General features: G+C 46.1%; 1 protein-coding gene and 1 long non-coding RNA gene across 2 annotated transcripts; one reads left to right on the top strand and one right to left on the bottom strand.

Annotated features, from left to right (window-relative positions):
- Positions 1 to 25,614: 25,614 nt before the first annotated feature.
- Positions 25,615 to 112,962, bottom strand: ANKRD33B (ankyrin repeat domain 33B). Its single transcript, XM_054019511.1, has 4 exons — positions 112,543 to 112,962; positions 48,604 to 48,733; positions 37,310 to 37,450; positions 25,615 to 26,695 (listed from the first exon to the last, which is right to left on the bottom strand). The coding sequence occupies exons 1-4, from the start codon at positions 112,960 to 112,962 to the stop codon at positions 25,845 to 25,847; spliced, it is 1,542 nt and encodes a 513-aa protein (XP_053875486.1). The 3' UTR covers positions 25,615 to 25,844.
- On the top strand, positions 72,153 to 96,854 carry LOC128832265 (uncharacterized). Its single transcript, XR_008443947.1, has 3 exons — positions 72,153 to 72,219; positions 73,661 to 73,716; positions 96,778 to 96,854. It is a non-coding gene; the product is annotated as an uncharacterized LOC128832265 (long non-coding RNA).
- Positions 112,963 to 144,179: the final 31,217 nt, after the last annotated feature.

Below are 144,179 nucleotides of genomic sequence, written 5' to 3' on the forward strand. Positions count from 1 at the left end.
TCAAACATTATTCCACTCGCTGAGGTGGAGTACCAGGAGCGCTCTAGCCGCGGAGTCAGAGCGCTCTACATGCCTTGCCAGTTTGGACGGGTCGTGAGTTAGAGCGCACTGGGCTGCTTTAATGCGCTCTAACTCACATGTGTAGCCATGCCCTAAGTGTTATCTAGACCATCCCTGAGAGGTGTTTGTCTAACCTGCTTTTAAAAATCTCCAATGATAGAGATTCCTCAACCTCCCTGGGCAGTTTATTCCAGTGCTTAACCACCCTGACAGGAAGTTTTTCCTAATGTCCAATCTAAACCACCCTTGCTCCAGTTTAAACCCTTTGCTTCTTGTCCTATCCTCAGCTGTTAAGAAGAACAATTTTTCTCCCTCCTCCTTGTAACAAACTTTTATGTACTTGAAAACTGTTATCATGTTCCCTCTCAATCTTCTCTGCTCAGACTAAACAAACCAATTTTTTCAATCTTCCCTCACAGGTCATGTTTTCTAGACCGTTAATCGGTTTTGTTGCTCTTCTCTGGACTTTCTCCAATTTGTCCACATCTTTCCTGAAATGTGATGCCCAGAACTGGACATAGTACTCTCGCTGAAGCCTAATCAGCATGGAGTAGAGCGGAAGAATTACTTCTCATGTCTTGCTTACAATGCTCCTGCTAATACATCCCAGAATGATGTTCGCTTTTTTCCCCAGTGTTACACTGTTGACTAATATTTAGCTTGTGATCCACTATGACCCCTAGATCCCTCTCCACAGTACTCATACCTAGGCAGTCATTTCCCATTTTGTACGTGTGCAACTGATTGTTCCTTCCTAATCTTGGATTTTTTCCAGGTACTTTGTCCTATATTTTTGAACTCTGGTCACCTGACAGTACACAACAGCTGGTGAACAAGGGCAAAACTTAATTGTGAACAGGTTGGTAAATTAGAAAGCATATTGGGATTTACTATATTCTTATCGTGTTTGTATTTACTTTCCATTAATAATAGTTTGAGCAAAATTTTGTGTTTAGGACCGTGGAAAAATGAAGTTTGGATAAAGCCAAAATTTGTGCTTATGGCCAGAACTATTAGAGGGATGTGATTTGACTGCAGAATCCTACAGGTGCAAGTATGCTGCAGTTGCAATGTCCCAAGGATGCATGACCAGATCCTTTGCAACTAGGACCATTTAAAACCTGTTTTTGGAGCCTTGACGCAGGGCCATTTAAATAAGGAAGGATTTACCTACCTATACTGGAGCTAGAACCACATACATACACTGCCACAATCGTTGTGGGAATGTGAAAAGATTACTGTGACAAATCACATGATTAGTACACACCATGGAACACAATTTGTGAGCAAGCCATAGGCTGACATTTGGTCACTTAAAGCATTCATTGAATAGCTTCAAATAATGAGCACATTCAGAAAATCAGAGTTTGTGAAATGAGTCCCAAAGTGGAGATGGGAGAGAGGCAAAATTCACTGTTTATTTATTTCTATGACTAGGTTGTTCAGCTGGCCTGTTCAATAGAACAGCGGGGTTTTATTTCACACATAGTAATACGTTGGAGGAACTTTAGGTCAGAATATTTGAAAAAGAAAGTAAGTTGATCAAAGTGATCACTCATCAGGTAGCCTAGATATCCCTTCAGTGGACACTCTTGCAGAAGTTGCGCAATATAAACCTTTCACTATATTCTTTCCTGGGACAAACGCATCAGTTCCCAGTACAATTAAGTGGGTATAGTCTGTTGAAAATCCAGTTCAGCTTGTTTCTTTATACTTAAGACCCTACTTAACTTGCGATATTGTGGAAATGCGGATTCGGCAATATTAGGCTTCCACCGCAATTTTGACAGCGGGAGCCTCCGCTCTCAGCCACGGGCGGCTACCAGCCAACAGCAGAAAATCACGGAAGACTAATAACGGACTTTATTGTCACAAATAACAAGATCCATTATTACTTAGTGTTCTTCAATTTTCCATGGCTTGTCTGCAACTCTGCTGCATTTTTTGACAACCATCCCCCAATTCAAGTAGCACCTTATTTATAGCATTTCTAGAATGGCAGTTACTGAACTGACTCACATATTGATTTGTGCCATGTTAACACTAGTGGTGTCATTCAGAATATCCCAACACTCTCTCAGCTTAGAATCATAGACTATCAAGGTTAGAAGGGACCTCAGAAGGTCATCTAGTTTAGCCCCCTGCTCAAAGCAGGACCAAACCCCAGACAGATTTTTGCCCCAGATCCCTAAATGGCCCCCTCAAGGATTGAACTCACAGCCCTGGGTTTAGCAGGCCAATGCTCAAACCACTGAGCTATCCCTCCCCCCTGCTCGTTCAAGCTGCCAGCCTTAGTGCAACAGCAATGAGAGGCAGGAAATCTTAACTCCCACTTCCAGTTGGAGATAACAATGCGAAGACTTTAGCACCATTGTTAGGTAGAATATGATTCTGAATTTTTTAAAAAGCCACTATTTGCTTTTGGCTCTTCTGGTTTTTTGCTTCAAAAGTGACTTGATGAAAAAACAATGGCAAAAGCTCTTTCCCTTTAAATCATAAGATCAAATAAATAAACTTTGCAAAAGCTGTTGGTCTGTTACAGTGTCCAGTGTTCTGAATAGGTCAACATTTTTCAGAAATTGAACACAGAAAACATGTCTTTGCAAGTCTTTCTGTAATTCAGCTGAAGAAGCAGAGAAGAAGTGTTCTGTGCTTGTGATAGTTATGAAAACAAACAAAAAAAACCCCAAAGATATGCTTGCCAACAGAGTGACATTGATATATTTAAGCCTACCACCTTTATCTTCAAAGTGCTGTGCAAATACTAACTAAATACTGCTGACACCACATCTTTGAGGCAGGAAATGAAGAGCTATAATTCACTTGGGGAAAGTGAGGCGCAGAAATGGTAAGAGCATTCCCTAGGTCACAGTGAGAGTCTATGTCAGAGCGGCGATTAAAACCCTGACCCTTCCTCAGTTGGGGTTGGAGAAGGTCTGAGCCCAAATGTAGTAGCAGTAGTGCTTCAGAGGCTCCCTATGGTGTTAGTGTTCTGGTACCCTGGGGAGCCAAGCACCAGCACCGGAGTAACTTAATCTCCTTGGGTTTAGGCATCAAAGATCTTCTCTGGTTGTGATGCTGGACTCACTGCAGCACCAGCTCTGGGGAAGCACCATGTGTTGATGGTTGGATTTGAACCAAAATCCCAGGTTCCCATCAGAGCCCACAGGCTCCAGTGTGAATGGCTTCCCATCTGCCCAACCCCCATCCTAACATCTAGATCCTTATTGACTCATTCTGCATCCCTATTACTCCATTCCAGACCCACAACTCTCAAACAGTTCTAGTCTGCCCCACCCACTCCCCCATCACCCAGGGGAAGGCAGCAGAGGGTTAGTGAATAAAATGTATAGCCAATTGATTACCCTCACTTGCAGTTTGATATTTTTTATGAGACCCAAGTAACAAAGCTTAGCCAATTTGTTACCTAAAGACAAACCAGTACAATACAAAAAGGAGACATAAATACCTTTCCTTTCTGGAAGCAAGTCTTATCTCTCAGCATGTTCACCTTACATGGTAGGTATGCTTCAGAGATACACCCCCATAACTACCTCTCTTTACATCATGGCTGTTTACATGTTGAAAAGCACGTTATACGTCACCTAAGAGCCAACCCACCAGTTTTTACCAATTTCTAAACCTCTTGTTCTTTACCTTTCCTTCTCTTGTTTACCACATTCCAGGTATCAGTAGGTGTGAAGACACCTCCTAAGCTTGTACCAGGGCAAAAACATTTATGTATCTTGCTTTTGATAAGTTTGATATTTGCTAATGCCAAAAGCTGCATTTAGCTTTGCAGAGTATTGTGGGATATATATATCTCTTGACATAAGTGAGCAAACATACGTGTTACCCTAACTGCCCACATACTGGATAGAACACAATATTCATGTATTGTACACGGCGGAGCAGGTTTGTATTCTACACCTAACGGATGTATTGGTGAACAGGTTACAGAGCAGTCAGGCTGTTATATTATGCAGCAGTGGGTTCAGCCATCTCCTCCCCACTTTCCTTTTGCAGCTTCCTAACAGCTGTTGAGCTGCTGAGCCCAATTAGCAGGAGTATTAGCTATTGCCTCCTGCCAGCATGTCCTCTTAGTCCCCCCTCTCTTAGAAGGCTGCAGCTGGGACTCCTCTCTTGGCAGCTCAGTTCCCTTCCTGTTCCACCTGGCCCCCTCTCTCTCAGGCTCAGAACAGAAAGCCTGAGAACAGAGGACAGGTTGCAGCCTGGCTGGGCTCAGCGGGAGGGAAAGAGTCTCAGCCCCCACTCTCCCACAGCAGCATCCTTTGTCTCCTCCACTTTGGAGGCAGGTGTGGAAGTAGAGTTATTCTCCGACACAGGTATAGCAGGAACCTGGGGGTGTGGGCCCGAGGGACCATGAGAAGGAACCAGATACATGAGACAACTTGGAGGAGAGATACAGGGGGACATTAGGTAGGAGAGGACAGAGATGCAGGACAGGGGGTGCTTGGAGAGAGTGGACTGGGACAGAGGGGGATGCTGGGGAGGAATGGAAGGGGAGACACTGGAGAGAGGAAAAGTTGCAGAGAGGAGGGAGACAAGGAGAGACAGGAGAAACCAGGATGAGGGGGGGGACCTTGCAGGTACTGAGGAGTGGGCACTTTGGGCAGGTACCAGTGAGAACTGGGGAGCAGAGGACTGGGAAAGGGCATGAGGAAAGGGGATGTGAGGATACTGGTGTGAAAGCAGCAGATATGGGGGCATCTTAGGGAGGAGGGAACCTGTTGTGGAAAGTATGGGGGGACCTTGGTGACTGGAGAGGTGGTAACTGGAGGTAAGACTTTGAAGACAGATATGCGGGGCAGACATCTTAGGGCAGGGAAGTTTGGGGAAGGAGAGCTGGGGTATGTTGGGCACTTGTACGAGGAAGATTTTGGCAAGTAGTAACAAAGCCAGAGACTTAGGGTACGTCTACAGTATGAAATTAATTCGAACTATTCGAATTTTCGGAAGTGATTTTATAAATTCGGTGTTGTGTCCCCCCACTAAAGCGCGTGATTTCGACAGAGTGCGTCCACAAAACTGAGGCTAACATCGAATGTCAGAGCGGTGCACTGTGGGAAGCTATCCCACAGTTCCCGCAGTCCCCACTACCCATTGGAATTGTGGGTTAAGTTCCCAGTGCATGATGGGACAAAAACATTCCTGCGGGTGTTTCTGGGTGTGTGCCGTCACTCGCTCCTCCCTCTGTGAAAGCTACGGCAGACGCCATACTGCCAGCAGACGGTGCAGTACGGTGCACAGCCTGTCTTCTGGTACTATGAATCCATCTCGCATGTCCTCTCATCTTTCTATCTACCCTTTTATCTAACCATTTCCCGCCTTTTTTCAGCTACCGTGAACCGAGCAGCACAGCTTCTGCTGCAAACTCTGCTCTCCTGCTCTTGCATTGTTAGCTAATTTTTCCATGTTGTTGGTCCTGGGCTCCCATGGAAGCTACAGACGGCAATAATTCCCTGCTGTTTTTTGGCCATTGTGAACTGAGCCGCATAGCTTCCACCGCAAACTCTGCTCATGCTTCTGCCGCAAACTCTGCTCTCCCACTCTTGCAGCTCTAGCAAGCTTCCTGACTCCATGAAAGCTACAGAAGACAACCATTTACCGCCTTTTATCAGCCATCTTGAACCGAACAGCTCTCCTACGTTTTGCGCCCTTTTTCCAGGATTACCTGTGCAGGCGCCATAGCGCGGCAAGCGTGGAGCCCGCTCAGATCTCCGCTGCAGTTTTGACCATTGTAAATACCTCGCACATTATCCAGCAGTATGTTCAGTACCTGCAAAACTGGACGAGGAAGCGATGACAGTGCAATTACTATACTGATGAGGATATGGACATAAACGTTCCTAGAAGCACGGCATGTGGCGATTGGGAGATCATGGTGGCATTGGGCCAGGTTCATGCTGTGGAACGCCGATTCTGGGCCCAGGAAACAAGCACAGACTGGTGGGACCGCATAGTGTTGCAGGTCTGGGATGATTCCCAGTGGCTGCGAAACTTTCGTATGTGTACGGCCACTTTCATGGAACTTTATGACTTGCTTTCCCCTGCCCTGAAGCACAAAGACACCAAAATGAGAGCAGCCCTCACAGTTGAGAAGCGAGTGGCCATAGCACTGTGGAAGCTTGCAATGCCAGACAGTCAGGAATCAGTTTGGAGTGGGCAAATCTACTGTAGGGGTTGCCATGCTGCAAGTAGCCAATGCAATCATTGGCCAGCTGCTATCAAGGGTAGTGACTTTGGGAAATGTGCAGACCATTGTGGATGGCTTTAATGCGCTAGAGTTCCCTAACTGTGGCAGGGCGATAGACGGAACGCATATCCCTATCTTGGCCCCGGCACACCAGGGAGGCCAGTACATAAACCGCAAAGGGTACTTTTCCATGGTGCTGCAAGCACTGGTGGCTCACAAGGGATGTTTCACTGACATTAACGTGGGATGGCCAGGAAAGGTGCATGACGCTCGCATCTTCAGGAACTCTGGTCTGTTTGAACAGCTGCAGGAAGGGACTTACTTCCCAGACCAGAAAATTACTTGTGGGGATGTTGAAATGCCTGTAGTTATCCTCGGAGACCCAGCCTACCCCTTAATGCCCTGGCTCATGAAGCCGTACACAGGTACCCTGGACAGTAGTAAGGAGCAGTTCAACTATAGGCTGAGCAAGTGCAGAATGGTGGTAGAATGTGCTTTTGGATGTTTGAAAGCGCGCTGGCGCAGTTTACTGACTCGGTTAGATCTCAGCACAACCAATATTCCAATTGTAATTGCTGCTTGTTGTGTGGCACCACAATATCTGTGAGAATAAGGGGGAGATGTTTATGGGGGAGAGTAAGGTAGGAGGTTGAGGCAACTCGCTGGGTGGCCAATTTCACACAGGCAGACAAGGGGGCGATTAGAAGTGCACAGTAGGGTGCACTGTGCATCAGAGAAGCTTTGAAAGCCAGTTTCATGACTGGCCAGGGTACGGTGTGACAGTAGTGTTTGTTTCTCTTGAAGTTACCCACCCCATATATATATATGAAATAAAGTCAAAATTGTTTAAAAACTGTTCTTTATTATTTGTTGCACAACACATTGAGAAAAATCAGAAGGTAGATCAGGGGTGGATGGGTGTGGTTATTGGGTTAGGGGGGTGGAGGAGGAGGGAAGGACAAGTCCAGAAACCAAATCAAAAGTTTGCATATGCCAGCTTTCTGCTGCTTGGGCAATCCTCTGAGGTTGAGTGTGTGGGTCCCCGTAGCCTCCTCCCTCGTGTTCTTGGGCATCTGGGTGAGGAGGCTATGGAACTTGGGGAGGAGGGAGGGCGGTTATACGGGGGCTGCAGCGGCAGTCTGTGGTCTTGCTGCCTTTTCCGCATTAGATCCACCGTACAGCAGAGCATGTCAGTTTGCTCCCCCATGAGCTTGACCATAGCGTCCTGCCTGCTCTCATCGCGTGCGTCCCTCCTCTCTTTGTGTTCCTGTAATGCTTTACAGAACTCTGCAATTGTTTGCCTCCACGCATTCAGCTGGGCTCTATCAGTGCGGGAGGACTGCATGAGCTCGGTGAACATGTCGTCCCGAGTTCGTTTTTTCCCCCTTATAATCTGGACCAGCCTCTGGGACGGAGTAGATAGGGGCTGCGTTGAAATATTTGCATCTGCAGGAGGAGAAAAAGGGAGGGCAGTATTTTAAAAGATACATTTCAGAGAACAAAGGGGATACTCCTTCTCAGTGAAACAGGCAATTCATAGTACACAGCACGTGTTCTTTCTGTACAAGTTAGCATTTTGCCTCTTACACTGAAGTGCCTGCCACTTTGGTGTGAGTAAGCCATCACACACGGCCAGGCAACAGAATTCAGCTTGCAGGCAGCCTAGGGGTATGCGGGGTTCTGCTTCTTCTACATTCATTTCAATGCTTTCAAACTGCTGGGCCCCCTTTCCCATAGCAAGCAATGCCTGGTGGGTTTGCCATATAAAAGGAGGGCCTGCAGGCTCTCTGGGATGATCGCTTCACACAACACCCCCTCGCACCTCCCCTAACCGGCCCTCCGTACAATTTCTGAAACCCATTGCGGCCCTCAGGCCAAAAAGTTTGCCCGCCCCTGGTTTATGCTGATATACTTCTCTCGGTTAAAAAAAAATACATCTAGCAGACAGTTATACCACTTTAACTTTTCTAGTGTAGACCAAGCCTTAGAAAAGGAGGCAAATAAGAAGGGTCATGATAAAAGTAAATAAAATAATGAATGATCTAGCGAAGGGAGATTGGAAACTTCTGTTCTCCCTGTCTCAGAACACAAGAATAAGGGACATTAAATGAAATGAGAATGTAGAAATTCAAAATCAATAAAAGGACATTTATTGTCACATAATGTAATAAGCTGTGGGAGTCATTGCCAGAAGAAGTCATGAATTTAACAAGGGAGTGGACATTGATATGGATATCAAGACTATCCAGAGTTTTCACAATGAATTATCACTTTTTATGTGGAAGGGATATTAAACCTCATGCTTTAGGGTTTAAGCCAATCTCTAAATGTTAGAGATCAGGATGAAACCTACTGTGGGGGATAGATTATACCACATCATCTTACCTTGGCGTTCTTTTACCTTCCTCTGAAGCAGTTGCTGTTGCCCACTGTTGAAGCCAGGAAACTAGAATAGGTAGACCTCAGGTGTGGCAGTTGCAACGTGGAGAAGAGGAAGATATAAGGGGGGGGGGACATGAGGCAATTGGGTAGGGAAAGGGTAATGAGGGGTTTTGTGGGGAGAGAAGTATTTGGGGAGCAGGAGAAGAAAATTTGTTTGGGAAGAAAGGGAGGGAGAATGTTGCCTTTGAGGGAAGAAAGGGCAATGAGGAGAAGGAGGGAAGAGTAGAATGTGGGGTGTTTGGAGCACAGGGGGGTTTGGGGAACAGTGTCTATGGGGATGATAGGGTAGGAGGGAACTGGGACTCTTATGGACTTAGGACCTATGGTACTGTGGAGAAAGGGACCTATTCCCCCCCAACTTTTCAAGTACAATCACTCCACTGACAGCCAAGTTGCCCTAAATAGGAGTGCAGATTTGGTCTAGACGTATGCAAGCTGGGTCTTTAACAGGGTGTGGCAATTTTAAATTAAAGCAATTTTAATAACAGTTTAAATGACTTTAAAAAAATCATGAATCAAAATCATACAGTCCAAAATCTTCAAAAATAGGAGCCTGGAGTTAAATTCCTAAGCCCGTATTTAGGCATTTGAGGGTGGGATTTTCAAAAGCAGCTATCTGATTTAGGAGCACAAGACCCATTCAGTTCAAACTGCAAACCCTGATGGAGGAGAACAACCTGCTCAAAACATTTCTGCTTTCTGGAGTTGTTGGGATTCAGACTACTGGAAGATGGTGTTGGCTACAAATGTAGAATGAACTGTTTTCTTCTCAATTTTGTATTTGGGTTTGAGTAAGGATGTAAATCAGCCTCTGGCCTTGGCTTTTTCAGCCTAGCTGAGAATTTTAAGTGTGACACTTACCTTAGAAGAATTCAGATTTTACATAGAGATTTTCTCTACTAACAATTAGAAGCAAGTATAGCGTATACACTTTAGCAACTTACGTCTATAAAATAGAAAGGAAGCAAAGAACTAGCACCATGAGGATAAAAAATAATCAATATAAAAAAGCCATATTTGTCCTCCCCGGACCTGAGTGACAGCTCCATAAGACCCCTAGGACTCCACCCACATCTGACACTATCCCACCCCCATCAGTTATTGGTGGCTGAGGGTACTCAAATAACAACCTGCTGGGGGTGGGGGGAGTGTGTCCTTTTTCAGACAGGCTGGGTACTCCCTCCCTCACCCAGTGCTGACTGATGGGCAGGTATGAGAACAGAGGGACTCCAGCCTGATGCTGCTATTCTTCAGGCAGGTTGGGACGTTTCTTCTCCCAGCATGCTGCTTCCTGTTTCTGGCTGGCCTGGAGTCTCCATTCAATGGAAGTGCCACGTGTGTTGGAAGGAGGCAACCTGCCATCCCAACAGAGGGTTATGTAGAAGGAAATACAACAGTCAGTGGAGTAACTCGTACTGTTTCCTACCAAGTGAACAGGGCTGGCTCCAGGCACCAGCCCACCAAGCATGTGCTTGAGGCGGCACCTGGAGGGGGCGGCGCGGCGCTCTGGCCCGAGAGCGGGGCCACGACTGGGCTCGCCGCCCTCCCCCCGACGCTTTGGCCGCCGGGGAGAGTGGAGACACAGCCGGGCTCTCCGCCCTCCTCCCGACACTCCGGCTACCGGGGAGAGCGGAGCCGCCCTCCCCCCGGTGCTCTGGCTGGTCAGGGAGAGCGGGCCTGCGGCCGGGCTCGGCGCCCTCCCCTGCCGGGGGCGGGGGGCGGGGAGCAGGGGGCGGCGGGAGGCTTTTTTGCCTGGGGCGGCAAAAAAGCCAGAGCCGGCCCTGCAAGTGAAAGTGATATAACTTTTTGTAACCCTGAACCACACAGAGTGATTGAGGCCAAGAAAAGAGATCAGTCTCTTACCAGCACCCTGTATGTCACACACTTATTACATAGTGTGAACAATGCAATGAATTCCCTTACATATGTTAACATGCTCAGAGGCTTCTCTGTTAGGCCTCCTTATTTTGGGGTCTTTCCCTTTGTGCAACAGTTTCCAGCTCAACCATAATTTTGCCCTGCTTTGGGCTGCTAGAAACCACTGTACTGGTCTAGCAGAGAGTTGATAGATATACATTCTTTGGTTTGTGGGTTTTGTTTTGATTGTTTTTTTGCTACAAAGTAGCAAAAAAGTATTAGCAAAAGATGACCTTGGAAAATATCCTTTTTATTTGGGGCTTTAGGGCGAGCTGAGTCAGGAGCCCGAGCTCTGGGATGACTAAATATACATGGGTGGTGGTGGTGGTGTTATATTTATGTTTAAATAATTTGATATAAGCTGCAAGTCAAGCATTCACGAATTAAGAAATGCCAGATTTTAAGTTGCCTGTATAACCTTAATTCACCCCTCTTGTGCACTATAATACAGCCTTTAATTAATTATGTGCTCACATACTATTTTTCCGCAGGACCCCTGCCTCATTCAGTGTACAGTCTGGACAATAATTAATAAGCAGCTATTCAATATTTTGTTTTTTTCTTCATTGTTCAATGCATGGCCCTAGGCCTTATTTACTGCACACTATTCAAACCCTCCTCCAGAGACAGAATTATTAATTTTCTCTTGATTGTTTTCCTGTGGGTCTCATCACTGCAATATCTGACTCCTTTAAATATGATTTTATATTCACATCACCCTGTGAGGTAAGGGCGTATTATCCCCATTTTACAAATGGAGTTGTGGCACAGAGGTTAGTGTAAAGTGGTCACTAACTTTGGATACCCAATTTGAGATGTCTAGGACCTGAGTGTTCAGCGTACTTAGCAGTACAGAGCACTTAATATATTCCAAGCACAGCTCCCACTGGCTTTAGTTGCAGTTGCGAATGCTCAGCACTTCTGAAAATCAGACCTCAGGGTCTGAAGCTTGGCATCGAAAAGTGAGGAATATGCAATTAGTGATCACCCCGGAAAAGTCTGGTTTAAGTGACTTGCACAACTTCACATAGATTCTCCCTCTCCCCCTCCCCCCCCCCCCTACGGTGCACCAGAGGTTGGTCCTGGCAGAAGTCACCAGAGTCGGAGACCTCCTGGACTACGATCGGGGAGACTGGCTGGATCCCCTGACGCTTGCTCGGCACATGGGGCTCTCCAGGCCTTGTACTCCCCGGTGCGTATTTCAGGAGGTGAGGGCCGCTTTGCCGCCCACTGCTCGGGTCTACCTCGACCGGGTCCTGCATGCCCTGCCCACCCTCCACCCCTGGCCCTCCGGATCTTTTCATCGGGCCCCTGCCCCGTGGACCCAACCGCCCCCCCCGCCCCTTCTCCGTAAGCCAGCTGCACAACTTGCAACTGGTTTGTTTCCAAACCGCGCCAAGGAAACATCTATACACACTCGTGCTCCACACCCTTCACTTCCTCACCCTCGTGTCCCGCCCTGATACAAAGTGGTGGGACCTCCTACCACCTATTGAGGGTGAGAAGCCCCGGTGGGCCAGCCTATATTCCACCCTGGTCCCAAGGCCCACCGGGGATATCAGCTGGCGGCTCCTTCATGGGGCCGTGAGCACAGGCGTGTACATGGCATGGTTTACCCCTGTCCCAGACACCTGTCCTTTCTGCAGTGTGAGGGAGACCCTGGCTCACGTTTACTTGGAGTGCACCAGGTTGCAGCCCCTGCACTGGCTCCTCACCAATATTATGTTGCATTTTTGGTTGCACTTTTCCCCTCACCTTCTTATTTACGAACTCCCTATCCGTGGCCCCACAAAGTCACGGGACCTCCTGGTCAACTTTCTCTTGGCACTGGCTAAACAGGCCATTTATAAAACCAGGGAGAGGAGGTTGGCCGATGGAGGTTCCTGTGACTGTGGGGCCTGTTTCCGATCTTCTATCCGTTCACGTATCCGGGCAGAGTTCCTCTGGGCGGCGTCCACTGGCTCCCTTGACACCTTTGAGGAGCAGTGGGCGCTGTCTGGGGTTCTCAGCTCGGTGTCCCCATCAAGTTCCCTTCTTTTGACCCTTTAACTGCACGCCTGTCCCTGTTTTTTACATTCGTTGTCCCCTGTATTCATTTGGGTTTCAGGCCCTGTGGATCCTCCCCTTAGGCTGAGGGGGGACCCAATAGGTTCACATAGGAACTTTGTGGCAGAAGTAGGAATAGAACAGTTGTCACCAACTGGTCGATTGCGATCGACTGGTCAATCCTGGAGCCTCTGTCAGTCAATCACGATCTCTGGCCGCTAAAAGTCCAGCGGTTCAGCGGCGCTCAGACTGCCTGCCTGCCCTCGCTCCATGCCGCTCCCAGAAGCGGCTGGCTGCTGGCATGTTTCTGCGGCCCTTCGGGGGAGGAGAGAGTGAGGCGGCTTTGCACGCTGCCCCCGCCCCCCCAGCACCATCCCCACAGCTCCCATTGGCTAGGAACTGGCACTTGTGGGCACGGGCAGCACACGGAGACCCACTGCCCCTTCCCCTCAGGGGCCGCACAGACTTGCCAGCAGCCAGCTGCTTCCGGGAGCAGCATGGGGCTAGGGCAGGCTGGCAGCCTGGATAAGCTCCGCTGTGCTGCTGACCGGGAACCACCTGTAGTAAGCGCAGGGCCACCCGGGGGCAGGGGGGGGCAAGTGGGGCAATTTACCCCAGGCCCGGGGTCCCGCAGGGGCCCCCATGAGTATGTCGGAGGCTCCCCCCACCTCTGTCTTCCCCCATCCCCCGGCATTTCAGCTGGTAAGGAGCAGGGCTGCGAGCTGCAGCCGAGCGGTGGGAGCTCAGGCCCCGCTGGAAACACCATGCCGCTGCAGTGCTGGACACGGCGAACTGAGGCTCTGGGAGAGGGGGTAAGCGGTATGGTAAGGGGCCAGGGCCGGGCACCCCCCCAACCCCATCCCTCACAGCCCTGACCCCCAGCCCCTCTGAGCTGGGCACCCCCCCGACTCCAGCCCCCCCACAGCCCAGCCCCCCAGCTCCGAGCCCAGCCCCTCTGAGCCGAAGACCTCTCTGGCCCCATCTCCCCACAGCCCTGAGTCCAGCCCCTGTGAGCACCCCCCAACCCAGAGCCCAGCTCCCCACCCAGCCCTGGGCAACAGCAGCACCACCCCTAGGCAGCGACAGCCCATTGGCATCAACCATCACCATCACCATCACCCAGCAACAGCCCATTATGTAATGGCAAATGTATACATACCATTAAAGCATTTAATGTTTTTAAATAATGTATTTAGTGTATTTTCAAATTATTACAAATTAATTTTTGAATGTATTTCACTAGTTATTTTTTACATTTCCAAATATATGTCACTATAATATTGCAACTTTTTTTTATGGAAGGGGCCCCCAAAATTGCTTTGCCCCAGGGCTCCTGAATCCTCTGGGTGGCCCTGAGTAAGCGCCTCCCAGCTGGAGCCTACACCTTGCACCCCTTCCTGCACCTCAATCCCCTGCCCCAGCCCAGAGCTCCCTCCTGCACCCAAACTCCCTCCCAGAGTCGGCACCCCTCACCACCTCCCACACCCCAACATTCTGCCCCAGCTCACAGCCTGCACCCAAACTCCCTCCCAGAGCCCACAAACCCCCTCCTGCACCCCAGTCCCCTGCACCAGCCTGGAGCTCCCTCCTGCACCAAACTCCCTCCCAGAGCCCACACCCCAACACTCTGCCCCAGCCTGGAGATCCCTCCTGCACCCAAACTCCCTCCCAGAGCTTGCACCCCAACTCCCTGCCCCAGGGTCAGCCTGGAGCCCCTCCTCCCGCCACACACACACTCTAAACCCCTTGGCCCTAGCCCAGAACCTGCAACCCCTCCTGCACCCCAAACCTCTGTCCCAGCCTAGTGAAAGTGAGTGAGGGTGCGGGAGTGCAAGAGATGGAGGGAGGGGGGAATGGAGTGAACGGGGTGGGGTAGATCCTGGGTTGATTTTAAATTCAAAAAATGATCTTGTGTGTAAAAAGGTTGGAGACCACTGGAACAGAATCTAATTCTCCAGCACAGCATTCAATTGCTTTATGAGGCCAGTCTGCCTCTGTCTCTGGGTGTATCTGAATCCCACTGAAAGGAAGCAATTCTAAGGAGCCCTGTGCCTTCACCAGAACTACCTTTAAGCTTTCAGAGGGAGCCTCAAGAGTGCTTTTGGCTTTTTCAGTTCTGAGAAAAACAGTTCTCTGTATGTACTAAAAACATTGTAAAGTCCTGTGAAGTAGAAAAACTGGAGGAGATGGCAGGTGTGCCTTTGTACTGAACAGATGGATAAAGAGCCACACTGATTGCTTAGCCTGTCCCATTGTGATTGGGATCTCTCTCAGAATGAACAATGAAAATCTGTGTATCCCACATAAACAATCTGTAGCTACTGAGCTTGTTGGTCATATGGGACTCTTTGGTCAGTATTAGTTCTTCAGAGGGTAGGCTGCCTGACAACACAAAATGACAGGGCTAACATGGAGGCATATAAAACGACCTACTAAATTATGTTACTTGTGAACTTAACAACTCTACTCAGCAAAAAAGCAGTGTACTTCCTTACTTCTTGTGATGGGGTGCACTCACCTCTCGTGAGTACCTCCTGTCAGCTGGGTGTGGTGCTGCAATCTTCTTTTTCTCCTGGCACCCTCTGAAGGCTGGCGACCTTGCTACACAGGTCTTCAGTGACTCAGCCCTCAGCTAAGTCACACAGTTAGTAGACAAACGGATGAATCCCTTCCAGAATAATAAAGTTCAACAAAATGGTTGGATCTCACCAGGATAAGGTAAGTTTATTTTGTACAGTGTAACACACATACTAAAAGAGGAGGATGTAGCCTACTTAACATGAAGCTGTAGTAGGTTAGTTCATCTACTTGAAAACCTTTTCTCAGTGCTGGTTAGGTTATATTTTTGTTCTTGTTTCTGCACTTCCTTGCTCCTGTGGGCTGTCGTGTTGAGTTAGACAGGGTAGCTGTAACCTCCAAAGGCTTAGAGTAGTTCTTTGCTGATGCTAAATAAAGACCCTCTATTTTTGAATTCCTTTTGGTGCTTTCCGAAGAAAGCTTAGAACTTTTTAACATCCACATCACAACCTCTAAGGAAGGGAGTAAATATGAATGCTCACAAGTGTAGTACAATCCAACTAATCTTGCAATTTAAAAAATTGGGTGTACAAAAACAATGACTAAAAATGGGCATTTTTGTAACCAACAGGAACAATGAGACAAGTTCAGAAAACAGACATACCTGGTTTTCAGATCATACTAAACCTGTAGCCAAAACAGAGGTTACATCAAGTTTTTCAGTCAACAAAAATAAGCGTTGCTACTTTTTACATTGTCAGAAAACTGGTCATTTTTCAGATGGATGTCGTCTAGGAATTGGCTTATTTCTAGGCCTTTAGTGAGGACATTAGGGGTTGTTCCAGGAAGGAGGAAAATCTGCTGCTGCTTGGAAGAGGAGATGTGAGCAGGGGGAGGCAGTGGGGGGAAGTATGTGGTGTCTGATAGTGCAGACATGGGACAGAATTGGACTATTACAAATTTAGACTGAAGAATTTTCAAACTCTACCCTTGTATTTTGTCACAAAGATTCTGACTGTTAAGCTATTGAGGCTGTCCCAGCTCCTATCACTTCTTCTTCCTGCCCTAATGAGTCAGAGCAACAAGACACCCTTCCTAGCTACAGCTTTCTACTGGAACTCGGGAGTAATCAGTCCTACATAAAATATGCATGGAAAGCATACATTGTTTGGCTTTGGATCCACCCCGAAAAACTTGCCCTGGAGGCTAACGCACAGGGGAAGCATGTGACGGAAAGCCAGGATGTAATGTGCCCACCCACCTTAACAGTTACCTCAAAATACATAATTTATCCTGAGCATCACGAAGATCCTGCTTCAGGACTGGTAGCTGTAAATGTCCAGGGTGATACAGCCTCTGTGCACATCTGTCTAATCCATTGCCTACAATACTTTGCTGCACTCCAATGATGACTCCCTTTTCTTCCTTTTCCCCATTATTCATCTTCTCCATTGCCTTCATTTCCTGTGTACCTACACAGAACTAGAAGAAAATAAAAAATCAACATTATCGTCTCATTTCTGATTCCATTTCCCAATTCTGATGCTAATTCAGCATTTAAAGAAAAATGCCAGGCCTGATAATGGAAAGTGTGAGGGAAGGGAGGGATGGTGGCAGAGATGGAACTCTCAGTTGTTCTCCAGAGTCTCAGCTTTTTATTTTAAAAAGTGCATTTCTAGCTGCTATAGTTGTGAAGAAAATCAGAGACCTGAACATAACTGATGCAGAGACATCTGCTGTCGTTTGAGGAAAGCCAGAATCAAAAGCTCTAAGTTGTGATCTGCCCCATTCAATTCAGTGGGTGCTACTAAGATGCCAAGGATGCTACTTTAAATGTCACATTGTTAACTCTTTCATTATTCACCAAAGCTTGTAAGAAAAGAGAAAAAGTATCATTATGAAGATCTAAACCAGGGGTCGGCAACGTTCGGCACGCGGCTCACCAGGGTAAGCACCCTAGCGGGCCGGGCCAGTTTATTTACCTGCTGACGCAGCAGGTTCGGCCGATCGTGGCCCCCACTGGCCGCAGTTCGCCGTCCCGGGCCAATGGGGGTGGCGGGAAGCCGCGGCCAGCACATCCCTCGGCCTGCACCGCTTCCCACCACCCCCATTGGCCCGGGACGGCGAACCGCGGTGAGTGGGTTCCCACGATCCCCGCAATCGGCCAAACCTGCTGCATCAGCAGGTAAATAAACTGGCCCGGCCCGCTAGGGTGCTTACCCTGGCGAGCCGCGTGCCGAACGTTGCCGACCCCTGATCTACACTGAAAAAGGGGAAAGGTGGCAGGTGGAACCAAATGAATAGTTGTGCGTATGTGCAGCAGATGTTAAGACACACAGGCCTTTAAGAGTACATGGTGCAGGAGACTGAGGCCATGTCTACTCTTACCAGGGATCCACACTGCTGCGATTGATGCAGCAGGGGTCCATTTAGTGGGTCTAGTGAAGACCTGCTAAATCGACCACAAAGTGCTCTCCGGTTAACTCCGGTACTCCACCAGAACGAGAAGAGTAAGGTAAGTCGATGGGAGAGCGTCTCCCACTGACACAGCGTGGTATAGACACTGCAGTAAGTCAACTTACCCCAATAGTATAGACAAGGCCTGAGATTGGTTTAATTTTCCTGAAGAAGGCTCAGAATTCAAATGTTTGAGAATCACTGAACTGGTCTCTTCTGTTTAGAGAAGATGATTTTAGTGGCAGGACAACAATTTTTTTTTTTTATTCCTGCCTAGTAAATAGTTGAAGAAGTCTGAGTTAAGAAGCCCATCGGGATTAGGTAACATTTTTTTCCTGAGGAATACTTTCCAGTAATAACAACGAGGAGTCCTTGTGGCACCTTAGAGACTAACAAATTTATTTGGGCATGAGCTTTCATGGGCTACAGCCCACTTCTTCAGATGCATGAAGTGAAAAATAGTAATATTAATTCAGCTGAAGTATTTTCAATCATTTGGAATTTAAAGATTCTATTGCAAAATTTACTGTAAAGTGTGCCTGCAATACTGTCAGTCTACCCAAGAGTAATATCAGTTAAGAGGCCCACCCATTTAATCTTAACTGAAAAGAAATATGGGATTAATATTTTTTTTAAGAAAAGCAATGTACTTTAAGAAACCAGTCATTTTTCAATAGGTTATTTATTCATGTTTCATGCTTTGTTGGACAGCTAGAATAGTGCATTTGTTTTTTGTTTGTTTGTTTTGACTTTATAGACATCTATTTTCAGAATCCTTTGGCCAAATCCTACAGTGTTTACTCTTAAGCAAAGCTCTTCATATACTTCAATTGGAGTTTTGCCTGCATAGAGTCCTAGAATCTATAATTCAAAAATGATTCCATACTACTGATGTAAAACCTAACAATGTTTGTCTTATTTTGACCTAATCTGTGTACATTTTCTTTCACAAAGGTACAACTTAATGATCAGATTCTGACACTCCTACTCACACTGAGTAGCACCTTACCCCATGAGAGATCTCACTGATTTTAATGGATCCACTTGTGGAATAAAATACTATTCATAATGAGCAAGGGTATCAAAGTCTGACCATAATAGCTAAGATGTAGTTCATACAGAAATAATCATTGGGAATCAAAGAATGGTAGAAATTTGAAAAAATATTTTTCAAATCTAAGAAAAGTGCCTTCTGAGGACCATGTCAGCACTCAAATGGGTCAGGAATAATGCTGAGAATTCTCTTTTAGGCAGTGAAACAAATTACCATGCAACTTGAAAATGAACTAGTTTGATATGAAACCAGCAACACTTATTATGTGTCTGTCTCCAATGGGAGCCACAGCAAAAGAAACAAGAATGAATCGACTGATTTTTATTTAATTCCATTTTCAGACAAAAATTAAGTCTAGAAAAACGACTATGTCTATATAAATATAACTAGAGGTAGAAAGAAGTGCTTATATACTGACTTATGCCAAGATCAGTATAGCACAAATTGTTTTGATAAAGCTCTATTGCAAATAGCCAGGGCTGGCTCTAGGCACCAAAAAATCTGGAGCCGGCCCTGCAGATAGCAGTCTAAGGTCAAACTCTCTTGATAGTACCCAAATGCAGGAGTAAATTTATCCTTTGTTTAAAACAAGTAGTAAATTTTTATTTGCCTTCATATAGTTAATATTAGATTTTTCATAAAGAGAGCCCAAGTATTGATTTTATGTGGAGTAGCATACTGCCTCCACTATTTCAGGTAAGATTGGTATTTTGTGAAAGAAATATTGGTAAGTTCAATTTTTTTTCACTGAATGATCTTCTGTGAGCACCTCTACAGAATACTGACTCGAAGTTGCATTCATGCCCCTCGGAAGTTTCCTATTAATATATAAAAACCCAAAAGACAGTATCACATCTATGTCACGTACCAGCACTTTTCTATGCAGAGTATCTTCTCTTAGCAAGTGTGAGGTTGGGGCTCCTTTCATGGGACAGAACTACCACTTCAGGGCTGTTAAGGACATGCATAGCCAAAGGCGTTGAACCACAGGTGACCGCAACAATTTCCCAGACTCTCAAGGGCCAAACTTTATTTGCATGACATGAAACTGACTAGTGCATTGTGGCCCAAAGAGACTGAAGCATGTAATCAATGCTCCATATCTATCTGAACGGCCTCCAGTTGGTGTTTATGATTGGTGCAGACCACACCTCTTCATTCAAGATGAGTGGTCACAAGCTTTATTTTAGAGCTTAGCAGAGAGCATTTTGGTTATGCCTGACAAAGTTATTTCTCTTTCTGTTATAATTATTTGTATTCCTAGTGCTCACTGCTGCAATAAATCCCCACATCAGGAACAATACTTCCCTGTGAATGACCACTAGGATGGAAGGGCTCCTTCCAGTGATTTTCAAAGATGATAATTAATTGATGCATGGAAAGGCTATGAAAACGGAGGTCCATAATTCATTATTAGCCATTGGGTTCAGAAGTGTGCATAACTTCCATTAACACATCAAAGTCTCCCAGACTGGCATTGGGAGGTATAAATTTTGCTGCATCCTAGGAAGGATTCACTCCAGGCAGTTGCCTTCTTTTCCTTGTGGTTCCCTTTGGCAAGGGCACCTTTAGTTTCTATCAGGGCACCATAGAAGTCTTGCCAGTGAAAGCTGCCGAAAGGATCAACTGAATTATTAAAAACAATGGGTAAAGGACCACTCAGAGTGACATAAAATGAAGCCCTTAATCATTAGACAATGAAAATTTAGCTATTTCTGCTGAAATGCAGCTGGGAATGCAGTTTTACAAGGGCAATCACAAAAACTTCCTAAATCATGGGCCTCATTCTCCACTCACCTTGGTATAAATTGGGAGTAACTCCACTGCAGTCACTGTAGTAAACACCAGTATTACACTGACCAAAGAGACAGGCACCTAAATTCTGTCTTTTCATCTACCAAAGATAGAGGCTAACTGAAGGATCCATTTGGAAATCTCAAGGATCAGGGTACAGTTGCAAGGAAAAAACTAAGACCATATCTTTGTGGGGCTTATTAATTTTTGGCCACTGTACTCCTGAGGTGACTGATGTTTTGTGGAAACCATTTGGAGTTTATACATATAGAAAACAGTCACATGATAAGCAGCAAAGGTGCCAACATTGCAGGGCCGGCTTCAGGCACCAGCCCACCAAGCTTGTGCTTGGGGCGGCACCTGGAGCGGGGCGGCGCGGGGCAGTGCTCCGGATCCAGCCGCCGGGGAGAGCGGAGCCACGGCCGGGCTCTCCGCCCTCCTCCCAGCGCTCTGGCCGCCGGGGAGAGCGGAGCCCCGGCCGGGCGCTCTGCCCTCCTCCCGGGGCTCTGGTCGCCGGGGAGAGCGGAGCCCCGGCCGGGCTCTCCGCCCTCCTCCCGACGCTCTGGCCGCCGGGGAGAGCGGAGCCCCGGCCGGGCTCTCTGCCCTCCTCCCGGGGCTCTGGCCGCCGGAGAGAACGGAGCCCCGGCCGGCTCACTGCCCTCCCCCAGCGCTCTGTCCGCCAGGGAGAGCAGAGCCCCGGCTGGACTCTCGGCCCTCCCCCCGGCGCTCTGGCTGCTGGGGAGAGCGGCCTGCGGCCGGGCTCGGCGCCCTCCCCTGACGCGCTCCGGGGGGTGGGGGTGTGTGTGGCAGCGGTAGGCATTTTTGCCAGGGGTGGCAAAAAAGCCAGAGCCGGCCCTGCAACATTGCCAGTTTTTCCAAATGACTCAGCCCATCAGCCTCAACCACGAGTTAGTGGGACCATCTCTGGGCAGGAGTGAATTTTCAATGCCCATTCAACCACTCACCTCTGAAGAGACAGCCAGCAAGAGCGCAAATTAGCAACAAATACAATTAACTTTTTTCTCATTGGAACACTTATCCACTAGGAGTTGGATTGAGACCACCCAGGTTAACACCTTTCATCCAGGCAAAATGGTAAGTACTAATCACTCCCACTGACCTGGTTTAAACTCATATTAGTGATCTAAAAACAAAAAGCAAAAACCTTCATCTCTGAAAAACAAGTACATGATTTTTAGCAGTTTTTAATTCTTTTAATTAAGCATCCATCTACATACATGCACAGCAAAGTACAAAGGGTTAGAAAATGGGCTGCATTTTCAGCCCCTAATTGTAACCTATTGTGCATTAATCCCTGAGAGAAAGTATGTCAGCTGTATCTCTATCATGAGTGAGAGTGCAAATTCATGTGTTCATTTTGCAATATTGATTGCTTTTGGGATACCAAATCTGTCTTTTGATACTTAAACTCGCTCTGCTCATTGTGAGCAAAAATCCACTGTACAATAGTTCATCAGTCCTATACTGTGTCTCAGGGAGAAATCCATCCTGGAATTCTTGCTCTGGACAGTTAAAAGGTTGTCACCTAATCCCCCCAAATAAAGGAATTTCAATATCTTCTTTTTAATCTTACATTATGCTCACATAAAATCCTGTCTTTTTATTTTTGCTTCCCTTTTAAAAGTGAAGTCTGTGCTTGAAATGAAATGTGCATGACTGCCAGGCTTGCAGGCTGAGATCCTGTGTAGAGCCAAGGTAGTTTAGACATGATTAATGCAAACTCCCTCCACTCTGAACTGGAAGGACCAGTTCTAATGTAGTTCAGTTGCTGGATGAGACACCACTGTGAGGGGTGACCTTATAAAAAGCCTAGCTAGAGAGAAAAACATTGCTTGACAGGTCCACCCAGGTTCTGTTGAGAGGAGGTTAATTAGCAGCAGTTGTGATGCTGTTATGATGTGAGCCCTAGTTTTCTAGAAGCTGGATTTTGGTCCATGGCCATTAGTGTTTCACTAAGAGTCTGATCAGATTGTGGCCATTCTATGTGCTATGAGGGAAGAGGACACAGGAGAACTTTCCCCTTTTTGCATGTTATGAAGGAGTCAGCCACAACGGCATTTAGGGACTGCTCCCTGCGAGCACCACCAAGCATGCTGTCCACCACAGCAGCGGCAGTGGGTCCCACTATGCTGTGGCCATGACTCTACCTCTCTGCACCAGCCAGTGAGACCAGTTGCTGTGAAGCATCATGCATGCTGCACCTTCCTAAGGAGCAACACAGCAACTTGGTTCCCCAGGAGCTGCAGATGGGATTGCTGGACCTCCCTGAGGCAGAACCCTTACCACCTTCTTGGGGCTATGTTAACTAGAAACGGCTGACTGACCCTAAGTGCAAAAAGCTTCCCTAGAAAGCGTTCTCTCAAGTGGATGCAAAAGAAATGGACAGAGTGTGATGCAGGAGAATAGGGGAGTGAGTCCCACCAGTAGTGCTGCAATGTCCTGATTGACTCTGAAGTTACTGAGGCCTATTAAATACTGCTAGCTCTTAAAGCTGCTTAAATGTGAAAACTTGAGAGCAGCAATAGCTTGTTTCCTGTCTTACTTCAATATATTACTGTTGAGAAGATGTGAAGCAAGATCTAGAGGGAGTCACATTCTTAGAGTCTTTGGGAACTGAGCCTTATTTGGGAAGGCTGTAATTGAGAGTACTGTAGAGCAGAGGTGGGCAAACTATGGCCTGCGAGCCACATCCAGCCTGCAGGACCCTCCTGCCCGGCCCCTGAGCTCCTGGCCCCTCCCCTGCTGTCTCCCCTCCCCCGCAGCCTCAGCTCACTGCACCGCTTTGGGCGGCGAGCTCTCTGGGGCAGCACAGCTGCAAAGCCACAGCCTGAACCGGTGCTCTGTGCTGTGCAGTGCATGGCTGGCTCCAGCTGGGTGGCGCAGCTGCCTATCCTGGTGCAGCCGTGCTGCCAGCCACCCATGCTCCAGGGAGCGCAGTAAGGGGGCAGGGAGCGGGGGTTGGATAGAGGGCAGGGGCAGTCAGAGGGCGGGGAACAGGGGGATTGAATGGGGGCAGGGGTCCTGGGGGGGCCAGTCAGGAAGGAGAGGGGGGTTTCAGTGAGGTGGCGGGGGCAGTTAGGGGCAGGGGGCAGTTAGGGGCAGAGGATCCGGGGGCGGTCAGGGAGAAGGGGTGGTTGGATAGGGCAGGGGTCCGGGGGGGGCATTCAGGAAGGAGAGGGGGGTTGGATGGGGTGGTGGGAGGCAGTTAAGGGCAGGGGATCTGGGGGCAGTCAGGGGACAGAGAGCAGGGGGGTGTTAACGGGGCAGGGTTCCTGGGGGGGTCCGTCAGGGAATGGGGGGGTTGGATGGGGCAGGAGTCCCAGGGGGGCCGTCAGGGGGGCGAGAAGTTAGGGGGGTCGGATAGGGGGCGGGGGGCATGCCACGCCTGGCTGTTTGGGGAGGCACAGCCTCCCCTAACTGGCCCTCCATAGAATTTTGAAAACCCAATGCGGCCCTCAGGCCAAAAAGTTTGCCTGCCCCTGATGTAGAGTGTAGTGAAGGGGGGTTACTTACTCATTAACATTTTAAGTAATATTCTCATTTAAGATCTATCTAGTCTTGAATGCAGAGTAATGCAGTGAAATGAACACAGAGCAATACAGTGCTTTTGAAATGGAAGGAAATATAAAAACATAGATGGATTATTTACTGTATGCCTTGCTGTTTTCTTTTGAATACTATTAACATTATCTTTCTACTGCAAGTAGCAAGCACAGAGCCCTTACCAAAGTTTGTCAGCTAACTTGCTATAAAAAAAAAATCTATAGAAAATTCCTAAATTTACAAGTGGTTTCCTATGCCCTGTACACTTTCTTCTTGATAGAACCAAAATAGCCTTAATAGGGACTGAAATAAACTCTGAGTTTCAAAAGGGCTATGTGCATACAGGAACGGTCCATTTCTGTGGCCATAAATGCCACTCACGTTCTAATGTTACAGCTAGGATTATGTGTGGGACTTAGGGAATTGCTCTGAAAGTCATAGGGCTTTGATGCTGGCAAAGCTACCATATGCAGCATACTTTATTAGTTTTATGGGATCCAGGAAGGGTATGGAACAATATGCCTGGCACGTTGCTCCTCATTTGCCAGTTTAAGAACAGCTTGGGTGATTCCTGCTGTGAATTTGATATTAAGAAATGGTTTCCCAAGGACTGGGATGGAGATGGTAGATACAGCACTCTCCATTTAGCACCCACGATGTACTATGTCAGACCCTCGCCAGGATGACTATCCTGGATTTCCAAATGCTGGTGAATGGACTGCCTCATATGACCTTTTTGATTATTTTCATAGCGTACTGCTGCACTCACTATCCTTGATCTACTTCTTGAAGGTAGGAGAAGACAATTTAATTATTTGAGTGATCATCTGGTCCTTTCTGGTTGTACGCTGGACCATTCCCAAGGGGCAAACTTAGATTTAGTAAAAGAACCTTCAACCATCTGATGATTTTGTAGGTAAATGCAATGATCCGAGAGTGGAGTAGCACATTCCCTGAGACAAAAGAGAAGAAGGTCGATAGCAAGTAAAGGAAAAACCGTGAGGGAGGAGGGAAATCTTAAAGTTGATCATGACATTAAAAAAGTGGGCCAAATCCGCAGCTGGTGTAAATGGGTGTCGCTCCATTGATGTTTACGGAGCCAGGTTGATTTACATCAAGTGGGGATCTGATAATCTCAGTTGTTGAGACACTGTATATATTAGATATGCAGCCATTTTTATCTTCAAAATAGCGTTAAGAATTACATTCATTCAGACAGTACATGTGTAGCATTTGATACCTTTGATGTCTTAAACTCTGGTTTTCAGAATTAAAATGTTAATCATAAAGTGCTTTACCATATTCAAAAAGATATACATTACATATAGCCCTGGATTCATTACCCTCCACCTACTGGATCAAGATTGTGGCAAACCTTAAACTCATTGTGGTTTTCATTATTATTACAAAGCACTGCAATTCATACAGTCCTACCGAAGGGGAAGGGAGAATGACTAATATCAAAAGCTGAAGCCCTCAATTTTATCCAGTAGAAAATGAACACAAAACATGGCTCTGTCATGAATATGCGCCACGAAGGCTGTTTCTCAGCTGTTAATTTTGGGAAAAAATCACCGCCTCAATTTTCTGCCAGTGGGCAAACAAACCATTTTTTACACTTCAGCCCCAAGAGTTCCTCACACTCCACCAGATACAGTCAGTGATAGCCCATGTGCTATTCCAGTGCCATAGGGCCATTATTCAGTTTAGTTGCCCCTACTTTGATGTGCCCAGTCTGTTAACAATGGAATGTCTGACATCATCCTCACCACTGAGTCATGTCCTGTTCTTCTGCGGAGACCCCTGCCTCACTTTCTGAGCCTCTGCTGCTTTCCTCTTCTCTTGTTCCTCTGCTTTCTTCCGCTCCTCCTTCAGCTCTTTGTATCTCCATTTGGGAATCTGTAGATAAGTGCCATCTTTGGCACTGCTCTTCCTCCTCACTTTCTCTGGTTGGTAGGTGGGTGGAGGAGCCTTGTTGACACGCACTTTGGGGATGACAAATCCTGGTCTCACACTGCTCCTTCTCAGTAGGTGCAGGGGCAGGAGGCTTGCTTTCCTTGTGACCACAGTGTTCATGTGAGCTACTGTGAGGCTGAGGGGCTGCAGACTAGCCCGCCGGTCCTTCTTTTTGGGGATCAACATGACTCTGGAGTTCTGAAATAATTTCTCATAGCTGCTAACGTGGTCTTTGTCCTGAGATCGGATATCCTGGGCTCTTTGCTTCCTAAGGATTTCCTGCACAGCCAGTGTGCGTTTCCCCACGCAGGGTGGGCTCCCTGGGCACACAGTCCTGCAAGATATGGCAATAAAGGGGCTGTTTAAACTTGTAGTCATCCTAACCATGTGGTCAAGGACGCCATCTTCTTCAGGGCCACAGGAAGCCCTGAATGACATTGCTGACCTCACACCCTCCGAAATCCTCTGCAAACAGTTTTTTGGTTCTGCGGCCTTGGCAAGAAGTTCCTTCATCTTTGGCCATTCTGACTTATACTGGTCACAAAACTGCTCAGGGCATGGCCTGTCCATCAGCCTCTGCATGAGGAAGGCTGCTTCTGATCTTCCTGTGTAACAAGCCCATTCCCGTGGAGTCATTCCACGGCTTGGGTCAGTCGCGTGGACATCTGCCCCTTAAAGGAGAGAAAGGAAAAACATTTGCCTTTATCGGTTATACAGTGCACACTTCAACTCCCACTGCCATAATCAAAACTGAATGAAGCAGGGATCCTGTCAAGAAAAATAGTATGTGATTATGTAATTGAAGACTGTATCATAATGCACACACACAATTCTGGAATTTCCTGACTTTTGAGTGCTTGACTTTGCAACTTTATTGTTTTTAATGTAGTTTTCTTGTATATAAATTCCTATTTTTAAACAGCACACTGAAAATAAAAAACACAAAAATAAAACAAAAAACACCACACAACCCATGTGGAATCATACTGACCCCCCACATTGGTCACAAATAGGACCGAAACCTTTAGATCCACAGCACAGACCTCTGTTCACTTGAGCTAATGGAGTAACTGGTAGCAATAGCAGACTGTTTTCCTATATCTGGACCAGTCATTACTGAGTAAAGAGACATATAGCAATGGAAGAACCCCTTCTGTCTCTGTAGTAAATGTCTACACTACAGCAGTGCAGGTGCAGTTGTGCCACTGGAGCATTTCTGGTGTAGACATACCCTGTGTGACAAGGAGGAAGATGGTGCTGTTCACTGTGATAGATAAAGAAGGGAGAAGGGAGAAAGTGGGTGATAGATCAGAAGCTCAATTTTAGCCATGTTAAGTTTCAGCTGATGGCCAGACCCCACAAGGAGACGTCAGAAAGATAGGCCAAGATGTGGTTAGGATGGAGGGAGACAGGTTGCAAACAGAAGTAGATCTCTGAGGAATCTATAGAAAGGTAATAGCTAAAGCCATGGTTGCAGAGAAGATCATCAGAGACAGGGTACAGAGCAAGAAGGGGAGGGGGCGAAAATGGAACTCTGTGGGACCCCACCAAAAGAAGGAGAGGGAAGGAAGAGGAGGACCCACCAAATAAGACACCGCAGAAGCAGTCAGAGAAGCAGGAGCAGAAGCAGGGTAAGGACAATATTTTGAAAGCTAACAGAGGACAGGATTTCAAGAAGAATCTGGTTAACAGTAATAAGAGGTCAACAAGAATATGATAGAGTAGAGGCCATGATGTTTGGCCCCGGTCTACTCTTCATCTCCCCATCAGCCTGTCTGTCTCTGAGCCCCTATTCTCTTCCCCTACACCAGCCTCCTCTTCCTTCATCTTTCCCCCTCTCAGCCTGTCCCCTTAACCTGATTGTCCCTGGACCCCCAACCTTTCCTCAACCCCACCTGTGCCTGCACTCCTTCTCCTCTCCAACTTACGTAGGTCTCTCTAGGAGTATAGGAAATTGCATGGGAGTTGTTTGTTTGTTGTGTTCATACAACATACATTTTAATAGTAAGCCTAGGGTGGGAATGATTTATTACATAGGACAGGGCCCCCAACCATGTACTGTGGATTCTGAATGTGTTTAAACTGGCCCTGCATTTTCAGATCAAGTTTGCTGATGGCCAACCTCCCACGCACACTTCCCCTCCACCCCCAAAACCACACACACAAAAAAACAAAACATCAACAATTCCAGGGCAGATCGTCCAGCCAGACCCGATGCTAGGGGAGGTGGCTATTTCTGATATATGATTAAACAGGTTAACCAATTTGTGAGGCCATCTCCACTTGGATTTGTTTGCAAAAGGCAACACAAACCCAAATGTGTTTGCCTCCAGATATATTCCAGATGTAGAATCATGGAAGAGCTGTGCTCTGTCTCGAAACCACAGTCAAATACACTGTTTCTTCTTACTCAGATACATTTGTCCAAACTGATCAGAGACCATTTACAAGGGTCCATTGAGCTCACCATCGTGCTGCCTCTTCTATGATTTCTGGTTCTATCAATACAAATTGACACATTCCCAGCTCTTTTTGGAGCTATATCTCACAAAAGAAATCTACCAAATACAGAAATCCAAATCTTTTAGCAGCATACTCAATGCTGATTTTATGTCTCATCTAATGAAATCTTGTTTGACACAAGATCTTTTTAAGATGCTACTGACTTACTTTGCAAATCCAGAAACATTCCTAAACAAATTCCTCATTCAACAAAATTTCTAGGGACTTTACCAATTGGATCAGACATCAATATTCAAGCCTTTTTTCAAAGGTTATGGCAGTCTTATTGAACTATTTGTCATTCAGATTTAAGGCTGGTCTAACGAGTCTTCTTTTAGAAAATGTGTGCATTGCCCTTAGTCCTCATTTTCTTCAGATTAAATCATGTCCCGAATCCTGTTTTTCAAGCAACTAATTTGAGTAGCTGTGTCACTTTGGGATATTAATATTATATTCAGTTAATGAGGTTTCATGTCTCAAGAGATTGTTATCCACAAAACTGACATCACTGCTGCTGTGTTTGTGCTGGGCCGCCAAAGCATCAGAGTTCCAATTAATCAGAATTTCAGACCTCTGAATAAAAATGCCCAGGGTACTATGAATTTTTTTTCATTAAAATCCAGTTGTAAGTCTTACATTTCCTGCATTGCTCCTTTATCCTATCTGATTAGTGACAGAATAGACAAACAACTATGGGTTTCTTCTCAATGTATGCAAGTCTGTTAATAAGAAGTAGGATCTAAAATTCTGGTTAAATCTGCATCTCTTCTAAAAAATACCAGCCCCACTAAATAAAGCAGCATCAGGACTTTAATTAAATGGAATTCTCAAGGAAAACTGCACCCATTTTGCTCAGTTTAGTAATATGAGAGTGCTAGAGTAAGTAGAACTCTAGTCAGGTCAACTCTGAAGCTCTCAGCCAGGCAACACTTTCACTTTCAGGGTTTGGCCCTGTGGCCATATACTATGAAATGTATTATTTAAGGTCCAGATTCTGCTCTGTTATACCAGTATAAATCCGCAGCAGCTCCAATGGTTTCACTGGAGTAGCACTATTTGGCCCTCCATTTTTAATCACAATTGGCATTTCTGCATGTCTTCTGCTGGAGGTGGTTATCTTGCTAAGAAGTGATATCAGTTGTGACCTTGGCAGTGTAGCAGCCCAAAGGAAGTAACTGCAGAACGGTAATTAACCTGCTTTACCATTCATTTTACATTCCAAAAAGTACATTCACATTTTTTAAAGATTAAACATTATGGCCAAGATTTTCCAAAGTGACTAGTGACTGTGGCTGCCTCAGTATTTTGGTTCACAACCTGAACACCCCGACTTTCAGAAAGAACGGCCACTCTGAAAATCGGCCTCCAATCATTCATCACATTTTTCCCTTCAGTTTCCCCGATGCGACTTCTATACCCAGTACTAAAGCAGGTTGGAAACTTGGTTAGTCTCCAGTACTGAACTCTTGCATTGCCAGTGTCACAGGTAATAATACACTAATAATATCACTAATACATGTACACAGTAAATACCTTCTGGTCATGATTTACAGCAGAAATTACTCCATAGTGCTTTGATCATCCTCATTATAAGGTTGGCTGTCACAGGGCGAAAGATCCCTTTAAGAGGAAGCAGGGTTCAGGGCACATGGAATGATTACCTGCTGTCCAGTTGGGCTTAAGGGAAGGCACCTGGGCCTTATAAAGAGGGAGACGGCTGCAGGTACAGGTTGGCAGATGCTGTAGACACAGCATGGCATAAGGCTGCTGCAGGGCCCTGAGTCCTGCAGGAAGACACCAGCAGGAAAGCCTGTGGAGAAGGCCATACTCCAAACAACAGGTGCTAGGAGGGGAGGAAAACAGACCCTCAGAGAGGAAGGCTGTGCCCATCTTGGAACTGGAGCAGAAGAGTGTTTGAAGTCTGAAGGGAAGCCAGACCCTCAGGGAGGAGGAGCTGTGACCATCTGAACCTGGGATGAAGACTTTGTAGGTTTAAGTTCTATTTTGAAAAACTTTGTGCAGGACTTAATAAATTGGCCCCGGGGAGGGGAATGAATATCTGTACTGTGAGGACTTTTTGAGGGGCCTGAGTGAAGAGGAAACTGAGGCAGCCCTCAGCAAAGCCACACTTGGCCAGCAGTGGGCACTACAGGGCAGGCACCCATTTACATTGGCATACTGGGCTATAATCTACAGGCAGTGGTTTTCAACCAGGGGTACACAGAGGTTTTCCAGGCGGTACATTAAGTCATCTAAATATTTGCCTAGTTTTACAACAGGTCACATAAAAAGCACCAGCGAAGTCAGTACAAACTAAAATTCCATATAGACAATGACTTGTTTATACTGCTCTATATACTGAAATGTAAGTACAATATTTATATTCCAATTACATTATTTTATAATGATATTATAAAATGAGAAAATAAGCAATTTTTCAGTAATAGGTTGCCTATACACTTGTATTTTTATATCTGATTTTGTAAGCAAGTAGTTTTTAAGTGAGGTGAAACTTGGGGGTACGCAAGACAAATCAGACTCCTGCAAGGGGTACAGTAGTCAGGAAAGGTTGAGAGCCACTGATCTGCAGTATTCTGTACGGGGAATTCCACTGGCATCAGAAACTTCACCCTTCTGTCCTGCAGTGGGTCTAGTGGCAAACTCTTTCTCACTCACATATACACGTGCACATAGGGGACATGTCACCATACCAACAACATCCTTTGAAGCAATGATACCACTTTAGTCCTATGGGGCAGAGGGGAAAGGGAAAGTCATGATAATAAAGCAAACATGGAAAATCATGGAATCCATGGCTTTGAAGAACGCCATCACAAAATTTCTTACAATTGTTTTCTGATTACTTACTTGCTTACTATTCAGCATGACTAGCAAGCTTCAGGATTTACAATGCACTACATCTAAGCATAGCTGAAATTGCCAGTCTAAAAACCTCACAACACTGGACTTAATGATGTAAATACATCTCAGTAATTTAAGTGTGGGGAAGGGGTCGGTCAGAGGAAGATCTTAAAGCTTCCTGGCTTTCAAATGTTTGAAAACTTCAATGGTCCTTTAACATAAGCTACTTGTAAAACTATTCTTAAACAGTTGGAAAGTATGGAAATGCAAAGCTAAGGTACCCAAATCATTACCTTTCCCTTGTACTCTTGTATCCCTACTGTATTCACAAGATAAGCTTAATCCTGCATACTGCACATTTTCAGCATTAACAATATGATACATATCCCTGCTAGGCTTTACCTTACTTAACAAGTCACAGGAAAATTTTCCATCTCTTTCCTGTTTGAACTCTGAGAGAGCTAGAGACACCAAACTGAAGCCAGAGATTCCCAGGGTTAACCTCCTAGGTATGCTCCGAAAGACACTTTGAATTGACAGATCACTAAAACACTGTAACTCTTAGGATATATAGGTAATAACTCATTTGCGTGCATGTTTGCTTGCTTTAATCTGTAAATAACTCTCATTTCTTTTTCCTATTTAGTAATCCTTTAGATAGTTCATTACAGGATTGGCTACAAGCCTTGTCTTTGGTGTAAGATCTAGGGTAACAATTGATCTGGGGTAAGTGACTGGTCTATTGGGACTGGAAGCAACCTGAATATGGTGTGAATTTTTGGTGAAAATGACCATTTATCACTAATGTCCTTGCCTGAGTGGTAAGATAGACTGGAAAGGCCAAGGGCACTGTCTGTGACTCCATGGTAAGACTGTTATAGTGATCCAGGAGTTCAAATTTGGTACTGGCTCGGTGAAATCTAATTATAGACCATGCCACCAGTTTGGGGGGGGTCTGCCCTGAAGTTGGTACTCTCAGTATTGAGCTACCCCAGACAGCATGACATATGGTATATCTACATTTGAGGTGGGACTGTGATTCCCAGTTGGTATAGATGTATCCATGGTACCTCTGCTCAAGCTAGCATGCTAAACATATCAGTGTAGCCAGGGCACCACGGGCAGTGACTTGGGCTATCTGCCCAGCATGTATTCAGGGGGACCACACGGCTAGCCCAAGCCACTGCCCGTGCAACCCCAGCTACATGGATGTTTTTAGTGCATTAGCTTGAAGTCTACATGAGCTGGGAATCACACAGCTGCAATGTAGATGTTCCCTCGGGGTAAAGGGCTATCAAATGTGTGAAGGGTTCTTAATGAGTATATGTGCAATGTTCTTTCTGGGGAGTTGCTAAGTGTGTGACTGTGTGCCAGGATCTGAATCTTATAGTGCCAAGGACCAGTGTGAGTGTGTGCATATTGAGGCATTGCTCAAAGAGGGTAGAGGGAAGGTGGCAAGTCCTTTAATAGTGTTAGCTGGAATCATGGCGGGTGAGAGTGACTCCTTTACTGGGTTGTAAAAGGAGGTGAAGAATTTGTACATTTCCGCAACTGTGAGGCTGGCAGAGTAAAGGTATTTGTGTTAATGGGGTGTATTGGGGCACTGCTGAAAGAGCATGGGCATGACGACATACTGCCAAGCAACCTTAACTCTGTGTTAACATAGTTCTTTGCCATTGAATTTCATAGTTTTTTTTTTTTTTAAACAGGAAAACATATGGTGTTGGTAGGAGTTAGTGGTCATTTAGACAGTTGTACATATCCTGTCCTGCGACTTGCATACTGAGCCAGCCCACTCCATGTAAATACACACACACTAGCTGGGCCCCACCAGCCTTGCTTCACCACACATCCCTAGTCATGGCTCTGATCCATTCACTACATTTCCCCCTCCAACTTGGCCCCTCTCCAATGCTGTACACAGGCACCCCACCACAAGCAGGGAACTCATCTCCCTGAAGTCTTCACTCCCTGGCATACAAACATTTCTATTGTTGTTAATTCCACCCCACCTCCCACAGCCTGGCTCACATGCAGTACCTGGAGTGAAGGCCAACTATATGACAATGAAATGGCGTTTCTGGTCATGTTGCTGAATGGTTGGAGGGTGGGGTTTGTGGCAGGGCCAGGAAGAGAAATCACAGACAGGGTTTCTGCTCCACAATACTGACAGTTTTATGTTTGACAGAAAGTATTTCTATGCCATACAGCATATATTTTTCAGTCAGCTAGGCACCTTCCAATTTCTCAATGAATGTTCTTCTAACACTTAGTCATAGCAGTCTTGGGGTGCACTGGCAGGGCTGGAGGGGATTAAGCTACAGGAAGGTTTGGCTGCAAGGGATTGGGGCTCAGAGGGTTGGGATGAATTGGCAGAGCTGGGGGTGCATGGGGATTGGGATAGAGGGGCTGGGGTGCACTAGCAGGGCTGTAGGGTGCCATGCCTCCCTCATCTAAGTCCCCAACCTTGTCTCCCCTACCATCCATCCCCATTTATTTCCCCTTCCCATAACCCCCCTCCTCTTCCCGCAGCCCCAAACCGCCCTCCCCCACACCTCCACCCCAAATCTCTTCTCCCAGCAGGTATACCAATGTTTAATTCCCCCCCCCCAAATCCTTTGATTACATTTCCCCAAAAAATGAAATTGCCACCCAACTCACAAATTGTAGCAACCTCCAGCCATCAATTCAAACCTCCTTTTGTCTTAGGGCATGGCTACACTTGCAAATGTAGAGTGCTTTGAGTTAAACTAGTCTTTGTAGAGCACAGTAGGGAAAGCGCTGCAGTCTGTCCACACTGACAGCTGCAAGCGCACTGGCATGGCCACATTTGCGGAACGTGCAGCAGCCACAGAGAGCAGTGCATTGTGGTAGCTATCCCAGCATGCAAGTGGCTGCAACATGCTTTTCAAATGGGGTGGGGTGGGGTGGAGTGTGACAGGGAGTGTGTTGTGTGTATGTGGGGGGAGAGAGTGTGGGTTTTTTGGGAGCTGAGAGCATGCCAGCATACTGTCTTGTAAGTTCAGAGAGGAGCAGATCTCCCCTTCCCGCCCGCCCTGCCTCGCTCTCTCACACACAGCATTCCACAGTAATGGTTTGCTTTGATAGCCACATTCCTGCAGTGATTCCAAAACAATGACAAGAGTGGCCACTTGACTTAAGGGGATTATGGGATGTCCAGAGGCCAATCAGAGCGCAGTAATGCAACACCTCATTCACACTGATGTCCAGGCGTTTCATCCAAGGCGCACCAAGCGTTATGCTTCTCGCCGAGGTGGATTACCAGGAGCGCTCTAGCCACGGAGTCAGAGCGCTCTAAGTGCCTTGCCAGTGTGGACGGGTCATGAGTTAGGGCACCCAGGGCTGCTTTAATGCGCTCTAACTCGCAAGTATAGCCAAGCCCTTATGTGCGGGCTTGTGATTAACTTATCCTTAGTTATTTTAATTGAAGGGTGAGTTCACAGCCCTCAAAAGGTCTGTGATTCATCCAGTCAGACCCTCTCACTGTAACAGTACAAGGCAGCAGAAGTAAACTGGGTTGGGGGGGGGGATTGGCTGTAATTCAGGAACCCTAGGTTAGATGACCCCAAATTTGAATCACTAATGCTACTCAGTGATCCTGTGAGACACACCCTTTCACCACATTTCAAAGCAATTTGAATAAATGTTCAGATTTTAGAGCACTTACAGGAGCTGAACTTTAAAGCATATAAAATGTTGGGAATAGAAACCGTCTAGCCATTTTTCTGCATTGGAGCATGAACAGTTCTCAAAATGTACATTTTCTTAAATACTGTTCTCAATTTGTGTCCCCCAGAGATTTAGTGAGTGCCATGTACTACCTTGGGTAAACCTCAGCAGACTGAGATCATTTTGACCTGCACCACATCAGTAGTTTGATCTTTAGCTCGGGGGGAAAAAATCCACCTAGACACTTTCTTTTTTAAAATGGGTATTTTTTTCAAGGCTTATATTTCTGGAACTCTGGGCTTAAATGAGCCCAAATTTGGGTCATTAGCCCTACCTGCATATTCTTGAGGCACACTAAATTTCAAAGAAATCTGACTAAGCATGTTGATTTTAGAGGACTTAAAAAGGTCCACCTTTAAATAGATGTCATAGTGCAAGCTTAACTATAGCAGTGCTGCCATACCACAATAATAATAGTAAATGAGTCTTGTAATAAATAAATCACATTTCAAAATCCATGCAGAATGCAGTTATTCCAATCTGCTCTTTGTAATTAAGTGGCTATAACAATATATTTTCCTTTCTCATGACTTGATGTCAGTTTAATAGGATAATCAAGGAAAGTGCTTCCTCCTTCTCTGAAATACACATTATAGAGCCCTAGCCTACACAAAAGAACATGCCAAACATTCTATAAATTGTGCTTAATGGCACAAGGTTATATGTACTCAGACATACAAGGGATGCAGGGTTTTTATTTTATTTAGTTTTTTACATGATCCACTGTATAATGATTGCTCACAGAGCAACAATGCCACATAAGAGAATGTCTACACCAGTGGTGGGCAACATGTGGCCTGCGGGCTGCATGCGGCCCGTCAGGTCAATCCGCTGACAGGCTGTGAGACAGTTTGTTTACATTGACCGTCCGTAGGTATGGCTGCCTGCAGCTCCCAATGGCCGCAGTTCACCATTCCCGGCCAATGGGAGCTGCAGGAAGCGGGGCAGGCTGCAGGGACGTGCTGGCCGTCGCTTCCCGCAGCTCCCAGTAGCCGGAACGGTGAACGGTGGCCACTGGGAGCTGTGGGCAGCCATTCCTGCGGACGGTTAATGTAAACAAACTGTCTTGCGGCCCACCAGCAGATTGCCCTGACGGGCTGCATGCGGCCCATGGGCCGCAGGTTGTCCACCACTGGTCTACACAGTCTACACGCGCCAGCTGTAGACTCAGGTTCGTAGGACTCGGGCTACGGGGCTGTTTCATTGTTGTGTAAGCTTCCAGGCTCAGGCTGGAGACCAGGCTCTAGGACTCTGAGGGATAGAGGATCCCAGACCCTGGGCTCCAGCCCAAATTGGAAGTCTACATGGCAATGAAACAGCCCCACAGCCCTAGTTCCACGAGCCAAAGTTGGCTAGCACAGGCCAGCTGTGGATTCTTCTTTGCTGTGTAGACATACCCTAAGAAGGAGTTATATCTAACTACCATACACAGCTTATCGTGTCTTATTATTTAACATTAGGTGGCTTTATAATTCTGGACACATAGTTATCAGATCGTATTTTAATATTGTATCATATTCATAGTATTTGAGCTGTGTGAAATGAAACTCAATATCACATCAAAACTTCTAGGTTTTCTTATAAAGTCAAAAATCATCCCAAGTTTTTCAAATCTTTCAGGCCCAATTTTGTAGCAATGTATCTGGTCCCATATTTTACCAAGATTAAAAAGAAAAAATTACTGTACTCTACTCTTCTAATATTGTAAGAATAGATAGACTGTTGGTAAAGCATGGCCAAAGGAGATCTGTGTTTTGTTCCTTAGTTTGCCTCAAACATGCGGTGTGACCTTGAACAAGTCATTTAACCTTCCATGCCTCAGTTTCCCCATCTGAAAAACTGCAGATAATACTACTTATCTACTTCTCATGGATGATGCAAGTCTAAACCAATGAATGCTTGTAATTTCCGTTGAGATGCTCAGATGGAAATTCAACAGCACTGTAAAGTACTATTGTAACAATAATAATAAATAATAATAATAATAATAATAAATAAATAAAACTGCTTCATGTCTCTATTTACAAGACATTCAGAAATTGTTTTCATTTATATCAATAGCTCCACCACACCTCTCAATAAAGTAAATACTGGAAAGGCCAGCTTTTCATTGAGTTACTGCTATCTTATTCAGAGCAAGAAGTACTGATGAAGCAAATAATTTCACATACCTGCCAACATTAAGGCTCTGACACATTCAGTTCGGCCTTGCATTGCAGATTTCATCAGTGCTGTGAATCCAAATACATTCCTCTTCTCAATATCAAGACCAGGAAAATAGTTCAACAAGTAGTTTGTAATGGTTATATGCCCTGTAGAAGGATAAAACAAGGGAGAGAAGAGTTATCACTACAGAAAAATATTAGAGTTAAGAATCACTCTGAGGTTTAGACTGCTTGAAACTTTTAATTGATCACTACCAGCTACCAAATATGCAAGCCATGGCTACTTAATACTATGCCACTCTCACATCCCTTTTCACATGCTGCAGTCATTAGCATTTACTCTTAAAGTGTCTTGATGGTCTGACAGGAGCCTGGGAAGAGGAGCCTGGAATTCCTGGGTTCTAATCTCACCTCTGACATTGACTCTGAATATGGCTTTCCCCTCTATAAAAACTGATGTACATAACACTCCCACCTCGGGGGTTGTTGTGGGGAATAGCTAAGGACCATATTGTGGCATGTCATAGTAAGTGGGGCTACTATGTGTCCCCCAGTTCATATTGGTGGGAAGGGATAGGGAATGGGTGGAGCTGTGTGGTTCCACCACCTCCAATGTGCCGGCCAGCATAGCGGCACTAGGGGATGTAGGCGGTGCCAGTTACAGGGCTGGAATGGGGGAAGCCAAAACACAGAATGCATCAGGGGCTACTATTAGGGCAGTGCAAAGACATCCTGCCCCATACACAGGGCTTGTGGAAAAACCAAACTCACCCCTAAAACCCTTTGAAAATGGAAGGTCTGATGCAAGTGTGAAGTTCTTAATTGTACACACATATTTTTAAAGAACTGGACAAGATACTGCCCTGGAGATAGGCAGACAGCTGGGTCCTTTTCTCTAAAACCATGGAGTTTGATTAATGTCTGGTTGCACTAGGCAGTCAGAGCTGAAAATCTCAGCAGAACTTTGGGTGAGTTGATATTAGACAAAGGGATTATTTGTGTTCTTTTTTTGCTCTTTTTCACCATTTCTTTCCTTGCCTGGCTGTGGAGAGGCACTAGGCCACTTATTAGCAATAGGCCAGTGGGGCTGCTTTACTGGCTTCACAGTAATCAATGTGACTGATGTTCTGCTGTCAAGTTTTACTCTCCAAAAATGGCCATTGCTGCCTTTCATTTCCTTTGGTTTGTGTGCCAGTGTCACTGGTGTCAGCAGGGATATGCAGAGCACTGGAAGACTATCACTGGCTAAAATAATAAGTGTTAAGGAGCTAACAGCCTGAAGACCAATTAAAACATCAAGCCTTTATAACTGGACTAACAGAAAATGACAAACATCTAGTGCCATTATGACTTATTCAAAACAGTTTTCCCTTCACTTGTCATTTATTTTATGATGGTTTGATAGTTTGTATAATAATGCAGTCTGTCAGGCAGCTGGAACAATCACAACTTAACTACTGTGAGCTGTAAAAAATGTTCTGTCATCTCACTCGGCAGTCCAGTTGGATATTCTGCAATGCATGGCTGTCAAGTATATCCAGAAATGTTACTGAAGCAGATTTTAATTCAGACAGAGCAATTTTTAAAATAAATTTGTTGCAGCACATCTGGTGCAGTTTTCATCGGCAGTTGTTTGCACCAACACAATCCTACACTTCTTCTGGAAGGCAGGAAAAGCGAATATTTTGCCAGTTAAATGGTTTTAGATGCATCTGTAGTCATAGTGTTAACGATGTTTTCAGTCTCACCCTTCTCTGAGATTTGCCAAATCCCACCAATCTATTTGTTTAGCTGGAAACTTCCTTGAAACTCAAGCGATTTCACAGACAACCTAAAACAGTAGTTTAAACTGTGCGAGAATCAAAGAAATTGAAGCCCAAATGCATAGTGGCCCTGCACCTAAGTGTCATCACTTAGTTCAGTACAAAACGAGTGCAAACTAGGAGAAAAAAAATTCCAAATTAGAGTGGCAACGATTTATACTCACTTTCAGCTGGGCCCATAACATGAACAAATGCCCCAATTCTGCTCATGTTGCACTCAATGGCAAAACTCCTATTGACTTCAATGGGAGCAGAATCAAGTCACAAATAAGACAATGAAGACAATTAACACTAATGGAATCTCTGTGCAAAGAAGGTTTGCAGGACTGGCCCCAGAATGCTCAGTTCCTCTTGATGGGTAAGTATCCCTCTGCCTAGCCTGAAGGCCTCAATGTAGCAGAAACACTTCTTTTCAACCAGGGATGTCTAGAGAACATCAGAATAGTGAGGACATTTAAAACATCAGCATTATATACAAATAAATGATTTTTTTAAAAAAAATCTCTATGTTAATTACGGTTAAAGATGCTCTTCTTTATGTTACCAAAGATATAAATACAGATTGGGCTATTTGACACAGATGGGGAGTGGGGTGGAGGAAATCATAGTCAAAGCTCCCCAGAGAATTGGATCTAACTTCAAGTGAAGACAAAAAAATTGCAGCAAAGTAACAAAGAAAATTAAGCAGAGCTGTGTGGAACTCAGCTGTTCAATATCACAGGGATTCATGCAAACCTCTTCAATTTCAATCCACTGGGGTTTATGTACCCTGAGGTTTGCTTCAAATTTCGGGTTCAAAGAAACACAAACTCAAAATAAAACAGTCATAAATGCCAAATTTCACCTTATTTTGAGTTCAACCTGTCATATGGTTTTGATACAAAGCCATGAATTTGGTTCAGGTTCTCTTGAAACATTCACCAGTGTTTCAGTGAACCTAGGTGAACGCTAGAGTTTGTACCTAACCTGAAACCAGGTGCGTATTGTGTGATTTCAGGTTTGCTACAAAAGCTTCATGAAGCGCTAAGAAGAAGTTACCATGGTAATATTTGAATTGCATGCTATTGCTGACTATTAATGACAGATGTAAAGTCTGATCCATAGTGGCAGTAACCTTGGGCTGCTATACATACAGTAGTTTAGTGGGAGTGGGAGACAGTCACAGCACTTAGAAGGTGTGAAAGGGGATTGTGAATGAGGAAGTATGGCACTAGGAAGCTGCAGAATGGGGAGAAAATATTTTCCAACATCAAAGAGTTTGTTGGTCTGTATGCTTGGTGTACCTCCTACCAAGGATACTGTGCTCAGCATATGGTATGCAGTTCTTTGTCCTGCGTGGGGGAAGGGGTATGTGGTGTCACGAGTCCCCCTCCCCTGATTTCTGCCAAGGTGGGAGTCTGGCTGAGTGGGACATGCCAGGGAAAGGCACCAGCACCAGCTTCTGTAGCAGATGACGGGTGGAAAGCTAATATGACACCATTTTTTAAAAGGCTCCAGAAGTGATCCAGCAATTACAGGCTGGTAAGCCTGACTTCGGTACCAGACAATCTTGTTGAAACTATAGTAAAGAGCAGAATTCTCAGACACATAGATGAATGATCTGGAAAAAGGGGTAAACAGTGAGGTGACAAAATTTGCAGATTATACAAAACTACTCAAAATAGTTAAGTCCAAAGCAGACTGCGAAGAATTACAAGGGGATCTCACAAAACTGGGTGACTGGGAAAGAAAATGGCAGATGAAATTCAATGTTGATAAATGCAAAGTAATGCACATTGGAAAACATAATCCCAACTATACATATAAAGTGATGGGGTCTAAATTGGCTGTTACCACTCAAGTAAGAGATCTTGGAGTCATTGTGGATAGTTCTCTGAAAACATCCACTCAATGTGCAGCGGCAGTCAAAAAAGCTAACAGAATGTTGGGAATCTTTAAGAGAGGGATATATAATAAGATAGAGAATATCATATTGCCTCTATATAAATCTATGTGTGATGCTCTGTACCTCAGGGGAACACCCAGCACCCCCATGTTCATGTAAAATGATTGTGTGGTATCCAATGCAAAGTTTGTCATGTTAGGTGTCTTCAGAAGGCTCATGATGCACTGAGCATTGTTGTTACAGTAATGTTATAGGTTATAATTTCACGTATGTAATTATGAGGCTGACAATGTATCCTCATGGCTTAAAATAAGCCCAGGCAAAAACTCTCCAAGAGCAGAGAGGCAGTTCACACCTCATTAGGGCACGTATAGGACAAACCCAGCCCAGCCTCACAGGAACAAAGGCCGCTGGCCTGGGCAGCAACAAAAGAATCTATTGGACTCTTGAAGGAGTCACCCCCCCTTCCTTTGATCAATTTGGAACTGCGATGAGGTAATTCTCACCTGACTCTGAAGGGAGGGGGGCAAAGCCAAGAGGGAAGAAAGGACATGATAAAAGGGAGAGACGTTTGCCATGCTCTTCCTCTCTCATCCACCTACATCTACAGACACCACACCAAGCGACTGAAACGCTGATCAAAGGGGAAAGCCTGGCTGATGACCAACCAGCCAGCCTGTGGTGAGAAGCATCTAAGTTTGTAAGGACATTGAAAGTGTTAAGCTCAGCTTAGAATGTGTTTCGCTTTTATTTCATTTGACCAAATCTGACTTGTTATGCTTTGACTTATAATCACTTAAAATCTATCTTTGTAGTTAATAAATTTGTTTATTCTACCTGAAGCAGTGCGTTTGATTTAAAGCGTTTCAGAGACTCCCCTTGGGATAACAAGCCTGGTACATATCAATTTATTTGTTAAATTGATGAACTTATATAAGCTTGCAGCATCCAGCAGGCATAACTGGACACTGCAAGACGGAGGTTCCTAGGGTTGTGTCTGGGACCGGAGATATTGGCTAGTGTCATTTTGTTGCACAATCCAAGGAGCAGCTTACATGCCAGAGGCTGTGCGTGAACAGCCCAGGAGTGGGGGCTCTCACAGCAGAGCAGGGAAAAGTCTGGCTCCCAGAGTCAAGGATTGGAGTGACCTAGCAGATCACCAGTCCAGATAACACCAGGGGAACGTTACACCGTGGTATGCCCACATATTGAATACTGTGTGTAAATGTGGTCGCCAAATCTCAAAAAAGATATATTGGAATTGGAAAAGGTTTTGAAAAGGGAACAAAAATGATTAGGGGTATAGAACAGCTTCCATATGAGGAGAAATTAAAAAGTCTGGGACTTTTTAGCTTGGAAAAGAGACGAATAAGGGGGGATATGATAGAAGTCTATAAAATCATGATGGGTGTAGAGAAAGTAAATAAGGAAATGTTAAATTTACTCCTACTCATAACACAAGGACTAGGAGTCACCAAATGCAGGCAGCAGGTTTAAAACAAAAAAGGAAGTATTTTTTCACACAACACACAGTCAACCTGTGGAACTCTTTGCCAGAGGATATTGTGAAGGCCAAGACTATAAGAGGGTTCAAAAAATAAACTAGATAAATTCATGGAGGATAGATCCATCAATGGTTACTAGCCAGGGTGGCAGGGATGGTGTACCTAGCTCCTGTTTTGCTAGAAGCTGGGAATGGACAACAGGAAATGGATCACTTGATGATTACCTATTCTGTTCATTCCCTCTGAAGCACCTGGCATTGGCCACCGTCAGAAGACAGAACACTGGGCTAGATGGACCTTTGGTCTGACCCAGTATGGCCATTCTTATGTAAATAGAGGAATGTCTATACCGTATAAGTAATCAATCATAGCTTAACTCGTACATATGCCAAGCATATTTTCCATGAAGTGTATCAGTGCCCTCAAAACATGCTCTGTGACTCACTTTATGCCTGGCCTGGGTAGTCCACTAGAATGTCTTTTCTATTTGGTTTGAATGTGGCTGGTACAATGGTTTTGGTTGGGGCTTCTAGGCACTGCTGTACTACAATAATAATAAATAATAATGTCAGCAGCAGCATGTAAATTCAGTACACTATATGCAAAGGCTCCCCAGGCTATCTTTATTTAGAAATTATTATTTTCCATCCATGCTTTACAAGGAAGGTAAATATCATTATCTCCATTTTACAGATGTGGGGACTGAGACAGGAAGGTGGAATGACTTTCCCCAAGAATACACGTCATTTAGGTCTCCTGACTTCTAGTTCGGGGCCCTAACCACTGGATTATGGCTGCCTCATTGTTATTTCTTCATATAAGTAGGCATGATGTCCAGAGGTGCTGGAACAATTTGTATAGTGGGGGTGCTGAGATCCATTGAACCAAACTCTAAGCCCTGTATATGATGGAAACCACTTCAAGCCAGGGGGTGTGGCAGCACCCCCTGCACCCCTAGTTCCAGCACCTATGATGATGTCACTCACTCACTGTCCTGAAAATGTGTGTCACATCAAGAAGAAAAAAAGGAGAGAATCTGTTTTGAAACATCATAGTTGAAACATTGATTTGTGCCTGCGAATGTAGAGTCCAGTCCTGTAAGATATCGAGTGCCTCCTGACAGATCTGCAGAATAGAGGCTGCTCAGCACCTTCCGTAACATTCTCAATACTTTGTATGATTGGTCTTTACATCCTCATTAATGTAAAGGAATTATTCTAATGTGCAATTCTGTACTCCACAATTACTACATAACTGTGTTAGAGATTGATAGGTAGTTGGTCCATATAACACACTGGCATCCAGCAGATGTTTTGAAAGAGTGAGCAAATAAGGATTCCCACTGAATAACAGCACCTGTTATCATTCACATCTGGCTAGAGCAATTGCTATCCAGCAGCAGCAATATTGTGCATCCAGACCCTGAGTTTTTAGTTGTATTATTATTATTTAATTTTATTGTTGAATTAACCTTTATGAAATAAAAGTTACTGTACTGTATCTTCCTCCCTTTTTTCCCATCTGTTTCCATTTTTTTATTCATTCATTACTTTCTTTCCTTTTATTCTATGTAGTATTCTTTCCTTCTGTTTTTGCATTGTTTTTCTTCCTCCAACTATTTTTTTCTTCTCTTCCCCATATTTTTTTATCCTCTCATCCCATTTTCTTTTTTCCTTTCACAACAATCTCTCCTTCATTACCATTTTCACATTTCTTCCCCACTCTTTTTGTCATTCTTTTATTACCTTCATCTCCCTCAATCTCCCATCTAGGGTTGCCAACTTTCTAATCGCACAAAACCAAACACCCCTGTCCTGCCGCTTCTCTGAAGCCCATCTCCAAGACCCCACCCCTGCACACTCCATCCCACCCTCCGTCCATTGGTCACTCTCCCCCACCCTCACTCGCTTTCACTGGGCTGGGGCAGGGGGTTGAGGTGAGGAAGAGGGGCTCTGAGCTGGGGCAGAAGGTTGGGGTGGGAGGGTATGGGCTCTGGGCTGGGGGGGTACGGGCTTTGGGCTGGGGCCCAGGGGTTCAGAGTGCAGGAGGGGGTGAGGGCTCTGGCTCGAGGTGTGGGCTCCGGGATGGGGCTGGGTGTGAGGGGTTTGGGGTGCAGGAAGGGGCTGGGGCAGGGTGTTGGGGCAGTGCAGGCTCTGAGAGGGAGTTTGGATGCTGGAGGGGACTCTGGGCTGGGGCAGAGGGTTGGGGCAGTGCAGGCTCTGGGAGGGAGTTTGGATGCTGGAGGGGACTCTGGGCTGGGGCAGGGGGTTGGGGCAGTGCAGGCTCTGGGAGGGAGTTTGGATGCTGGAGGGGACTCTGGGCTGGGGCAGGGGGTTGGGGCAGTGCAGGCTCTGGGAGGGAGTTTGGATGCTGGAGGGGACTCTGGGCTGGGGCAGGGGGTTGGGGCAGTGCAGGCTCTGGGAGGGAGTTTGGATGCTGGAGGGGACTCTGGGCTGGGGCAGGGGGTTGGGGTGCGGGGTCCAGGCGGCGCTTTCCATGGCTCCCGGGATGCGGCTGCCAGGTCCCTGCAGCCCCTAGGTGCCTGGGCGGCCAGGGAGGCTCTGCTACACCAACTTAATAACTCCACCTCCACAAGCAGCATAGAGTCAAGGTCGATGTAGTTAGGTCTATGGAGTGTCAGTGTAAACACTGCATTGCTCACGTCAAATGTTACTGGCTTTCAGGAGCTATCCCACAATGCCCCACACTAACAGTACAATCGATACAAGTTCTCCTGGTGAGGATGTGCACCACTAATGGAAGGAGCGAACTGTAGACATGCACAAGCAATGTAATTACTTGCAGTGGTTCTATGCCGACGGAAGTTAGGTCGACTTAATTTTGTAGTGTAGACATGGCCTAACCAAATAAGAAAAACAGAAGACATGAGAGAGGATCATTCTAAAGTTTAAAAATATTGTATTAGAAAAGGTTATTTACAATATACTTGAAAATTAAAGAAAAACCACATAAAATATATACTTCAGCAGTCTACAGTATATTGCTCTAGGCTACTACTTAGAATTAAGTAGCAACTATATTCCATGTTAACTTCACTGATTGCGATGTTAACCACATGATAATCTGTATTAACACATCAGTATCTTATAATAATGTATTAAATAACTGGTATCAACACGCTGGCTCAGGATTACAAAGGGGAAAATAAGTAAAAACAAATATTTATAAGCTTGTATAAGCTTCTGCTGACTACAGTCAGTCTCAATTGCTTTTGGGATCAATATAAAATACTGACAGACAGTGTCAAGTCAATGTCTGTTGAGACAATGTCAGCACTGTAGATTAATTCTGAGCTCATTATAATTAGGTATAAAGGTCAGAAAAGAGCCAGCCTTAACTCTAAACCTTTTATGAGCCAAATATACATCAGAAGCAGATAAAAGAAAGCAGGTTACAGAGCATATGAGATCTCCTGATTCTATTCAGAAAGCTACAGAGATTACCTTGCTATAAATAAGACAATTCTGAAAAAAACAAACATTTTATAATTACTACCTCCAAGTGACTTCTTAAGTAGCAAATAATCCATCATTTCCTTTTTCAGAATAATACAAAAAAATTTCTCAGGTAAAGCCAAATATTTACTAGCAGCAAAGATAATACTAGTTTTTATTGCTAAATAAATAATGTTTACGCATGTCCAGTTAGCTGCCAAACAAATTTTGTGGTAACTAGGGCATAGAAATGTATCATTAAACTATATAATTTTCTTTTTTAAACAACAGCTTTTAAAAGGGACTCGACTACCACAGCTGGACCACTTGTCTGATGCTGTCCATTAAATGTAACACTAAATGTATGCTGTATGCAGGGCCACCTGGGACAACCCACCCCCTCCATCCCAGGCCCCACCCCCTCTCCATCCCTTTCCTCAAGCCCTACCCCTCCCCCTTTCCGCCCAGCCTCATCCTGCCTCTTCCCACCCCTGTCCCGCCCCCTCCCTGCGCGTATTCCACCCCTTCCCCCAAATCTCCACCCCACCTCTTTCCGGCTTCTGTCCCCTCCCCAGGAGCCAGGGGGCAGAGCGGGATGGGCTGAGGCTGGGTTGCTCACTGCTACTGGTGCTAGGCCCCCTGCTAACCCCTCAGGCCATCCTGGACCCCGCATCCCAAAGTATGGGGCCCAGGGCAGTTGCCCCGGTCTGTCCTATGGACGGGATAGCTCTGGCTGTATGTATGTATATCAAGCTAATTGTTGCTAATTATTACATTCCTTCAGTTCCTCTATAATTTCAAAGTTTCAGAACCTCACACTCCCTGCCAGTCAGAGATACTAAGGCTTAGATCGACAAAAGGACATAGGTGTGGTGATCCTGAGCTTCATGGTACCTAACTTTTAGACATATAGAAAAATCACAGGAACAACACTATGATCCACTAAGTTTAAATTCATAACTCTGCTAGACACCAAAAATCATGGACTTAATAAAGACACTGAATGTACGGCCCATTACAACAATCTGTAACCCACTATGGTCATCTCTACTCTAGCAGCTGTGTCACTGTAAGATTGCTCATGTAGCCACTCTATGCTGACATCATAAAACCACCTTAATAAGTGGTGGTAGCTATGTCAGTGGGAGAAGCTCTCCCGCTGACAAAGCACTGTGCACACTGCCACTTATGCCAGTAAAATGTAGGTCACTCCGGGGTATCTTTTTTCACACCCCCTGAGTGACATAAGTTTTGCCAACCTAAGTGGTAGTGTAGACATGGCCTAGCCCTCCTTTGTCCTATGTAAAGGGGTTAACTGCGCACTTCACCTTGAATGGTCTCTTGCAACGTGTGTTACCTCCTTATCTGTTCCACCTTGTATTTAGCAGTGATACTCTGAGTACCTTTTCCAGACCTGAAGAAGAGCTCTGTGTAAGTTCGAAAGTTTGTCTCTTTCACCAATAGAAGTTGGTCCAATAAAAGATACTACCTCACCTATCTTGTCTCTCTAACATCTTGGGACCAGCCTGGCTAAAACACTTGAAATAAATAAATACAGTAAGTACATCATGGATTCCATGCCTGGGGAGGGGAGAAGGTTGGGCATCCACTTAGCTGTTACATGATTGCCTCTGAGGACCAAGCTAGACAATTTGGGCTGCAGAGCTGTTTTGGGCTCCATACCACAGACAAAAAGAGTCTGTATTTGGCCTGTAGATACAGATCCTAATCATATTTGTCACCTCTCTTTTCTGAGTCACTTCAGCATTTTGTATCCACTTACAGTACATGACTACAGCAGTCTTTAAAATTAAGGCACAGTATTTTAGTTTTTAACAATAATCAACAGTTAGTTTTTTATGAGTATATTCATGCTAGAAATAAACATACTTTTGTCTCTGGGTGGGATAAAACATGCAGAGTGATTTTTTGATTTCTCTCTCACTACAGTGTAAATTAGGAGTAGCTCCACTGAAGTCAATGTAGTTACCCTGGTATAAAACCAGTATTAGTGAATGCTGAATCAGGCCCACAATATACCCACAAATATTAGATTCCTAGTCCCTAATAGGGAATGACTAAATAACATATTTGCAGTTAAAATGCTTCCGAGTTGTCACATAGCTCCTTAACTTTCTTTCCAATATTCAACAATGACCACAGGCCATCAAGATATGTGCAAGGTATGTGAAAGAAAGCTATAGTTATGAACACACTGCAGCTACATAATATACTGTATTAACATCATTATGACCAGTTGTTTATCGTGGAAGCAAAACAGAAAATTCAAAAGGAAAAAACAAAATAAAAAAGTCACAGGATCACATTTTTGAACAAAATTTCATTTATTTTGAAGTTAAAATAATTAAAACCATCTGTTAATAATTAATGGCTTAAACCCATTGATAAGCTACAAACGATATAGTTTGAATTTGTTATCTATATATAGTGAACTTGTAAAAGATTCATGAGAGCTTTGCTTTGGTGTAGACGGGCTGGGTTTATAAATTCCACTCGCTGTTGTGGAAAAAAAACCCCTAAGAGTCACAGTTTTTGTCCCAAAAGCAATGGCCATGACAAACACACCACCATAAACCTGATACATAAAGGTGAAACAGAGAGAGAACCTTACCTGCCTGCGCAGCTGTAATTAGAGCCGTGTTCCCTTCATTGTCCTGCCAGTTTACATCAACATGAGGGCACTGGGCTAAGGCTATTACAATATCCACAAAACCTTGGTAACAGGCAACAATAAGGCCAGTCTATAAATAAAAAATAAGGAGGTAGTTAAGGGTAAGCAGAGCAGACTGATCAATAGTACATTGAGGAAGCGTATAATTTGGCTTTTTTTTTTTTTTTACATGTGAGAAATAACATGACATTTGAGTGTTAACTAGTGGTGAGCTGAAGTTGCAAAGTTTGAAACTGAATTTCCACAAAGTTAGGGTAGTTTGGGTGAGGGATTACACTGGACCTGGACTCCCACAAAACTGTGTGTGTGTGTGTGTGGGTGGGTGGGTGTGTTGCTTTCGTTCGGGCTAATTTTCTTAGGGCCAGATTATTCCCTGCTGCTTCCTGGCTGCACAGGGGTTGAAGTGCAGATGAAAGGCACAGCAATGGGCTCCCTAGCAGTCCCTGTGCTTCCTACACTAAAGGGACTGCTCTCTGCATGTGCCCTTTGGATGCCTGACACCCCCAAGGGGCAGGAGGTAGGGTAGGCCATGACGATGTCTCCAAAAAACAGAAGGGAAGGGGGGTAAAGGCAGATATGTGGAGACCTTAGGGTGACCAGATGTCCCGATTTTATAGGGACAGTCCCAATATTTGGGGCTTTTTCTTATATAGGCTCCTATTACCCCCCACCCCCTGTCCCGATTTTTCACACTTGCTGTCTGGTCACCCTAGGAGACCTCCACATTCCTCTAAATACAGGGGTGTGCCTGAAATGAATGATTGACCCTTTTATTAGGCTTGGGTTTACATTTGTAAATTACTTCCTTTAAAAAAAACCCTAACAGTAAATAATATATATTGAAAAATATTAAATAAGCTCTAACAATTTTAAATATTATGGAAAATTATAACCCATTGAGCCCCACTAACTACCATTTATCCATCAGTGCCAGTAGTAATTTGTTGCAGTTCAGCTAGTGACCATGGGGTTCCAGATTCAGAAATGAGTTTTTACAAAATATTTTAATTCAGAAATTCTACTTCTCACAATAGATTGTGGATAATAGACAAAACAACAACAACATGTAGCTCTAACAGTGTACGAGTCATTATATTATAAATCAATGTGGGATTATGAAGTATAAGAGTATTCATAAGCCACCATACAACTCATTTTTTGGAATGAATGAGTGAAGCACAAAAAAGGCTGATATTAAAATACAGACTAGTATGCTACTAGAACACTAACGTTCTGACAAATTTGGGAAATTCAGATTTAAGGCACCCATGGCATACTGATTTCTGAGCCTTATAAATATATTTTGTGGTGGGACACAAGAACTTTCCTTATATTATCACATAGCAATAAGCCAGGTATAATACTGTACTACTAGGCAAAAATAATTTTACAAATGTGGCTTAATGATATGCAGGTCTAGAAAAATGTATACTAATTATTATAAACTATCAGATTATATTATATATCAAGATGAACACAAGTTCCCAGACCACTGGGTGATTTTGCATTTAGTCATCTGAAAACTAAATATTTGTCCTGTGGGTAGTTTTATTTTAAGTTCATAATATCTATAATCAATGTTAAATATTTCAGCTATAACCTAGCAATCCCACATTCTTAATACTGTAAATAAAATAAATCAATTTTTTTAGGAAAAAACATCACTGTCTAGTATTCGTAATAACAACTAAAAGCTCAATAAAATCTCCAGGAGGAAGAAAAACCAGGAAATGTATCTGACCACCCAATTTAGCCCTGAACCATTGTTTAATTAAAAAAAAACAAAAATAGCTTCCCTAAAATATCAAAATACTCTAGCCATTGATTAAATGGAACCAGAGTACTTAATCCTCAACATCTCACTTGACCATTAGAATTAAAACCATTATCTCATGTTTTCAGGATTACTTGTGTAACCCAGTACATAAGCATCCACAGTGCTCTGAGAAATGTACAAAATAAGGCAGGAACAAGTAAAATAACATCAGTGTTTAGTGAGAGTCCATGGGTTTTCCCAACTGCCTACACATTGTTCTTAAATGCTGACTGTGATCTAAACACATCAACTAACTGCTCAGAAGACAGAGGAAAAGAATAAGGAGACAAAATTAATCCTTTCTACTCTGCTCCCTTTGCCTAGCCAGAACACACAGACATGCAGAATTCGACTTGACCACCAGTTTACAGGGGGAATTAAGAAGCCCATGGGTGAAAGAACTTTAAACCTAATGAAGTGACAAACACAAACCTCCCTGAAATTTTTTCAGTTCAAAATGTCCAAATGACCCGATTTGACTCCGACTTGTTCCCTATTTAATCAGAGAAGTGGTGACTGCTATTAATAGTAGCAGGGTCCTTCATATACTCCAGCCTGTCCACCATGTGCACAAGGCCAAGAGAGAATCCCCTTCTAGCTACCATTGTGGCTACAACCCCTTAGTCACATTTAAAGCAGAGTAATGGGGAGGAGTAAGCACATCAGAATCTGACCCTTAGGTTTTTTTTCTTTCGTTGGGAAAATTAAAACAGCAGCAAGGGCACAACATGATGTGGGAAAGATGTTTATTGAATCGATATGAAACACCAAAGTTACACATTTCTTGTAGCCATGGGATCAATAAGCTTGTAAAGGAAAGACCTCGGCAGAAACCATCTCTAATCTTTTTTGTTTAGGAAAATATTGGACCAGATGTCTAGCTGGTGTAAATTGGCATAGCTCCACTGAAATTAATAAAGCTATGCCAATTTACATCAGTTTAAGATCTAACCCACTGAATGCACCAAGGGAGAAGAAGCTGTGATTCACAGGTGTGTCTTTGAGTCACAATGCCTCTCCAGGCTACTCCTGAGGTTATGCGCTTTACACACCACTCCTTGCTCAGGGACGTGCCTAAATTGACAATAAAGCCATTAGCAAATACAGAAGACAGTAGATCACTTCTGGACTTAGTTTATTCAGCCTACTCCTACCACAGTACCACTACTGTTAATAATCCCATCCTAGCCAATCCCACCACCTTTCTAAATTACTCTTACCCCAGCCCTCTAGTCTGCGCAATTGATGTACTACTGACACAGATGCCACTGGGCAATGAGCGTCCTCTGCCAAGCTATTCTGTCATTTCAATCAGATTGCTATTAGTCAATACATTAATGTTACACAGTTATCTCAATTTCCTCTTCCATTTAAATTTCGGTTGTCCTTTTAGTTCAGGCGACAAACAGCTTCCTTAAGATACAGACACAATGCCATCTTTTTGGTCAGCATACTGACCACAATATTTCTCAATTGCACCTTTGAATAAGACTATTATTCTGATTTCTTTTTTACACAATTCACCTCACACCCAATATTTAACAAAGCTCAGCACTCCTTGATAAAGAGCATTTCAATTTCCTTCCGGTTAACATGCAATACTTCAAAAGATTCCTTTGAAACTGGAGAGGGGATCTTGTTAAGTGAAAGCATCCTTATTTGCATACAACTTTAAGTAACACTATCAGAAGACATTCATTTTCCAGGTGGGACTGTCTCTGCTAATTGAAATCTTACTGCAATTTAATCATTCTGACCCCCTGCAGGTTTGTGCATTCCCTTTGCCTAAATGGTTGGTCCTGAGACATAATTCAACTCCTTTTGGTCACACCCTTAACATTACTCTATTTCTTTAATAATTTCACTTCCTGTTGAATGCTCAGGACTTAAATCGCCTCAGCTTTAAGTCTGCAGATGAAAAACATAGTCTGATCATATGGAAAAAGTAAAATATTAATCCTATCAGCAAAATAAGAGTACAAAAGTTATAGGAATATAGGTTTCAGAGTAGCAGCCATGTTAGTCTGTATCCGCAAAAAGAACAGGAGTACTTGTGGCACCTTAGAGACTAACACATGTATTTGAGCATAAGCTTTCGTGGGCTACAGCCCACTTCATCAGATGCATAGAATGGAACATATAGTAAGAAGATATATATATATATATATATATATATATATATATATATATACACATACAGAGAACATGAAAAAGTGGGAGTAGCCATACCAACTGTAAGAGGCTAATTAGTTTATTCAGCCTACTAGTTTATTCCAGGCTTATATCATAGAATGATATAAGCCTGGAATAGTAGAAAATGGACAGCACTGACAAAACATCTGTGAATGTTGCTTAGCAAATTTTTTTGTTGTAAAACCTTCACATCATGTGTAAAATAGACACCATTTTCATCTGTCACTAATCCTGCAATACAATGAACTTACTACACAAACACCCATTAGTACTTTGCTGCCACAAGTAGTGTAAGGTAACTCCCTTCTCTTCATGTGCCAATATATATTTATGATTGTATCTGTAATTTTCACTCCATACATCTGAAGAAGTGGGTTTTTTACCCATGAAAGCTTATGCCCAAATAAATCTGTTAGTCTTTAAGGTGCCACTGGACTCCTCGTTGTTTTTATAAATAGGAAATGTTATTTGTGCATCAGGTCATTATAGAAAATAAAGAGATTGCTGGAAATATCACAAGATCAATAATGAACACAAGGTGAACAGCAGAGAAAATCACAAATACCATAAAATGATTTTAGCTTAATTAAATTATCTTCGGACAACACATTTTCCTCCAGGAAGGTAAGAATGAAAACATCTTACTCTAACCTTTCTCCCACTTGCCTGGAACAAGTAATGTGTGTGACAGGAGAATAAAATATCATTCGATTGTTATGAGCATCTTGGTAAAGAATTGACAAATAAATTTCGGGTGGGTTCCATAAAGATACTTAGGCACCTAAGTCCCATTTTTAGGCTCCACTGCAATCCACAAAACTCCCTCTTGGCTGCCGCCTAAACCTGAAGACCCTAAATTCACTTGGTGCCTAAGTTTTTGTAGTAAAAGTTCCTGAAGTGCCTGTTTCTGCCTCAGAGCATGCACACTGCTGTGCCACTCTAGGCTCAGATGCCTATCTCCTGCCTGAGTCCCATACAGATTCACAAATCAGGGAAAAGATAGGCAGCTGAATGCCTAAGTTGCAGGTGGGGCCTGATCTGGTAAGCACGCTCAGAAGCAGCCTAACGCCATACAAAACCATCATGGGCAAACTCCTTCATAACCTGTAGCTTAGTGGTTAGGATATACTCTTATGATGTAGGAGATCCCTAATTCAAATCTCCCATCCTCCCCCCCCTCCACTTGCTGAGGGGAAGGAATTTGAACAGGGATCTATCACTGCTCAGGTGAGTGCTCTGACTAGAAAGCCATTCTAATGCTGTCTCTGGCCAAACTAATAGTTAACTATTTGATTATTTTATTAAAGTGGAACAACTTCAACAGGAGAGCTTGAGAGCCCCTCCCCCGACTACCCCATACCTCAGTGGTTAGCACACTCACCTCTAGGGTTACCATACGTCCGGATTTTCCCGAACATGTCCGGCTTTTGGGGGCTCAAATCCCCGTCCGGGGGGAAATCCCCAAAAGCCGGGCATGTCCGGGAAAATTGGGAGGGAGGGAGGGCTCGGCCGGGGCCTCTTTGGCTGGGGTCGGCGGTGCGGGGCCGGGGCCGGTGCGGGGCCGGGCCGGGGTCGCGGGGCCGGGGGCATGGTGCCGGGCCGGGAGCCGGGCCGGGCGCGCGGTGCCGGGCCGGGGTCCAGGGGCGCAGTGCCGGGCCGGGGGCCAGGCCGGGCCAGGAGCCGGGGTCGCAGTGCCGGGCCGGGCTGGGCGCGGGGCCGGGCGGGGAGCCGGGGGCGCGGTGCCGGGCTGGGAGCCGGGGGGCCGGGCCCGCGGGGCCGGGAGCTGGGGTTGCGGGGCCGGGCCCGCGGGGCCGGGAGCTGGTCCAGGGTCGCGGGGCCGGGGGTCCGGGGTCGCGGAGCCGGGGGTCCGGGGTCATGGGAGCCGGGGGGCCGGTGTCGCGGGGCCGGGAGCCGGGGGGTGCGCCGGGCCGCCGGGGGCCGGCAGTGCTGGGCGGGCTGGGGGTGGTCGGCCGGGGGCCGGGGCTGGCACCCCAGGGCCCGAGCCGACCCAGGCTGGAGCCGCCGGGGGGCCAGCCTGGGCCGCGCCTCCTCCCCCCACACTCCCCCTTACCTGCTTCAGGCTTCCCGCGAATCAAATGTTCGCGGGAAGCAGGGGAGGGGGCGGAGACTTTGGGAGGGGGCGGAGTTGGGGCGGGGGCAGGGGCGGGGCTGGGGGCGGGGCCGGGGCCCGTGGAGTAATATGGTAACCCTACTCACCTCAGAAGTGGCAGATCCCTGTTCAAATCCCTTCTCCTCAGCAAGCAGAAAGAGGACTTGAAGCAGGGATCTCCCATATCCTAGATAAGTACACTAACCATTCGGCTGAAGGCAATGAGGCAGGTTTTCATCCTTCCCCAGCTGTTTTGTGTAGAGTCAGGAGGCCTCTGACGCTGAGCCCATATACCAGATTGGGCCCTGTACATGACAGGCAGCCGAACACCTAGCATCCCCTGGTTCATAAATCACAAGCAGAGATAGGTACCTCCCTGCAGCCTGGACTTAGGCATCTGTCTCCATGAAAGGAGAGGGATTTAAGATGCACCTCTGTTGGCAGCATCTCCCCTTGGCTAGCTTAGCCGAGAAGCTTCCTAGCATGCTGGCTTCAAGGATTTCATTCTAAGGCATCACTCTCTACCCATTCATTGTACAGGCTGCCTAATTCAGGCCTTGTGGATCACAGTGTGGTTCCTGTGATTTTCTAAGGGCCTAAAAATTAGACACTGGGACACTGAGCATTACAGTGCCTAAGTCCCTTGGTGGATCGGGGTCCCATGAGCCTCGCTTTGTAAGCTTTCATGACACTTTTGCAATTTGGTTAAAAGCAAGATTAAACAAATATGTAATTTAATTAAATTTAATAATTTAACTCTAACAATGTATATATGCACAAACATATTTAGAGAGAATTATGGTAACTACATTTATTAGTTTTAAAAGTATATAAATCAAACAGCACTTATATAATCATCAGAAATTTTCACTTAAGAAAAATAAAAATACTCATTGTATTAAATGTTATAAATAACGGTAATTCATAAATAAAATGTTTAATGTGATGAGTAGCATTCAAAATCTGGATATTTTATTTTTAAAAATACCATAAAACAAAAGAAAGCGCCATTATTTTATGGATTTCAAAAAATAAATAGATCTCAGATTATGCAATATAGGGTCAAATTCTGCTCCCACGATGTGTAAATCTGGAGTAACTCTTAATCTACCTCTGCACTTTGAGTGGGAGGTGTGAGTCCCAGCTTGCGGAGATACCCGTGCTAAAAATATCTCTGTAGCTGGGGTAGCATGGGTGGCAGCTCAGCCTTGCTGCTTAAAAACAAACCCAGAGGGTCCAGGTGGGTTTGTACCTGGGCGGCTAGCCTGAGCCACTACCCTGACTATACTGCTCTTCGTAGCATGCTAGCTCAAGCAGAGCTAGCGTGGGTATGTCGACATGAACTGGGAATCACAGCTGGCTCCCAGTGTGCAGGTAGCCTATAAATCATCTGTGAAAATCCAGATTTACACCAGAGTAACTGAGCAGAATTTAGTACTGAGCACTGATATCTGTTCTTACCTGATTTGTGTGGAATGGATAAACTCTTACAAACTACATATACCATTAGGAGAAACATTTGCCAGTAGCTGAAATCATATTTATAATTGGTTTTGCTAATTAGGTCAGCAGAGAATGAGATAAAGTAATTATCCGGGTCTTCAATCCCATGAGAAAGATTGTTTGTGTGCAACAGAAATCTGTCAGGCATATAAACTTTAATACCATCCATAAAGAGAGAATTTAGACTGACCTTTTAGAGAGAGAAAAGTAGTAATGTATTTGTGTAGATATTATATGGGAAACTGACCAAAAAATCAGGAGTTTGAAAGAGGAAATTGTTGTTTGGACAAAAATACAGGAGCCTGGGGGAAGATGCTGATTTTTTCCAATGAAAGCGGTCAGACAAGAGCAAAAGAGAGTTTTTCAGTGTGGACTGAAGCAGGGAAGTGTAAATCTTTGTGACTCTGCAAGGGAACATAAACGCCAAAAGCAAAATCTTGTCTCCAACAGCAAAGCTTGATGACACTATCCACTTCAGTTCCTGAATAAGAGGGTCACAAAAATGTCACCTCCACTGCAGAACATTAAGAACACTAAGAACTCGGCTTGAAGAGTATAAGAGTTTTGCACTATGTGAAAGCATGCCAGTCCTCAAACCTTACAAAAAATAATGTATAACTCTCATCTGCCATTTAATGAATGGGATACATTCTGTCCTCAGGTACCCCATAAAATGCTACATATGTCAGTGTGGCTTCACAGGTGTAAATAAAGGTAGAATTTAGTCTATGTATCAATTCTGCTAAAAATCCCTTCATAATCTACTGTAATCTAAATCTATAGTAATCACTACTAAAAATAGCCTATGAGAAGCCATTTTTCTGTACTTGCAAAAGCTTACATTGTACAACAAATAAACCAGTTGTTACCTGGAAAATAAATAAGCTAACAGAAGGGCATGTTTTCTGCTAATAAAGTCTAAGTTACAGTTGTTAATATGTAAATTCTTTTAATTAGTTATACCAGCATCACAAATGACATAAAAGAATGATGAGAGTAGGCTAGCAGATACTTCTGCTTTACAAAACTAATCTCTTTTTCATAGTGAAGGAATTGTATGTAAACTCATAATTCCTATGATGGCATGGTTACTTCTACCTCTAATGGGAGTGATCTCACTTTTAAAAGTGCTTGTCTTAACAAAATGTTTATGTTAAAGAGGAAGTGGAAAGGTTTTAACTAACTGAAACCAAGTGACTTGTAAGGAGTTAACCAGTCTCAGCTGATTCAAGTTCAAAGGAGGTAAAGGCTCTCAGGTAAAAAAAATCCAGTTAAAGCTCTTTGAGACAGATGGAGGCTGTTTGTTCAGCTCTCTGATCTGGACACTATTTGTCTGTAAGGATCCCTAAAAGCACAGCTTGGATAAGAGTCTATTTTCCTGCCTCTGTATGTGTGTGGTGGTTTTAGTATTTTGTTATTTATTATTATTAGATTGTTGTTTTATTATTTTGGGGATCACAGTATCACTGTGGCATTAATGTTTCCTTGTGCTCTATGAGATAAAATAAGGAATCAATGTCAGACTTTAAAAAGAAATCCTACAAACATGCTCAAGATTTTTATGATGAGGGACGGTCCTGCTTCTACTGTGAATGTGGAATGTCTTTGTCCATCTCCTGCCCTGTCCTCTGCCTTTTTCCTAGGTTGACCAGCTACAGTATAACCTCAGAGTTACAGACACCTCAGGAATGTAGGTTGTTCGTAACTCAACTCTGAACAAAACATTATGGTTGTTCTAAGTTTACAACTGAACATTGACTTAATACAGCTTTGAAACTTTACTACGCAGAAGGAAAATGCTGCTTTCCCTTTTTATAGTAGTTTATGAGTTTATGTTTATCACATTACTGCACTGTATTTGCTTTTTTTTGGTTTTTTTTTGTTTGGTCTCTGCTACTGATTGTGTACTTCCAGTTCCAAATGAAGTGTGTGGTTGACTGGTCACTTTGTAACTGGTGTTTGTAACTCTGAGGTTCTACTGCATGTTTCTTCTCTATCAGACTGGTTGTGCTCCCTCTGACCTCCGCTGAGTTAAGGCCTGATGGTAAAGTCAGAAACTGAGGGCCAGATACTCAGCTCCCAATAAAGCCTCTCTGCACTGCTCTATCAGCACAAAGTCTTAAAGCTGATGTATCAGGCAAGCAGGGGGAAAAATTAACCTATGCATTTTTTACATAGTCAAATTCCATTTTTCAGTTTAGTTAGGTTGTCGGGTTGGGATAAAACTATTAAGTGGCATTGATTCCTGAGAAATAATGTAACCCTATTAATCCTAACATTATAGTTTGTATTACACAGACTAATCAGTGTCAGTACTGTCAAATATTAAGGCTAAATCTTGATGACATTGGCAGTGATAACAAACGTTTGGATACATGGCAGCCAAACTCCTAGCTGATTCCTACTTCTCAGTATTTATTTGTGAGTCAGTCCATTATTCTCACTTGGAACTATGGAGAGAGAAATCTAAATCCAGAGAGGACTGAATTCATAAATAATATAAACAACACATTTAGCTTTAGTTAAAGGGATACTGGTTGTGACACTACGCACCAGAGTCTTCATAGAAATATTGTTTTATGATTAAGATGAGTCATGTAAGATATCATTTGAAAGGTTATGATTTGCTAAATATGATTATCCTATTTGTATGCATGTATCATTTCTGTATCTGAAGTTAGAAATATTGACTCTGTATCAATACAAGTGGGTTTACACCTGGGGGACACCCACCAGACAGAATGCAATCAGTCTGGTGGGCCATTAGGAAGAACAATAGGTCTTTGAAGATGCTAATCTCCCACTTTCCTGAGACGCTTTCCTGGGATGCCACAAACAAACTCTTACAGACAGCACCCCTGAAGCAACAGACTTAAAAGTGGCTATTCTTCAACAAAAAAACTTCACAAACAGTCTTAAATGAGAAACTGCAGAACTGGAATTAATTTGCAAACGTGACACCATCAAACTAGGCCTGAATAAAGACTGGGAATGGCTGAGTCACTACAAAAAATAATTTTCCCTCTGTTGATAGAATCATAGAATATTAGAGTTGGAAGAGACTTCTGGAGGACCAAGCAGGACCAACACCAATTAATCATCTCAGCCAGGGCTTTGTCAAGCTGGGACTTAAAAACCTCTAAGGATGGAGATTCCACCACCTCCCTAGGTAACCCATTCCAGTGCTTCACCACCCTCCTAGTGAAATAGTGTTTCCTAATATCCAACCTAGACCTCCCCCACTGCAACTTGAGACCATTGCTTCTTGTTCTGTCATCTGCCACCACTGAGAACAGCCGAGCTCCATCCCTTTTGGAACCCCCCTTCAGGTAGTTGAAGGCTGCTATCTAATCCCCCTTCACTCTTCTCTTCTGCAGACTAAATAACCCAGTTCCCTTAGCTTCTCCTCGTAAGTCATGTGCCCCAGCCCCCTAATCATTTTCGTTGCCCTCCGCTGGGCTCACTCCGATTTGTCCACATCCCTTCTGTAGTGGGGGGACCAAAACTGGATGTAATACTCCAAGTGTGGCCTCACCAGTGCCGAATAGAGGGGAATAATCACTTCCCTCGATCTGCTGGCAATGCTCCTACTAATACAGCCATTGGCCTTCTTGGCAACAAGGGCACACTGCTGACTCATATCCAGCTTCTCATCCACTGTAATCTCCTGGTCTTTTTCTGCAGAACTGCTGCTTAGCCAGTCGGTACCCAGCCTGTAGCGGTGATTGGGATTCTTCCATCCTAACTGCAGGACTCTGCACTTGTCCTTGTTGAACCTCATCAGATTTCTTTTGGCCCAATCCTCCAATATGTCTAGTCACTCTGGACCCTATCCCTACCCTCCATCATATCTACCTCTCCCCACAGCTTAGTGTCATCTGTTAACTTGCTGAGGGTGCAATTCATCCCATCATCCAGATCATTAATAAAAATATTGAACAAAACCACCCCTTCTTGTCTACTGTTGGGAATGGGCCACTTCCACCCTGATTGAATTGGCCTCGTTAGCAATGACCCCCGACTTGGTAAGGCAACTCCCATCTTTTCACGTGATATATTTTTATACCTGCCTACTGTATTTTCCACTCCATGCATCTGATGGAGTGGGTTATAGCCCAAGAAAGTTTATGTCCAAATAATATTGTTAGTCTCTAAGGTGCCACAAGGATTCCTCACTGTTTTTACTTGTAACCAGTTTCTTTAGTATTAAGCTTAGCTGTGTGTTTGTTTCATTTGCTGTGTGATCTGCTTTGACCTGTTTGCTAACCCTTATAATCTATCTTTTGTAGGCATAAACTTGTTTTTGTTTTCTCTGAAACCAGTTTGTGGAATTCATAACTGGGGGGGCAAAAAGCTGTGCATATATTCCTCCACATTGAGGGAGTGAATTTTATGAGCTTACGCTGTATAGTTCTCTGTGCGGTGCAAGACAATACAATTTTGGGTTTACACTCCAAAGAGGGTGTGCACTTGAGTGCTGGGCAATTCCCCAGCTGAGTCTTCCCACACAGAGCTGATTTCAGTATTTGTGTCTTTCTGCAGCTGGGTGTGTCCCTACCTGTGTGTGTGCTGGAGGAGGCTTGAGGGCCTGTCTCAGCAGGACACTGTAAGAGAGCCCAGGCTGGTGGAACAGGCAGGCTCAGTGATACCCCAGTACATGAGTAGGCACCCTGGAAGTGAAGGGCAACCTATCACAATGGGTAAAAGCCCCATTATTTTAAGAAGACTGCTTTCCCCCACACATCCTCTGTCTGCAGTTTAAGATCAACTAAGTCAAGGGTTCTCAATCTTTTTCTTTCTGAGGCCCCCCGCAACATACTATAAAAACTCCAGGGCCCAGCGGGTGAGGCAGGGACTGGGGGTTCTGGGAGGTGGGTGGGGGCTCAGGCATAGATGTAGTTTGACTTCTATTTTGGGTGGGTAGGGGTCAGCGTAGCTCAAGGCGGCTCCGCACTGTGGGGTCTGGGGAGGGAGTACCACCTCCATCCTCTGACTCACCTCAGCAGGCCACCCACCTGTCTGGATTGAGGGAGGCCACAACCAAAATTATGATTCAAAGGTGGTGGGGCTCAGCTCAAAAAGTTAGAAAACAGGTCAAGGTGTATGGAGGGGGTAGCTTGGTGCAGGAAGGGGATAGCTAGGGGCAGTGTGCGGGCAGAAGGGTAGCTCAGGATGCGGGGAGGTAGCTTGGTACATGAAGGGGAGTAGCTGGGGCAGTGTGCTGGCAGGAGGGTAGCTGAGGGTGCAGAGAGTGGGGTAACTAGGGGCTGTGTGGGCTCCCCTGTGGTCCCTGTTCCCCGAGGGCTCTGCCAGCCACAGAGCCAAGTCCCCTCACCCAGGCGGCTCTTACTGGCTGCATGAGCAAAGGGGGCTGGGAGCTGAGGAGCAGCTTCAACCCCCTACACCAGCAGCAGGAGATGGAACGCTGCGGCTGCCTGCTCCACGGCACCAGCCAGAGCAACAGCTGCCCGCACTGCCCGGCTCCCCGCCTCCAACCTGGCCAGGGTACAGAGCTGCCTTGGAACTGCCCTGCTCTTGCACTGTAGTTTTTTTGGGGGTAACACCCCCATGTCCCTCCAATTCTGCCCATGGGCTTGGGGCTCTGGAATTCAGCCCTGTTGCACCTGGCGTCAGCCCCACAGGGGGCGCTGGGAATGAGGGCTTCAACCCTACGGCTCCTGGCTCAGCCCCGCGAGAGGTGCTGGGGCTCAGGGTGTTAGCTGCGGGGCCCTACGGACCCCCTGAAAGGATTCACAGACCCCCTTTTGAGAACCGTTGATCTAAGTCATTAGCAGCTTGATCCAAAGCCCACTGAATTTATTGGAAAGACTCCCATTGACTTCAGAGGATCTGGATTTGACTGTAGCGCAGCGAACTGGGAGTCAGACCGGCAATCTGTTTTCACTGACTTGCTGTATGACTTTGGCATGGCTCCTAACCACTGTGCCTCCACTTCACCACCTGTAAAATAGGCAGTAGTAATACTTATTTCAGAGTAGCAGCCGTGTTAGTCTGTATCCGCAAAAAGAAGAACAGGAGTACTTGTGGCACCTTAGAGACTAACAAATTTATTAGCTTATTATTTATAAGCTTTCGTGGACTACAGCCCACTTGCATCCGAAGAAGTGGGCTGTAGTCCACGAAAGCTTATGCTCTAATAAATTTGTTAGTCTCTAAGGTGCCACAAGTACTCCTGTTCTTCTTTTTAGTAATACTTATATTTTTGTAAAAAGTGTTTTTGGATCCTTTGATCTACAGTGAGTTTACAGTAAGGATCAAATTCTACCCCTTAGAAGAAAAAAGTAGATAAGAAGATTTTGGAGTATCGGTATGAATGATCAAGGCAAGGAAACCAATTCCAAATCTAGCCAATTAAAGAATACAGATCCTGTTGTGTAGTCTTTGCTGTGAAGGAGGCTTTGGGAGGGCTTTATAAATCCACAGGTCAGAAATGTCACTATTTAATCAATAATTAGTTCCATATCTAGGTTAAGGTTGCCAACTTTCTAATTGCACAAAACTGAACACCCTTGCCACGCTGCCTGCCCCCGCTCCTCCCATGAGACCCCACCCAGGCCCTGCCCTTTCTCTGAGGCCCCACCCCCACTCACTCCAGCCCCCTCCCTCAGTCGCTCGCTTTCGCCCACTCTCTCTCACTTTCACTGGGCTGGGGGTGCGTGCTCCAGGGTGAGGCCAGAAATGAGGAATTCAGGGTGCAGGAGGGGGCTCCAGGCTGGGGCAGGGGTTTGGGATGTGGAAGGGAGTGAGGGCTCTGGCTGGGGGTATGGGCTATGGGGTGGGACCAGGGATGACAGGTTTGGGGTACAGGAGGAGGCTGCGGGCTGAGACCAAAGGGTGTGGAGTGCAGGAGGGGGCTCAGGGTTGGGGTGCAGGAGGAGGTTCAGGATGTGGGCTCCAGGAGGGAGTTTGGATGTGGGAGGGGGTGTGGGCTCCAGGAGGGAGTTTAGGTGCAGGAGGGGGCTCAGGGCTGGGGTAGGGGGTTGGGGTGCAGGAGGTGGTGTGGGGTGCAGGCTCTGGCAGGGGGCTCAGGGCTGGGACAGGTGGTTGGGGTATGGGAGGGGATTTGGGGTGCAGGCCGGGGCTTGAGGTGCGGGGTCTGGGAGAGAATTAGGTGCAGGAGGGGGTTCTGACCTGGGGCAGTGGGTGGGGGTACAGGAGGGGGTTTGGAGTGCAGGCTCTGGCCAGGCGACGCTTACCTCCGGTCAGCGGTGCAGCAGGGCTAAGGCAGGCTCCCTGCCTGCCCTGGCTCTGCGCTACTCCAGAAGTGGCCGGCACGTCCGGCCCCTAGGTGGAGGCACAGCCAGGCGGCTCTGAGCAGGGTACACTGCCCGCGCCTGCAGGCACCATCCCTGCAGCTCCCATTGGCCATAGTTCCTGGCCAATGGGAGCTGCGGAGCCAGCACTGGGGGAGGGGACAGCACACAGAGCTTCCCCAATTCCTCTGCACCTAGGAGCTTGACATGCCAGCCACTTCCGGGAGGTGCGCGGAGCCAGGGCAGGGAGGAAACCTGCCTTAGCCCTGCTGTGCCGCCGACCAAACTTTTAACAGCCCGGTCATCTGTGCTGACTGGAGCTGCCAGGGTCCCTTTTCGACCAGGTGTTCTGATCGAAAACCGGATGACTGGCAACCATAATCTAGATCCAGTATTTTGTTTCACTTTGATTTTTGAACAGTGCTTTGTTCTGGTTTCATAACACTGAATGGATTTTCAGGTTACATAATTATGTAAATTACATTAAAAAATTTAAATTAGAGTAATCATCTTCCTAACTATCAGTACCATCTGAAGCACAATAGTATTTCTACAGAAAGGCCAAGGCCCCATGGGCTAACCAAAATTAACATGCCACTATTGGATCATCTTGGATAGCGTATACCCAAAATGTGACATAACATATATAGCAACATTCCCAACCAATACATCGAGTCTGAACACCCCTAACCTTTGGGAAAATTCAGAAGTGAGTCTGGATCTGAACTCTGTGGCTTGGGCCTAATTACCAATCAGCTGAACATATTGTATTTCTGTGCAGGACTTCTATAGAGTCATTGTTTTTTCTCACCATTCAAAAAGCAGTAAGGGTTGCATTTTGAGACGTACTGTAGTGTGTAGAGGAGTGAAGTGAAATGAAACGCATGCTACACCATTCTGCAATGACATGCCACTGCCAAAAAGACAGCATATGCATTCCTTTGACTTCATAGCATGTTGCATATCACCAAATGCTTGAACTCTTTTCTTACACGTTTTAAATAAGTATTTTCCATTCTGTTGTGTTCTGTCAGATATGGGACCATTGTAATTTAGATTAGAAGTATTACCTTACACTGGAATTAATTACCAGATGAAGAATATTCTGTTACTTATAAAAGAAACTACACATATGAAAAGTATTATCCATTCACATGATTTATGAACACACAGTCCTCAAAAAAAGCGAACTAAATAATGAATCCATAGGAAATTTCTGAGGACTAGATTTTAAATTGAGTATCTGTTAAAGGATGTGCATTTTCCCCTAATAATCTAAAACCTCCCCATGCCCCATCTCTTTTACAAGCCACATTTCTCCTTCAAGGACCCCTGTATGTTTCCATTTGGGAAAGGTCTATCCCTACTTCCCCAGCCCCGATGGCTGTTCCTGCTAAAAAGGATAAAAGATAACACGCTGGCACCAAGAACCGGCTTGAAGGGGGAAAAAAAGAAAATGTACTACTTCAGAACACCAACACCAGAATTGTTGGTGCAGAGCCTGTTAGAGGTGATGATCAAAGATCTATCCCCAGTCAGGATTCCAGAAAACATCATCCATTTTCCTGTGCTGTGGTCCATCCCCTTATACACGTCTTCCTTCTGAAGCCCTCCAAGAAGGGTCAATCTGTTCTGGGAACATAGCACCCTGGGTGCCATCACATACTGGGGGGATATATTTTATAAGACAACATGTGAATAGCAGCTAAGTAACTATGTAACCTTATTTTTATAAACCTTGTCCATCTGATTTCCTACTTTCTCCCACCTATTGTAACTGTCACTTGCTGCATCATGTCTAGCATTAGAATTTAAGCTCTTTGAAACAGAGGCTGTGTCTTCCTATATGTTCAGAAAGCCCATTTTGGGTGTTCCCACAATATAACTGTTATTATTAATAATGCAATTATGCTAATCTAACATTGCTCCATACCAATAATTTTTAAAATATGACTAATAAGAATGGAAAGCAGAAGTGTCCCCTTAGACAGATGATGATTGTTTGTTGTTGCATGCATATTGTGCTAGGTTTTTTCCAAACACTTAAAAATCCCACTGCCCTGAAGACTTTATAATCTGAAAAACCAAAACAGATAAAGGATGGGGGAAGAAGGTAGAATATACAAGCCAATTTTAAGGGTGATGGCAGCCACACATAGTAGTAGTTCCATATTTTCTACTGTTGTTTTCCATTTGTTTATTAAATAAGCTCCCCACCCAGCTGCCCTCCTACCTTGAGATTGACAGCTGACAAATTTTGTAGTCTTCATAGCAGAAATGGGCCTTGTTTCTAACATCTATATCAGGGTGGGCAAACTTTTTGGCTCGAGGGCCACATCTGGGTGGGGAAATTGCATGCAGGGCCATGAATGTAGGGTTGGGGCAGAGGGTTGGGTGCGGGAGGGAGTGCGGTGTGCAGGAAGGGGCTCAGGGCAGGGGTTTGGGGTGCAGGAGGGGTGCGAGGTGTACGAGGGGGCTCAGGGCAGGGGGTTGGGGTGCAGGAGGGGGTGCAGAATGCAGCAGGGGGCTCAGGGCAGAGGAATGGGGTGCAGGAGGGGTGTGGGGTGTACAAGGGGACTCAGGGAAGGGGGTTGGGGTGCAGGAGGGGTGCGGGTTGTACCAGGGGGCTTAGGGCAGGGGGTTGGGGTGCAGGAGGGGTGCGACAGGGGGTTGGGGTGTGGGGTGCAGGAGGGGTTCAGGCTCCAGCCTGGTGCCGCTTACCTGGAGCGGCTCTGGGGTGACAGCAGCTCGCAGCAAGGCTAAGACAGGCTCCCTGCCTGCCCTGGCCCCGCGACGCTCCTGGGAGCAGCCGGCACCACGTCACTGCGGCCCCAGGGGGAGGGGAGGCAGAGGGCTCCGTGTGCTGTCCTCTGCTGCGGGTACCTCCTCTGAAGTTCCCATTGGCTGCGGTTCCCCATTCCCAGACAATGGGAACTGTGTGGGGCGGTGCCTGGAGGTGAGGGCAGCACACGGAGCCCTCTACCCCCCACCTCCCCCAAGGGCCGCAGGGACATGGTGATGGCTGCTTCGAGGAGCGGCGTGGGGCCCGCGGCACCATGGGGGTGGCAATCCCACGGGCCGTAGTTTGCCCACCTGTGATCTATATTACTAACTTACATACTGACACTTGACTGGGAAATCAGGAAGTGATACAGTTACTGTATTAAAAATAATTTTTTTTTGAGGAAGTGAAAAATAAATAGTTTGAACTTGTGTATTTAACAGCTATTGTAAAGATTCTTCCATAGTGAAATGTATTTCGTGGAAGTGGGAACATTTGAAAGGGAAAAGTTAACATAAACAGGTCACAGCTACAACTATTTGGCATTTCACAATGCTAACACTGCATTGTGTAGTTAAAAACAATCGTATGTTTTAGCAACATAAATACTTGTACTAAATTTTCAGTCTTTTTACACTAATATATGAATGATATCACCATAGCCAGAGAGAGAGGTATACAGAGTATATTATTCACAGCAGTATGGACTTTTGTGCACACAGAGTTCTCCCATATAAGAATTGTAACATAAATAGGGCCAGATCATGGATACATTGAGTAAGGAATCCAGCATGAAGCCCACAGCCATCAATATATGTATAGAAAGGTACTTTACTAAAATGCGTGCAAAAGCCATGCAGGGTAATAAGTAATTACATAGTTTTTAATCATTTGAAAGTGGTTTTAGAAGTGGTTATAGTGTGGTATCACTACACTAGGAAATTAAGGGCACAGTTTAACAATCCTGTGCCATAGGTGATGACATAAACAAACATTTTAGAATATGTAAACTTAGTGACCTTTTCACCCCACTTTACCACTTGTGTAAATAGTCTTTAGTGGAGTTATTTCTCACTAACACTGGTGTAAATAAGAGAAGAATAAAGCCCAAAATATTTAAACTTCTTCATCTTTGTTGTATTTACACTTCTATCCCGATATAACGTGGCCCGATGTAACATGAATTCGGATATAACGTGGTAAAGAGGATGTGGGAAAAGCTAAAGTACTCAATGCTTTTTTTGCCTCTGTCTTCACAAACAAACACTGGGCAGCACAGCATGGGGAGGAGGTGACCAGCCCTCTGTGGAGAAAGAAGTGGTTCAGGACTATTTAGAAAAACTGGATGAGCACAAGTCCATGGGGCCAGATGCGCTGCATCCGAGGGTGCTAAAGGAATTGGCGGATGTGATTGCACAGCCATTGGCTATTATCTTTGAAAACGCATGGTGATCGAGGGAGGTCCCGGATGACTGAAAAAAGGCTAATGTAGTGCCCATCCTTTAAAAAGGGAAGGAGGAGGATCCGGGGAACTACAGGTCAGTCAGCCTCACCTCAGTCCCTGGAAAAATCATGGAGCAGGTCCTCAAGGAATCAATTCTGAAGCACTTAGAGGAGAGGAAAGTGATCAGGAACAGTCAGCTTGGATTCACCAAGGGCAAGTCAGGCCTGACTAACCTAATTGCCTTCTATGAGGAGATAACTGGGTCTGTGGATGAGGGGAAAGCAGTGGATGTGTTATTCCTTGACTTTAGCAAAGCTTTTGATACAGTCTCCCACAGTATTCTTGCCAGCAAGTTAAAGAAGTATGGGCTGGATGAATGGACTATAAGGTGGATAGAAAGCTGGCTAGATCGTCAGGCTCAACGGGTAGTGATCAATGGCTCCATTTCTAGTTGGCAGCTAGTATCAAGCGGAGTGCCCCAAGGGTCGGTCCTGGGGCCAGTTTTGTTCAATATCTTCATTAATGATCTGGAGGATGGTGTGGACTGCACCCTCAGCAAGTTTGCAGATGACACTAAACTGGGAGGAGTGGTAGATACGCTGGAGGGTAGGGATAGGATCCAGAGAGACCTAGACAAATTAGAGTATGGGGCCAAAAGAAATCTGATGAGGTTCAACAAGGACAAGTGCAGAATCCTGCACTTAAGAAGGAAGAATCCCATGCACTGCTACAGACTAGGGACCGAATGGCTAGGAAACAGTTCTGCAGAAAAGGACCTAGGGGTTACAATGGACGAGAAGCTGGATATGAGTCAACAGTGTGCCCTTGTTGCCAAGAAGGCTAACAGCATTTTGGGCTGTATAAGTAGGGGCGTTGCCAGCAGAGCAAGGGACATGATCATTCCCCTCTATTCAACATTGGTGAGGCCACATCTGGAGTACTGTGTCCAGTTTTGGGCCCCACACTACAAGAAGGATGTGGAAAAATTGGAAAGAGTCCAGCGGAGGGCAACAAAAATGCTTAGGGGGCTGGATCACATGATTTATGAGGAGAAGCTGAGGGAACTGGGATTGTTTAGTCTGCAGAAGAGAAGAATGAAGGGGGATTTGATGGCTGCTTTCAACTACCTGAAAGGGGGTTCCAAAGAGGATGGATCTAGACTGTTCTCAGTGACCTGATGACAGAACGAGGAGTAATGGTCTCAAGTTGCAGTGGGGGAGGTTTAGGTTGGATATTAGGAAAAACTTTTTCACTAGGAGGGTGGTGAAGCACTGGAATGGGTTACCTAGGGAGGTGGTGGAATCTCCTTCCTTAGAAGTTTTTAAGGTCAGGCTTGACAAAGCCCCGGCTGGGATGATTTAGTTGGGAATTGGTCCTGCTTTGAGCAGGGGGTTGGACTAGATGACCTCCTGAGGTCCCTTCCAACCCTGATATTCTATGATTCTATGAAACAGCGCTCGGGGGGTGCAGGGGGAGACCCGGGGCTGCGCACTCCAGCAGATCAAAGCAAGTTCAATATAACGCGGTTTCACCTATAATGCGGTAAGATTTTTTGGCTCCCAAGGACAGCGTTATATCGGGATAGAGGTGTATTACATGGGCACAGATGAAAATTTGGTCTGTGGTGTTCATTTTCTATGTGTAAAACTATTGCACTATTATTCTTGTATGGGTGTCTCTAACAAGATGTCAGGTTCTTGGACCTTGTGTAGGAATGCAAGACTTTGAATCTCCCTAAGCTTTCGCACTAGAACCTTATTTAAAGATGTATAGTAATTTCTGCTGACTCACGATGGCCAGTTGATTTTGTTAGGGCTTGTCTTCACTACTGGGGAGATAGATGCTGCTGCAATCGATGTAACGGGTGTCGATTTAGTGGGTCTAGCAATGGCAGAGCACTCTCCAGAGGACTCCGGTATTCCAGCTCCCTGAGAAGAGTAAGGCCTTGGCTACACTTGCGAGTTACTGCGCAATAAAGCAGCCCTGGGTGCCCTAGCTCACTGGCAAGGCACGTAGAGCGCTCTGATTCCGCAGCTATAGTGCTGCTGGTACTCCACCTCGGCGAGTGGAATAACATTTGCTGCACCCCTGCTGGAGCGCCGCGGTGCCAGTGTGAACGAGGTGTTGCATTACTGCGCTGTAATCAGCCTCCGGAAACATCCCATAATCCCCTTAAATCAAGTGGCCGCTCTTGTCATTGTTGTGAAATCAGCTGCAGGAATACGGAAATGCCCTTTCATAGCTCTGTTTTGGAGAAGCTGGCTGCTGATCAGCTCCGAGAAAAGCAAACATGTACTGTTTACTTTGAGTGCGTGAGAGAGAGGCAGAGGGGGAGAGGGGGGTCTGAACTTACAAGACAGCATGCTGACACACTCTCAGCACCCCAAAAACCCACTCTCTCTCCCCCCACATACACACAATACACTCCCTGTCACACTCCACCCCACCCCCATTTGAAAGGCACGTTGCAGTCACTTGCATGCTGGGATAGCTGCTCATAATGCATCGCTCCCAATGCCGCTGCAAGTGCCGCAAATGTGGCCATGCCAGTGCGCTTGAAGCTGTCAGTGTGGACAGACTGCAGCGCTTTCCCTACTGTGCTCTCCGAAGGCAGGTTTAACTCACAGCGCTCTACATCTGCAAGTGTAGCCATGCCCTAAGGTAAGTCGACCGGAGAGCATCTCCCGTCGATGCAGCACAATGCAGACACCACAGTAAGTCGACCCAAGCTACGTTGACTCCAGCTACATTATTCATGTAGCTGAAGTAGCATAATTTAGGCTGATTTACCCCGGTAGTGAAGACAAGCCCTTAATTCCAACTAAGCTATAACAGAAGTTGTAGAGTCTCTGCAGCAGAAGGAGCTAGGGGCGGGGACAGAGGGATTACTGCAAGAAAAGTCCTAGGAACAGTTAACCTTGAGGAAAAAAGTTTGTTTTTTTGTTATTGAAATTACCAACAAGCAAAACACTTGGAAGAAGGTTAGTTTGGATTTACACACATACACACACACACACGCCATAAAGAACTGGATAGTTACAATAGTAAATGTTAGAGTGGATATACCTATTAACTGCCACTGCTATTATAAATTTGAGTAATTTACTATTATAATAATTAATAATTTGTATGTTATAGATTATGAGACAGGTGAAAGAAGAATATACTGCTATTACCCCTTTTGCATATTATCCATTGAATAGAAATATATAAACATTTTCAGTTAAATGTGCAGCTAGGTTAGTGTTATTATATATAAAGGAAAACTCTAAAATTAAACGACTAGTGCATATTGAGTCAGTTTTCTGAAGGTGCTATGTAAAAAAAATATAATTATTTTTTGTTTAATGCTCTGATGAAGCATAAACTAGATCAAACAAAAAAATTCACAGAAAATATAAAACACTAATGTTAAATGAAGGACACTTCACAATGTTGCATCTCTGAGGAAAATACTTGGAGTGATGAATTATAGGAGAAAGGTAGACAGATCACTTCATCACTTCTCTTTACACATTTGTGGCTGCTTGATATTGCTTATTGCTACTAAAACATCTTTTCTCAGGGTTAACTTTTTTCACATCATGTCACATAACTGTCATTTGTCATGAAGTTTGTTGGGAACTGTTATACTGAGAAAAACAAACACTGACTTTTTGCATTACATTTGAAAAATTTTTTTAAATTGTATTTTGCTTTGTTCTTTCAAGCAGTTCTTTCTGCCTTTTATAAGGGGTGGGGCAAAGCATTTAATAGCACCCAGGTGTCACATGAAATGATCTTCCTGTTATTGTTTTCCATTGTAAAACTAATTGTAATTAGTTTTATTGGTTTCTATGGGAACTAACATGTTTCTTGTGAAACTGGGTGGAAAAGTGTTATTATTTAACTGTATCAGGATTCAGTTTGTTGCACACAAGCTATTTTAATTCAAGTGAGATACTAACAAGATTATTTCTTACCAAGGGCCCAATTCTACTACATTTCAATGAAGGCCCCTATTTCACCAACACTTACGGTCATGAATAACTTTACACAATGAGACAATTTGTGTGTGTAAAGGTACTCATGTGCCTAAGTGCATAAGGTTGGGGCATAAATTTGCAATCCACAAACAAGTAGTAGAAAACATCTTCAGACTCCAGAAACAATACAAAGAAGCTGCTTTTTAAATTGTATTAGGCTATACATGATCCAGAAGGGAAGGAAATCACCTACACTAATGCTAAAATAGATGAAATACTGCACTTTGAAATTTATTGACTGTCAAGCTTGATAGAGATTTTAATTAAGCTTCCCAGAGAAAGGAGGGTTATTTGTATGGTGGTTTGAGGGCATAAATAGGGATAACATGTGGTCTGTCTTTCCTCCTCTCTCATCCTTCAGATGTCAGGGCATCTGGAAGTCTCACAGATAAGGAGCTTTTCAGTTATAGTGAGTATATATATTTATGTTTTCTGTCGCAACTGAATTTTCTGCCTTTCATTAATGAAATCTCTTGGCTAGTTTGCAGGAATACAGTTCCTGGACAAGACACTCCTCCATATTCTGTGTCCTCTTGAACATTTTACTTTCTATATATTGCAAAATGAAACATTATAGCTCTAATCCTTTTCACTGCATAATATATTGACATGCATCTTGAAAGCATATTGCCAAAGCAAATCAACTACACATGGAAATTTTTGGTCCTCATTTACTGGGACAAAGAGGAGGAGAGTGTTTGAATCATGGCATCAACATCTAAGAGGTTCACTTGTTTTAAGTTTTAATTCAAGATAAGCGAAGGAGTTTGCACTGGGATGGTGTACACTTGGACATCCAATAAAAGTTTTGGCTACATTATAAATGCAAGCACTAAATTGTCAAAAGACTGAAGTGTTTTGGAGAATGCTCTCTGAAAGCATGCTGTACCACCTATCAAGTGGCAAAATATCAACATATTGGTAAAGAAACAACAGTCCTTAGTAAATTGCTGTGCCATTTGAGAGTTATATCCAACAGAAATGTTAATTTCTGCTCCTTGTCTCACAGGGGCTGCCTCTTCTCAATGTTATTTGCACAAATTATTTATTTAGTCTCTTTACAGCCATGTAAACACCCCTACAGCCATTCCATGTGCAAAGCTCTCATTGAAAATCAGTGGGCCTAATTCTGGTCACATACCAATTTTACATTGTTGTAAGTCCTTTGGATGAGCTTCTCAGCTGGTGTAAATTGGTGTAATTAGCTTTGTTAACTTCTATGAAACTACACTGATTTATGCCAGCTGAGGATCAGTCCTACTGGATTCAGCAGTTACTTGTGATTTATTTCTGACTTACACCTGCATGAGATCAGAATCAAGTCTAACAGGAGTTCTTTGTGCAGGAGGACTGCAGAATTAGCCCCTTCCAGGGGAGAACTCCAGTAATTTGCTTCCTGAATTCATATTAGTTCATATTCTTGGGTGTAAAATTCCTGTTGCCATCACCTAGGGACTTTATCTCCTGTGCTGTTTTCACCTAATAAAAAAGGATTTAATTCTGATGGTTCTATCTGTACTAACAGGTGCTAGTCAGAAGACTTTTGATTTCCCCCCCTCAGTATTGTATGGACTACACCTTACAAAATATCAGTTACTAATTAGAATACATTTTAGGGTTGTTACTATCAGTTCACATAGAGATAATCCTGACTATCCAGATTTCTGGCAAAGTCCAGCAGAAGTAGTGTGGGACACACAAGTATCCATCTATTGCTCAAACACCCACTCTCCAGATTTGGTAGAACTTCATGTGAAATCATTGTTGCTCCCACCATGGGTCAGATTCTCCAAAACTAAGATTTGTGGTGCTAATAGAGAACTAATGCTGTATTGTTATTTATTTTGCAGTAACCCAAAATGTGCCAACTGCTTTCCAAATACAGAGGGAAACACCTAGTGAAAATGTGAGTGACTGATCAATCATGGCTGAAATTTTGTTGGTGATTGTCAGGAAGCAAGGTTAAAGAAACATGGGATTTGGAATGGATACAAATACTCATGTTTCAGGACATAAAGTGATCTCTTAACCATAGGGGTGAAGAGGGATAACCTTGTGGGCAGGTTATCCCCTAACTGCCTAATGCAGAGTTGCTTTCCTTTAAAGAATCTGTTGGAGACAGAGTACTGGACGAGGTGGACCACAATGTAATCCAGTTATGACAGTTCCTAGGTAAATGATAGATATACAAATAATGGAAATTATTTACATGAAAGACACCAGTAAAACGGTTAGTCTTACTTGGGATAGTTCCCAACTCTCTGCACTTACTGGATAACGCCACACAAAATTTCTCCTATTGTGCCTAGTTTCTGCCCACACTTAGTATCAATTTTAAATCTTTGTTAAAACAAGGTAAATGATGTAATTCTACGTACATGTCTAAGTTATAATGATTAATTGTATACATATGTACAAATTGTATTATTTATTATTTGTTTTCCATTATGATTTCACTATACGTTACATTTTTTTCATAGTGCTAAAGAGTATACTATATTTTGTTTTCATATGAAAATATGTAATTGTAATGAATTATAATTGATTATATTAGTTTTTAGGGTAGTTCTGCAAGCACTATCAAATGCCTCCTGAAAGGCTGTTTGTGTGATCAAATTTAATGTATTCAGCTATTCCCCATCTGTAAAATGAGAACAATGATACCAACCTCCCCCTTAAAGCACTCTGAGATCTACTAATGAAAAGACTTAGGTATTATTATTCATCACATTCCTACTTCATATAACTATTTACAATGGTTTTCAATCTAAACACCCATTCCTAATGCGGGCAAAACTCCCACTGAGACCGATAACAGCTTTGCTTGAATGTGGCCTGATACTTAAAGGAGTTGAACACTTTGAACTTCCATTGACTTCAGGGGTCTGCCCATATGGAGCTCAGTACAAGGTAGGGGCCTTGGATATGATTAGATAGGAGCTGGCATGACATATAGACAACAGGGTGCTCAGCATATTGCAAGATCAGACCCTGCCTCATTCTCTATAGGGTTTGAAAGGTGAGTAGCAAATCAGAGATGGGACTTTGTGAAGAGCAAAGATGGTCTTATGATTAAAACAACTGATTGTCCCCATTTCTCCTCCTGCCAAAAAAGACAACAGGGTTCTATTCCTGGCACAGACACATATTTCTTATGTGTCATTGGGCAAGTCATTTAAACTAAACTTTTCAAAGGTGGCCATTAATTGTGTAAAAAGCAACAGAGAGTCCTGTGGCACCTTTAAGGTACTACAGGTTGGGCTCAAAATATTACACATAAACTGTGTTGTGCACCACAAGAGCCACTTTGTCACCCTACACACAATTTATATAAATCCTTGACACAAAGAAAAGAATGCATTGCTCTGTACTGAAAACGGAATACGTTTCATAAAGCTGTTTCACATTGTTCCCTATAAAATTTAACATACACAGTAAAAAGTAATAGACGTAAGAAATGGGAACCATTTCCACATTGTTTTTTTCCATAATGGTTGAAATTTGAATTGCTAATTCACTGCCAGATGTGCAGCTACAGACCGTGTAACAACTGTCCTGTTCATGTGGTATATAATTATTTCTTATTGCGACAAATAGGATATGCTGCAAAATCTGGTAATGAGCCCAGGGGTTTTTTGGGGAAGGGTGGGTTGGGAAGAAGTAAATGAAAAAACCTCACAGATGTAGAAATGTGGATGTACATGCTATAGGTGTTAAATAATTTACCAGGGAAAAAAGCGTTCAGAATGAAGTACTACAAACAAGCACTAAGGGTGAATTTCTGGCCCTATTGAAGTCAATGAGAGTTTTGCCGTTGATTTCAAAGGGTCACCATCTTTCCATATGCCAGGGTTTTTTTTTTTCAGGTGTAAAATTCCCCTAGTACTTTTAATAAATTCCTTTATTTATGCAAGCAAGACTAAGCCACAAAAGTCAGATATAATGGCACAATGCAACAGCATGGACACAATGTAAGAAGAATGTGTGGGAGAAATTAATTAGCAAACAATATATTCTGCATGTAATTTATGAAAAAATACAATAAAGATATTTGCATTAACAGAGTTTGGAAATTGAAAAAATATTAATGCAATTTGCCATCTCAGGCCAGAAAATATCCCTTTTGGGACAAAACCATAGCATGTTTCTTGAAATATGTGTCATTTAAAAAATAGCTATATATTATTTTTCAGCTTAAATGCATAGAAGAACAAAACTATTATTTGTGAAAAGAACACAAAAACAAACAGAAATACCAACAATCCTCAAAATTGTGATGTAGCAACACAAAATTAGCAGGGAACTAAAATAACCACCTTATTTCACAACATATAAAAATAAGTTATACTCATTTAGAAATTCTTCTTGCTTTGCATTCCTTGATAGCGGGCCCTTTTGGAGCCAAATCTAGCAATGAATTCAGAAGACAAAGTATTGCTGAGAACAATAAATGATGTCCCTGGTTTAGCAATCAAAACTATGACAAAGAAAGTAACATAATACCATGTGAGTAAAGTAAAGAGACAGTTTGCCAAAAATTTGGGGATAACTTATACCTTCAAGTCAGTGGCACTGCTATGGCCCCACAGTATGCCAACATTTTTATGGCTGACTTAGAACAATGCTTCCTCAGCTCTCGTCCCCTAGTGCCCCTCCTCTACTTGCGCTACATTGATGACATTTTCATCATATGGACCCATGGAAAGGAGGCCCTTGAAGAATTCCACCTGGACTTCAACAATTTCCACACCACCATCAACCTCAGCCTGGACCAGTCCACACAAGAGATCCACTTCCTGGACACTACAGTGCAAATAAGTGATGGTCACATAAACACCACCCTATACCGGAAGCCTACTGACCACTATACGTACCTACATACCTCCAGCTTCCATCCAAGACACATCACACGATCCATTGTCTACAGCCAAGCCCTAAGATACAACCGAATTTGCTCCAACCCCTCAGACAGAGACAAACACTTATGTGGAAGCAGAGACAAGATCTTTATCAAGCATTCTTAAAACTACAATACCCATCTGGGGAAGTGAGGAAACAGATTGACAGACCAAGACGGGTACCCAGAAATCACCTACTACAGGACAGGCCCAACAAGGACAATAACAGAACACCACTGGCCATCACATACACCCCCAGCTAAAACCTCTCCAGCGCATTAGCCACGATCTACAACCTATCCTGAAAAATGATCCCTCACTCTCACAGACCTTGGGAGGCAGGCCAGTCCTCGCTTACAGATAACCCCCCAACCTGAAGCAAATATTCACCAGCAACTACACACCACACCACAGAAACACCAACCCAGGAACCTATCCCTGTAGCAAACCTTGTTGCCTACTCTGTCCCCATATCTACTCTGGCGACACCATCAGAGGACCCAACCACATCAGCCACACCATCAAGGGCTCATTCACCTGCACATCTACTAATGTTATATATGCCATCATGTGCCAGCAATGCCCCTCTGCCATGTACATTGGCCAAACCGGACAGTCCCTCCGCAAAAGAATAAATGGACACAAATCGGACATCAGGAATGGTAACATACAAAAGCCAGTAAGTGAACACTTCAATCTCCCTGGTCATTCCTATTACAGATTTAAAAGTCACTATCAGTGAACAAAAAAACTTCAGAAACAGACTTCAAAGAGAAACAGCAGAACTAAAATTCATTTGCAAATTCAACACCATTAATCTGGGTTTGAATAGGGACTGGGTGTGGCTGGCTCATTACAGAAGCAGCTTTTCCTCTCCTGGAATTGACACCTCCTCATCTATTATTGGGAGTGGACTACATCCACCCTGATTGAATTGGCCCTGTCAACGCTGGTTCTCCACTTGCGAAGTAACTCCCTGCTCTCCATGTGTCAGAATATAATGCCTGCATCTGTAACTTTCACTCTATGCATCTGAAGAAGTGAGGTTTTTACCCACGAAAGCTTATGCCCAAATAAATCTGTTAGTCTTTAAGGTGCCACCAGACTCCTTGTTGTTTTTGCCAAAAATTGTTATAATTTATCCAAACTTGTTAGAAATAAGAATTTAAAAATAGAAAAGATATCTTAATGCATTTAAATCACCATGCTATATGACTCCTAAAGCTACCAGCATTAACCCAAAGAAGCACATTAAGTCCAAATCTTGTGCTTCACACCTTTATAGTGTAAGTGGGCTCACTTAAAGAGTTGCACTTGTTTGACAGATTGTGCCACCTCCACAGATATTCCCCATTTTGAACAGAATGAGAAGGTCTGTTCAAACCTTTTGAGAATGCCAACTGATAAGCAATACATAGATCTATCAATCACTTGGTATATGAACATATAATTGGCATGGCTACAAGGGTCATTGCACAGATATACCACCTTTGGTGAGTACATAGGAGAAGCTACAGAGAGCAGACTACAAATACATGGTATAGCTGAAGGTGTATGGGATCAGAAGTCAGGTCTTTTTTGTGGTGATGGATCCCACTCCACACACTGGAAATAATCACACCTACAAAAGGGCAACATGGTCCTTGTGATCACCAGAGCTAGGGAAATCCATAGGAGGAGGGAGGGTGTCTGGCCTTAGAAGGCCAGATCAAGATACTTGAATAGAATGAATGACAAAGGTAGTGCAACGCTGCTGCAAAGAACGTGCTCTTTCGCCTACCTACCACTACTACTGCTACCTGACTGCACTCTCAGCCTGAAAACCACAGGGTGGAAGATACCAGGGATGGGGATAGCAGGCTGGGTATAGAGAGATCATGCCATGGAGCTCGCAGCAACTACATGCTCATGGACGGAGCCTGCACTGGAAAGACATGGACAGGCTCTTCACCAACTGGTAGGAGGTGATGGTCTGCAGCTGCTTGACATGTGAAGAAAGACAGGCTAGGTATAAAGAGATCACTTTATAAGTGGGTGGGTGGAGAGTCTCAATTGTAATTAAGGAGGGAGGAGGGCTCATCTCAGAAGTAGGGAAGGGAAAATGAGATGAGTTAATGTGGCCCTCACAATAGAATCCCAAGGGAGCATACTCATTCTCTTTGCTTTTCAGTATGTTTCTCTTTGCAGATTTTCTCCTTGTTCATAAGTCTATTTTCATCAGAATATTAAAACTTTGGGGAAGTTTGATCTGTTCAATGGAACATTTCTCCTGTCCTGATATCTGACTGTGCAACTGTAATTCGGGTGCCTCGTGTGTCTGCATTATGGTACAATCTTTAATTACACAATCATGTGCTATTTTTGCCATAGGATCTCTGCCTCAATTAGTGTAAAAAATGTATGGTGCTCAGGGAATGATTCAGGGTGTGCAGTGATTGACACTACTGTCGCTAGGACCCTGCCTCATTCTCTATAGGGTTTGAAAGGTGAGTAGCAAATCAGAGATGGGACTTTGTGAAGAGCAAAGATGGTCTTATGATTAAAACAACTGATTGTCCCCATTTCTCCTCCTGCCAAAAAAGACAACAGGGTTCTATTCCTGGCACAGACACATATTTCTTATGTGTCATTGGGCAAGTCATTTAAACTAAACTTTTCAAAGGTGGCCATTAATTGTGTAAAAAGCAACAGAGAGTCCTGTAGCACCTTTAAGACTAACAGATGTATTGGAGCATAAGCTTTCGTGGGTGAATGCCCACTTCGTCGGATGCATCCGACGAAGTGGGCATTCACCCACGAAAGCTTATGCTCCAATACATCTGTTAGTCTTAAAGGTGCCACAGGACTCTCTGTTGCTTTTTACAGATCCAGACTAACACGGATACCCCTCTGATACATTAATTGTGTGTCCCTCATTTTGTAGGTGCCAAATTTGAAAACATGAGGCCTGGTTTTAAGACTTGTTGACTATGCACAATGGCATCTGAAGTCAATGAGAGCTGTGGATGCACAGAACCGCAGTAAGATAGTGTGGTCTAGGGGACAGAGCATAGCCTTGAGAGTCAGGGGGGATTGCATTCTACTCCTGCCTTTGTCACTGATTCCCGGTGTGGTGGTGGGCAAGTCACATCACCTTCCTTTCTCATTTTCCCCTGAGGTCGAATGGGGATAATTACACTCTCCTATTTATATGGATGTGGAGAAAATAAATGCATTAATGTTGTGACACTCATTTACTATGATGATGAATGACAGAGGAAAGCCTCTGAGAAAATTAATAATCAGTAGATGGTGGGCAGTAAATAAGGCATGGGACAACTTATTGAATAATGGGGATGAAAAGAAATATATAATAACTGTCTCAGTCAATGAGCATGTATCCTGGGCACTGTCTGAGGCAGGGTTCTATGTTAAAAAAAATAATGTGTAATTAAAGACTGTGCCAAAATATGTATGCCAGAAGGGGTCAGAATTAAGGTTGCATGGGCAACCTTAAAAAGGTAACAAAATGCCAGAATTAATGCTTGACTTTACAACCTTATTACATTCTTTTCACACAGGTGTTTTTAGTTTGTAATATACATGTAAGGGAGGCATTGGTGAAGACGATAGTTAAAGTTGTGTTAAAATTTGCAGATAAAGCAGGACTAAAATCTGTTACATATTTGAATAATTAAATTTATTCTCCAAATTTAATACAAAAACTCTTAATAAGACAAACACATTTTCTATGTAATTTTTAGTAAAATGCTAACTTTTGCAGGGGAACTCTTTTTAAATGTTCCCTTTTTGAAGTTGTACTCAACTCTTCTCACATTTCTTTGGTTATATCTAGCAACCCCACTCCCTATAAATTCCAAAGTTCACACACACTCATTCTAACATCATCTTGGACACAGGCTACTTTTGAAATTTTAAATTAAATACATAAAGCATTATTCCCCTTATTCAGAGTAACTAATTTGATATACTCTAAGATTAGGCAATGAAACTTCAGTTCCATCAGCTACTTTTGTTTTTCAAAATTGCCAGCCACTTCATTGTCACCTCTGTTCAGCATAATGACCATGGAGGGAGCCAGGCAACCTGGGCAGCAAAAGGCAAAGAGGAGTGGGTTGCAGAGGAAAGATGGGACTCTTAAGAGCCATACTGCATGAGTAAGGAAGTGGGGAGACAGAAGTTTAGCAGAGTAGACCCCCCACACAATCCCCTTTTATCCCTCACTGGGCCCATCACACAGCAGCCATAGCGGGAGGGCGTGGGTCGTAAGCAGGGATATGAGGGGGCAAAGTTGGAGCAAGGTTGAGTAATGAGAACATACAGAAGAAGGAGGCCTTGATTGGAAGGGGCCTGGAATAGGAAAGTGCTTCTCTTTCTTCTGCTTCTTCACCTAGGGCCTGTAAAATACAGCAGTACTGAGCTCAGTATTGTTCCTTTCAAACTTTGCACTTCTGAGGCTCTCCTTTGCCAGTGAAGATACCAGACTACACACCATAGAAAAGATATGGGAGATCACAAAAGATTTGTAACAAATTGTACTAGGATCACTCTGCTTTATGGAGTGCCTGACAGGGAAACACCCTGGAAAGCAGCAGCTGGTCCAGGACATATCCCCAAAAGGTTCTTCTAATTTGCTGCAAGAATGCTTTCTGAAATGAAGTGCTGGACAAGTTTGTCTTCATCTATCTATTGCAATTGACAGGGTTCAATTCCCATCTGTGCTGGCACCAATTCAGTGAGAGGGTGACAGGGGAGAGGCAAATGTGCCTCTCTCACCTTTATGTCTCTGCTGATCCTGGGCCTAGCCAGGGGCCAAATTTATGCCAACTAGCATGCTGGGGGTATCCTCAACTGACCCTTTAGGGAGCAGCTTTAAGGTCACTTTGCACTGTGATCTTCCAGGTCCCACAATGTTCAAATTCAGAGTAATGTTACGGGGGATGACAGATAGATTTGAAAACTCTCATTTCCTCATGTAGCTAGCTCACAGAAACACCACTGAATGGCATGAATAATTCTCTTCCCCAACCCAGGGTGCCTCTCAAATTCTCCCCTCCTGTGAGGTCAGCCTGGACTAAAGGTTGTAGGTCTGCCGCATGGTATTTTGGAACTCTAATGCCAGGGCATGAAGCTGGCAAAGTCATCTTCCTTTTCTATCTCCACTCTCGCAGGAATGGAATCTGACTTTACTAAGGAAATTTATGCTCTTCATGTTTTTTTCTCAAGTCGCTCTATCACTCTTAAAATGCTCTAATCCCACCATTTTTCTCTAATCCTGCTCTGGCATCTGACTCCAATGTTAGAAGGAACTTCAGCCTTAATTTTCCTAGCAGTTATACAGTGTTAATAGACATAAATCAAGTCTCTAAACAAATTACTTTGAACTATGCCTTTTAAAACATCAAACATTAAATAAAATTAAAAGTGTTATGTTCATGGCATATACTCAGAGAAAAAAAAAACCTGACACTCTTCCTGTAAGATTGCAATATAAAACAACTTTATCTCTTAGAATCCAGAAATTTTTCACACCCCAACCAATTAGAGAGAGAGAGAAAGCAGGCTGCTACCTAAGGCAGAGAAGCACAATTCAATCCACCTTGCTCCAGGCTGGCTCTTTGCAAACCGATTGCTGAAGTTAGGGTTACCATACGTCCTCTTTTTCCCGGACATGTCTGGCTTTTTGGCAGTCAAACCCCCGTCCAGGGGGAATTGCCAAAAAGCCGAACATGTCCGGGAAAATGGCAGCTCTGCTCCTCCCTGACTCTTCGGCTCTGTTTAAGAGCCGGGCTGCCCGAGGGCTACCGGCTTTGGGCAGCCCCGTGCCTCCAGACCCTGCGCCGCCGGAGCCCGGGAGGGGAAGTGCCCGGCTGGGGGCGCAGGGTCTGGAGGCACGGGGGCTGCCCGAAGCCGGTAGCGCTCAGGCAGCCCGACTCTTAAACAGAGCCGAAGAGTCGGGGAGGAGCAGAGCCACCGCAGCTGGAGGCTCTGCTCCTCTTCGGCTCTGTTTAAGAGCCGGGCTGCCCGAGTGCTACCGGCTTCGGGCAGCCCCCGTGCCTCCGGACCCTGCGCCGCCGGAGCCTGGGCGGGGAAGTGCCCGGCTGGGGGCGCAGGGTCCGGAGGCATAGGGGCTGCCCAAAGCCCGAGCGCTACCGGCTTCACGGTTTGCCGGGCAGCCTCCAGACCCTGCGCCCCCGGCTGGGCGCTTCCCCTCCCGGGCTCCAGCTGTGCTGGGGAAGCTCCGGCTGGGGGTGCAGGGTCTGGGGGCTGCCCGGCAAACCCTGAAGCCGGTAGCACTGGGGCAGCCCTTTCCCCCTGGCTGGGAGTGGGAGGGAGGAGGGGGCGGAGTTAGGGTGGGGAAGGGGCAGAGTTGGGGCGGGGCTAGGGGTGGTGAAATGGGCAGGTCCAGGGCCCATGGAGGGTCCTCTTTTTTTATTTATGAGATATGGTAACCCTACCCAGGGGAGGAGTTAAATTAAGGCTTTGTGTAGGATATTTCCTCTGCATGGAAATACCTTTGGCATTCTCTGAAAAGTGCAGGATTGCGTCCTAAATGGAAATGTTAGCAAGGATTGTACGCCCTTAATTGAGGAGCTGCTGAATTCTATCAGACGTAATCATGGTTAGACAGAGCTCTATATATTGTATGCTGGCTTTGACTGGACTACAAATCCCACGATGCAGCGGTGGCTGCCCCATAGAACTGGACTGAGCTTCGGTGTTAAGTGACTGCGAAGGGGTGGTGGTGGGCTCCGATTTTGCACTGGGAGCTATAACTGAAAGTTTCTGATCCCTTTGGGATCTGGGCCAAGGAAAAGCCCTGTTGTTGAGTTGTTGGGCTTGAAGAAATGCAACCAGGGTTAAGATGATAGTACACTACAGCTGAATACTTGTCAGTACTGAGTCCTAGCTCACAGACTCCTCCTCCCTGGTTTGGCATTGAGAGCAGGAGCCGGAGACTGGCAGTTGTGCTGCAGATTTGAATTTGCCTCTCTGTCAGTTGAGGAAAGAGTGAGTTACCCCTGGGGCTGTGCTCTCTGGGTGGAAGGTCCAGTGTTACGATTCAGTGTGGCTACATTAAGTCTAAGAAGGAAAAAAGAGGGGGGATTCATTGTATGGTCAGAATCGGGGGTTAGTTCTCTCTGATATAACAGCTGGTGTTGCCAGCTCAGACTGTGCAGTCTTGACTGGTCACAATACAAAATTGCCTCACTACTTTTTGTTTCAACTGGACTGCCTTTAGCAACAGAGGGTCCTGTGGCATCTTTAAGACTAACAGATATATTGGAGCATAAGCTTTCGTGGGTGAATGCCCACTTCGTCAGATGCAACTGCCTTTGCCAGACTTACAGAGTGCTGGCCTGAACTCCTGCTCACCTAGCGCACCAATGTAAGAGAGGGACCACAACTATAAATTGAAGGGAGAGCATGCACTCAGGGTCAGGGTGGATCTGTTTGTGATTAGGGGCAGGGACCTACCAAAATCATGGTCCATTTCGGTCAATTTCAAGGTCATAGGATTAAAAAAATTGTTAATTTCATATTTCAGCTATTTAAATCTGAAATTTCACGGTGTTGTAATTGTAGGGGTCCTGACCCAAAAAGGGGGGGGGGGTGTCACAAGGTTGATGTAGGGGGGTTGTGGTACTGCTACCCTTACTTCTGCACTGCTGCTGGTGGCGGCGCTGCCTTCAGAGCTGGGCAGCTGCAGAGCGGCAGCACCAGCCCCGGTGACCAGCCCCATCCCTCGGCCAGCCCCTCCTGCAAGGGGCAGGGCCGTCCCTAGGGGTGTGTGTGGCCCTGGACAACTTCCTCCATCCTGCCTCTTTCCCTTCCCCCCTGCTCTGCCCTCGGCCCACCCCTATTCCACCTCTTCCCCCAGCAACCTCGCACTCACCGGTAGCAGTGGGAAGCGGAGCAATGTGGCCCCAGCCTGCTCCATTCCGCCAGCTTCCAGCCACTGGGAGCTGGCGGAGTGGAGCGGGCTGGGACCAGCTGCTCCACTTCCACCCCTGCTGGTGAGGGCGGGGGGGGAGGGAATCCTTTCCCCCCAAGCTCCCTCCCCCGAGCGACACGGCTGGGGTGAGGGGAGTGGAGCGGGCTGCTCTCGGCCCCCTGCTAATCCCCCAGGCCACTCTGGGCCTGCGGGGCCCCCAAAAGTGCCCCCCGAGCTCCTGCCTCCCAGACCCTGGGGAAGTGGGAGGAGGCCTAGGGCCCCACACAGCCCCCCCTGAAGGGGGGCTCCGTAGGACACCCAAATGGCTAGGGGTGGCCTTGGACCCCCCTGCAAATCCCTTTTAGGTCAGGACTCCCAATTTGAGAAGCCCTGGTCTCTCCCTGTGAAATCTGTATAGCATAGAGTAAAAGCACACAGAAGACCAGATTTCACAGTCCGTGACGCGTTGTTCATGGCCATGAATTTGGTAGGGCCTTATGTATGATGCTGTGATGTGGTGTCCACCCTACACAGGCCTGGAAGGGTTAAGATGGCTAAACTGGCCAATTAACTGCCCAGGTTGCACCTGTAGAAGGAGACAGGGTGCAGGGATTTAAGCAGCTCAGACTCAGCTGGGCAGGAACTGGAGGGGCCTGTATTAAGCTCAGGAGTTTAGAGCAGAAGGGGGCTGTAGGAAAAGAGGTGTGCCTGGGCTGCTAGAGGCAAGCAGTCCACACTCCCTCCCTGGGAAGAGGGTGTGTGGCTTGGCAAGCCCAGAGAAGGGGGAGAGTCAGAGTCTGCAAATTTCAAAATCTCTTAAATTGTAATCAATTATTTTTTACCTGCACTCAGCACTTTTAAACTATATAATCGCTTTTAAACCTGCATGTTTGTTTTAAGGCCCATTTATACTATGCATCAGGGTAGATAAAATCAATGATTTTTTTTATTTAAAATCGGAATTTTTGGATAAAATACTAGATAGTTTTAATTAAGATCTCTCATCATGGAATAGGGATTATCAATTCTATAGTATGAGACAATATATTCATGTAATGTTTAAGAAAAGATTTGTAAATGAGTTCCAATAGTTCATGGATTAGGGACCCAATTTTATGGGGTTTCAGGGGCTTCTGTATAGATTATTTAGGTTAATCTTTCTATCTACCCAATGGGACTCAGTGCTCAGTCTAGAAGATACCATCAGAGATGCTTAGTTTTGCAGTTCTCAAACTATGGATTTCTGTCTCCAGAGATAACATGCATGTTAATAGCAAAAATGTTTTTAAATAAATAAATAAATATATAGAGGAGAGAAATAACAGACCTCAACCCTATTGTCCCGCTGCAAATTTGTGTACACAGAGTCAAAAAGTGCAAAGTTTCAAAAACTTCAATGAATCGAAGATTGTTGGGGGCAGAATAGATCTGGACAAGGAGAAGAAGTCTGTAGGGTTACCATCCATCCGTATTTCCCCGGACATGTCCGGCCTTTGCGTCTTTAAATAGCCATCCAGGAGGAATTGGTAACAAGGTTAAAAGGTCTGGGATTTTCCCCCCCTCCCCAGGCCTTCCATGCAGAGTGCACACGGCTGATTGGGCAGCTGGGCCTGATTGCGCCGCTCCCATTGGCCTCCAGCAGCCAGAGCCCCTCCCCTGCTCCCCCCCACTGCCTGCAGCCCAGTGTAACAACACAAACAGCCCCACCGGCAGCGTGTTTTGCCTACATGTGGAGCCAGCATCTGACCAGCATGGGCATGGTAAGGTAAGGGGAGTCCCGGGGGGCAGTCAGGGAGCAGGGGGAGGGTTGGATGGGCCTGTCTGGGAGTGGGGGGGTGAATACGGGGTGGGAGGGTGGTAGGTTATATTCTTTTGTGGTGCCCAAGCTCCAGCAATATCCAGGGCCGGGGGCCCTTCTCCAGCAATATTTGGAGCTGGCCCCCTGCCTGGAGCGGGCCTTGACCTCCAACTGCCACCCCCCCTCCAGGCGTTTCTCCCCCCCCCCCGCCGTCCAGTAGCGTAGCTAGCGGGGTGCAGGGGAAGCAGCCGCTTCCCCTCAGCAAATTTGCCAAAAGCGGCGTCTTTCCAAAGGCGGCCGGAGGAGCGAGGAGGGGCGCAGGTTGGCCGCCCACAGCGCAGCTGGCAGCCATGGATGGGTGGTGGGCGTGCGGCCGGAGGAGTGGGGGGGGCGCCGCATGTTTCATCTACCTGTATCATGGGCCAAACCGAAATCCAAGAGCTAAAAAAAACTCTCAATCTGGCTCCAGCCATCAGAGACTGACCTCATCCTTACTCTGAATTGTATTGCTTGGCTGGTATACACAGTATCTCAGTTCTAGGCTGAGAGAGCAACATAGAAGGTTTGCGTGGGCGTCTGATGAACAAATGTGGTTTGGGTGAGCAGCGGGCGCGCGGCCGGAGGAGTGGAGGGAGGCGCAGCATGCGGCCCGCAGCGCGGCCGGCTGCTGCGGCCAGAGGAGCGGGGGGGCGCAGGCTGGCAGCCGGCAGCCATGGGGGGATGGCGGGCGTGGCCGGAGGAGCGTGGGGGTGCAGCATGGCGGCCGGCAGCTGCGGCCAAAGGAGTGGGGGGGGGCGCAGGGGTGGCACGGCAGGGCCAGAGGAGCTATGGGGGGGAGGGGCGGTGCAGCCGGAGGAGCCAGCCAAGGGCGGGGCGCGGAGCGGCCGGAGGAGGAACCAAGGGGGGGGGCGCCTTTTTTCTATTTGTTCCCCCTCCTCTTAGAAGCTGGCTACGCCACTGCCCCCGTCCCTGGCCGAAAGAAAGCAGCATGCCCCTCTCCCCTGCCTGCTTGTGCTGCCTGCTCCCCGCAGCAACTGCTGTCTGCTGCCCCAGGGTCCTAGTGCCCCCATCCACTAATGGCAAGGCAGGCTACCCTTACCCTGCCCTTCCACCCTAGCCCTGAGCCTTTCCAATGCCCCAAACCCCTCATCCCCCTGCACTTTAATCCTCTGCTCCATCCCTGAGCCCCCTCTGGCATCATGAACCCCTCAGACCCACAGCCCTCACCCCTATACCCCTCCTATCCCCAAACTCCGTCCCAAACCCCCTCCCCACACACACCCTCCTGCCCTCAAACTCCCTCCCAAAGCCTGCACCCCCTCCCTTTGCACCGCCTCCCACCCCCAAACTCCATCCCAGAGCCTGCACCCCTCACCCCCTCCTGCACACCCACCCCCTGCCCCAGCCCCTACTCTCTATCCCAGAGCCTGCACCCTGCACCCCTCCTGCACCCTAATCCCCAGCCCAGGACCTGCACCCCAGACGTCCTCCCCCCACCCAACTCCCCTCCCAGAGCCTTAGGCAGGTCGGGGGGGGGGTGAGTTCTGGGCACCACCAAAATTTCTACAAACCTGCCACCCATCGGGGCAGTCAGGGGACAGGTAGCGTCCTAGGGGGGCAGTTAGGGTGGAGGGTTCTCAGGAGGGGGCAGTCAGGGGATGAGAAGCAGGGGGGTTGGGAGTTCTGAGGGGGGCAGTCAGGGGGTGGGAAGTGGGAGGGAGTGGATGGGGGTGGGGCGGGGCTAAGGCGGGGCTCCCCCCAGTCTCCTCTTTTTTGATTAAGGAAATATGGTAACCCTACTGAAGTCAAAGACACAAATTGCTCGCTTCCCTACAGAGTCCCCTAGCCTGCAAGCAGGACCAGGAAACCTCTTAAAATTTAGTTATGGCATGTAATTTTAACACAGTTTTCAATGCACCACAAAAAACTTCTCTAAATCTGGATTTTTTTAACCACAATTTTCTATCTCAATGAAATACCAAGAGGAAGAGTCTTTAAGTGAGAGAGGACACAAGTGCAGTTTCTTGAGGCAGTAATTCCACCAGAGTCCTGTGCCAAGAGTATAAACTTATATTTCGTAATGGGTTGAAGGAGGGGGTAAGGAGTACAGCTGCTGCCTTAATTCATTAGTAGAATTACAGCTTGAAAACAGCATTGCAAAGCTAACCTCAAACAGCCTCCTGGAAAATGCAATAAGGCATATTGAGGTTATATTTCATGACTACATTAAAAGCACATTACATTACAAATAGCTTTCTTTTTAGTCCTGTCCTTGGAATCATTGATAACAAATCTCCCTGACCACCAACCTTGTTATAATTTCATTTAATTTTAAATTTAACCATATTTTATTAGATGAGTAGTCAATCTGTGCTTGACTGTACCCCTGATCATTCCTAGGCTTGACAAAAAAAACCCATAAGACCAAGTAGTTGACTTGATATAAAATACACATTTGGAGAAATGCTCAAATTCCATATTCTTAATTTTTTTTGTCCTCTCCTTGGTTTCCTTTATTTTAGGGCTCTCAAGCAATTAAAAAATTAATTGTGTGATTAATTGCATGATTAAGCAATAATAGAATAATATTTATTCAAATATGTTTGGATGTTTTCTACATTTTCAAATATATTGATTTCAATTACAACACAGAATACAAAGTGTACAATGCTCATTTTATATTTATTTTTGATTACAAATATTTGCACTGTAAAAAGAAAAGAAAATAGTATTTTTCAATTCACCTAATTCAAGTACTGCAGTGCAATCTCTTTATCATGAAAGTTGAACTTAAAAATGTAGAACTGTGTACAAAAAATAACTGCATTCAAAAATAAAACAATGTAAAACTTTAGAGCCTACAAGCCCACTCAGTCCTATTTCTTGTTCAGCCAATCACTCAGGCAAACAAGTTTGTTTACATTTGCAGGAGATAATACTGCCTGCTTCTTGTTCACAATGTCACCTGAAAGTGAGAACAGGTATTCACATGGCACTGTTGCATCCAGCGTTGCAAGATATTTACATGCCAGATGTGCTAAAAATTCATATGTCCTTTCATGCTTCATCCACATTCCAGAGGACAAATTTAATTAACGCATTATTTTTTTAACAAGCATCATCAGCATAGAAGTATGTCCTCTGAAATGGTGGCCAAAGCATGAAAGGGCATACGAATGGTTAGCATATCTAGCATGTAAATACTTTGCAATGCTGGCTACAAAAGTCCCATGCGAACGCCTGTTCTCATTTTCTGGTGACGTAAATAAGAAGTGGGCAGCATTATCTCCTGTAAATGTAAATAAACTTGTTTATCTTAGCAATTGGCTGAACAAGAAATAGGACTGAGAGGACTTGTAGGCTCTAAAGTTTTGCACTGATTTGTTTTTGAGTGCAGTTATGTAAAAAAAAAATCTACATTTGTAAGTTGCATTTTCATGATAGAGATTGCACTACAGTACTTGTATGAGGTGAACTGAAAAAATACTATTTCTTTTGTTTATAATTTTTATAGTGCAAATATTTGTAATAAAAAATAATAATATAAAGTTAGCAGTGTATACAGTGTATCCTTTGTATTCTATGTTGTAGCCGAAATCAATATATTTGAAAATGTAGAAAAACATTCAAAAATATTTAATAAATTTCAGTTGGTATTCTATTGATTAACAGTGTGATTTAAAACTGCAATTAACCACGATTAATTTTTTGAGTTAATCACGTGAGTTAACTGATTAATTGACAGTCCTACTTTATTTCATTCTATTTCTTTGTCTCTCTCACATTTATCTTCTGAACATTTTCTTATTTTCTTCCTTTCTCTCTTCAGTGTTCCACTTTGCCTTCCCAACTTCTCCCTGCTTTCCGTTCTCCCTTCCTTGACTTCACAACAATCTATCTTTCCTGTCTCTTACATTAATCCCGCCCTCCTTTCCCTCTTTTGTACTCGTATGTCCCCACACACCTTTCTTTTCTTTACCTCGGTCTCCCCCCAATCCTTTTTACATTCCAAAATAAATCAGATCTCCACAGCACAGCTTATTTAGGATGCCATGCCCCCTACTACATGGTCTAGAAACAAGCCCGTCCCAGAATGTGGCCTTTGCAGGACTCCTAACTCATTGTTCCTAATTCCTGCTGCACTTCAAGGACTGCCTCACCTCCAAGTTAGGTGACTGGCTGGCTCAGTAGCAGATGAAATTCAGTGTTCAAAAATACAAGGTAATGGGGTATATTGGAAGGAATAGTCTGAACTATTCATAAACAGTGTTTTGGTTCTAAATCAACTGTAACCACTCAAGAAAAAGACCTAGGCATCTTTGTGGATGGTGTGAAATTCTGTGGCCTGTGTTATACCTGGGGTCAGACTAGACAATCATACTGGTCCCTTCTGGCCTTTGAATCTATGGATCTGGACAGCTCAGTGATAACCTACATGCAACAGAGGTCAAACTAGCAAACAAACGGTGAAGATGTATAAAAAATGGGATAGAAAATAATACAGAAAATATAATAGCATTATATAAATCACACTTTCACCTGGAATACTTTGTGCAGCTCTGGCCAGCCTTTTGCAAAAAAATATGTAGCAGAAGAGTTCAGATGAATAATGAAAATGATTGGAGACACTAGAAGATTTCCTTATGAAGAGAAGAGATGAGGGAACACAATAAAGTCATTATAGCTATTGTTCTACTGGCTCTCCATTGCAAGAAGTTATTGCATGCAAAGCAAAAGACGTATGGATCTTGCATAAAAAGTTATGTAAGAGTGGAAGAATCCCATGGAACCCTTGTTACATGCAGCAGCCTCCAAAACGTTTCAATGAAGCTGGCAAAGTGCCATCTGTTTGGTTTCATTAAAAGCTACATACTGCCCTGGTGCAGCTTTCTCGTGTAGACGAAGTCTTCGAATGGAGATTCCACTGATTTCAATGACTGTCGCCCACGGCACAGGGATGCATGAGGGTTACAGGGGTCCCCTGGGTCTGGGATCTCCATATTAGTTCACCACTGAATATCATATAAGGGCTCTAGGAAAAACCTATGTCACACTGGTCATCATAATCATTGTGAGATGTATATAAGGAAAATATGCGAGGAGCTAGGTATGTATACTAACCAATATGTTCTCTAGGTCTGTGAGTTAGGGCAGGTCACCAAAAGATGAGCCACATATCAAATGGAGTCCTTCAGGGGTCGGTCCTGGGTCCGGGTTTGTTCAATATTTTCATTAATGATCTGGATGATGGGATGGATTGTACCCTCAGCAAGTTTGCGATGATGGGTGGGGGGGAGAGGTAAATACACTGGAGGGTAGGGATAGGGTCCAGAGTGACCTAGACAAATTAGAGGATTGGGCCAAAAGAAATCTGATGAGGTTCAACAAGGACGAGTGCAGAGTCCTGCACTTAAGAATCCCATGCACTGCTACAGGCTGGGGACTGACTGGCTAAGTGGCAGTTCTGCAGAAAAGGACCCGGGGGTTACAGTGGAGGAGAAGCTGGATAGGAGTCAACAATGTGTCCTTGTTGCCAAGAAGGCTAATGGTATATTGGGCTGCATTAGTAGGAGCATTGCCAGCAGATCGAGGGAAGTGATCATTCCCCTCTATTCGGCACTGGTGAGGCCACATCTGGAGTACTGCATCCAGTTTTGGGCCCCCCACTGCAGAAAGGATGTGGACAAATTGGAGAGAGTGCAGCAGAGGGCAACGAAAATGATTAGGGGGCCTTCAACTACCTGCAGGACGGTTCCAAAGAGGATGGAGCTAGGCTGTTCTCAGTGGTGGCTGATGACCGAACAAAAAGCAATGGTCTCAAGTTGCAGTGGGGGAGGTTTAGGTTGGATGTTAGGAAAAACTATTTAACTAGGAGATGATGAAGCACTGGAATGGGTTACCTAGGCAGGTGGTGGAATCTCCATTTTTAGAGGTTTTTAAGACCCAGCTTGACAAAGCCCTGGCTGGGATGATTTATTTGGGGTTGGTCCTGCTTTGAGCAGGGGTTTGGACTAGATGACCTCCTGAGGTCTCTTCCAACCCTAATTTTCTATGATATTCCTGTCAGGCATATACTTCTCTCTCTCTGGCCGATCATGTGCAAATTGAGTATTGTATGGTTCACAATGGATGTCCATTCACAATTTGCGTGAAATGCTAATCAATAGATTGAGGGGTTTGCAGAAAACAAACAAACAAATCAACAACAGAGGTTATCCTGTTTAGGAGTAAAGACAATGAACTTGTATCTGGATTTATACTGCGAAATGTATTTAGAGGTGAATGTGGATATTGTTCAAAAATTAGCTTTACTGCTATTTATTATTGGTGTTTGGTTACTGGGAGCTGTTTCTTTAAGATAAGGTGCAGTAGACATAGAAAGTGTTTGATACTGAGGGCATGTCTAACACTGTAAACTTAAGTCAACATATGTTAGGTTGACTTACAGCCACCACAGTAATTACTGCAGTGGTTGATGTCCACATGGCCCTTCTTCTGTTGGTGGTGCATGTCCTCACCAGGAGTGCTTCCATTGACTTCAGAGGAGCAGCGGGAGTGGCTGAGAGCCTGGGCTCTCAGCTCCATGCACAGCTCCCTGGCGGGAGCCCGGCTAACAACCCCCTGCCCCCGGCTCCTCCCTCCCTGCCGGAAACAGGGCAGCCACACCAGGCTTCTCGGCTCTCCCCTTCCGGAACGTGCCCCCCTGTGCTCTCAACTTTCTGTCAGGAGCATGGCAGCCGACCAGACTCCAAGCGTGGAGCTCCCAGTGGGGAGCAGAGGTGGGGTTATTATGTCAGTATAGTAGGGCACTGTGACGTACTGTATCTCAGTGGAACACCAAGCACTCCCAAGTTCATCCTTATAATTTAATTGTGTGGTATCTAATGCAAAGTTTGTCATGCCAGGTGTCTTCGGAAGGCTCATGATGCACTGAGCATTGTTATTATAGTAATCATTGTTACAGTAATGTTATAGGTTGTAATTTCATGTGTATAGTTATGAGGCTGAGAATGTGTCCTCATGACTTAAAGCAAGCCCAGGCAAAAACTCTCACAGAGCAGGTGGGCAGTTCACACTTCATCAGGGAACGTATAGGACAAACCCAGCCCAGCCTCAAAGGAATAAAGGACACTGTTGGATTCTCGAGTGAGTCACCCCCTTAGAATCATAGAATATCAGGGTTGGAAAACCTCAGGAGGTCATCTAGTCCAACCCCCTGCTCAAAGCAGGGCCAATCCCCACCTAAGTCATCCCAAGCAGGGCTTTGTCACGCCTCACCTTAAAAACCACTAAAGGAGGAGATTCCACCGCCTCCCTAGATAAGCCATTCCAGTGCTTCACCACCCTCTTAGTGAAAAAGTTTTTCCTAATATCCAACCTAAACCTCCCATGCTGCAACTTGAGACCATTACTCCTAGTCCTGTCATCTGGTACCACTGAGAAAAGTCTAGATCCATCCTCTTTGAAACCTCTTTTCAGGTAGTTGAAAACAGCTATCAAATCCCCCTTCATTCTTCTCTTCTGCAGACTAAACAATCCCAGTTCCTTCAACCTCTCCTCATAAGTCATGTGCTCTAGCCCCCTAATCATTTTTGTTGCCCTCCGCTGGACTCTTTCCAATTTTTCCACATCCTTCTTGTAGTGTGGGGCCCAAAACTGGACACAGTACTCCAGATGAGGCCTCACCAATGTCGAATAGAGGAGAATGATCATGTCCCTCGATCTGCTGGCAATGCCCCTACTTATACAGCCCAAAATGTCGTTAACCTTCTTGGCAACAAGAGCACACTATTGACTCATATCCAGCTTCTCGTCCATTGTAACCCCTAAGTCCTTTTCTGCAGAACTGTTTCCTAGCCATTCGGTCCCTAGTCTGTAGCAGTGCATGGGATTCTTCCTTCTTAAGTGCAGGATTCTGCACTTTTCCTTGTTGAACCTCATCAGATTTCTTTTGGCCCCATACTCTAATTTGTCTAGGTCCCTCTGGATCCTATCCCTACCCTCCAGCGTATCTACCACTCCTCCCAGTTTAGTGTCATCTGCAAACTTGCTGAGGGTGCAGTCCACACCATCCTCCAGATCATTAATGAAGATATTGAACAAAACCGGCCCCAGGACTGATCCTTGGGGCACTCTGCTTGATACTAGCTGCCAACTAGAAATGGAGCCATTGATCACTACCCATTGAGCCCTAGAAATGGAGCCATTGATCACTACCCATTGAGCCCAACGATCTAGCCAGCTTTCTATCCACCTTATAGTCCATTCATCCAGCCCATACTTCTTTAACTTGCTGGCAAGAATACTGTGGGAGACCATATCAAAAGCTTTGCTAAAGTCAAGGAATAACACGTCCACTGCTTTCCCCTCATTCACAGAGCCAGTTGTCTCATCATAGAAGGTAATTAGGTTAGTCAGGAATGACTTGCCCTTGGTGAATCCATGCTGACTGTTCCTGATCACTTTCCTTTCCTCTCCTCTAAGTGCTTTAGAATTGATTCCTTGAGGACCTGCTCCAGGATTTTTCCAGGGACTGAGGTGAGGCTGACTGGTCTGTAGTTCCCCACATCCTCCTTCTTCCCTTTTTAATAGATGGGCACTACATTAGCCTTTTTCCAGTCATCCAGGATCTTGCCCGATCGTCATGAGTTTTCAAAGATAATAGCCAATGGCTCTGCAATCACATCCACCAACTCCTTTAGCACCCTTGGCTGCAGTGCATCCAGCCTCATGGACTTGTGCTTGTCCAGCTTTTCTAAATAGTCCTGAACCACTTCTTTCTCCACAGAGGGCTGGTCACCTCCTCCCTCCCATGCTGTGCTGCCGAGGGCAGTAGTCTGGGAGCTGACCTTATTTGTGAAGATAGAGGCAAAAAAAGCATTGAGTACATTAGCTTTTTCCACATCCTCAGTCACTAGGTTGCCTTCCTCATTCAGTAAGGGGCCCAAACTTTCCTTCACCTTCTTCTTGTTGCTAATATACCTGAAGAAACCTTTCTTGTTACTCTTAACATCTCTTGCTAGCTCCAACTCCAAGTGTGATTTGGCCTTCCTGATTTCACTCCTGCATGTCTGAGCAATATTTTTATACTCCTCTCTGGTAATTTGTCCAATCTTCCACTTCTTGTAAGCTTCTTTTTTGCATTTAAGATCAGCAAGGATTTCACTGTTAAGCCAAGCTGGTCGCCTGCCATATTTACTATTCTTTCTACACATCAGGATGGTTTGTTCCTGCATAAAGAATAAGGATTCTTTAAAATACAGCCAGTTCTCTTGGACTCCTTTCCCCTCATGTTATTCTTCCAGGGGATTCTGCCCATCAGTTCCCTGAGGGAGTCAAAGTCTGCTTTTCTGAAGTCCAGGATCCGTATTCTGCTGCTCTTCTTTCTTCCTTGTGTCAGGATCCTGAACTCAACCATCTTATGGTCACTGCCTCCCAGGTTCCCATCTACTTTTGCTTCCCCTACTAATTCTTCCCTATTTGTGAGCAGCAGGTCAAGACGAGCTCTGCCCCTAGTTGGTTCCTCTACAACTTGCACCAGGAAATTGTCCCCTACACTTTCCAAAAACTTCCTGGATTGTATGTGCACCGCTGTATTGCTCTCCCAGCAGATAGGGTGATTGAAGTCTCCCTTGAGAACCAGGACCTGCGATCTAGTAACTTCTGTTAGTTGCCTGAAGAAAGCCTCGTCCACCTCATCCCCCTGGTCTGGTGGTCTATAGCAGACTCCCAACACGATATCACCCTTGTTGCTCACACTTCTAAACTTAATCCAGAGACTCTCAGGTTTTTCTGCAGTTTCATACCGGAAGTCTGAGCAGCCATACTGCTCTCTTACATACAATGCAACTCCCCCACCTTTTCTGCCCTGCCTGTCCTTCCTGAACAGTTTATATCCATCCATGACAGTACTCCAGTCATGTGAGTTATCCCACCAAGTCTCTGTTATTCCAATCACATCATAATTCCTTGACTGTGCCAGGACTTCCAGTTCTCCCTGTTCGTTTCCCAGGCTTCTTGCATTTGTGTATAGGCACTCAAGATAACTCGCTGATCGTCCTGCTTTCTCAGTATGAGGCAGGAGTCCTCCCCTCTTGTGCTCTCCTGCTCGTGCTTACTCCCGGTATCCCACTTCCCCACTTACCTCAAGGCTTTGGTCTCCTTCCCCCGGTGAACCTAGTTTAAAGTCCTTCCTTTGGTCAATTAGGGCCTGCGATAAGGTAATGCTCACCTGACTCAGGGGGGGCTGGGGCAAAGCCAAGAGGGAAGAAGGAACATGATAAAAGGGAGAGATGTTTGCCATGCTCTTCCTCTTTCTTCCACCTCCATCTACAGACATCACCACCAAGCGACTGAAGCGATGATCAAAGGGGAGAGCCTGACTGAAGGGCAACCAGCCAACCTGTGGTGAGAAGCATCTAATTTTGTAAGGACACTAAAAATGTTAAGATCAGCTTAGAATGAGTTTTTGCTTTTATTTCATTTGACCAAATCTGACTTCTTGTGCTTTGACTTATAATCACTTAAAATTTATCTTTGTAGTTAATAAATCTGTTTGTTTATTCTACCTGAAGCAGTGTGTTTGATTTGAAGCATGTCAGAGACTCCCCTTGGGATAACAAGCCTGGTACATACCAATTTCTTTGTTAAATTGACGGACTCATATAAGCTTGCAGCATCTAGCGGGCATAACTGGACACTGCAAGACGGAGGTTCCTTGGGTTGTGTCTGGAACCGGAGATATTGGCTAGTGTCATTCGGTTGCACAATCCAAGGAGCAGCTTACATGCCAGAGGCTGTGCGTGAACAGCCCAGGAGAGGGGTTCTCACAGCAGAGCAGGGTAAGGCTGGCTCCCCAGAGTCAAGGATTGGAGTGACCTAGCAGATCACCAGTCCAGATAACACGAGAGGGGAATGTCACAGGCACTTACATCGGTGGGAGCAAGGCTGTTGTGTGTACACTGATATAATTAGGTCGATGTAAGATGCCTTACGTCGACCTAACGCTGTACTGTAGACCAGGACTGAGAGCAGTGTGGGAGAGATTTTGCCCATGTCCCGAAAGAAGAAGGCCTTGCCTGTGTAAACTGGGAAAAGGTCAGAACTTCTTTTTATAAACTTATCTTGCCAGATAGCAAATCTGATTCTCCAAAGTGTAGCATTAGTTATGTGTACCTGGATGCCTCAGGGTTTTGGTAATAGAGCACCTGTCACCAAATTGAATCCTGTCCAGTTCAGCTGAGACTAAAAGTTATTCATGTCTGATGGAGGTTTGGTATTAGGGTTGCCAGGAGTCTCGAGGAATTAAAGATTAATCTTTTATTAAAGATAATGTCATGTGGTTTAATCTCCAGGAATATGTCCAACCAAAATTGGCAACCCTATTTTGTATCCTCTCTATCAGTTCCAGCTTCCATATCACAAACTCACCACCATGCTTTGCACTAGATTGTAGGCTCTTTAGGAAAACTCTTACTGTGTATTTGTGCAGTGCCTGAGCTCAGATGGCTTCTCCAGTAAGAGCTGCCCGCAGCAAAGGCCAAAATCACTTTATTGAAAATTTGCAAGAATTTGCAATATTAAATATGATTTAATCTTTTAAAAAATCTTCTTGAGCCAATCTCTTGATTTTTGTGGGTCTGGTTCATTATTTTTAAACTACTGGGGTTGGCAACAATGATTTTTGGCAGTTCACACCCGAGTTGTTTTTCCAGGCAGTCTGAAGGTTCAGGAAGACTGCATTGGTTTACATTTTAGTCATATTTTCAATTTTTACAACACTAGAAACATTTTTTTCAAAAGCACAAATTCTGGAACAGAAATCTTTGGCAAAGACAAATTCTGTAGCTGCACAGAATCACAGAACACTCTGAGGCTTGGCTAAAGAGCTGTCACTATGTTTGCTGGCCAGATCAAGGCATACAGTACTGTGCAATGACACATGTTTGACTGTAGTCTCAGATATGAAACTATATTGGTCCAATGGGGAGACTACTGGAGCAATGAAGGTCTGAAAACCCTTTGTATAGCCACAACCAGATCCACATTGCAGGCACAAAAGCATTTCCACTCAATATTTATGCGACTGTGGATCTCTCCAACAGAATTTATCTCCTAGAAAGTCCTTCCCCCGCAACTCCACCCTACTTATGTCAATGGTTGGCACCAACCCAAATTTCTCTAACATGCTTTTCAGAGATCCTGGGTTCCCAGGCTGATGTGATCCTAACTAAAGCTGGGTGAAATTTTTTGGATAACACTTCTGTTTGACCAAAAAAAAGAGAGATTCAGGTCAACCAAAACGTTTTGCAAATTTGTGCATGAATTCACCAAATTACCTCAATCTTAGTTTTCAAAAAGGTTAAAAAAAATCCTCCAAAATGAAACAATTTGTCATCAAAAAAATTTTCAGCATTTTTGTTTCATCAAAAACTTTTTATTTGGGATTAACTCAAAATGATTTTTTTTCCAATTTTTTGACCAGCAAACCAAAAAAAATCAGTTATTCACACAACTCTGATCCTAACCTCTTTTTGTTTGCTGACTAATAGATACCTATGGGTTTTTGGTGTGTCTGTGCCCTTCCCCGGTGTATATCTTTATTGGCAGATACTTAGCAGCAAGCAACTAATGAGAAGGTAACACAATAGGAGCTTAGCTAATGGTGAACAACAAATGCCTTCAAAATTCTTCCTCTAGAAAAACAGACAGACAAAGGCCAGCAAAATATGATCCGTTTTACAGAACCTTAAGCCATTCACCCCTGAAAAAGCAAAGTCAGCATAGAATAGGGATGGTCAATTATGCATTCTATGGAGAGTTTCTGTGACACATTCTAACTGTATTTATACATGGTTTCTTGTATGGAGAAAAGCAAAATATTCTGCTGATACATGCGAGAACTCTGGGGGGATGAAAACAAGAGCTGGGACATGGAAAATATTTTATCTTCACACATTCTAACATAATGAGGTAAAATATGATCACAAACATGATATCCTCAAAATGCAGTGTTAAACCTATGAAAATAATAAATAATGCCTTAATTGCATGTGTTGCGTGTGGTGCTTTCTGCACTCGATAGAACTGCAAGGGAGATCTATGGAGTAAAGAAAGTGAAGAACTGAAGAGGAGGAAGGAATAATAGCATGTTTGTGTCACAAGGTTTTAAGGAGAGGCTCAACTCTAAAAGGAAGTTATGGAAATATCAAGCAAATAATTAATATATTTTCTGCCATAGTTATAAATATTTCTTTTAGGATGATAATTGCCATATGTATTAGAAACACGGCCACCTTTTTTTAAAGAAAGTTGCTGTGCCCTGACCAAATCAAATGTTTAACAACTCCATTACATAGACTTTTAAAATTAATTTTTCTAATTGAATAAGAGATACACCTTTACGACCTTGTCTGTGTATCAGAGATTTCTACTAAAAACCTTATTAGGATATTAAAGTTTTGGTGTTGTTTTAAATTCTTGAAAATCCAGAAATTCTAAGTTAAATTTATGAAAAAATAAATATTTGGAAGTCTGGAAATTTAGAGTTAAGGATCAACAGCCTCTGTTCTCCTCTATAGTGTAATTAGCCACATGATGTAAATTGCCACCTATATAAGGCATTCTGGATGAAATCCTTGTCCCACTGAAGTCAATTAGGAGTTTTGCCATAGACATACATATATATATATATGTCTATGGCAAAACTCCTAATTGACTTCAGTGGGACAAGGATTTCATCCAGAATGCCTTATATGGGTGGCATATATATATGGAAGACCTGAGGTTAGAAGTTTTGGTGAGTGAGGCTAAGTCCTCTGGGATCGTCAGCCAGCATTGGTACATTATATAGGATCACAGTGGATTTCTAAATGGTTATGTCTCAGGCTCAGCAGGAGAGAGGAAAAGATAAGTACTATATAGTGCTGTTTGTACTCTGCATAAAGAGGATAGCAGAACGGTGAGGTGGGTGAATCTTTGGGGAACTTATGCAGGCAATGACTGCAAAACTGCTGTCTCAGCTACAGTGGGAATGTGGCAAGGGAGTGTAACTATATTTGGGCTGCATCTGATAGCTATCAGGCTGGATGCTGCTGAGTTTGGCTCACAGCAGGAAGTTGAGAAAAGGCTGCACCTTTGGTAGGTGGCTCCTAGCCAGACAGCATACAGTTCATAGATTATTAGGTAGGCTATGGAGAAGTGTAAGGATGCACACTCACCACCAGTTCATCTCTTTGTATCACTGTGTGATGTTGCAGGTGTTTTCAGCTCCATTGCCCCTTGCAGATAGGGTGACCAGACGTCCCGATTTTATCGGGACTGTCCCGATATTTCCTTGTTTGTCCCGCGTCCCGACCGACGTGCGGTCGGGACACTGGACAAACAAGGAAATGCGCCGGAGCCTGGAGCCCGGAAGTGCTCGCGCCCCCCCCCCACCCCGACTCCGCCCCCTCCTCCCCCAATTGGCTCCCTCCCTGAATCCCTGCCTTTTCCCCGGGCTCACCATTCCTCCCCCCCTCCGCAAGCGCTGGAGGGAGGCCCGGGAGACACAGGGGAAGCGCGGGGCCGGGGTGAGTAAGAGTCCAGCCTGGCCCCGAGCAGGCAGGACTCAGTTGGGTGGTAGGGAGAGGAGGGGGGCGGCCCGCGGGGCCAGGTGGCGGCTGTTCTCACCCCCAGGCAGCGGGACTCGGGAGCAGCCGCTGCTGCAGCTTCCACTGCCGCGGGGGAAGGAAGCGGCCATGGCGCTTGGCGGCTGCGGCTCTGGCGCCCCCGAACCCCCCGAGCCGGGGCCTGCTGCGGGGACCCAGCAGCGCGCACGCTGCGCCCAGCCCAGCCCCTGGCCAGTCGCGTCTGGGCTGCTGCCCAGCTGGTGCTATCCCGCGGCGGCCCCGGGGTGGAGGCATCAGCAGCCCAGCCCCGTTCGTTCCCCTGCGGGACCCGAGCGGGACGGGGGGGCTGGGGCCTGCTGCCCCCACTCCGGGGCCGCCGCGCGATAGCACCAGCTGGGCAGCAGCCCAGACACGACTGGCCAGGGGCTGGGCTGGGCGCAGCGTGCGCGCTGCTGGGTCCCCGCAGCAGGCCCCGGCTCAGGGGGTTCAGGGGCGCCAGAGCCGCAGCCGCCAAGCGCCATGGCCGCTTCCTTCCCCCGCGGCAGTGGGAGCTGCAGCATCGGCTGCTCCCGAGTCCCGCTGCCCGGGGGGGAGAACAGCCGCCGCCTGGCCCCGCGGGCCGCCCCCCTCCTCTCCCTACCACCCAACTGAGTCCTGCCTGCTCGGGGCCAGGCCGGACTCTTACTCACCCCGGCCCCGCGCTTCCCCTGTGTCTCGCTTCCCCTGAGTCTCCCGGGCCTCCCTCCAGCGCTTGCGGAGGAAGGATTTTTTTTTTTGGCCACGCCCCCCCGCGTCACCCTCCCCCCCCTCGCCCCCCTGCGTCCCGATATTTGACTTGGGTGATCTGGTCACCCTACTTGCAGACCAGCTGCAAGAATTGCCTAGTCCAAATCCTTTTGGGTTGAAGCACAGGGTTTCAAGCTTAATGTACTTAGATTTCCAGAAAGCCTTTGACAAGGTCCCTCACCAAAGGCTCTTACGTAAATTAAGTTGTCATGGGATAAGAGGGAAAATCCTTTCATGGATTGAGAACTCGTTAAAAGACAGGGAACAAAGGGTAGGAATAAATGGTAAGTTTTCAGAATTGAGAGGGGTAACTAGTGGTGTTCCCCAAGGGTCAGTCCTAGGACCGATCCAATTCAACTTATTCATAATGATCTAGAGAAAGGGGTAAACAGTGAGGTGGCAAAGTTTGCAGACAATACTAAGCTGCTCAAGATAGTTAAGACCAAAGCATACTGTGAAGAACTTCAAAAAGATCTCACAAAACTAAGTGATGGGCAACAAAATGGCAAATGAAATTTAATGTGGATAAATGTAAAGTAATGCACATTGGAAAAAATAACCCCAACTATACATACAGTATGATCGGGGCTAATTTAGCTACAACTAATCAGGAAAGAGACCTTGGAGTCATTGTGGATAGTTCTCTGAAGACATCCACACAGTGTGCAGCGGCAGTCAAAAAAGCAAACAGGATGTTAGGAATCAATCAAAAAGGGATAGAGAATAAGATGGAAAAGATCTTATTGCCCTTATGTAATTCCATGGTACGCCCACATCTTAAATACTGCATACAGATGTGGTCTCCTCTCCTCAAAAACGATATACTGGCATTAGAAAAGGTTCAGAGAAGGGCAACTAAAATGATTAGGGGGTTGGAATGGGTCCCATATGAGGACAGATTAAAGAGGCTAGGACTTTTCAGCTTGGAAAAGAGGAGACTAAGGGGGGATATGATAGAGGTATATAAAATCATGAGTGGTGTGGAGAAAGTGAATAAGGAAAAGTTATTTACTTGTTCCCATAAGAACTAGGGGCCACCAAATGAAATTAATGGGCAGCAGGTTTAAAATAAATAAAAGGAAGTTCTTCTTCACACAGCGCACAGTCAACCTGTGGAACTCCTTGCCTGAGGAAGTTGTGAAGGCTAGGACTATAACAGGGTTTAAAAGAGAACTAGATAAATTCAGGGAGGTTAAGTCCATTAATGGCTATTAGCCAGGATGGGTAAGGAATGGTGTCTCTAGCCTCTGTTTGTCAGAGGGTGGAGATGGATGGCAGGAAAGAGATCACTTGATCATTACCTGTTAGGTTCACTCTCTCTGGGACAGCTGGCATTGGTCACTGTCGGTAGACAGGATACTGGGCTGGGTGGAACTTTGGCCTGACCCAGTATGGCCATTTTTATGTTCTTATGTTAATGATAGCACGGGGTGGGGAGGGACGGAGAGGAAAGACAGACTTGAGAGGAAAGACAGACTTGAGAGCCTGAGCTCAGCCCAAGCCACAACCTCAAAGCAAGATCTACTATTTTTAATGCGAGTCTTACTAACACAAGTCTGTGTAGCCAGGCTAGGAGGCTTGCATCCAGATGCGGTGTGGACATATCCCAAGGTTCTCTGGCACGTCAACCCTTCATAGGAAGCAGCCTTCCTGTCTACTCCCTGTGGCTTCTTTCCCTGATGAACTCTCTCAGCCTATTTATAAGGCCTAGGTGTCTGAGTTATCACCTGATTCTTCCTTGTCCCCCCCCTTCTCTGTCTGCCAAGTAACTACCTAATTACTGCCCAGGTGAAATGAATATGACTAACTGGGCCTTTAAGCCCTTCTTGTCCCCCCTCACAGGAAAGCATGTGCTTCATAAAGGAAATATATGAAAAGTGTGGTGGAGGGATATAAGACTGTCTCTGGAACATAGAATTCAAGGACATGGGAAGGGAAGGGAAAGAATTAAGTTTATTTGTGGACATTAACTTAGAATTTGCAAACTTTTGTTTCTTCATAAATTTAAACTTAACTCAGAATTGCTTTTGTTTCAAGGCTAAGATTTTGCAAAATAGATGCTCACATTTATGTTCTCAAGTGGGTATTTAAGAACTCATCTTTAAAAATTTTGGTCTGTTTTTCTTTATAAAAGAAATTTTTATAACTACAATATTCCAATGAGGATTTTAATCAAAGCAATTGATATGTTGTAACAATCATAACTGAATCTTCAGAAGGTGTTTTGTTTATGATTTTTCATGGTCTATTTAAGGAAAGTATTTTTTAAAAATTATGAAAATAAAAATATTTTAGACTTATCTTCTGACTCTATCAGTATAACTATAATTATACGGTAAAGATATTTATGCTGTTCAATGAAACACAAGTAAGCATGGTTCTGGAATCAAATACTATTCTGGTGAAATAGCATGGTCTCCTTGAAACTAGTTGTCAGTCACAGATGCTTAGAAACCATGAGCACAAGTGGAGTTTATAAACTTGTCCAGACCTTTCACTTTACTGGGGAGTTAAGTTTAAAAACAAGTTTTGTCCATGAGTAACCTATTTATAAATGCCACATGTGTTGATGGAGTGTCTGTATAAACTCCATAGGTAGGATATTATAAGCTCTGTAGCAATGTCTCCTGCAATATGTGCTTCAGAGCTCACTTATAGCCTCATCTTGGCCCCTGAGTCAGACCCTCCCTTTCCCTTCTGATGCTAAAAACTCTCACCCCACTAAATCTCTTCTCATGTGCAAGAGCCTCTCCCTTCCAAAACAGAGTTCATGGAGTTTACAATACCAAGGAGTTTATATCTATAGCAACAGTTCTCAAACTGTGGGTCGAGACCCCAAAGTGGGTCACAACTCCATTTTAATGGGGTCACCTGGACTTGCGTTAGACTGGCTGGGACCCAGGACCCAAGCCCCACTGCCTGGGCTCAGACTTTGGCTTCAGCCCAGGGTGGCAGAGCTCAGGTTATAGGCCCGATGCCCGGGGATGAAGGCCTGGGGCTTTGACTTTGGCCCCCCACCCGGAGCAGCGGGGATCGGGTGGGTTCATGCTTCAGTTCCCCCTCCTGGGGTCGTGTAGTAATTTTTGTTGTCAGAAGGGGGTTGCAGTGCAATGAAGTTTGACAACCCTGGATCTATCGGCTTCCATGAGAGTTTATAATGGTCATGGGGCGGGGAACCATGTGACTAAAGATTTGTGAATTCCAAAAGACTAAAACTGCACTAGTTTTCAATTGGGATAAATAAGTAAAAACAATTTTGAAGTCTTGAGGTCAAAGTAGGTCAAACAGTAAAAAGCCACTAATTTTATCAGAACTTGAAAATCAGTTGCCTTATTATACTCAGGATAATTCTGAAAGAAAGCCAGTCTGATCTCCTAAGGATGGACAATTTCAAGATGAAAAAAATTGGGGGAGATTTTCTCTCTGTGTGCAAAAATGAGGTGGAGAGTGTCAAATTGGGCTTTTAATTGGAACTGTCAATCTTAATTCTGGAGTTACTGCTGTGAATCTTCACAGTGCAGCACATCTGAGCCTATTACATATTATCTGGGAAAAATTACAAGCCCTCTCATCTGCTTTAGTGAAAGAAATCTGTCCCACCAATTAAGCAAACTGAGTGCCTGACCAATCAAAACTGTTGAAACCAGAATACATATAGATGTATATGAAATCAGAAAAAAATACTCCTAGAAGCTCAGTTTTTAGCGCAGAAACTCATTAAACCTTGTTTGACATTTTCAAAGCTGAGAGAATGCTTATATTTTACTACAAATAAATAGAATTGTAAAGAGAGAGAGGAAATTATTAACCTTGATCAATAATGAGAAATGTAAAGTATCCCGGGACAGGGGTGGGGCAGGAGAGCTGCTGGTTTACTTCTGGCAAATAAAAATAATTAGTAATGAAGTCATTCCTTCTACAAATCTGTTCGAACAAGAAACCTACTAAAAACAAAACTGAGAAGATGAGCTTGGGAAATTACCCGGTGTTTCAAACTTTCATGAGTAAAACATTTATTTTAGTGAGGAAACTTGACCACCATCCCTCCTCTCTTTTAAATGGACCCCTACAAAGCAAGTGATACCATCATGCCTTCATTTCCTACTTCCAGCATATTCAGGTGTATGTTCTCTGAGGCCTGGTCTACACTACGGGTTTAGGTCGACTTTAGCAGCATTAAACCGAATTAAGCCTGGACACGTCCACACAACGAGGCCCTTTCTTTCGACTTAAAGGGCCCTTTAAACCGGTTTCTTTACACCACCTCCGACGAGGGGATTAGCGATAAAACCGGCCTTTGCGGGTCGGAATTGGGGTAGTGTGGACGGAATTCGATGTTATTGGCCTCCGGGAGCTATCCCACAGTGCTTCATTGTGACCGCTCTGGACAGCGCTCTCAACTCAGATGCACTGACCAGGTAGACAGGAAAAGACCCGCGAAGGTTTGAATTTAATTTCCTGTTTGCCCAGCGTGGAGAGCACAGGTGACCACGCAGAGCTCATCAGCACAGGTAACCGTCATGGAGTCCTCCCAGGATCGCAAAAGAGCTCCAGCATGGACCGAACGGGAGGTACGAGATCTGCTCGCCATATGGGGAGATGAAGCAGTGATAGCTGAACTCCGTAGCAGTAAAAGAAATGGAAAAGTATTAGAAAAGATCTCCAAGGCCATGAAGGACCGAGGCCATAACAGGGACACACAGCAGTGCCGCGTGAAAATTAAGGAGCTACGGCAAGCCTACCACAAAGCCAGAGAAGCAAACGGAAGGTCCGGGGCAGAGCCGCAAACTTGCCGCTACTACGCGGAGCTGCATGCGATCCTAGGGGGTGCAGCCACCACTACCCCAACCGTGTGCTATGACTCTCTCACTGGAGAAACACACAGGGAAGACGGTTCAGGGAACGAGGAAGATGACGATGGAGGTACTGTAGGTAGCTCACAGCAGCAAGGAAGCGGAGAAACCGGTTTCCCCAACAGCCAGGATATGTTTGTGACACTGGACCTGGAACCAGTAACCCCCGAACTCACCCAAGACCCTCAGGGCACACAGGAGACCTCTGGTGAGTGTAACTTTGTAAATATTTGTAAACATTACAAAAAAAAAAGCAAGCAAGTCTGTTAACGTGTATGGGGATGGAGCGGAAATCCTCCAGGGACATCTCCAGAAAGCTCTCCTGGTTGAAATGGGGTGATTTTATTAAGGGGGACATTCAGAGGCGCCCGTTCCTGCTATTCTGACCAGAAATGTTCCCCGCTGTTAACCACGCGGTGGGGGGGAGGGGTGAAGTGATCATCCCAGAGAATCGTGTGTGTGTGGGGGGGGGGGGTGGTTTACTTGTGTTTGTGCCGCATGTTAACCGGGAAACCGCAGCCCCCTCCTTTTACATTGAAACCCCATTTTAAATGGACAACCCAATTCATCCTTGATATGGGAAATGCGCTGCTGTTTGCAACCTTTCCCGCATGTTAAGAAGGTTAAAAAAGCCAAAACACTGTGGCCTACGATGGCTGCCTGCAAGCCGAAATATGCGACCTTGTAATGAAAGAGTGTACCCATTGTTCCCTAAAATGTGTCTTTTTTAACCACCTCTCCCTTCTCCTCCACCAGCTGCAAATGTTTCTCCTTCGCAGAGGCTCGTGAACATTAGAAAGAGAAAACGTAAGACGAGGGACGAGATGTTCACGGAGCTGCAGATGTCCGCCCAGGCTGATAGAGCACAGCAGAATGCGTGGAGGCAGTCAATGTCGGAGATGAGAAAAGCCCAACATGAACGAGAGGAGAGGTGGCGGGCTGAAGACGATAGGTGGCGTCAGCTTGCAGACAGATGGCAAGAGGCAATGCTCCGTCTGCTGGAGCATCAAAGTGATATGCTCGAGCGTATGGTTGAGTTGCAGGAAAGGCAGCAGGAGCAGAGACCGCCGCTACAGCCCCTGTGTAACCAACAGCCCTCCTCCCCAAGTTCCATAGCCTCCTCACCCAGACGCCCAAGAACACGGTGGGGGGGCCTCCGTCCACCCAGTCACTCCACCCCAGATGATCGCCCAAGCATCAGAAGGCTGGGCTTCAATAAGAGTTAAAGTTTTAAAATGCAGTGTGTCCTTTTCCATCCCTCCTCCCCCACCCATCCCAGCTACCTTGGCAATTATCCCCCTACCTCTGTAAGGAACTAATAAAGAATGCATGAATGTGAAAAAACAATGACTTTATTGCCTCTGCAAGCGGGAGGGGAGGGGAGGGTGGGGTGGGGTGGTTGGTTTACAGGGAAGTAGAGTGAACCGGGTCGGGGGGGGGGGTTGGAGGGTTCATCAAGGAGAAACAAACAGAAGTTTCACACAGTAGCCTGGCCAGTCACAAAACTCGTTTTCAAAGCTTCTCTGATGCGCACCGCGCCCTGCTGTGCTCCTCTAACCGCCCTGGTGTCTGGCTGCGCATAATCAGCGGCCAGGCGAGTTGCCTCAACCTCCCACCCCGCCATAAAGGTCTCCCCCTTACTCTCACAGATATTGTGGAGCGCACAGCAAGCAGCAATAACAATGGGGATATTCTTTTCGCTGAGGTCTGAGCGAGTCAGTAAGCTGCGCCAGCGCGCTTTTAAACGTCCAAATGCACATTCCACCACCATTCGGCACTTGCTCAGCCTGTAGTTGAACAGGTCCTGACTCCTGTCCAGGCTGCCTGTGTACGGCTTCATGAGCCATGGCATTAAGGGGTAGGCTGGGTCCCCAAGGATCACGATAGGCATTTCAACATCCCCAATGGTCACTTTCTGGTCCGGGAAGAAAGTCCCTTCCTCCAGCTTTCGAAACAGAGCAGAGTTCCTGAAGACGCGAGCATCATGTACCTTTCCCGGCCATCCCACGTTGATGTTGGTGAAACGTCCCTTGTGATCCACCAGGGCTTGCAGCAGCATTGAAAAGTACCCCTTGCGGTTTACGTAGTCGGTGGCTTGGTGCTCCGGTGACAAGATAGGGATATGGGTTCCGTCTATGGCCCCGCCACAGTTTGGGAATCCCATTTCAGCAAAACCATCCACTATTGACTGCACGTTGCCCAGAGTCACTACCCTTGCTATCACCAGGTCTTTCATTGCCCTGGCAAATTGGATCACAGCAGCCCCCACCGTAGATTTGCCCACTCCAAATTGATTCCCGACTGACCGGTAGCTGTCTGGCGTTGCAAGCTTCCACAGGGCTATCGCCACTCGCTTCTCAACTGTGAGGGCTGCTCTCATCTTGGTATCCTGGCGTTTCAGGGCAGGGGAAAGCAAGTCACAAAGTTCCATGAAAGTGCCCTTATGCATGCGAAAGTTTCGCAGCCACTGGGAATTGTACCATACCTGCAGCACGATGCGGTCCCACCAGTCTGTGCTTGTTTCCCGGGCCCAGAATCGGCGTTCCACGGTATCAACCTGCCCCAGTGACACCATGATTTCCACATTGCTGGGGCCTGTGCCTTGTGAGAGGTCTATGGCCATGTCAATTTCCTCATCACTCTCGTCGCCGTGCTGCAATCGCCTCCTCGCCTGGTCCGGGTTTCGCCTTGGCATGTTCTGGCTCTGCATATACTCCAGGACAATGCGCGTGGTGTTCATAGTGCTCATAATTGCCGCGGTGATCTGAGCGGGCTCCATGATCCCAGTGCTAGCTTTGGCGCCTGGTCAGAAAAAAGGCGCGAAAGTAGTATCTGATGGACCAGGAGAAGGAGGGCGGGAGGGAGGGAGGGAGAGAGGGAGGGCCGAGTGACGACATGGCGTACAGGTACAGGAACAGGGAGAAACACAAACAACTGTCACACAGAATGGTCCCCCCAAAGATTAAACTGGAAACCCTGGGCTTAGCAGGCCGTTGATTTCACGGAGGAAGGGGAAGCAAATGAACACAGAACAAATCTATTTTTTACATCTTAAGGTGGCAGCCGACGCTGCAGCATGAGTGACAGCCATACCAGTACGATGATGATGGGTACCAATCATAATATACCATCATCTGCCAAAAGGCAAGGGGCTGCTGCTGTGTAGCAATGCAGCCCCACGTCTGCCAGCCCCACGTCCGCCAGCACCCAGCATCGCCCTCGGCCTCTTCTGGGTGCTTAGCAGACAATATTGGGCAATTGGCAGAAAATAGTATATTATGACTGGTAACCGTCATCATCAAAACAGTAGCATGTCTGCCCAGGTGGCCATGATTGACAGCCATACCAGTATGACGACGACGGGTACCAGTCATAATATACCATCGCCTGGAAGGGGCTGGTGCAATGCAGCACTACGGCTGCCAGCCCCACGGCTATCACTCATGCTACACCGTCTACCGCCAAAAGGCAGTTAGCAGCTGCTGCTGTGTAGCAATGCAGTCCCACGTCTGCCGGCACCCAGAGGACATATGGTGACGGTGAGCTCAGCTGAGCTGAGCGGGCTCCATGCTTGCCGTGGTATGTTGTCTGCACAGGTAACCCAGGTAAAAAGGCGTGAATCTATTGTCTGCCGTTGCTGTGACGAGGGGGGAGGGGCCTGACGACATGTACCCAGAACCGCCCGCGACACTGTTTTGCATCATCCGGGCATTGGGATCTCAACCCAGAATTCAAAGAAAAGGCGCGAACCGCTTCTCAGCTCGAGCTGTGGCGCAAACGTAGTATCTGACGGCCTAGGGGAAGGAGGGAGGGGGGCCGAGTGACGACATGGCGTACAGGCACAGGGAATTAAAATAAAGAACGGTGGCTGTGCATCAGGGAGAGACACAAACAACTGTCACAGACTGGTCCCCCCCAAAGATTAAACTGAAAACCCTGGGTTTAGCAGGCCGTTGATTTGACGGAGGGAGGGGGAAGCAAATGAATACAGAGAAAATCTATTTTTTTACATCTTAAGACGACGGTGCAGCGTGACTGATAGCCCTCGGCATCTTTCTGGGTGCTTGGCAGCAAATACGGGGCGGTGTATGACGATGGTCTTCAGGCCTATTGCACGAGCTGCTGCTCAGGGAAGACTCTGCTAATGTGCGATGACCCGACTTGTAATAGGCCGGCTAACAGTCATAATACACCATTTACTGCCAAAAGGCAAGCCCCACGGCTGCCAGCACCCAGATCGCCGATGAAGGCTACCAGTCTACTGCACCGTCTACCGCCAAAAGGCAGTTAGCAGCTGCTGCTGTGTAGCAATGCAGTCCCACGTCTGCCGGCACCAAGAGGACATATGGTGACGGTGAGCTCAGCTGTGCTGAGCGGGCTCCATGTTGTCTGCACAGGTAACTCAGGTAACCCAGATAAAAAGGCGCGAATCTATTGTCTGCCGTTGCTGTGAAGGGGGAGGGAGGAGCCTGACGACATGTACCCAGAACCGCCCGCGACACTGTTTTGCATCATCCGGGCATTGGGATCTCAACCCAGAATTCCAAGGGGCGGCGGAGACTGCGGGAACTGTGGGATAGCTGTGGGATAGCTACCCATAGTGCAATGCTCCGGAAGTCGACGCTAGCCTCGTACTGTGGACGCGGTCTGCCGACTAGAGCACCTAGAGCATTTTATTGTGTGGACATACACAATCGGCTGTATACAACCGATTTCAATAAAACCGGCTTCTATAAATTCGAACTAATTTCGTAGTGTAGACATACCCTGAGTGAGCAAGCAAGTAGGCGGGGGGGTCATGTCTGGGTGTTACAGAAGCTGGGTAAGTTTCAGAATGTGAGGACAGAGCATATAGGAGAGTCAGGTGTGGGGACAGGCATGGGGGCTAGGGTGTGTGATAGAAGCATGCATTTGTATGGGGAGACAGAGGATGAATTCAGGTGTGTTTGAATGGCAGAGTCAGTAGTGTGGGAGGCAAAGGATGGCTTTAGAGATATATGGAAAGTGTGTGAGTGGAGCCAAGAGCGTATAAAGAATACAGGAGCCAAACTCAAAAGTATTTCAAAATTACTGGGTGTTTTGGGAGTTGTTGGAAGACAGGAGAGGACAGAAGAAACCAGTGTGGTGTGTATGTTTAGGAAGCATAATAAAGGGAATTTTAGGGTTGTTGGTTGTACACATTGGGGTTTGGAAGGCATATTTGAGGAGAGAGAGTCTGGGTGTGTGTTGAGAGTGTTGCATTAGTGCTGATAGAATGGAGTCCAAAGAGGATGTACAGAGTCAGATTAAGGTACAGGCAGTATATGTCTACACCGGAAAGTCCCCAAATCCTGGAGTCATGATTACATCACAATCTCAGCTATTATTTTTTTAAAAGGTCCTAGCCCTTGTGGGTGCAAAGAAAAGCTTCAGAATGTGACTGGAGCGTGAACAATGCAGTGATGTCTGCCTGAGTCTGCAGAGAGCCTGGGAAAAGAATAGCTCAGATGCTACAGAGATAGGCATGGTATAAAATCTGCATAGGGTCAGGATGCATTCAGACTGTGTTGGGCAGGAGACTGGGGTGAAGTCTGGGGTGATAGCTGAAGAGAGGGTTAGAGAGTGTGTATGAGGTGGAAGCTGAGCAGGATGGTGCAGCGGGGTCTGATGCATGTGAAGGTAGAAAAATTCTGGGGTGACTGTGAGTGGGTGCGAGGGGGGTGAGACATGGCAAGGAGGGGACCTGTGTGAATGGGTGGTACCCAGGGGCAGCGGTGGGGCAAGGCTTGGGCTGTGTGCAGGGCTGGGGACTGAGCGAGAGGCAGCAGGGCGCAGGGGAGATATGGGCTGCAGCCCGGCCACGCTTGGCTCACCCGGTTGTTGCGGTCGGTCTCCCGCACCTCCTCCTCCTCGGGCCCCTGGCGCATCAGCGCTCTCAGCACCACGGCGTTGTTGGTGCAGCAGGCTCGGAAGAGGCTCAGCGGCTCGGGGCTGCTGACATCCGACTCCCCCAGGGACCAGCTCTCCTCCTCATCCTCCTCAGCACAAGGTGGGTAGAAGGAATCATCCGAGGCGATGCTGCAGGTGTCGGGCAGCTCAGAGAAATCCTCATACTCCTCATAGTCTTCCTCCTCCACCGCTGCCACCACCTGCTCCTGCTGCTCCCCCTCCAGGCCCTGCGCATCTTTCTCCCCACCTGAGTTGGGCCAGACCTGCTGCTGCTCCCCCTTCAGACTCCCCCCAGGGCCATGTGACTCCCCAGCTCCTGTCCCATCCCCAGACAGCAGCACCATGATCACTGCACCTGGGAGTTGGGAGAGGTGCTTGGGGTGGGGGGGCGGAATCACCCCTCCCAAGGGGGGACACTGACACAGCTACTGTTCCCAGTCCCCACACAGGGAAGGGGGCACCCCAATGTACAGATACCCCCACCCACGGGGACCCCCACAACTCACCCACTGAAGCTTCCACAGTTACCTGTCCCCCCACCCCTCACAGAGACCCCCACAGCTACTCCCCCACCCCTCATCCAATGAGACCCCCCACAGATACCCTTCCCCCACGCCCCTGACCCAGTGAGACCGCCCCCAGGTACCCCTCCCCCACACCTCATCCACAGAGACCCCCCCAGCTACCCCCCACGCACACACCCCTCGCCTACTGAGAGGCCCCCATGGATACACACACACCCCTCACTAAGCTCCACCCCCAATACATCCACTAAGCCCCACCCCCTCCCTCGCCACAGCACCCCCAGTCAGAGCCGCGCTCACTCACACCCTGAGCCCTCCTCCGCCCCCCCACAATTCAGCCCGCGAGCCCCTGAGAGCAGCGGCCCGGCTCCCTCCGGCCTGTCTCCCAAACACGTGTAGGGGCGGGGAGGGCAGTGTCGATGCAAATACCGGGGGGATTTTTCTCTCCACTTTTAAGCCATCTCGGCAGAAAGCCCCGCGTTCCTGGAGCTCCCGGGTTTGCACGCGGCGGCGGGGAGGTGAAGTGAGTTGTCCCGTCCCGGGCGCAGGAGTCCTCGGGGCCGCGGGCGGTGTTTGGGAAGGGCGGCAACTCCAGCTGCTCCCGGGAAGGCTGGGACAAGCCCCGGAGACGCCCGCCGCCGCAGCCTCTGGCCGGGGAGGCTCCGCGCTAAGAAGCGCCGCCTCCCTGAAATCACCGCGCGTCTCCTGCTCTCACATTTCCAGCGAGAGGGGCCGGTGGGAAATCCCCCCTTCGCAGCCTGACAGCCACGCGTCTCAGACCCAGACCCAGTGCTCCCCCGGCCCCAAAGCGAAACAGCCCCGCTGGGTTTTCCCGCCGCACACGGCTACATACAAGCCTCCGCCGGCAGTACAAAAATCCCCGGCAGCTGTAGTTTTGTTCCGCTGATCCGAAACTCCAAGCCCATCTTAGCTCTGCTTCTGGGATGCAGGAGCCATGACAACTCTTGCTGCACACACCTACTTCTGTCCGCCTGCCTCTGCGGCTGTCATCCCAGCCAGGTGTGAAAGGAGAGCCCCAAACAAACCCCAACCACCCGCCTTCAGCTGGGTAGGGAAAGGCTGCGAGGAGGCCCGGAGCAGCTGACAGGAAGAGAAAGAGACATGTAGAAAAGTCCTGGCCCATAATCCGATCAGCATCTCTTTGAGAAGATTGAAGCTGCAGCTTAGCATGTTGACATCAGGGACACATTTTAAAAGCGATTTAGCCAGGGGACATGCAGCTGTCAATGGTGCTTTTTACACACCACACGACGAAATTGCAATTGACAGGTGAGTCATTTGAATTTCAGAGAACACCTTCAACTTCTTCACCTCCTGTGCTGCTCGTTTGTTCATCTCCATTAAGTAATTTGTTTACAGTTCTGATTTTATTAACATTGGACAAAAAGTTGATTGCCCATCAGTGGTATATAGAGTGTGTGTCTCTGCAGTTTAGGTAGTAGGGGAGGTGAGGAAGGCTAGAGCAAACTGTTTAGTACAAATCCTAAATTTCTAAAAGCCATGACTTAAGTAAACTTTGTGAAACCTTTCGGGAACTAATATAACTTAAGTAGAATCCTGACTAACCTTTACTTAATATTTAAAAAAAATATTGTGTTAAATAATTAGACTTAGAAAAAAAATATGCTCAATCAGGATTCTTAGAAAACTTCATTTTCAGATAGGAATTCATTAAATGATGAACCAATCACAACGATGTACCAAAGGTAGAGATAACACACATAAATTCTGGGTGATATCAATTCTGATTGTGTGGACACCTCTCTATCTATCAGTCCCTTTAATGATCATATTCTGCTATCTGTACTTACCTGTGGAATACCAGTCTCCACAAGTAGTCCCACTGAAATCAATAGGACTACATGCTGATTAAGGTACTACATACCAAGTAAGGGTAGCAAAATCTAGCCCTAAATAACTAGAGTTATATTGTTTCTCTTATTATTGAAAGCACTTCAAATATCAGCTAGAAAGCAAGGGCTAATGTATGTGTATATATATTGAATTCTCAGAGCTGTCTTGTCAGAGTTCTTTTCCCTGCAAATGTCATGCACTGGTTAGGACATCCCTCCCCCTGTCTGCCAAGCATGGGGAAGTGCTTCTTCTGAAGCCTCTTAGGATTGCTCTTTCAGTCAATAAAAAGGGAATGCGTGGCTACCTAAACTGCAATATAACCCACACACATATACTCTTAGGCCCTGTCAACACTGGCAAGTTTCTGCACAATAAAGCAGCTTTCTGCATTGTCACTCCCAAGGTGTACACACTGCCAAGCCACTTAGTGTGCAAAGCAACAAAGAGTCCTGTAGCACTGATAGATGTATTGGAGCATAAGCTTTCGTGGGTGAATGCCCACTTCATCAGACTCCTGCATAACCCTAAGCTTATGCTCCAATACATCTGTTAGTCTTTAAGGTGCCACAGGACTCTTTGTTGCTTTTTACAGATCCAGACTAACACGGCTACCCCTCTGATACTTAGTGTGCAAAAACTGTGCACTTGTAGCGCTTTAAAAACAACACCCCAATGAGAAGCGTACAGCTTTCTGCGCCAGGGCTGCAGTGGCAGTGTGGACACCCTGGTTGATTACAGCGCTCCGATTGGCCTGTGGGAGGTGTCCCACAATGCCTGTTCTCACCTCTCTGGTCATCGGTTTAAACTCTACTGCCCTGCCTTGAGGTGACCAACCATCATCCCCACCCCATAAATTCCTTTGGAATTTTGCAAATCCCTTTCCCCTTTGCTTGGTGATGCGTGCAGTGGTCTCAGCACATCTTTCCAGGTAACCATGCCTGCTCCACACACCAGGCGATCCCCCGCTTGGAGCAATACCAAGCTGCTGGACCTCATCAGCATTTGGGGAGAGAAGGCTGTCCAGTCCTAGCTGCGCTCCAGCCATAGGAATTATGATACTTATGGACAGATTTCATGATGCATGACAGAAAGGGACCATGACCAGGACACATTGCAGTGCAGGGTCAAAGTGAGGGAGCTGCGAAATGCCTACCACAAGGCGCGGGAGGCAAACCGCCGCTCCGGTGCTGCACCCATGAGCTGCCGGTTCTACGAAGAGCTGGATGTGATACTCGGCGGCGACCCCACCTCCACTGCAAAGACCACTGTGGATACTTTGGTGGCTCGTGTGCCAGTCGAGAGTGGACTGAGCCAGGAGGAGGAAATCTTGGATGAGGATGTGGAGTGGGAGGGGGACCCAGAGGCAGTGGACGACTCGGAGGTCTGAGAGATGCAGCCAGGAGCTCTTTTCTACCCCGGAGGAGGCTAGCCAGTCACAGCTGTCGGATGTTGGTGAAGCACAAACAGGAGAGGAGGCACCTGGTAAGTGGATTTGATTTTGGGAATCACTGAAGCGAGTTGTTGGAGGAAGGAGGGTTGCAGAAAATAGGCTTGTCTCCCACTGCATGCCTAGTCTGAGTGGCAGAACAGGCTGTTGATTGACTCCCTCACTTCATGGGAATCTCCTTCAAAGATCTCCAGGAAACTCTCCTGGAGATACTGGGCAATCTACTGCTGTAGGTTCTTTGACAGAGCTGCTTTGTTTTTGCTGCATTAATGGTAACTTTCCCGCGCCACTGTTCGGCCACAATGAACTAAGGAGGACTTTCTGCGTGACGTTATGATGCACTCCACCGCTGAGAAACAGGAATTGAAGGAGTGGCGGGACAGCAAGAAGAGGGACCAGAAGGAGAACATGGCACACCAGAAAGAAGCCACAGAGCGGCTCTTAAAGCAGACACGCTCCAGGCGATACTAGCTCTTCAAACCGAGCAGCTCTGCACCCTCCTTCCCGTTCAGCCACTGTCGCAAAACTCTTTCCCATGCACCCCCCCAGACACTGCCAACTCACTCTTACCAACCTCCTGGCTCCAGTCTATATTCGCAGCATTCCACTCCTCCCACTTCACAGTCCAGCACTGCTGATTCCCACTACCCACTGCACTCAACACCCATCCCTCTGCAGTTTGGCCCTGCTGAAGCACAGTACCCACTGCATTGTGCTCCAAAGGAAAGGTTGGATATGATCCCTGGACATACACAAATCTTTAGCCGTCCTGGGACCCCTTCTCCTCCTGGGACCTTGCCTTCCCCCATACCCATCACTGCTGATGGGGGTTTTTTGTTTGTTTGTTTTTGTTTGACTCTCTCCTCCGTTGTTTTTTAATAAAAGAATTGTGTTGGTTTGAAAGCAATCTTTATTCTATTAATTGAAAGCAAAAAGAGTCCTGCAAAGCAACATACAATTATGTTAAACCCACATATTGCATCGTCTGCACTAATCACCTCCTAGCATTACAAGCACTGAACTCCAGAGCATAGCAACAAATAATGGCTTTCAGCTTCAAATTGCTGCCTCAAGGCATCCCTGATCCTTATGGCCCCATGCTGCGGCCCTCTAATAGCCCTGATCTCTGGCTGTTCAAACTCAACCTCCAAGCACTTAGCCTCTGCAGTCCAGTCCTGAGTGAAGCTTTTACCCTTCCCTTCACAATTATGGAACATACAGCAAACGGCTATAAGCATAGGAATATTGTCATTGGCCAGGTCCAGCTTCCCAGAGGCAGCACTAGCGGCCTTTAAATGGCCGAAAGCACACTCAGTCATTCTGCACTTGCTCAGCCTGGTGTTGAACTGCTCCTTGCTGCTGTTAAGTTGCCCCATGTATGGCTTCATAAGCCACAGCATTAAGGGGTAGGTGGGGTCTCCCAGAATCACAGTGGGCATTTCGACTTCCCCTACAGTGGTTTTCTGGTCCAGGAAGAAAGTCCCTGCTTGCAGCTTCCTGAACAGGCCAGTGTTCTGAAAGATGTGTGGGCTGTGCATCTTTCCAGACCAGCCTGCGTTAATGTCTATGAAATGCCCATGGTGATCCACAAGCACCTGGAGAACCATTGAGAAATACCCCTTCCGATTAATGTAGTTGGTGGCTAGGTGGTCTGGTGTCAGAATTGGAATATGCATGCCAGCTATCATCCCTTCGCAGTTAGGGAAGCCCATTTGTGGAAAGCTATCCACAATGTCACGCACATTGCCCAGAGTCACAGTCTTTCAGAACAGGATGCGATTAGTGGCCCTGCAGACTTCTGTCAACTCGAGTCCAACGGTCAACTTTCCCACTCCAAACTTGTTAGTGACCGATCGGTAGCAGTCTGGAGTAGCCAGCTTCCACAGTGCAATCGCCACACACTTCTCCAACGGCAGGGCAGCTCTCATTCTTGTGTCCTTGTGCCGCAGGGCTGGGACGAGCTCATCACACAGTCCTTTGAATGTTTCAGAGTAACAGCCGTGTTAGTCTGTATCCGCAAAAAGAAGAACAGGAGTACTTGTGGCACCTTAGAGACTAACACATTTATTAGAGCATAAGCTTTCGTGGACTACAGCCCACTTCTGGAAGAAGAAGCCCACTTGCATCCGAAGAAGTGGGCTGTAGTCCACGAAAGCTTATGCTCTAATAAATTTGTTAGTCTCTAAGGTGCCACAAGTACTCCTGTTCTTCCTTTGAATGTGGCTTTCCTCATCCGAAAGTTCTGCAGCCATTGCTTGTCATCCCAGACACACATCACAGTGTGATCTCACCACTCAGTGCTTGTTTCCCAAGCCCAAAAGCAGCATTCCACATAACACCTCCATGAATACCACAAGCAATCTCATGTTGTAGCTACTCTGTGTGGCGAGATCAATGTTGCATTCCTCTTGCCTTTGTAGTTTAAGGAACAACTCCACTGCCACTCATGATGTGTTGGTCAGAGCGAGCAGCATACTGGTCAACAGTTCGGGATCCATTCCTGCAGCCCGAAGAGGCAGGGCGCACACTACACAAACTGTTGAAAAATGGCACCACATGTGGACGGAAGCACAGGGATTGCTGGGATGTGAAGCAGTGCATCTCAGGGCACTGGGACAGGACCCAGGATGCCCTGCGACATCCTCCACCTTCCCACAACTCTTTCTGGCAGAAGAGGAAGAGATGCTCTGTGGGATAGCTGCCCAGAGTGCACCACTCCGAATACCGCCCCAAGTGTGAACACACTATTGCGCAGGCAGCTGACAGTGTGAGCACACAACAGTGGTTTCCCTTCAGCACTCTCTGAGTGGCGCTGTAACTCCCAGCACTATAACTCTGCCAGTGTAGACATGCCCTTAGCAACTGATTGTGCTTCGGCAGTGCTCCAAACCATGCTGGTTTGGGGAGGAAGGAACAAGCGTGGATTGTGTGTATGACGTGTTATGTGGCTCCATAAATATTTTGTTAAAATAATATAGAAATTAAAAAAATATATATATATATAAAGCCATGTAAAGGTGGACTGAACAGCATAAAAAGAAGAACAGGAGTACTTGTGGCACCTTAGAGACTAACAAATTTATTAGAGCATAAGCTTTCATGGGCTACAGCCCACTTCTTCGGATGCATATAGAATGGAACATATACATACTCTGAAACTTGAACAGCATAGAGGATTATGAATAGGATACAGAGTTTTGCAACACTAGATCACAGGTGTGAAACTGACTCAGGTCAATAGTGATTAAATCCCAATGGCTATTTAGTGAGCTATACAGAAAGAATTAGTGTAGTTTCTAGTAGAAAGAGATCAGAATTAGCTTCCTGATTGATGACTTCAACAAAGAGGCTAAATTGTGCATGGTTGAGATTGAACTATCCTTTCATCTGTAGATACCTTTGAGATTATGGTTGATGTACATGAGCAGAGCAGAGTAGGGAAGTTCGCACTGCTGCTTGTCATGTGAGGAGGAGCTTTATTTCCTACAAGCAATAGAGTCAAATAATGTCAAGTTGAGCTTGGGTTGCAATGTAGAATAGCATAGCAATTTAATAGGATTAAAATTTCTAATTCATATTACCTGTCCATCATCTTGTATTTTGCTCTTGCATTCATAATACTCAAGTGCTCTGTTCAGTATATCTTTACAGTTCTCTACACACTGTTGATTCTTGGACATTAACTTATTCACCAATGTTTCACTGACAGTCTGGCATAGCTTCCTTCTTACTTGCTTCCCCATTGCAGCCAATGTTTGGTATTTAACCCAGCAGGGACGGCTTTAGGCAGATTCCCCCGATTCCCCTGAATTGGGCCCCTTGCCTAAGAGGCCCCTGTGCCCAGTGGTGAGCTGGAGCCGGTTCCCAAGCTCCGGCAGCTGTCTGCCCCGCCCCCGGCCCCAGCTCACTTCACCTCCCCCTACTCCCCTGAACACTCCGCCCCCTTCTCCTGCCCTTCCCCTGCTTCCCGCGAATCAGATGTTCACGTGGGAAGCCTGGAAACAAGCAGCGGCAGGTAAGCTGGGGGGAGGGGGGACGCGCAAGGAGGGCTCCAGGGAGGCATGGCCCAGTCCCGGCTCCAGCCTGGCCGAGCGGCCCCCTCCGGCCCCGGCTCCGGCTCCAGCCCCGGCCCTGGCCCCGCCCGGCCAGCCAGTGCGGCCCCAGCCCCAGGCGGCTCCGGCTCCGGCCCAGCCCTGACTCTGGCCGGGCAGCACGGCCCCGGCGGGGGTAAGCGGCATAGTAAGAGACTGGGGCCGGGGGAGGGAGGCTGGATAAGGCAGGGGCAGGGAGTCCTGGGGACAGGGAGCGGGTTGGGGGGGGGTTGGATTGGGCAGAGGTTCTGGGGGGGCAGTCGGGACGGGGAAGGGGGGGGGATTGGGTAGGCGTGGGAGTTCCGGGGGTCTGTCAGGGTGGTGGTGGATGGGGTCGGGGCAGTCAGGGGACAGGGAGCAGGGCAAGTTGGGTAGGGGATGGAGTCCTAGGGGGCAGTTAGGGTCGGGGGGGTCTTAGGAAGGAGTGGTCAGGGGACAAGGAGCGGGGGGGGTTGATGGGTTGCAGTTTCGGGGGGGGCAGTTGGGGGCAGGACATGGGTGGGGGTCGGATTAGGGTGGGTGGGGAATGTACTCACCGGGCGGTTCCCTACCGGGTCTTCGGCGGTGGGTCCTTCAGTGCCGCAGAAGACCCAGAGCGCCGTCGGATGAGTCATCCCTGCCGGGGCCCTGTTGAATCGGGCCCCGCACTTCCTAAAGCCAGCCTTGTAACTCAGCATAATAGATAATAAAAGATTTAATACTAACTAGAGAAGAGCAAGTTCAGACTGGAAAATACCTGGACATTTTCAATCAGTGAGAATAATTAACTTCAGAACAATTTAGCAAGGGTCATGATGGATTCTCCAGCATCAAATTTTTAAATCAAGATTGGATGTTTTTCGAAAAGCTATCCTCTAGGAATTATTTTGGGGAAGTTCTATGGCCTGTGTGTGACCCTAGACACCCCGATATTCACACCCTACACACTACTGCGATAATTTGTACAAAATATGGCTGGTGAGGTATCATATGAAAATTAATAACATGCCAATATTATTATAAAATGCATATGTGAAATGTTATATGGGAAGTTATGAATTTCTAGAACATGTTTAAGACAAGACAGCCTAGAGTAGATAAAGGTGATAAACAGGTCTGCCCTAGACAAAAGAATGAGGTTTTACCTCTGTTTACATACTGGCAGTAAACAAAGCCATTGAGGGGAGTTTATCCTAAATTTGAGAGACAGAGAATTCATATGGCTCCTGTACCTCAGAGAGATACAGAAGACTGAATCCCCTGGAGGCTTTCTAGACCCATCCCTAACAAAATCCACCATTTTCTGTGTAGTGTGTTTGACACACGTCTATAACATCATTCTTCTTCATACACTCTCACTGCCACTCACTGTGTAGCTGTACTGATGAATGGAGTAGTTGCCGCAAGTTACCTAAAATCACCCTGCCATCTGAGAATTGCAGCTGGAGCAGGGGTTCTCAAACTGGGGGTTGGGACCCCTCAGGGGGTCATGAGGTTATTACATGGGGAGTCACGAGCTGTCAGCCTCCACCCCAAACCCTGCTTTGCCTCCAGCGTTTATAATGGTGTTAAATATATTTAAACATGTTTTTAATTTATAAGGAGGAGGGGGGTCGCACTCTGAGGCTTGCTATCTGAAAGGGGTCACCAGTACAAAAGTTTTAGGACCACTGAACTAGAGGAATTAGGGATCCCTATTGTCTGGGAAGTTATGCAGTAGATGACCACAATAGTCCCCCTAGGACTTAAAATCTAGGAAGGTATGAAAGAGCTGTAAAAGCAAGTGTAGAGTTTCAGAATGTGACATCCCCCAGGGTGCAATCTGTACTGTGGAACCACTGTGCACCCTTTAACGGTCCTGCCCAGGCTGTCTCCTACACTGCTATGCTACTGAACAGCAAACCCCTCCAGGCTCTGTTCACTTGGCCATCAGCTTGCAGCGGCACACCCACCGAAGTTACATCCAGGCTCTCACAGCCACTCATGAACTGTATATAGAAAGCAGATCCTAAAAATGTGCATCTTACACTGCTCAAGACCTTCTTGACCAATGGAAGCTTGTTAATTAGTTAGCCATACCATCAAAGGGTACAAATATTTACCAGTCTTTATACCGGAGTAGATTCCCCGAACACTCCAGCCAAAAACAACTGGTTTAGATTAAATATAAAAACAGATTTATTAACTAAAGAAAGATAGATTTTAAGAGATTATGTGGTATTGGCATAGAAGATCAGAACTGGTTATAAAAGGAAAGGAAATGGCAAAAAATCTAAATACTATATTTTTCCAAGCTAAAAATTCTAGAAACAAACAGCTTTTCTCACACACACCCCTGAATGTTGTAGGCATTTCACATTCTTAGTACAGGTTGGATGGATTCCCTTCCCAGCCTTGGACCAATCCCCCCAGTTCAAAGTCTTTCAAGCCATCTTGTTTCAGTAGAGATGGGGGGAGAGAGAGGCCCAGTGATGATGTCACTGTCTCTCATTTATACCTTTCTTCAGGTGCTGGAAAAATCTATGCTGATGGGGTTAAGCAGCCCCCATGGTGTATGGGACCTGCTGATTTATCCTTCATTATGAATTGTAAATGTATTGTTTACAACTCCCCTGCTGGTGAATGGCCAGTGATAGTCACTTAACACCTGGCTGGATGTTGGTCACTCTTTTGCTGCTACTAAAGAGCTAATTTGTAGACATTTCCCAGATTCACAACATGTTTCAGTAACAAACATGGCAAAGTCTCATAACTTCATATACAGTGATGATACACACATTTGAGCAGGATAACGAGGTTCATCAAATCAAGACTTTTCAAATGATACCTCACAAGGCATACTTTGTACAAAACATATATCATATAACTAGGGTTACCATATCTATTAAATAAAAAAAGAGGACCCTCCACGGGCCCTGGCCCCGCCCATTTCCCCAGCCCCGCCCCAACTCTGCCCCCTCCTCCCTCCCACTCCCAGCCACGCGGAAAGGGCTGCCCGAGCGCTACCGGCTTCACGGTTTGCCTGGCAGCCCCCAGACCCTGCACCCCTGGCCCGCGCTTCCCCAGCGCAGCTGGAGCCCGGGAGGGGAAGTGCCCGGCCGGCGGCTGGGGTCCGGAGGCAAGGGGGCTGCCTGAAGCCCATAGCGCTCGGGCAGCTCGGCTCTTAAACAGAGCCGAAGAGTCAGGGGAGGAGCAGAGCCGCCATTTTCCCAGACGTGTTCGGCTTTTTGGCAATTCCCCCCGGATGGGGGTTTGAGTGCCGAAAAGCCGGACATGTCCGGGAAAAAGAGGATGTATGGTAACCCTAATATAACGGTGGTGAATATGTAGGTACAGGGGATGATATGTATGTCACAGGGCCACTGGAAGGGCTGTCACTACCATCTCCATAGGCCACCTCCATTAGGTCTATCGTGAAGCTAGCAGAATAGAAAAGAGTGCTTCTCCCCGTTCTAACACTCTCTTGCATATTCTCCATTCCCATCAGAACTCTGGCATCGGCACAGTGCTTTACACTCTCATGTCATTTCCAATGTGGGTAACTAATCCCTCCCATATCTACACAGCTGCTCACTGTGACACCTGGCTTCATATCATGGACACAGTATTCCCCACCAAACTGTTCCAAGATGGGACTAGATCAGATGGCTATATAGCATGGGGATACATTTATGGGGTGCTAAACTTCCTCAAAATTGCATCACTGAGTTTGCCTCAATCCCTTTTGTGGCATATCAATTTTCAAGGCAATCTCCCTATGCATGTGGATCTTAGAGCTCTTTGAAAAATCACTTGTAGTGCAAATTCATAATGCTGCCTGCAGTCAGGCAGGACTTCCAGAATAAGCCCCTCACCCCAAGAAGAATGCAGACAGAGAGTACTAATGTGCACAACAATCATTTTGAGGACACAAAGCACAGGACTTGAGCTCATTGTTGAGTTGTGCTTGAGTTGAAGTATGACCACCCTTTCTACTAAGCTGTTAGGTGACCACAATAGAAGTTGAGCTCCTCCAAACTGTTGGTTTCCACAGCATGGCACCGAAAAGCTCAAGGTGCACCTGTCTTGGGGCACGTGCACTAATGACTTTCTCTGGTGTTTACCTCTCTGAGGCATGCCCATTTAGAGAGCCAGACAGACCCTCTAATAACTTTCTTAACATTGTACCCTGCCCACAATTGTAACTGGGCTCCTGAAGATTGACAACTGCTGACATACAGAATCTAGATACTGTTTTGGAGACATGTTTTATAAATGTATTAATAAATATTTTGGTACAATTTTTTAAAAGGATGGAATAGCCTGAAACAGCTAGGCCTTGGTATAACAAATAGGAGATTTGCAATGGAGATACTGTTCAAGAGCAGTTCATCTCTGGGTAAATATTGTTCCTGTCATGTAAATAATGTCATTGTGTCAACTCGAGTTATCTGTTTAGGCCTTAAGCCATTATCCAATGTAATCGGTGAAGCTAATTTTTTAAAACAAGTGTAAAATGTTCAATCACGACTCAGTCTTTTGTGGCAGTTTCTCCCTCCCATTTTTTAGATTGTATTTTCCATTTGGTTCCCTGCTAACTGCATATGGGCGAGTATAACTCTTGTTGCCTCCTCAGTAGGAAGGATTCCCCCCATTTTAGATCCATGTTTGAACACAAAATAGACAAGGGTAATAAAATCTTATTTATGCTAAAGAAATCAGCTCTGCATCATTTCCATCTTCTCTACCATTTTTAGAGTACCTCTAGCATTTTGAATTTGCATCCTGTGTTGTGTTCATCATCTGAGTAGTTGGCAAAGTAAAAGCTATGTATAAAAAAAACTGAATGGCTCAGGTAATTGGCTTGTAATGGCATGTGTGAATTCATTTATACATTTAGCATGAATAATACTTTTATAATTCACAGTGAGCTGTCAGCTGCTAGAATAGCTGGGAGAAAACCATTTTCAGAACTATTGCAAAAAGTATGAGTGAGATGGTGAATTGCTTTTTGTAACGGTGCCAAAAATGGTCTTGCCCCGCCTATACCAGCAACTGAACTTTCTCTAGTACTTCAGACAGATATATTACTGATCAGCACTGGCTGATATGGGCTAGGTTCTTAATTCCTAGTATAGACAGGACATAAGAAAGCACATGAAATAGGATCCCTAATAAAAGTTCCTTCTCATGTCTGGCAAGGATGTTATGCAGTGGTGCAATGTGCTTTTTTCTCATCTTCTTTAATAAAGCATATGGTTTTTGTATGTCATATCATGCTGATCAGTGGTAATCAGAATCTTAATTTGCATGAAATAATAAGCGATATAAACACATTGGTGGGAGAGATTCCACATATCACTATTGTTTATTTGCAGAAATCTGCCTTACCTCTTCCTCCCAACCCCAAATAAACGGTGAGCTCAGTACTCCCAATTGTGGCAATTAAACACTTTGGGCTAATCCAGCAATACTGGATTAGGAACACTGGAATTTCCAGTAGGAATTGATTAATGGTTCATCTACTCTAATATTTTGTCTCCAACAGTGCACAAAATCCAGATGCCTAAGAGAAAAGTATAAAGCCCTTATAATGTCCCTAACTGGGCATTACTATACCACAACCCTTGACAAATATCCAGCAAGACAAGCTTCATCATTCTACTAATTAGTGCTATGTGCAAGATTTGGGGTAGGGGAGTTGGATGGTCAGCTCCATAGACTTCAAAGCTCTTGAGTTCTGCAGGAGACTTTCCCCTTCACCCCCTCACACTCTGTGCACTTCCTGAGCTCTGCAAGGAAAAGCCTCCCTCCACTCCTGAGACAAAGCTCTGTCAGTGCTTATGTCCATTAGGAAAACCATACAGTTCTTGTTTTCTGCTTTTGTTACAGTAGTCTACTCTCCAGACTAAGGCCTGGTCTACACTGGAGGAGGGGAGGAAATCAATCTAAGTTATGCAACTTCAGCTATGTGAATAACGTAGCTGAAGTCGATGTACTTAGATCTACTTACCACGGTGTCTTCACTGCAGTGAGTTGACAGCAGACGCTCTCCCCGTTGATTCCGCCTGCACCTCTCACTCCGGGGGAGTACCGGCGTCAACGGGAGAGCACTTGGCGGTCAATTTATTGCATCTAGACTAGATGTGATAAATCAACCCCTGCTGGATTGATCACTGCCCGTCGACCCAGCGGGTAATGTAGACAAGCCCTTAGACTTGGTCTATATTAAAATATGTTTGCAGTTATAGCTACACCGGGAAACCCTCCTACTGGAGACAGAGCTTATATCAGCAGAAGAGTACTTTTGCCAGTATATTCTATACCAGTCCCTCAAACTAAGTAAGCTATACTATTCTTACAAGTAAGCAGAGACCAGACAATAATAATTAGTTTGTGTCTGTAATTTAAAAGACTAATTACCAGTATTATACTTTTGATTGTCTAAATAATTTAGGTAATACTGAACTTTAGAGTTATGTAATACTATACTCTTGGATTAGGTCTTACTAGTTACATGAGGAAAAGATGAAACCAGCTTCCCTTTGAAACGTCACGTTTCCTTGGTTTGCATGATGTAACGGATTCTGAATAAAATAAGCCATTATATCTTTCCTAAACCTGGAATTCCTCCTTTTTAAGGATACACAAGATAAAAATTAATACTAGAGGACTGATTGTCAGAAATCTGTGATTAATGAGAAGCCTGTGTGTGTGTTTCCTTTTTCATCTGTATTGTGGCAAGGCACTTCTTTTCTCTTGCCAGACAGCATTTCCCCCTTTAGTGATGGCAGGCCTGGGGTAATCAGCCCTACGCAGGCAGGGTTTGCCTTTCCCCTTCTTTACTCTCTTGGTCGTATTTCCAGAGTAGGCCTGAGGGTCGGCTTAAGGGATGATCCTCCACCAAACAAAAAAGGAAATAGTCTCATAAACAAAAACCAAGGGGGGTACCTTTTGCTGCCCCCTTTGCTGGGGCAAGGTGTCCTCTGGTTGGTTGCCCTGAGGTGACTCAGTCCTTCCCATAGCAGGCACTCAGGTTTGGCTGTTTCCCCTATGCTAAGGGAGCACAACCTCTCAGCCTGGAACAGCCTATTTCCCTGCTGCCACTAGCCTGACAGCAGCTTATTTTTCTATTTTTTTTCCTTTTCTCCCCTTCCACACTCCCTCCAGGAGGGGTTTTTAAAGGCCTCAGGCAACCCTTAAGTGGATTCAGGTATCCCTAATTGACTTGAGGTAACCCCTTCTCAGCTTGAAGTAAAAAGGACCATTAACATTCTAGGGCTAACATATCAGCTGTCTATGACCCTCTTGCAGGTGTGGAACTGAGGCCACCAGGCCCAGGGTTCTTGCTGCCTCAGCTTCTTGTCTGGGGGTCAGACACCTGCCACCTTGCCAGCTAGTGGGCTCCCAGATTGCTGCTGCTCCGGGGGGGCTGCTGGTCTGCTCCCTGGAGGGGGAGTGAGGGACCCCGCCCTGGCTGTTGTCATTGCCACCACCTGAGGGGTCCTTCCCACCTGGTTGCCAGACTGCCTATTGGTGCTGCTGCTCCTTCTGCCTGGAAGCTTGCTGCTGCCTTGAGGAGGAAGAGGAAGACTTTTGCTGTTGGGGGACCATGCAGGAACCCTGCAGGACACTGTGGAGGGGTTCTCCTGCTGGACTCAGTGACTGTTTCTATCTCTGCTCTCATGGGTATTGTCTGTTGCTGTGGGGAGACTGGGGGTGTGGTGTTTATCCCCCATCCCCTGGTCCATCTGTCCCCCCTACCATTGTCCCCTTCTCCACCCCAACTTACCATCTGCCTCCACTCCTGCCCTTTGCTCTTGGGAGTTTTGCTGGTTGGTTTGCCTGCCTGCCCTGCCCCGCCCCATCATTACCCCTCTCCCACTGGGCTGCAAGGACCCTCCCTTCATCATGTCCTCTTGTTCCGCCGGCCGGTGCAGCTTCAAGTGCTGCCGGCGGCGTGTGACAGAGAGGTGCTCAAGGGGTCCTTTTGGATCCACTATTAGGGACCCCAGTACCAGATGCATTATTCCTCGTGAGAGGCCTGGTGCTACCTCTGCCGGGCGATGGGGCATGTCCAGATGGACTGCCCCCTGGCCCAGCACAGAGGAGTGTCCGAGACCCCTGAGCCCCTGCAAGGGGCTGGTCCTGTCACCGCCGACATCCCTGGTTGCCTGGCATCCATCATCACTCCTCCTCTTCCCAGCCTACCAATGCTCCTGCTTGGGCCCCAGGGGCAGCCTCCCCAGCACACCCAGATGAGCAGGCGGGCCCCGCCTCCGCTGTGTGCAGCCCAGCAGGGCCCATGGAGGAGGGTGCAGTGGGGTTATCACCAGGTGTGGGAGAAGGCCCTCCCAATGGGGAGCTTTCCCTTCCCCATGCTGCCCTTCCACTACCCTACTGAAACCCCATACCATTGCCCTTGCTCCCTGGCCCCGCCCCTGCTAGCCAGCCCGCAGATGACACCTTAGAGGGCTGGGTCTTTGTTCGGGGAAGCGGGGCAAGCAGAAGGTGCAGGCTCAGCTCCTCCCCCCAGATTTGGAGGAGGCGGAGGCTCCCTGTAAGACCAGGAAGGAGGCCCTTGGGGCTGAGCCTTCTGCCTTGCCCCCACATACGCTCCAGCCACCAGAGCCAGCTGGGGATGTCATGGCAGCAACAAGGGGCAGTACTACCCCTCTTCTGGAGTCCCTACTCGTGGGGGCCTCTGATGGAGCCCCCGCACCTTGTTGCCATCCGTGACCCCTGTCAGCACCGAGGCAAGTGTTGCCTTGGACGCTGGCAGGGAGGTCCCTGGGGTAGTGGGCAGGGACTTCTCCTCCATTTTTGAGGAGATCGAGGCCCTGGGTCTGACCATAGTTATATCGGGGGAGGACAACCCTCTGTCAGTGGGCCTCGATCTGGGCGGCTTCGTGCCGGCCCCTCACTTCCCTTTGCCCAGTTGCTGCTCCTACTTTCACTCCCAGGGAGCTCCTGGAATCATCTATCTGCCCAGCCGCGGATGGCACCCCACTAGTGGCCGCTGAGCCCACTGAGGTGATGGCCAGCATCCAGGGCACCCCTGTTGGAGTGGGGCAGCCGATTTCCTTCCTGGGTGGGGGCCCCGCTGTTGACCTCCATCCCCTGATGCTGTGGCTATGGGCACGACACCCGCAATGGTGCCTGAGACCAGCATCATCAAGGGCCCCCCTCCTGCTCCTGTTCCCCTAACCCCTGAGCCTGGCCAAGAGGTGCCACCCCTGGAAGCTCGCCTGCCGGGGCCCCAATCCCAAGTGTGCTCCCCTCTCTTAACCCACCCCTGATCCCAGTCCCATCCCTGTTCCCGATGCTAATCCCCTTCTCCCTCCTCTATTTCCCACGCTGCTACCGCCACTGGGGTCATCTCGTTCCCCTTCCCCTCAGAGGGCGGCCTTTGTGGTCCCCTGTCCTGACCCGTTAGGGGCTGCTGTTTTCCCTGCGCCGCCCCTTCCTGAGCTAGGGTCTGGGACGGGCTGTGCAGCACCGATACAATGGGCACTGTGCCAGGGCTCCGCTCCCTGGATTCCCGTCTCAGTAGGCCATGGGGCTGTCATGGGGACTCCACTGGAGGATGGCCAGGGGCCAGTGATCCCATCTCCCGATGCGCTGCGAGAAGAGCTGCGCATTTTTCTCCGGGACATTCATGGGTCCCAGAATAAGGTGCAGCTTGCTCTCCAGCGCTGGAGGGATTTCCATCAAGTCCTCCAGGCCATGAGGACCATTTTCAGGGAGGGTAAAGGGACCGGGAGGCAGGATGCTATGGCCTATCAGTGGGCCCGCAGCTTCCATGACTCCCTGCTGACCTTCGGGGTCGGTCAAGGATTGCTGTGAGGTTCAACGGGGGCCATTAGCATCCCTGCTAGCGAGGATCCCACCCAGCCCTGTTTCACATGGAGGGACAAAAGCCTGGTAAAGAGGTGTAGTTTTGTCAGGTGATGGTGGAGTTTATCTGAAACAAGCTCATTCAAAAACATCTCACTATGGCAGGATTTTCTATAGTGTCTGTCATTGCAAGAATTAGCACTTCCCAATTTGGCTCAAGAGTATACAGCACTTGTAAAATATTACTACAATTATGATTTTATTGTTTTATTGCCCCCAAAACTATGCTTGCTGTTTCACAAGCAAATAAGGACTTGTTCCCTGCCCCAAAGATTTTATAATACACACATTATTTTTATCATAATTGCACCTAAAGGCCTCAACTGAGATCAAAACTCAGTTGTGCTTAGGCACTGTACAAACACATGGTAAAAGACAGCCCCTGCCCTTGAAGAGTTTACAGTCCAACAAGAGAGTCAAAGGGTAGGAGAGAAACAGAAGCACAAAGAGATGACACAATTTGCCCAAGGTCACACTAGAGGCCTGTGGCTCATCTTAGGGTATGTCAGCTGACATTAAAGTGCTGCCACGGCTACGTGGCTTTAACGTGGCTGTGTAGTAACAGCTCCAGCGCTGTAATAAAACCAACTCCACAAGGCTGAAGTGGGGGGACAGGGTATATTTTAGCCATCTCACAGCTCATACAGCTGGAGTAGTCACCCTGTTCTCCCCCAACCTTCGGCTCGAGGTTATGGGGGTTGCCGAGGTCATGCTGGGCTGCCTGCTGCACCTCCAGGTTCGTATGGAGGGGTTGGTGTTGAACCTTGTTAACATCTATGCCCCGACATCGGGCCTGGAGCGGGTGTGCTTTTTCCAGCAGGCGTCTGCCTTCCTTGGCTCTTTGGATCCTCATGAGTGCCTGGTCCTGGGCGGGGATTTTAACCCCATCCTCGAAGAGCATGACCGCTTGGGGACCAAGCAGTGCCCGGCCACTGCCGACATCCTCCCGGAGATTGTTGACCATCACTCCCTGGTGGACGTCTGGCACGACCACCACCCAGATGACGTGTCCATGTTCACTTCTGTCCGGGTGCAGGCACATAGGTCATGCCACTCCCAATTGGACCACATCTACTTATTTTGCCATCATCTTTCACGGGCCCACTCCTCCAGCATCTGGCCGGCCCCGTTCTCGCATCACCATTTGGTGACCCTTACAGCCTCTCTCACCTTGGAGAAGCTGGGGCCAGCCTACTGACACTTTAATAACATCTTGCTGGAGGATGTGGGCTTCATGGTGTCCTTCTGGGAGTTCTGGCTGACCTGGTGTCATAACTATAAAGGGAAGGGTAACAGCTCTCCTGTGTACCGTAGTATAAAATCCCTCCTGGCCAGAGACTCCAAAATCCTTTTACCTGTAAAGGGTTAAGAAGCTCAGGTAACCTGGCTGACACCTGACCCAAAGGACCAATAAGGGAACAAGATACTTTCAAATCTTGGGGGGGGGGGTGAAGGCTTTTGTTTGTGCTCTTTCTTTGGGAAGTTGTTCACTCTTGGGACAAAGAGGGACCAGACATCAATCCAGGCTCTCCACATCTTTCTGAACAAGTCTCTCCTATTTCAAACTTGTAAGTAAACAGCCAGGCAAGGTGTGTTAGTTTACCTTTGTTTTCTCAACTTGTAAATGTACCTTTTGCTAGAGTGTTTATCTCTGTTTGCTGTACTTTGAACCTAAGGCTAGAGGAGGGTCCTCTGAGCTCTTTAAGTTTGATTACCCTGTAAAGTTATTTTTCCATCCTGATTTTACAGAGATGATTTTTACCTTTTTCTTTAATTAAAAGCCTTCTTTTTAAGAACCTGATTGATTTTTCCTTGTTTTTAGATCCAAGGGGGTTGGATCTTGATCCACCGGGAGTTGGTGGGAGGAAGGAGGGGGGATGGTTAATTTCTCCTTGTTTTAAGATCCAAGGGGTTTGGATCTGTATTCACCAGGGAATTGGTGAAGAGTCTCTCAAGGCTACCCAGGGAAGGGAATTAGCTTTGGGAGTGGTGGCAGCGGACCAGATCTAAGCTGGTAGTTAAGCTTAGAAGTTTTCATGCAGGCCCCCACATTTGTACCCTAAAGTTCAGAGTGGGGAACCAGCCTTGACATGGTGGCAGAGCGGTGGGATCATTTTAAACCAAAAGCCAGTAAGATTTTTTTTTCTCCTTTCTAGCTGCTTGGAAAGCAGAGCTGAAGGTAGATGCATATCTTATCTCTCCTTGCCTGAAAGCAGAGGTGTTAAGTTTTTTTTAACAAGGGCCTTTGTTAAGAGAAGGGTTCAATCAATGAGCAAACAACTGGTAAAAGGAATTTACAAGCTGAATTGTTTTTTTTCTTTCTACCTCTCGGGGATAGCTAGTTAGAAAGTCTCTGTTACCTTAGCAGCAGCCTGAGCTGAGTGCATCCCAGTTTCAGTCAACTGCTGAGGGGTGTGGCCCAGCACAAGAAAACAGGAAAATGACTACCAAAGAAGTAGCTAACAAAATAGAACTGGCCAGACTAGAAGCAGAAGAAAATGGGAAAAAAACATCAGAGACTGCTTCAATTAAAAAAACCCGAGCAAGAAGCTGAAAAGAAAGCCAAAGAGTAGGCCCATGAAAGAGAAGAGAAAGCCAAAGAGGAGGCCCACAAGAGAGCTATGGAGCTGAAAGAAAAAGAGATGGAGCAGAGAGAAAGAGAAGAGAAAGCCAAAGAGGAGGCCCACAAGAGAGCTATGGAGCTGAGAGAAAAAGAGATGAAGCATGAACTGGAATTAGCACGGGCTAGGGCGGATATACCAGCCAATCCTAACAACCCCTCTCCAGCTACCCCTTCCCATCCCAGAAAATTCCCCACCTACAAGGCAGGCGATGATACTGAGGCCTTCTTAGAAAATTTTGAAAGGGCCTGCCTTGGATACAGCATCACTACAGACCAGTACATGGTAGAGCTGAGGCCGCAGCTCAGTGGACCCTTAGCAGAGGTGGCGGCTGAAATGCCTAAGGAACACATGAACAGTTATGAACTTTTTAAAAACAAGGCCAGAATCAGAATGGGGCTAACACCTGAGCATGCCCGTCGGCGGTTCAGAACCCTAAGGTGGAAACCCGATGTGTCATTTACCCGACATGCCTACCACATTGGGAAAAATTGGGATGCCTGGATATCAGGAGCAAATGTTAAATCTACGGAAGAGTTGCCCTTCCTAATGCAAATGGAGCAGTTTTTAGAGGGTGTTCCTGAGGAAATAGAAAGGTACATCCTAGATGGGAAGCCCAAAACTGTAACCAAAGCGGGGGAGATTGGAGCCAAATGGGTGGAGGTGGCAGAAAAGAAAAAAAATAATAGCAGTTGGAGCGAATATCAGAAGGGGCAACCCGAAACCAAACCTTACCAGCGGGGACAACCCAAGGCCCCACCCACATCCCAAGGGAAACCCCAGACGCCTTCTCACCCCACCACACCAGTCTCCACCAACCAACATCGCCCCGGTGATACCTTAGCAGGGCGATGTTTTAAATGTAATGAACTGGGACATAAAAAGGCTTATTGCCCCAAGAACCCCAACCGATTACAGTTCATTACACCACAATCACACCAAAGATGCCTAGATGCCTCTCTCATACCCTCGGAGCGAGAGGAAACCTTGAGAGTGGGCGGAAAGAAGGTTATCGCTTGGAGGGACACTGGGGCACAAGAGTCAACTATCCACCAATCCCTAGTGGACCCCAAACTCATCAACCCGGAGGTTCCAGTAACAATTCAACCCTTCATGTCACAGTCTGTAATCTTGCCTATAGCCAAGTTACATGTCCAGTACAAGGGCTGGTCAGGAATGTGGACTTTTGCAGTCTATGACAATTATCCCATTCCCATGCTGCTGGGGGAAGACTTGGCCAACCATGTGAAGCTAGCCAAGAGGGTGGGAATAGTCACCTGCAGCCAGACTAAGCAAGCTTGCACCCCCATCCCTGTTCCTGAGCCGTCCACCAGGGCCCCGTCTGTGTTACCAGAGACCCAAACAAAGGTGGTGGAACTGGATCCCCTGCCAACAACTGCAACAGCCATAGTGGATCCAATCCCAGAGACCCAGCCAAAGCCAGTCCCAGAACCGGAACTGGCAACGCAACCAGCACCAGAACCATTGCCAGCACTGAGTCCAGCGCTTGCAAACCCGTCTACAACTCCAACGCCAGAGGGCACTAGTGAGCCTGAACTGGCAGAAGCAGCAGATAACCCTACCCAAGAGGCTCAGCGAGAGCCTGAAATACAATATAGTGCACACACGGACAGTGGTTCACAGTCAATGGAAACAGCCCCATCACCTGCATCGCTTCCAGAGGGACGAAGCCCAAGTCCACAGTCCAAGGAGGAACTGATGTCTCCAGCATCAAGGGAACAGTTCCAGGCTGAGCAGGAAGCAGATGACAGCCTTCAGAAAGCTTGGGTGGCGGCACAGAGCACCCCACCACCTCTCAGCTCTTCTAACCGATCCCGGTTTGTTGTAGAACAAGGACTTTTATACAAGGAAACTTTTTCTGGTGGGCACCAGGAAGACTGGCATCCTCAAAGACAGTTGGTAGTCCCCACTAAGTATCGGGTAAAGCTCTTGAGCTTAGCCCATGATCATCCCAGTGGCCATTCTGGGGTGAACAGAACCAAAGACCAGTTGGGGAAGTCCTTCCACTGGGAGGGAATGGGCAAGGACGTTGCTAATTATGTCCGGTCTTGTGAGGTGTGCCAACGAGTGGGAAAGCCCCAAGACCAGGTTAAAGCCCCTCTCCAGCCACTACCCATAATTGAGGTCCCATTTCAGCGAGTAGCTGTGGATATTCTGGGTCCTTTCCCAAAGAAGACCCCCAGAAGGAAGCAGTACATACTGATTTTCATGGATTTTGCTACCCGATGGCCGGAAGCAGTACCCTTAAGCAACACCAGGGCTAAAAGTGTGTGCCAGGCATTAGCAGACATTTTTGCCAGGGTAGGTTGGCCCTCCGACATCTTTACAGATTCAGGAACTAATTTCCTGGCAGGGACCATGAAAAACCCGTGGGAAGCTCATGGGGTGAATCACTTGGTTGCCACCCCTTACCACCATCAAACCAATGGCCTGGTGGAGAGGTTTAATGGAACTTTGGGGGCCATGATACGTAAATTCGTAAATGAACACTCCAATGATTGGGACCTAGTGTTGCAGCAGTTGCTTTTTGCCTACAGGGCTGTACCACATCCCAGTTTAGGGTTTTCACCATTTGAACTTGTGTATGGCCGCGAGGTTAAGGGGCCATTACAGTTGGTGAAGCAGCAATGGGAGGGGTTTACGCCTTCTCCAGGAACTAACATTCTAGACTTTGTAAGCAACCTGCAAAGCACCCTCCGACACTCTTTAGCCCTTGCTAAAGAAAACCTAAAGGATGCTCAGGAAGAGCAAAAGGCCTGGTATGATAAACATTCCAGAGAACGGTCCTTCAAAGTAGGAGACCAATCATGGTCTTAAAGGCTCTCCAGGCCCATAAAATGGAAGCGTCGTGGGAAGGACCATTCACGGTCCAGGAGCGCCTAGGAGCTGTTAACTATCTCATAGTCTCCCCCACCTCCAACATAAAGCCTAAGGTATACCATGTTAATTCTCTTAAGCCCTTTTATTCCAGAGAATTAAACGTTTGCCAGTTTACAGCCCAGGAAACAGATGACGCGGAGTGGCCTGAAGATGTCTACTAGGAAGGAAAAAGGGATGGTGGCGTGGAAGAGGTGAACCTCTCCGCGTCCCTTGGACGTCTGCAGCGACAGCAGATCAAGGAGCTGTGCACAAGCTTTGCACCAATTTTCTCAGCCACTCCAGGATGGACCGAACAGGCATACCACTCCATTGACACAGGTAATGCTCACCCAATTAGAACCCCACCCTACCGGGAGTCACCTCATGCCCAAACTGCTATACAAAGGGAGATCCAGGACATGCTACAGATGGGTATAATCCGCCCCTCTAACAGTGCATGGGCATCTCCAGTGGTTCTAGTTCCCAAACCAGATGGGGAAATACGGTTTTGCGTGGACCTCTGTAAGCCAAATGCTGTAACTCGTCCTGACAACTATCCAATGCTACGCACAGATGAGCTATTGGAGAAATTGGGTCATGCCCAATTCATCTCTACTTTAGACTTAACCAAAGGGTACTGGCAAGTACCACTAGATGAACCCACTAAAGAAAGGTCAGCCTTCGTCACCCAGGCAGGGGTGTATGAATTCAATGTACTCCCTTTCGGGTTGCGAAATGCACCCGCCACCTTCCAAAGACTTGTAGATGGTCTCCTAGTGGGATTGGGAGAATCTGCAGTTGCCTACCTCGATGATGTGGCCATTTTTTCTGATTCATGGACAGAACACCTGGAGCACCTGGAAAAAGCCTTCAAGCGCATCCGGCAGGCAGGACTAACTGTTAAGGCTAGGCCAAAACAGAGTGACTTACCTGGGGCACCAGGTGGATCAAGGAACTATAAATCCCCTACAGGCCAAAGTGGATGCTATCCAAAAGTGACCGGTTCCAAAGTCAAAGAAACAGGTCCAATCCTTCTTAGGCTTGGCCGGATATTATAGGTGATTTTTACCACATTACAGCCTAATTGCCACCCTGCTGACAGACCTAACCAGAAAGAAACAGCCAAATGCAGTTCAGTGGACTGATGAGTATCAAAAGACCTTTAACCAGCTTAAGGTGACACTCATGTCTGACCCTGTGTTAAGGGCCCCAGACTTTGACAAACCGTTCCTAGTAACCACAGATGCGTCCGAGCGGGGCGTGGGAGCAGTTTTAATGCAGGAAGGATCAAGAATTCCATCCTGTCATGTTTCTCAGCAAGAAACTGTCTGAGAGGGAAAGCCACTGGTCAATCAGCGAAAAGTAATGCTACGCCATTGTGTACGCACTGGAAAAGCTACGCCCATATGTTTGGGGACGGCATTTCCAACTACAAACAGACCATGCTGCACTACGATGGCTTCATACCGCCAAGGGGAATAACCAAAAACTTCTTCGGTGGAGTTTAGCTCTCCAAGATTTTGATTTTGAAATACAACACATTTCAGGGGCTTCTAACAAAGTGGCTGATGCACTCTCCCAGGAAAGTTTCCCAGAATCAACTGGTTAAAAATTGTTCTTGGAATGTGGAACATATTGTTAGTTTTTATATAATCAGTAGTATGTCTAAAGGTGCATGTGTCCTATTAACTCTGTTTTCTCCTAGAGCTCCTGGAAGAAATCACAGCCAGTGTGGAACCAGCTGTCCAACACTATCTGTGATTTGTGGGGCGTGTCATAACTATAAAGGGAAGGGTAACAGCTCTCCTGTGTACAGTACGATAAAATCCCTCCTGGCCAGAGACTCCAAAATCCTTTTACCTGTAAAGGGTTAAGAAGCTCAGGTAACCTGACTGACACCTGACCCAAAGGACCAATAAGGGGACAAGATACTTTCAAATCTTGGGGGGCGGGGGGAAGGCTTGTGTTTGTGCTCTTTGTTTGGGAAGTTGTTCGCTCTTGGGACAAAGAAGGACCAGACATCAATCCAGGCTCTCCACATCTTTCTGAACAAGTCTTTCATATTTCAAACTTGTAAGTAAACAGCCAGGTAAGGTGTGTTAGTTTAGCTTTGTTTTCTCAACTTGTAAATGTACCTTTTGCTAGAGTGTTTATCTCTGTTTGCTGTATTTTGAACCTAAGGCTAGAGGGGGGTCCTCTGAGCTCTTTAAGTTTGATTACCCTGTAAAGTTATTTTCCATCCTGATTTTACAGAGATGATTTTTACCTTTTTCTTTAATTAAAAGCCTTCTTTTTAAGAACCTGATTGATTTTTCCTTGTTTTTAGATCCAAGGGGGTTGGATCTTGATCCACCAGGAGTTGGTGGGAGGAAGGAGTGGGGATGGTTAATTTCTCCTTGTTTTAAGATCCAAGGGGTTTGGATCTGTATTTACCAGGGAATTGGTGAAGAGTCTCTCAAGGCTACCCAGGGAAGGGAATTAGCTTTGGGAGTGGTGGCAGCGGACCAGATCTAAGCTGGTAGTTAAGCTTAGAAGTTTTCATGCAGGCCCCTCCATTTGTACCCTAAAGTTCAGAGTGGGGAAGCATCCTTGACACCTGGTGAGGGCAGAGGTGTGCCTTTCCCTTGGCTCATCGGTGGTGGGATGTGGGGAAGGTGCACGCCTGGTTCTTCTGCTGCAACTACACCCGGGGCGCCAGCCGGCGGAGGGATGTGGCAATAGAGCAGTTGGAGCAGGAGGTCTTGGAGCTAGAGAGGCATCTGGCCGCCAGCCCCAGGGATCCATCCTTCTCTGGAGCATGCCCCGGATGTCCTGTTGGCAGAGTTCCAGAGCAGCCGCTTGGCTCATTAGCCCTACTTAAGCCAGTAACAGGAATGAAATAACTGAGATCCATCCTGTTCTGGACTCTGTAACATGTGGCTCCTGCTCCCCCGGCTTCACTTCCTGGAGTCATGACCTACCTTGGTGCTTGACCTCTGACCCACTGTATTCTGACCCAGCCTGAATCTGGTTACTGACTTCTGGTTCTGATCTCCAGTTTGTCTCCTGCTTCTGATTTCATGATATCCTGACCCAGCTGATTCTCGAGTCTGACTGTGGACTCTGGCTCTGACCACTAGATCTGACTGCCAATGACCTGGCCTTGACAAGTATTTGGAAAAAGCTGGATACTCTTCTAGAGCTTGTGGATTTACCAGATGCTATGGTGGGTAAGAATATAATTAGCTTAATTGAGAGCAGGCATCTAAAATACTCTTTTTAAAAGTTGCTGCTGATCTGATAGATGTGGAGAAGACATCCAGGATAAGCTTAAACAGTGAGTTAAAGGGAGACCAGTGAAGAAACGTTGCTTGTCAATTTAAAAGGAAAGAGAAAGCACAATTAAAGTATCTAGAGTGAATACACATTTGTTTTGATAATTGCATGGGATTGTTGGGTTTGTCTGGGGTTTTTTTTCTGCCCAACCCAAATGTAAGCCTGGCAGCACTCGCAAAAGATTTATCCCACTTAAAAGATCCTTCTGGAGGCTGGAACTTCAAAACTTAAGATCACTATCCTGCTAAACTCTGGGTAAATTCTTAGAGATATATCTTTTCTTTTGGGAAGGAACGTTTTCTGAGGAGCTATTGGTAAAAAATAAGATGTCTGTCCCACAAGTCAAAGTGGGTACAAGCCAAGTGATGAGGTTTAAACCAGTGACTGAGAAATGTCAGTCCCTATTTTGCTAAATATTAGTGTTTTCTCAACAGCAGTTTTTTCCCAGCTGCCTTGATAATGCTGAAATAATACCTGGCCAGTGTAAATGGTATTCAAACATATTTGCAGCACTACCTGTTCTAAAGCTAATCAAGTGAGGTGTTTATATGAAATGGAAGTGTTCTGATGCCAACTATATTCATTTCCCTAACTAGTTTTGAATGGAAAGCTATTTGCAAATAATCTAGACCAAATTGTACTATTAATCTGCATATTGCTGTCCACTAGGAATCTAAAACTCGTCTACACTAGAAAAATTACCTCTTGCTGCCAAGGAGTAGCAACAGGTGCAGCTAAACTGGTGCTGAACAGAGTTTAATTGAAAATCTATGCTTGTATAATTTATGTTCAATATAATTTCAGGAAAGCATAGTAAACACTTGTTGCCAGCATATTTTAAGGTTATTGAAATAATGTGGAACACAGTTTGTCATGACCTGTGTACTTGCAGTAATAGAATCATAGAATATCAGGGTTGGAAGGGACCTCAGGAGGTCTAGTCCAACCCCCTGCACAAAGCAGGACCAATCCCCAACTAAATCATCCCAACCAGGGCTTTGACAAGCCTGACCTTAAAAACCTCTAAGGAAGAAGAATCCACCACCTCCCTAGGTAACCCATTCCAATGCTTCACCACCCTCCTAGTGAAAAAGTTCTTCCTAATATCCAACCTAGACCTCCCCAGTCAAATCATACCTAGCAGAATCAGTACCGAACCTCTTGTGGGCACCTGTTGTGACCAACAAGGAATTTCCCTACTGTAAACTAGGCCAATGGGCTTGAGCCTTCAGGGTGCTGAGCACCTCTTAGAAGGTTCTGGGCAAGCTGCTCTGTTCATTGGCAGTGCGCAGCACACAGCAGGGTGTGCATCTTTCCACACCATGCTAATCAGCTTGGCTTAGCTTTAGTACAGCATACTCAGGAGTTGCTTAACTCACTCCCCTTTTAGGATACTTGTTCACCTTTGCAGGACTAAACCCCAAAGAAGCTTTATTGTAGAAGGCTTTCAGTGAGTGCACTCACCACTTTTACTGGCATATATTTAATATTACTTTTTGGTTTTGCTGTAGCTTTAGGGAAGGAGATTTCCCCACTAGCTCCCATTCCCATATATGTGTTAATATAGGCCATGTGAAGGGGTGTCTACCCCATACAGGATTGGAAGGGGTTAAGATGGCCAATTAAGTCCCCAGGCTGCACCTGGAGGAGAATCCAGAGTGCAGGGAACTAATTGATTGCACACAGGCTCACCTGTGCAGGAACAGGTGAGGCCTATAAAGCCAGCAAACTGGCTACAGGAGGGGCTTTAGGAACATAGAGAAGTAGACTGCAGCCATTTCCTGAGTGTAGGGAGTGAGGAGGCTGGCAAATGCAGAGAGAGGGCAAAGCCAGATAAGTAAGAAGAAGCCTAGGGAAACAGTAGCAAGAGGTAAGACTATGCAGAGAACTTGGCTCCTTGATATAGGGTCCCTGGGCTGGAACCCAGTGTAGAGTGTGGGCCTGGGTTTCCCTGCCAACCACTTGGAACTGGCAAGGGCATTAGAGCAGCCAGCCAGAGGCTGTGGAAGAACTTTGAGTTCTCTAGAAGGGGAGGACCTTATTGACCTGCTTAGAAGGCCAAACCACAAAGAGGAGATGGTAGTCCCTGGAGTGAGAGGGGCCACAGGGTGAGACACCATGGGGATAACACTGCTGGAAGGGGAGTACAACACCTGGCAGAGCTAATTCTTAGGATGGCCAGCAGGCGGTGCCATTGGCTGTGAGTGAATACCATGACAGGCCCTATTGTAGAGTGGTAATGGTGAAGATCACTAATAAATCATCTGTGGAACTTTGTTTTCAAATTCCTCCCTTAAACTTCAATCTGTGGGATTTCTTGGGAGAAAACTGATGCATTAGTGTTCTTGTTGGTTGGTTGTTGATGTTTTAATACAAAGCAAAATATCAAATGCAGACAAAACTAAGAAAAATTCTGGACAGAGACTTTATGCAACCATGTAAGAGTCAGAGACATTTCCACTGGGAAAATATGGCTTTTCATCTCTCTCCTCTTTCTATGTTATGTTAAATAGTTATTTTCTATTAGAATATTTCTTTAGCTTTTTCAGAAGTAAAGGACAATTTCTATCATTCAAATGTGTTTTCATAAGGAGACCTGGTGGAGGTAGAGTAGGGGCAGGAGAAGCATTGGGGAAGGAAAGCAAACTATTTCCCAATGCCAAACTTAATTTTACTAGCCACCTTTTCCTTGGATGCAAATGAAATGGCACCAAACTAGAAACAAGTTTCTGTGTAGAAATCAATTGGTGAATTAGACTAGGAAAAAACCTAGAAATCCACCAATTAAGATCCAATTCTTGGAGTAAATTTTCAAAAGCGAATGTGCAGCTTTACATCTTAATATGGTCTGTCATTCAGCCCAAATACGGTAGATGAGACTTTCTGGTTTAGCACAGAAACCGCAAAAATGTGTTTGAGAATGTGACATTCATTTTGTATATCAATTATTCAGAACAAGCAATGTTCCCAATACACCAAAGTCAATCTTTCCAAGCTGATAGGAATGGATTTTTCCCAGGAGGGAGCAGATAGAGCAGGACAAACTTGGGGGGGAAGATCTGGGCAGTGGGGGTGCCTAGGTGAGCAGGTGCAGACTCGCCATAAAGTGTGTTTCATCCCTGGCTCTCATCTACCTGTGCTTAGGCCCTGCTCACTGTGGGGGATTCTGCTGTCTGAGAGGCCCCACCATCTGGCTCCCAACATTGCCAGGCTCCAATTCCACCGTAGGCTCTTGGCAGCTCTAGCTTCTGTGATGCCTCACCTGGTTCCACCTGTAGTGTCTCTGGCTCCCTCCATGCTGACCTTCCACAAAATGTTCCCTACTCAGACCTGGCTCTGACATCTGCTGGCTTGGAGGACATGCTGCAGCCAGGGGGGAAAGGAGCCATCTGGACTAGGACTTGTAGAAATTCCTGTACATCGTTCTGTTTTTTCTTTCTTTTCTTTTTCTCCCCCGCCCCCCTTCTTTTTAAAGTGCTGGAATGGCATTCTGGAATGCTGGTGCTACCCTAGGAATCGGGAGACCTCAATTACCCTGCAGAAGTCAGTCTCTCTGTGCCTCACTTTCCAGGCTGTAAAATGGGGACAATAGAACTTCCCTAAATGCATTAAAGATTCTGAGGTGCTCAGATGCTGTGATAGCGTGGGCCAGATAAGTATCATAGAAGTATGTCCATTTGTATTCTCTAGTGATCAAAGTACACAGTGAAGAATTCCGTACTGAATTATTTTTTTGTCTTTCTAGCAGACTCAGGAGGGATTCTAAATACATGACCCAATTGTGTGGTTTTTTTTCTGAAAATGTTGTGTTTTCATCCTCCTATTTCAATTTTACATAATTCTGACTGGGAGCCATACACACCATTTCTAATACAGCGCAGTACTGAAGAAACATTGATATTAAACTTGAACTAAAAGTAATTTTGGAAAGAAAAGTAACAGGGGAGGTCAATAAAGCCATAGTTTCAGTACCTTGTACATACATACATACAATCATAGGCCTGGAAGGGACCTCAAGAGGTCATCTAATCCAGTCCCCTGCACTCATTGCAGGACTAAGAATTATCTAGACCATTCCTGACAGATGTTTGTCTAACCTGCTCTTAAAAATCTCCAATGATGGAAATTCCATAATCTCCCTGGACAATTTATTCCAGTGCTTAACCACCCTGACAGGAAGTTTTTCCTAATATCCAACCTAAATTGCCCTTGCTGCAGTTTAAACCCATTGCTTCTTGTCCTATCCTCAGAGATTAAGAAGAACAATTTTTCTCCCTCCTCCTTGTAACAACCTTTTATGTACTTGAAAACTGTTATCATGTCACCTCCCAGTCTTCTCTTTTCCAGAGTAAACAAACCCAATTTTTTCAATCTTCCCTCACAGGTCATGTTTTCAAGACCATTAATCAGTTTTGTTGCTCTTCTCTGGACTTTCTCCAATTTGTCCACATCTTTCCTGAAATGTGGTGCCCAGAACTAGACACAGTACTCCACTGAGGCCTAATCAGCATGGAGTAGAGTGGAAGAATTACTTCTCATGTCTTGCTTACAACATTCCTGTTAATACATCCCGGAATGTTTGGTTTTTTGAAACAGTGTTATACTGTTGACTCATATTTAGCTTGTGATCCACTGTGACCCCAGATCCCTTTCCGCAGTACTCCTTCCTAGGCCATCATTTCCCATTTTGTATATGTGCAACTGATTGATCCTTCCTAAGTGGAGTACTTTGCATTTGTCCTTATTGAATTTCATCCTATTTACTTCAGACCATTTCTCCAGTTTGTCCAGATGATTTTGAATTATAAACCTATCCTGCAAAGCACTTACAACCCCTCCCAGCTTGATATCATCCGCAAACTTTATAAGTGTACTCTCTCTGTCATTATCCAAATCCTTGATGAAGATATTGAACAGACCCAGAACTGATCCCTGCAGGACCCCACTCATTAT

The sequence above is a fragment of the Malaclemys terrapin genome, chromosome 2, assembly GCF_027887155.1.
Source record: "Malaclemys terrapin pileata isolate rMalTer1 chromosome 2, rMalTer1.hap1, whole genome shotgun sequence".
Lineage (NCBI taxonomy): Eukaryota > Metazoa > Chordata > Testudines > Emydidae > Malaclemys > Malaclemys terrapin.

Coding starts and splice junctions, on each gene's coding strand:
- ANKRD33B (XM_054019511.1), bottom strand. CDS start 112,962: ATGGTGCTGCTGTCTGGGGATGGGACAGGAGCTGGGGAGTCACATGGC. Junction 37,451..48,603: donor AATTACAGCTGCGCAGGCAG/GTAAGGTTCTCT, acceptor ATCCTTCTACAG/GGCATATAACCATTACAAAC. Junction 26,696..37,309: donor CAGAGCCTTAATGTTGGCAG/GTATGTGAAATT, acceptor CTCTCCTTTAAG/GGGCAGATGTCCACGCGACT.